Source organism: Siphateles boraxobius, unplaced genomic scaffold, assembly GCF_051911475.1.
Source record: "Siphateles boraxobius isolate OS27281-9 unplaced genomic scaffold, OSU_SipBor_1 13, whole genome shotgun sequence".
Lineage (NCBI taxonomy): Eukaryota > Metazoa > Chordata > Actinopteri > Cypriniformes > Leuciscidae > Siphateles > Siphateles boraxobius.
Window position 1 is genome coordinate 7,907,764 of NW_027508733.1, and position 105,012 is coordinate 8,012,775.

Genomic DNA, 105,012 nt, shown 5'->3' on the forward strand with positions numbered 1-105,012 from the left:
GGAGGGGAAAATGTCGAGACTAAAGCCCTATTCGGATTAACTTTACAAGGGTAGATGGAGTAAGGTAATAATGTAATTTTACCACAGGACTTCTGTAATATCAATAGCCAAATCGCATGTGATAAGATATAGGTTATCAATAACACTAGAAGTTGGAGGGGTAACTCAATTTGCGCATCGCTGTCATGCGTGTATTACATTGCTTCCTGATATCATGTGCGCAAACACAAATAACCTATTCAACAGGGCAGTTGAATGCTTATCTGATAACCTAGAAGCTCTTGTAATTATTACTTTAACAGTTACCCCACCTCTCCATGCCGGGTGAACACCGGCTGATGCAGTTAACAGCATTTCACAACGATTTCAGTACAGTAATAGCAAATATTCTTGCTCCTTCTCGATTATCTGGTAATATTCTATTCACAAAATATAACCAATAGTACGGTAATGCTAAGACTTACTTGTGAAAAGCCCTATTTTCGATGGTCCGGCGATTAGAACAGGAAAATGCTCCACAATGCTCTGGCATCTTATCTGCTGCCACGCAACGAAACTAGGAGTATGACCGGTTCAAGATGGCGGCCGTATTTCTCGGTGCTCAGCGGCCAATAGGGCATCTAGTCTCTATATGATATCTATGGTAACTGCAGGCTCCCAGTCTGCAGCTTCATAATATTGGAGTCTGTTGGTAAGTATTCTGATTAATTATTTTGTCATTTTGCTTAATATTTATTTATTTAAAATTTAACGTCAGTACGCCATATTAAGTTAATGCTTTTGTTATGTACAATGATATTCAAGAACGTATTAATTCATACCCAATATGTATATTTAAGGAGATACTAGGCAAAGGCTAATTATTGCTAACTAAATGATAGTTAAGATTAGTAATTTAACTTAAACAGCTAATCTAAGTCGAATGTAAGTTAAATGAGACATAGCCTATTTATTTTACCGCCCAATATAATATTCCAATATATAAAGAATTGTGAGCTAGGTGTTAAATCATGTAGTTTTGGCTAATAAATCACGGTCACAAACACTTGAACAAAACCGTTTTTCTTTATTTCACGTTATGTAGGCATTTTGTACATATGGCTTCCGAACGGGATCACATTCATCTTCAAGCGTAGATGTGTAAATAAATAAAGGAACAACGTTAACCGCGATAGACATTGAGATGTTTTTTTCTTCTTCCATTGCCTGTATAATTTCCTGATAATTAATTTCCCCATCCCCCGTAGGTGTAGTAGTAGATAAATAATTTAAAGTTTGTGGATAAATGTTACTTCATATGTATTCACTTGCCACATATCGAATTATTTCCAATTCCTCAAAAACGTTGTTTAAATATTTTGTCGCGTTGCTTTTATGGACTCTATCTATGCCATGGGCTGACTTTAGACAGTAAAAGACTGCCTGGGAGACTGTGCGAGCTTCTCCTCCTGTCTATACGGTAATGTCTCTATTGTGCGACATAAAGTCGCGTGGTTATGACGCAATTTTTAGCCTATTTTTACAAGAATGGCTTCTACGGGGCCATAACGTAAGATACAAAGTAATGGAGCCTATTATACATTGTCGTGTTTCTTTAGAAATAAATAATGGACAAATGGAGTATTTGGACACCTCAGATGTAAAGTTATTCGCTGTCAAAGTGACGCCAAAATGAATGGGAGTCAATGGGATGCTAACAGCAGGTGATAGCCACTTACAATGGCGGCTCCCGGAGGCAGCTTCAACTTCCGGCTGATGAATTACCCCCTTGGTGTCGCAACTCTTTCTCTCTATGGCTCTGGAATCCAGCTTATTGGTGCATCAGTTTATGCAGTATTGCATGATGACGTTGTGAAAACTTCTTCTTTGATGCTTTACAGCGGTTGGCATTACCGCCACCTACTGTACTGGAGTGTGGACCAGAGCTAGACAGAGATAACTATCTATAAAAGTAAAATAATAATAATAAATATATATATATGCTAAATATATATAATTATATCCTATATGCCAGACATGTGTCATTTAGTAAGCTAAATAAATGTGTAATGTGATTGATGTTTTTAGTAGTTTCAGATTCAGATTGGCCAGATGAAGAATGCCGAACTGTTTTTCTTCTTTCTGTTTTTAGTTTTGATGGATTGATTCAGTAGTTTATTACTCTGTGAAGCAGGTTTATCTACAGGAAGTCAGACTGTGAGGTTCAGCAGGACAGGAAGGAGCTCTTACAAACTGAACACAGATGAAGCAAATGGCCTCTGTCGTGCAAAAGCTTTTTGTCCATCAAACAGATCAAAAGAGAAGAAAACCGACCACAATAGGTTTCAATTTGACTCAATAGATGAGCTGCAAGAGTCAGACCTCAATAAAACTGGCAATGAGAGATCGTCACAAGGTTATAACTTTTTTTTCCCTCCATATACTCAATAATTGATCATTCAAATGAACTATAAAACCATTTGAAGTTCTTAATCCAAGGAGATTCACACAACGTTCTACTTTTATGTAGTCTATTTAAAATATTCAACTATACATTATCAATGTTAAATGAGAAAAAATAGATTTTTTACACTGTTAAAACACTTAGGCCTGGTTTCACAGACAGGGTTTAGAAACCAGGATTAGACCTTAGTGCAATTAGGACATTTAGCTTTTATAAACGTGCCTTATAATTTAGTGTGCATAGTTACGTTAGTGTGCATCTTGAGATAAAACAATAATTTAACATATGCCAGTGCAAGTTTGCTTTCAGTTAAAACAGCTCAAACATGCATTTTAGTCTGGGACTAGACTAAAGCCTTGTCTGTGAAACCAGATTTTAAAGCCGTAATAAAATATATTTTTATTAAGATATTTATAATTTTTTTTTTTATGTATCAGGTTTGATTTGAACTAGGAGGGTCAGACTCGTTGTGGGAGGATTCACAGATTGAGTGTTTTCAGCGGAAAGTTTTATAACATCAGACACTGAACAACTGAAGAAAATGTTTCACATGTTTGTTTTGTTCTGTTTGTGCTGGTGCCGTCTGACTGGTAAGTTATAAAATCATTTTTATGGCTTAATATTTCAGAACAGTGTACACCGACCATACCGTACCTTCGCCGTTATCTCTATTTGCCAGATAATTTAAAAACTGTGATTTACAGGCCTTAAAAAAGTCAGGGAATATAATAGAACATACTGAATAAACTCAGTGGGGCTCAGAAAGCGCTTTTCAAAACTTTTTCTGTGTTAAATATATTCATTTCAAGGATTGTTACTGAACATATAAAATACAAATAGCAATCTCTAAAAAATATTTAAAATATTTTAGCAGTAATAAGAAACAACAACAGAAGTAAAATATATTATTGGTCAAAAAGCAAATAAATTTATAATTTACCATGATCTAAACTGGCTCCGCTTCATCCAGCCTTTTAATAAATATTTACACCTGTTGCACCAAATAAAACTACGACCATGTGCAGCTACATCCAGTGTAGATAATTCACAATGGTTAAAAACTTTGTTATTAATATAGAACTGAAATGCTCATGGCATCATAACAAGTGAAGCCAGAGCACCATCTAATTTCAATGCATAAACGTTACAGAACGAGGTTTTTATATCTGAACTCCTCGTACATTATTACAACGCAAACATCCAAAACATGTAAATGGTTATTTATTTAAAGTCAGGAATTTTTCTAGCTTATTAAAAGTAAGCGAGCTACATAAGCCGGAAATATCAAAGTGCTCCTTCTGAAAGTTATGCGCTTAACTTAATTCACCTTGTAGCCTAAGGGTTATGTAATGTCAGATAATATTGTTTTTGTTTTTTACAGTTAATTTCAATCATTCACATGCTAAATATCGCTTGCTGTGAATGGACATAAAGTAAAACATGACATATTATTTCCAATCATACTGTCCCTCTGAGCAAGATCATTCATGATATAATTTCTGCTAATAATAAATTTATAAATAATTTTAAATAAAAATTATTACATAGGGGAGACAATTGATGTAACATGGGGAGAGTTGTAACACCATCAATTTCACTAATAAGATAGGAGTCATGTGATCACTTCAGAATTTTCCTACTTCCTCCCTTGATCCATCATGGTGATTGTCAAGGCTGGAAACAGGCACATGCAGAATATATAGAGAAAAAAATGATTTTGAAGGTTAGAAAGTACAAATTTTGACCAAGACTATATTTTGTTCAGTATCTGTACTACATAATAACTAGGGCATGGAAAAGAAAGACTGACAGAGGTGTCTATATGCAGTTATTTTAAAAACATTGGTTTAGATGGAGCAATTTAACAACTCAAAGCCAAAGAAAGCCCATCAAGCCTGAACTCCAAGATTACCAGCATCATTCATCTGTCAGAACTGTGACTGATTAAGAATATACACACATAGACACACACTCACATTGACATGTTAGTTTTTTGTTAGACTTAAAGATGTACAAAGATGTTCTTTAATCTGGTACATTGAAGTGGTGTTTATTAAGTAAACCGTTAAGTATAATTTGTCTTGTCGATTAATTTACACACACAGACATGTTTTTTTTTTGTTTGTTTGTTTTTAGGCCTAAAGATGTACATACAAAGATGTTATTTATTAGGTACATTGTAGTAGCCTAGTGTTATTATTGGGGGTACTCTTAAGTAAGTTTACTCTAGTTGTCAAATTTAAACACACACACACGAGCCAAAAAGACAGTCTGTTATTGAGAGAGAGAGAGAGAGAGAGAGAGAGAGAGAGAGAGAGAGAGTTCTTTTATTTAAATAAATCTGCTTTTGAACAATATCATAAGGTATGGCATCCATTTTTACTTCTTTTGTATAATTGTTACAACTTACCCCAGCATGTGTTACAACCTACCCTGGTAGTGGGGTAGATTGTAACAAAGGAACACCGTGTATTTGACACGAACTCACGAGGTCTGTGATATTCTTGTAGGGGATTTAATTGGTAGTGAACAAATGTGGGTACTTTGTATAAAAGTTTAAGAAATCAAGCTAAAAAATTCAGCGACTTATAGGTGCTGAAGCAAAAAGTGTTACAACCATCCCCGGTCTCCCACAGAAATGTTGTTACGTTACATCTGTCGGGAGTGTGCAGTCGGCACACCGTCTCACTTATCCTGCACAAATTAACCATAAACATTACAGACATGAAAGTAATCTTGTCCGAACAAGTTTAACTTTAAACCTCTACCTTTGATTGTAAGATTTAGTCTCAGATGTGCAATACTCTAGATGGTACATCAGTAAACAGGACTTTAGGTGTAGATATTTTACGTCCAGTCTAGTCTCATATTGGGGTGTACGTCCAGCCGGTGCAACCGAACTCTGGTTTGTAAACCATCAAAAAAAGCATTAATCTGATCCTGTTCATGTTCTCCAGGTGTGTTTGCTGCTGAAACTAATGGTATACAGTCAGTGTCAGTGATGGAGGGAGATTCTGTCACTCTAAACTCTGATCTCACTGAAATGAAGGATGATGATGTGATTCTGTGGAGGTTTGGAGATGAAAACACTGTAATAGCTGAAATAGATGTACTGGACGACAGCATGACTGTATATGATGATGATCCTGATGGGAGATTCAGAGACAGACTGAAGCTGGATCATCAAACTGGATCTCTGACTATCACAAACACCACAACTGAACATACTGGAGTTTATCAAATATGGAGCGAAACTGTCAATAAAATCATTCAGTGTTTCTGTCTACAGTGAGTAGAGATCATTTGTCCTGTCCTTCACATCTGAAACACTGAGTATTTAACGTTTACAGATCGGCCCCATTCAGCGCCTCACTGTAACAGACTTTTGCTTTTATGGTGGAGACGTGGAAATAATGTTTTGGGGCAATCAACATTATGCCAAAACTACATTGATTGAACTTAACTTGTAGTGAACTCTGGATATTTCTTAAAATATTTACATACTGAAATGTTTAATCATTTTATAGTTACAGTGAGTCACAGAAATACTCGCTTATTGTCAACACACTACACCGAAAATAATAAGATTCTTTAGATTTACACATATTTCTCTTTATTCTCTCATGTATTTCAGCTCGTCTTCCTGTTCCTGTCATCATCAGTAACTCTTCACAATGTTCATCGTTAAATTGTTCATTGGTGTGTTCATCAGTGTTGAGTGTGGGTCATGTGACTCTCTCCTGGTACGCAGGAATGAGTGTATTGTCCAGCATCAGTGTGTGTGATCTCAGCATCAGTCTCTCTCTACCTCTGGAGGTGGAATATCAGGATAAAAACACCTACAGCTGTGTGCTGAACAATCCCATCAGCAACCAGACCACACATCTGGACATCAACACACTCTGTCACACATGTGCAGGTAGGTGATATTATTAATGTATTTGCAGAGCTCAGCTCTGTTTTTTGTTGTAGCTCAGACTGACACATTCACTTACGTTAATGTCTCTCTTTTCCTCTCCGTCTCATACTCCAGTTCCTCCAGTCTCAGTGTCTCTGATAGTGTTGATCTCTGCTTCTGCTGCTGGATCTCTGATGATTGTTGCTATAGTCGTGATGTGCTGCATCTGTAAGAAATGTAGAAAAACAGGTCAGAAGAACAGTCGATTAATCTGTGCATGTCTTTATCTTTTTAAGACATACATAATAAAAACTGTCTTAACATATCTGTGATTATTGTTAATGCAGTCCAGACTCAGGAGGAAGACAGAACTGATTCAGCATTGTGTAAACCAACAACACGACAAAAGGTAAGAAGTTGTTGCAGTCAGTTAGTGTGATTGAAGTTTGCAGCATCAGACGGTCAGTGAACAGACGTTTGTGGTTTATCGACTCATTACCTTAAAACATGTTTTTATTAGTTTTTTAAAAATAAAACAAAAATATTTTTTTAATTTTTATTTGCTTATTATGTAATCTGTGGCCTACAGTTTTTAAATAGCCTAACCCATACAAAATCAGCTTTTATACCATTAGATTGCCTTTGGACAGAAAGTAGGTCAGTTATTAACCGTCCTCGAGCTGCAGAGTCTCTGCGGCTTATCATTACCTGATGCAACTTTAGCAGAAATTGGTTTCTGTCTAGATGTTCTGCAACAAGTGTATTTGCTGTTGTGTGAATCATTCTCAGCACAGAGACAAACCTGCAGAACTGAATCCATTTGATGATTTAATGGTTTAAAAAGTCATGATTGATGTCATTTCCTCTTGCAGCTCCATTTTAGCATCAGTTTTTCAAAACAAAATATTACGCTTTGCACAGAGAAACCAGTAGGTCTGCTTTTAATTTTCTATTGTATCAGCAATGTTCCTGACTGAGTGTATTTTTCCTTGCAGAAATCAAAGACGTATCCTGTGTATGAAAATATTCCAAAAAACTGATGATCAAATACACATATATAACTTGTAATTGTATTGTTTAGAATGTTGTTGCTCTGTATTAATTTAATATAGTGGTACTCTAACAGCATAAAATACGTTTTTATCCTACCATATGGAAATTAATCTTTCATTATTAAACATTGATCCCCCACGCTTCACTGTTTGTTTTGTAAAGCAATGATTGTTTTTTTTTACAATATCACACAGACGGTATATGCTGAATATTTTTACAAATGTTACACAAGCACATCATTGCTTTCTAGTATCCAAAGCAGAAAATCACATCTCTTTAATAATAATAGACACCTGATCATTGTGCTGCCCCCCTTGCCCTTTTTGAACAATAACACAATTAAACATAATTGCAAAAAATGTAATTTTAAATTTTATTATATCAGCTCCCTAACATGTAATGTTAGCCATTCCATCATGACAGTTGTAAACCACACAAAACCAGCTCATATTCCTTTAAAATCACCTTTAAAGTTGTCCATTTATGTTCGCGATTGTGCTGCATTCACTCACAAAAATAAATGTTTTATTTATTTACGGTAGGAAATTTACAAAATATCTTCATGGAACAAGATCTTTACTTAATATCCTAGTTATTTTTGGCATAAAAGAAAATTCGATAATTTTGCCCCATATAAAATGTATTGTTGGCTTTTGGCACAAATATACCTGTGCGACTTGTGACTGGTTTTGTGATCCAGGGTCACATATACTACTATAAATGAATGGTGTTATAAAAAGACACTTTTTACCCAAACATATTAAAATAACTAACAGGAGGAGCAAATTGACCAAGTTGGCCAGAAGTAACCTTTCATCAATTATAATATACTGTACATAATATTAAAAACACTTTAAATTACAGTTGATTAGACATTGTGTTTATAAGGATAGAGATGAACAGCAAGTTATCTTGAGTAAAGGTTAAAGGGATAGTTCACCCAAAAATGAAAATTCTGTCAGTATTTACTCACCCTCATGTTGTTCCAACCCCGTAAGACCTTCGTTCATCTTCGGAACACAAATTATTTTTTTTTTTTGATGAAATCTGAGAGCTGGATCAGTCCTCCATACTAGTCAATAGGAACACTGACAGGTTATGATGTATTGGTTTACGTCAAGGTGTCATAACAAAGACATCGCAGACAATGTCATATTTGCATTAAAAAATGTCATAATTGAGTGAATGACACTTAATGACAGTTGCCACAAACATGCATACAACTTCCTTCATATTCATAACATGTCATGTCATGATTAAGGTGTCATGTTAGTCTTATGCACACCCCTTCAAGTAAAGTGTTACCGATATGTGTGATTAAATCTGAGAGCTGGATCACTCCTCCATAGGCTTTTTGAGGGATTGAACTTGCAGGCCCCGGAAAGTTATTACAGACATCGTTAAAATAGTCCAAGTGACTACAGTGTGTCAATCTTAAGTTTATCAAACGACGAGAATACTTTTTGTGCGCAAAAAACAAACAAAAATAACGACTTTATTTCAACTATTCATTTCTTTCTCTGAGGGCCTCGAGTCAGTTCACTAGTGTAAAAGCGTAGAGCTTCTGTTGTTGTACGTCACACGCATCACACACATGACCAGCGTCGGCCAATAGTGAGCCTACGTGTGACGTAGCTCTTAACTATTACACTAAGTTAACTGAATAGAGGCCAACAGAGAAGAAAATGTATAGTTGAAATAAAAGTCGTTATTTTTGTTTGTTTTTGCGCACAAAAAGTATTCTCGTCGTTTGATAAACTTAAAGGTATTGTAGGTAGAAATCCACAAAAATACTTTTTGTCAAAATTTGTTTAAACTGTCTTTATATATCAATGCATAATTAAAATGTAAGTACTCTGGAAAAGAAATTATAAAAATCGAGTGTCTGTAGTTCTCTCAGGACTGTAATAAACACAGCTCATTATTCCATTAACTCCCACCCCCTCTTCTCGGCTCCTTCCAAAGCCACGCCCCCAAAACAAATGAACGCGCGATCCCGGCCATTCGCTCAGCTGGAAGAGTCGGACGTGTTTACCAGCTTTAGTGACATCATGTCAGAATCACAAGTAATAAAATAACTAACTTTATCAGTATGAATATAAACAATTAACATGGCTGTTAGTACTCACTATCCAGCTCGAATAACGATACTTGTAAAGTTTAAAATATTTTACTAGCTCGTAACGGAATCAAACTCAATATAAGGCAAAGCTATAAATAGCTTCATTGATACACGTTTGCCGTTACTATCAGTTACACTGTGATGAAGGTGAATTTGTAAGATTCATAACATAAGATTGTTTACAGATAAACTGAATTACATACACTCAAACACCTTCTCACAACTGCATTGCAGACCCAAGATAATATAACACACACACACACACAACATATATTATATAGCACATACAGATACAACATAAAGACATATGTAAACATATGTAGAGCATATAACAACAAACCAAACGTGAAAAAACGGAGTAGGTAGAGTTCACGGTGAAAATAGGAACACAGTTTAGGCAGAGGGTAAAGCTAGGTATAAAAATAGATCCCCTAAACTTTTTAACCTAAAGTTAGATTCGGCGAAATTAAATAAAACAGCTTTCGACTGCAGATAGGCCTATTGCTTATTTATCGTCTCAACCCTGGCTCACTAACAGTAACGTTATACTAGTCGACACCAAAGTTACACTGTCATAGCTAAGCCAGTACCGTTAGTTATGCTACGTAACGTTAGGTAGCTAATATTAGGTTGTTAGGTGTGCTAGTGATACATGCTTCATGAAAAAATAAATGCCATCAAAATGAAAACAGCAAGATTACCTGTCCAGCAGAAATAAAGCCATCATGGAGTCACTTTTCAGCCCCTTGAGATCACTCAGTAGTAGCCGACGCTGGAAAGCCACGCCGACTCTCTTATGATTTCTTTATTTATCCAAAGACTTTTTGTTCATAGCCTTTTCAAATACTGTCTTCCTTTTTTTAACTCGTTTGACTTCGCTGCCTCTATATGCAGGTAACGTTACTGAGAATTGTGACTGTTCTTTCTCTGCCATAATTGTTTGTTATTACTAGCTTCCGTTCCTTTTCAAACGGGTGCGCGCATTTGGGCTCCTCCTGTATCAGCAGAGGTGGTATCCATGGTAGCGAGGGAGAGTGACAGTCGCCCCAGCCAATCATTTCTTTCGTCCCGGTTGGAATAATGAGCTGTGTTTATTACAGTCCTGAGAGAACTACAGACACTCGATTTTTATAATTTCTTTTCCAGAGTACTTACATTTTAATTATGCATTGATATATAAAGACAGTTTGAAAAAAATTGGAAAAAAGTATTTTTGGGGATTTCTACCTACAATACCTTTAAGATTGAGCCACTGTAGTCACTTAGACTATTTTAACGATGTCTTTAATAACTTTTCGAGGCCAGCAAGTTTCAATCCCTGAAGAAGCCTATGGAGGAGTATGGAGGAGTGATCCAGCTCTCAGATTTCATCAAAAATATCTTAATTCGTGTTCCGAAGATGAACGAAGGTCTTACGGGGGTTGAACAACATGAGGGAGAGTAAATACTGACAGAATTTTCATTTTTGGGTGAACTAACCCTTTAAAGATTGGGTGTTGAATGTACAAAATGATCACTCTGAAACCATTTATGTTAGTTTAGCTCAGTTACTACTGATGACAAGCTCTAAAATCATTATTTCAGCAGTTATGAGTTATGATCAGATCTGTTTTAATGGTAAGTTTATTTACATTTTTAGAAAGTTTGGCTCATGCTTGTTTACAAGATCAAGTTGTAGACACATTTTCCTTTGCTAATGCAGTTTTAGAAAAAAAAAGAAAAACAATAAAAAAGTATAAAAATATTCTGCACAAGGTCCACTTGTGAAGCTTTGAAGAGAAGTTACACAAATTCAGTTGCTTAACACCATTATAATGTTACAGTAATGGAAAATATATATAACAATAAAATACACAATGCGTAAACACTTATTGGTCATTCTTGTAGCTGCTACAATTCACATGTCACAGTGCAGTTTTTACATGTTCAGTTCCTGAGATTCAGTGTCTGATCAAGGTTACAATGGTAACATTTCACGGATCAACTCTTGCTGGATTTGAACTGCCTTTTTAAACAAATTCAACAAAACTTTGTTAATCAGATATTCACGCATCAGCGTGGAGTGTGAAATGTATATTTTTTCAAGTATTCGTGGTAAAAACATCAGTTTACATTTATTCATTTAGCTGACGCTTTTATCCAAAGCGACTTACAATTGCTATATATGTCAGAGGTCGCACGCCTCTGGAGCAACTAGGGGTTAAGTGTCTTGCTCAGGGCCACATTGGTGTCTCACAGTGAATTCGAACCCGGGTCTCTCACACCAAAGGCATGTGTCTTATCCAATGTGCCATCACCACCCCTTTATAGTAAACAAAGCAGGTTTGTTGGTTAAATGAGCTGTTCAGCATCAAAACTCATCATACTGGCGTTTTCAGAACGTAAAAAAAATGTTCTAAGAACATTTTGCAAAAAAATCCATTAATTTCTGTCTTTAATATTCACATAATCAAGTAAATGTTTTTTTTTTTAAAGGATGTACATTTTGAACATTCAGAGAACATAAATAAATAATAATATTCTCTGAACGTTCAAAATATCCACCGTTTAAAAAAAAAAAGAAACTTGATTATATAAATATTAAGGACCGTTCTGTTCCATTTTATCATTCAAACATTATGAAAATGTTATTTTTTAATTTTCTCTCAAAAAGTAGCAACATTTAACAAATAGCAACATTTAACAAACAATTTTTAGACAGACATCCAACTAAATCGTTTCACGCTCCATTAACGATGTATAAATAACGTTTTTGTGCTAACATTTGGAGAGCAGTCATTCTATTACCTTTACTGGAAGAACCTTTCCAGAACATTAGCTGAGTTCTGAGATCAAGTTCTGAGATCAACATTCCCTGATAGTGGGGGCTTTCGCACCAGAGGAACCTTTTCATAGTTCCACTAGAACTATTGGTGTAAGTTTACCGGATTTTGCTGTCTTCAATGTCTGTTCTGCCCAATTATTTATCACCATTAATGAACCCCACAAAGAATATTGTCATTTTTAAACCGTACATGGAGGTTCATGCAATTTTTGGCATGTAACGTTATGCAGAACTCGGCTTAACACCTGTAGAAGATTGTAACGTTAATCAATCATTGTAATAAACGAAGCCGTCGCATTGCTTATAAATTCTTGTTGACTCAATAACAGTTGGATATGTTGTGTTTAATTTGCATATTAATATAACATTATGTAAAACTTCAGCTTACAACAGCTGACTAATAGGCTAAGCTGAAAGACATTGTCCAACTAAGTTTGCTAATCATAAAAACAAGACATACCCAATAAACTTATGAAATTACCTGGTTTTGTTGGTTGTTGAGCCTTTCTATCCTAAATGTTTACGACAAGGCTACGTCACGACCCGCCACATTTACAAGAAGTTTGATACTGTACAAGTCAAGAAAGACGTGAGACGTGTGACAGGTAGCTAGGTGTATGATAGCGAGGAAATGGCTAGCATCAATTACTTTGGAAGCCTGGCGCGGACTGCGCTGATTATATTAAGACATTAACTCTCAGTAATGGTGAGACATTACCAGATCCCTACGCTATTTCAGACCACGAATGCATCACATGTGCAAGTGGATATGAAAAAAAATACAGAATAAAAGGTTCATATTATAATGAATAAATATTACGTTGATAGTGTATACAAGATAGTCATATTTTTTTATTATTTTATTTTAAATGTTTTAATTATTAATATCAAATGTACATTAAATTAATATATTAAATAATATTTTACTGCTACATTAAATTATTGACGCATTCTAAAATAGAAATGATTTAATAACATGACATGTATGTTTGATATTGTATTTAATTATTAATATGATTAAATAAAAGGTCCATATTATATGAAACAAGTTTTATATAAAAAATATTTATTTTAATAATGCATTTGAATTATGAATGTTTTATGTTTATTATTTTAAATTATTAATATTAATGTACATTAAATTAATATATTAAATAATATTTCTGCTATTTTAAATTATTAACATTCTAAACAAAAAAAAATATTTATACATATATTTTTTTACATTTTATTATTAATATGATAGAAAAAATGTCTATAAAATATGATAGATATTCTAATATGATAGTTTATAAGGTATATTAGAATAAAAAAAGATTATATGTATAAAAGCTCAGTGTCATCTTGGTTTCTGCTAGATATGCCATAAACAGCTGCTTCCTGCCTAGCTGCGCACGCATCTCTGTGATGATGTTGCAAAGAAATCCGTCTATGAACTACTAGTGACGTTAGTATACGCTGATTGGCTGAATGCAAGCATAACACCAGCACCTGCCATTAAAAAAAAAAAAAAAGGCTGTGCCTCAGATTGTATCTTATATAGAGGTTTTACTCTAGAAACTAACTATGAACATGGAAAACAGTGATAGATGGGCCTCTTAACCTTTACACTAAGGAGAAAATCCAACACAACGATTATCTATATGATTATCCATTTCTGCTGAGCTAGCAACACTGGAGGTCAACCACACGGTATACGCTAATAACGTTTCATAACTGTCTACTTTCTATGTATAACAGTTCTATATACTAGCATATTAGACAGGGATTTTAAACAGATTGTAAACTAAAAATGGAGAATGAGAATGGACACAATGTAATAAGGGAACCATAAGTTCTCGGGGAACCACCCTGGTGGTCAGTTCCTAGAACTACCCAGTGCGAAAGCCCCTAGTGTAGCGAATATGCCATTGCTAAAATTGTAAAAATGCAACTTAATCATCAGGCATTCTACAGTGTCAACAGCACAGACTGAATTGCCTTAAATTGCACATTTGCACATATAGTCTGTGAAGAGCACTCACATCTTGCAGTATGACATTTTTAGGCCAAAATGCCAGTCTTGAACACATTAATTTTTCATTCAATCATTCAGCGCGTCTACAAAGTCTGTTTTTAGCCATTTTTCACAGATCCGTGTGAATGATTTATGTATAACGAGATGTCCCTACATTATTATAGGACGTTATCAGGTCAAGAAGTTTCACGAACGCAAAGATCTGAAGCGCGCGCTCCCCCAAATCCCACATCTCAGAGAGCATGCGAATACAGAATTGAATTCTCTTTCACATCTCACGCTTGAATGGATTCACACAAAATGATGTAAAACGTCCATCTTGGTGAGTATCCAGGTAAACATAGTGGGTTATATCTTAATGAATGTAAACAAAGAAAAAGTTTCTACAGTAGGGCACGGCATATTGGATCCATGGATAGGTGGGCCTCTGAATGGCCCCGGCGGACGGGTCCTAGGTAGAGGGATAGGTCGAGGGGAGGGGGTCAAGGAAGGAGAAACAGAAAAAGAAGAAGGGAGAGAGACATGAGGAAGGATATCGCCGACCCTGGAGCACGTCACCTTGATCTATCACCAACTGATCCTTCGCCAGATGGATGGCCGAGTCAAGCGAAGTCGGTCGGTTGCACTGGCCCCACTCTGCCGTCTTCTTAGATAGATGAGTGATAAATTGCTTCAGCACCACACGGTCAATGATTTTCTCGACGTCGCTTCCCTCCGCCAGTAACCACTTGCGGCAGGAGTCCTGTTGGGCCATCACGAAGTGCCGGACGTTCTGAATCGCTGACTGTGTTGTTCTGGGCTCCGGCCGACCCGCTGCAGGATGGCCCTCTTGAGGTCATCGAAGGAGGTTCTGGACAGGAAGTTGTTGGGTGGCCGCCTGCGCCTCCTCGGACAGCAGTGGGATGAGGCGCACCGGCCAATGATCCTTCAGCCACCCACCTGCCTCTGCTGCCTTCTCAAACAGGTCCAGGAAAACCTCTGGGTCGTCCTGGGAACTCATTTTGTTCATGGACAGGTGGGGGAACCGTCGCTCAAAGTCGCTCCTCATATCCACCAGGCTCTGATGCTGGTCGAGATGAAGGACCAAGAGGGATGATATGATGTCCGCAAGTGGAGACGTTGACAGCATCGGCTGGCTGGCGGCGGCTTCCATCTTCCTTTTGGCACCAGTGGAGTAGAGTTACAAGTTCCAGGAAGGAAGAGGACAGGGTCGTCTTAGGAGATCGAGGGGGGTTTTATTCGATCAATTTAGAAAAAAACAACAACGTGGTTGTGCACTCCACACTCTTGCATTCACAGTCCTCGTTCTCGTGTTGGTCTACGTACAGTACATTCCTTGCAGAATCTTCATCAACGTTCCCCTGATCTCCAGTACTCTCTCTCCAAATTATGTTTCCTTGAGGCTTTTATAAGGTCTCTCCATGGTAATCACGTCATTTGCACTTGACCCACTTACGCCGCACCTGTCTCCTCATCCTCTCTCCTGTCACAGACTTCGCTAAACCACGCCCCCCCTTGTCACTGTCCCGTAAGCAGCAAACTCCTGTAGATTGTCAGTCGGTTGAAGAGACTCTGTGACATCATTCTCCTGAAACACAGAAACAGATTCACAGAAGGTAAAGCAAATGTTCAGGATTGATGATTCAGTTTCACAAACACAAAACATGTTTTTTTCTTTCTGACGTTTGCTGAATGTAAAGAGCCCTGTTCTTCATTCTGAAGTAAAACAACACAAGATCAGTGCTTTCTTAAAGTGACACTTTATTCACTGACTCCAATTTCCAACCTGCGTTGTATTGTTATAATCATGGTAGTACATGTAAATGATCAAAGTTTACCCATTCTCCAAGTCGACACTATTATGACTACTAAGTTTGGTAAGAAGTATTTCCTTCTAAAGCAAGGCTGTATTTGACTGCGGTAAGTGTATCCATAAAAGACTGGTAGGAGTGGCCTTGCATGGCAACATGCCCAGCGCATTATGATGAAGTTTTTCTACCGAGTTGGCAAAATGGAAGACAACGGCTGTTTTTCTTGTTTTCTCTAGTCACGTGGCACCCATTTTAAAAAAACTTTTTCGCCTTTCTACTGTATAGGTGGCAAGGTTTAATCAAAAGCCCATTTCGCCAGCAGTGAATAAATCAATAATTATTAGTGTTTCTATGTAATGACTTCTGAATGAGACCACACATGGTTTCAGACAGAAATCTTCGAACAGATAAACACCACTTGCAGATCTCTATCTGTTATAAATTCAGTTTTTGCAGACAGACAAATTCAGTGCTCACAGTATCTCACCTGATGAGAATTGTCGCGCGGTGTCCAGTTTTCTGTTTAAACCACAACAAACACTTACTTTGGTCAATAAAAATAAGCACTTTTACATATTTTTAATGCACAATAAATCTTTTATTTATATTTGGAAGATCAGCTGTATGTAATACTTGCCTTTTTGTTTTGATCTGTCCTGACAGTAAATTCCACCTGTTGCAGCCACAAGCAGAATAACAGCAGCAACACATATTACTCCTACAGCAGCTGAAGATAAACCTGGATCTGGAAAAGCTAAAGACAAACACACATTATTCCATATCATTATTACTAGAGATCAACTGATAATCAACTCTACCAATCCACCTTATTTTTCAGCGCAGAATTAGGGTGTTTTCTGTGAATGTGTGAGACTTCTGATTTATTACCCGCTATGGGGAATCAACGAGAAGAATATCAAAGTGCAGTAAACTGTTTGCGCTTCAAACCAGCGGGTTTCTAATTAAGTCAGTAGCCTACTTGCAACATCAAGAAGCATTATGACCTGTTTTAAAAATCTAAAAATAACTGGAAGAGAATGAAACAGAACCCAGACACATTCAAATTACAAATAGCCATGCTCGTTCTTACCTGAAAAATAAGGTGGAAAAATACTTTTGACTGACATTTAAACCTGTACATATGGAGTCCAAACTCAATTTTTTAAACAGGCCACAATGAAAACATTTACTGTTCAATTTAAATATAGTAAACCGTATTTTAAAATTGCTCTAGGTAAAATGCACTGAATGATTAAATGGGACTCACCAGTGACAGACACACTGAAGATCTTAATGATTCTGAATCTGCTGTTGTTGATCAGTAGTTTATATTCTCCAGAGTCTGTGTTTCTGGTGTTCATGATGATCAGAGATCCAGTCTGATGATCCAGCTTCAGTCTGTCTCTGAATCTCTCAGTGCCTTCATTACACTGAACAGCTGTACAGATCTTACTCTGATCTCCAATGATTTCAGCGATGAGAATGTCATTAAAATACCATGTTATTGAATCATTCAGTTTTCTTATCACACCAGTGTATAAAGTGACAGAGTCTCCCTCATTCACTGACTTTCTCTTAATTTGATCTCGTTCAGCAGCAGAAACACCTGAAACACAAACCAACAGATGATTGGAGGATCTTTTTTTGGGGAAAAAAAAAAGACACACAACATGAGATAACTGTGGATATGAAAGCGATAAAAGATTTTCAGTCTGAAAAGCAACAATTACACAAATATTTTTGCCAAAATCTGTACTTAAGTATAAGTAAGAGTAATAATGTTATTAATTACTTGATTAAGAATTTAAAAAAAAGTATCACTGGGAGTTAGGTATATTTACAGGTGTGGCAATCAGTCAGGAAAAGGTGTGGATGACAGGGTTCTTACCGTAGCCGTGAGCACCCACTTTACCAACAGCACTTTATTAATTTGCACTGGGTGAAGTACATTTTATGTGAATTATCCCTTTTTTTACCTTTGTAATAAACGGGAACAAAGCCCAAAGAGAACTAATGTTTGGACTCAGGATTTTTCTGCTACGAGTTGAGAACACCATGCCATCTATGCCGAGGCTTATAGGATAGCCTCCACAATTACCATTTTAATTAAGTGAATTATATTACATATGTACATAGTAATTTGTTTAAATATACCAATTCCACATTAAAATTAAATGTTTTTTTGTAGAAAATTTTTATATATATATATATATATATATACACACACATACTGAATCTCAATTAATTTACAGGTAAAGAGAAAAAAACACCTCTGAATGTCAGCAAAAATATCCCTAAACACATTAATGATGTGATTTAAATGTAGAAGATGACTGACCATATAAAATAACATTGAATGTTTTTTCACTGTCGCTGCTGCCGCTGCTGATCTGTAGTTGATAAACTCCAGAGTCTGTGTTTGTGATGTTCATGATTGTCAGAGATCCAGTCTGATGATCCAGCTTCAGTCTGTCTCTGAATCTCTCAGTATCTTTATTACACTGAACATCTGTACAGATCTTACTCTGATCTCTATTGATTTGAGCGATGCGAATGTCATTATAATACCATCTAATTCTGTCTTGTTGGTTTGTTTGAACACCAGTGTTTAGAGTGACTGAATCTCCCTCCATCACTGACACTCTGTCTAGTTCAACACCAGAGGCACCTTTAGAAGAAATCAACAGTTAATTAGAAGCAAAAAATAAATAAAAAAACAGGAAAGTGCTGTGAAAATGTTTTGTTGTTTTATTTTTACATTTTGTGGGTAGAGAAATATGTCTGGAACAGCAAAAGAACATCGATTCACACATTCACTCATCAGACAAACATACATGAGTCTTATTGACGAAATTATGCAACTTAGGCTAATGAACATCACAGAACATCCCGATTCATACTTTGTCCCCCATCTGTGGATTCACACAACCAAGTACTTTCATACTGAAATTCATAAATATTAGCCATAATGAGTATTTAATAGATGAATATTATCCATGAAATGTTTTTACTTCGTACTTTATTAAAAAGTTATTATTCTCCAACACAATATACAATGGCAAGTTTTTTCTATAAAATGTTTTTTTTTTTTTTTTTCAAACATCTGAATATCACTGGAAAAATATCAGTAAAACAATAATGATGTGATTTAAATGTAGGGTAGGTAATTTCGGAGAGTTTAGCAATAGCGAGTTAGCTTTGAAAGTATGAGATCCCACCCTTCACAACATCTCTAAAGCCAAGACGCCTTCAAAACACATGAACACACACACACAGCCCCAGAGCGTCACGAGAGACGGCGTTAAACTACCTCATGTCTCAAAGCACATAACGTTACAATAATAATAAACGTTGTAACAGTCAAATCTGTTTACATGTTTTTTTTGGGGTGTTGTAATTATACTACACACCTTGAGGGGGCATCGAGGAGTAATACTCTCAGGTATAAAACAGGTGTAAAGAGTAGAAGTAGTAGATATGTAATGGAGGAGTAAGCATGCCTTATGAATCCAAGCAATCAATAGTCCTGATTGGGAAACAGAGTTTGATGCTCAATCGAAAGTAAGCATTGTTTATTTTCTTATGTTGACTGGTTGATGTATGAATATTTATTTTCCTAATGTATTTATTTCTTTTATAGAAGGACTTCATATACTGTGGGGTTTGTCTTTCTGTCGCTCATGCCTAGTTGGACCCTTGTCTGAAACTGTGTGAAATGAGTTTAGTTGCCATGTGGCTTATTGCAGCGGATTCAGAAACTGAATTGCACCCGCACTGTTCTGGATCCTGATGCTGAATTATACCACTTATGTGATTTTGGATCCACACTAAGGTTGGCACTGGGAGGATTTGAGATTTGTATTCTTGGACTAGAGTTTTCATGGACATTGAGTTCTATAGTGTGGTCAATGAAGCTTTGTGTTTCTATGTCAACACCATCAACACAGAAATGAATCTGCAGCAGTCAGGCGGGACAACGAGAGCTCTGTAGGTTGTTTACGTTATAACTGCTTCTTGGACCTCACCAAAGCATTTAGTTATAAATCTGATTTTTTTTTTTTTATATAGGGTGGGATTCACTAACTAAATGGTGTTTAAAGTACATTGGAAGTGTTTATTAGCAATCTTAAAAAATCTGTGACCTGCAGAAAACAATCAATAAACATTTGTCATTCATTGCAGTTTTTCTTTATCTTTCAAAACTCTTTCCTAGACACACAAAAGATCTCACTTGTTTTTTGTTTTATCTCAACACCCCGCAACATACAAATGAAAGTCTTATCTGTTTTTTTGAATGATGATAATGATGAAGACGACGAAGACGATGATGCCAAGGATAATCACGTTATAAGTCCGAGTACGAGGAAGTGAACAGCTCCGGGTAGAATATCGCACGTATTCCTAATTACGGTTATGACAAGGTGTGAACGTTGTTGTGTTTCAAGAGAAACTGTCAAATGCAGCTTCTGTTAGTTTGTGGCGCTCAGTGACTGTCTGTCTACAACTCTGCATTGCCTTACAGAACGAGCTGATGTGAGTGTTGTCTGCGTGAGCAGGTGCACGGAGGTATGAAAATACATATGTTGACAGGCAAGTTGGACCGAATGCAATAAATGGAAGAAAATCTTTTATACCTGAGACTTCCACGGAAGATATGTGTACATGTTTTAATATTTAGACCACTGCTATTATTGATTGATATCAGGAGGTGAAGAGTTTCAACCAGTATAACAAAAAGTGTTTAGTGGCGACTGCTGGTCTTTCAAAGAGTGGAAGCTCACTTACCGGCCTACATCATTAAAATTGTCTATTTATTTATAGCCTAGCCTACTGTATGAATGAATTAATGAACAAACAATCTAAAAAAAAAAAGAGATTAAACTCGGAGGAAATGTGGGAATTAGGTTAAACTGAAACAAGGAATGTGGTGTATAATTGTGTGAAATGTATGATGGAAATTGGCTAGCAATTTCGCCCACTCCTCCATTCTCCCCAGAGAAGCTGAGCGTCCGTGGGCGGGACATGATCGCAGATTTATCCAATGATCGTCTAGTTTCGAAGCACTGAAAAAAACTGTTTAAAGCAGCCCCATTGAAGTCAATGGATGCTCGGCTTCAACAGGGAAATGCACTGTGACGCTTCGAAGAAATCCCCACTGCCTACCTTTAAATGTACAAGACTTGTTTTTAAACAATGACTCACCATGAACAGTAACAATGAAGATCTTTTCATGAATGTTGCTGCTGATGATCTCTAGTAGGTAAACTCCAGAGTCTGTGTTTCTGGTGTTTGTGATGGTCAGAGATCCAGTCTGATGATCCAGCTTCAGTCTGTCTCTGAATCTCTCATCAGCATCTTCATACTGAGCATCTGTACAGATCTTACTCTTATTCTGATCTCCAGTGTTTTGAGCAATGCAAATGTCATTAAAATACCATTTTATATCTTCTTGTTTTATTTCAACCCCGGTGTTTAGAGTGACTGAATCTCCCTCCATCACTGAAACTGACACTCCATTTGAAACAACACAGAGAAAATCTGAAAAAGAAATGAACAGTTCATTATACGCCAAACAAAAACATAAATATAGACCACAACAAGTAGAAATAACTTAAATAATAGAACCAGTTCAAAGGTATAAATACCCCTGACGTGTCGTTACCTGGATGATTAATTATAGATTAATTATAAATTAATTTTCCAGCATTTCTTGCATATTTAAAACCTTTCCAGCAGTGACTGTATAATTTTGAGATCCAGATTTTCACACTGCGGTCGACTGAAGGACTCATACGCAACTATTACAAAAACTGGAACCATTCATTGATGCTCATGAAAGAAACTATGCATTAAGAGCCATTTTGAAATGGGTGATCAGGGAAAATTGTACTTGTTTTGTCTTCTGGGAAACATGCAAATAAACGTAGCTTATGAAGGAAAAACAAAATAAAATGTTCAAAAGTTTACACCCCCAGCTCTTAATGCATTGTGTTTCCTTCTTGAGCATCACTGAATTTTTTTAACATTAATAATAGTTTGTACCATGGCGGTTCATGTGTATAAAGGAAAGTGTAAAGCCAAACATGATTGGATGTAGCGAGAACATGGTACGTTTGGCCAGTGGCCATTATCTGATTGGCTTGAGTGAACGGTGGGTGGAGTCCACTTATTTGTGGATTTGTCTGCATGTCGACGCTAGAAGTATTTCAAAATCCACAGATGCGTGAGAGGATTTACAAATGTACAAGCTATTGACAAATGTGTGCAGCGATTTAGCCTACAAATGCACAGAAAGCGGTTCACAAATAAATGCAAGGCAGAGTTGTGTTTATAAATAAAACATTTGTAAAAACAAAAAAATATATTTGCAAATCTCATTTTATTTATTTGTGAATTGTATACATTCATTTGTAAATCTTAATCTATTTATCTGGAATAATGCAACAACTCTAAATCCTTACATTTGTGTTGGACAATATTGATCCGGGAAGTTTTGAATCTGTGAATATATTGCCAACTTCACTGAACTCCTTGAGTTAAAAACTGACCGCTTATCTTTTTATTTGAGTCCAAGTTCAAACACTATGAAACACTTCATTGTTAACGTATGAGCTCTGAAACACTGACATTGGGCTTCGTAATAACATGCACCGCAAAATACAAACATTAAACGCATTGTGGAATATAGTGGTGGAAAGAGAACTTACAAATTGTACTTAAGTAAAAGTATTGCTACTTAAGTAATAATTTACTTGAGTACAATTAGAAGTACTGAAAAATAATATGACTCAAGTAAGAGTAAATAAGTAGTTTGCTTTAAACTACTCAAGTACTACAAAGTACCAATACTGATTCATCCCTCACACAGAAAGTCCACAAGTGAGATTCATAGAAGTATTAAACTATATAAAGGAAATGCCTTTCATGATAACATGCAAATAGGGATGTTTTGACTGAAACATGAAGACAAACACATGATAGCGATAATAAATCTGTGTTCATCAAGCTATCTCAGGTATTTTCTTAAGAATGATTTATGTCTTTAAAGTGATAGTTCACCCAAAAAGGAAAATTAGCCGATGATTTACTCACCCTCAAGCCATCCTTGATATGACATTCTTCTTTCAGACAAATACAATCAAGAGTTATATTAAAAAAGTCCTGACTCATCCATGCTTTACAATGGCAGTGAATGGCTGGAAAAAATTTGAAGCCCAAAAAAATGCATCCATCCGTGATAAAAGTTCTCCACTTTTACTCCAGGGGGTTAATAAAGGCCTTCTGAAGTGAAGAATGTGTTTGTGTAAGGAAAATACGCATATTTCAAACTTTATAAACTATGATCACTAGCTTCCGCCAGACTGCCGTACGCAGCGTTTCACGGTGGAAGACTAACCCCTGACCCGACGCACAGCGTAATGACCAACGCGGAAGCTCAGAGCTAAGAGCAAAACAAAACACCAGTCAAAAAATTGCAATTTATTAGAGAAATGTCAGGATTTCTATATAATAGAAGAGGAGCTTCAGTTTGTTGCACACTGCACAGCCCTGTTTGTTTAAACCAGGAGAGGCGTCTTTCGTTACTCCTGCCCTGTAGCGCACGTAGAATTGCGTATTATGCGTATGGTCGCCTGGCGGAAGCTAGTTATTTTAGATTATAAAGTTATAAATATGGGTATTTTTCTTACAAAAACCCAGGGCTTCGCTTCCGAAGGCCTTTGGTAACCCACCGGAGCCGTGTGGAGTAATTTTCTTTTTCCCAGCCATTTACTCCCATTATAAAGCTTGGAAGAGCCAGGACATTTTTTAATATAACTGTGATTGTATTTGACGGAAAGAAGAAAGTCATATACACCTAGGAGGACTTGAGGGGGGAGTAAATCATGGGCTAATTTTCATTTTTGGGTGAACTAACCCTTTAAAGGTGCATTGCGCAACAATTCATGTTAAAAATACACGTTTTCTAACCCATACATGCATAAACAATTGCCTGATGGACTGAATGAGCCCTTCTCTGATCACTGCAATTGCCTCTATAATCCTGTACAGTAAAATAAATAAGAGGGATTCGGGTTCGAATTTGAGACTGGGCGTGACGTCATGCGCGTTCACGCTCACCAGGCTATGTCTCGCAGGTTTGTGTTTTCGCCGGCGCCGCCATTCTCCGCATCAGCGAAGACAACTCGTGCGTCAAAGGTAGAAGATGGATTCAAAGAGACCGGCTTGTAGTCCATTCCAAACCCCAACGCAAACTCCACGTAAAGTAAAGAAAAGAAAATTGTCGTCTAGTGCCACCAAAAGGTCCAAATTGGAGTCAGACAGGCGTCGGAGTAAGACGAGAGTCTACCTCGGGAAGGCATTCAACAAATGGAGAGATCTCCGGTCTGCTCTTGGTCTCAAACGGGATCCTCAGTTTGCTTTTTTCTTGATAAAACGGTAAGATATAGCCCAGTCTCTAATGTTTGATACGGCCAATCTATGTATGACAACAAATGACGATGCGTAAAATGTGTAATGCTTTAGCGTAAGCTAGATACATGTACAATCAGAATTGGTTTTACTACCATTGTTAGTGAACAGTTTCATAAACTAGGAATTGTATTCGGAAGAATAGTACAACATGAAACATAAAACATATCCAATAAAAGATGCTAACTATGTTTTTGTGTATGGCCTACCGGTAACGTTAGCCTTGTGTCCATTGCTAACATGCTAAGGTGTTCATGTCATTGACCAACAAGGAAGAACGCCGTTGCATTGGCTATATTGTATTTTTCGGTAAAAATAGTAAATTGTTCCCGTGAATGTGGTACATTTTGTATGTAGTATATATGAGGTATGTGGGAGCTCGTATTCTATCAAAACGAGGAAAACGTAAAATATTTTGGTATTGTGATAAAATACATGTTTTATTCTGAACATTGCAGGAAGGGAAATACAATGGTAAAGGGGTAAATATTTTTACTTTACTCATACTGTTTAGCAGACTAACTATTTACTAAATAAAGTATTGACACATTTCACATTAATGTTTGTCAGTGTGTATTGTCCCTGTCAAAATATCTACTAAATAAATCAGCGCTACATGTAGTTTAGTGATTAGCAAAACAGTTCAAGATTCTTGAGTGTGATATAACATGCTGATAAAATGACCGATAATTAGACAGAAATTTTGAGTAAATTATAACAGAAAAAGGATGTATTTTTATTGGAATATTCTACTTAGCAGATCAATAACAGGCTGAACCCCGCAAGTCTTCGGCGGATTAGCCTGTTTGGCTTTTATGAAAACGTCATGGTGACATTTGATTGTTTATTACCTTGAGACATTTGAGTGAACGTTGTTGACCAACTGTGTATGGTATGATTATTATTTTGAGCTTTTGCGAAGTAATCAATTATATTGTTCATGAACGTGTTTTCATAACAATACAATCATAGGTGGATACAGTAAAAACATAAACAAAGTTTTCTACTACCCCCGTTTTTCCCCTCACACATAAGAGTAATTTACTCAAATGTCTTTCCTTCCATATTTTTGAAATGACTTGCAGATTTATAACTTTATTACCACTGAAGACATTTTGGCTGTACACCAAAGATCTGTGCGGCAGATGCTCCTTTAGTTATGAACAGCTCGTGCATGCGTGCGTGTGCGTGTGGTCCATGAGCGTGCACAACTATGGTTGCAGTTTCGCTTGTCGCCAGAGGGGGCGTAGTTCTGCAAAAACTCAGAGACTTGCGTTTTGCACCTTTAATGCAATGCTAATCAACACAGCTTGCATCATAGAATTTAATAAAATAATATATTCTCACTCTGTGTTAAGAAGCAACATGAAACCAATTTCAAACACGCCTGACATGTATTGTGATTTTTAAAAGTAAGTCCAGGTAAGATCATTTAAATGTTTCAGTTAAATCATTTCATAATTGAAAGCAAAGAAGCAGGTTAAGTGAGAGGTCCCATAAAAATAGAGATTTACAACAGTATGAATAAAAAAGTGACAGTAAAAAAAAATGAAGTGGGAATAACTAACATACTAACATGTTAAATTAAATTCTCCTTTTTTTCCGTTCTACCGAAAATGTGCTGGGAGCCCACTGTTGCTATAGTAACGAACTTTTGCAGATAAATTTTGCGATCTTATTTCACTGTTGAGGTTTTTTCAGCTTTGTACAAAGTTTGCTTCGTAAATTTAGTTTAACTATATTGTTAAAGAGTGGGAGCTTTACCATTTAATTGAACTGTGTGCATGCATGTTAGACACTTAGCTGCTACATTGTTCTTGCTCCGTCAATGCATCCTAACCCTAGCTGCATCCATGTTATGAGCCGAGTTTTTCATTTACTTCAACTGCTCAGTGCTCTGTGTTATCTGTATTATCAATGGGATGACCCATTTCAGGAGTTGCCATAATTAAAATTTAAACTCAGAATATGAGCATATTCACTGAAATATTGAAACGTTAACGATACTGATTCAAAACACGAACAGCCCGCCCCCCAGCCGAACTGGAAGTTTTGATTAGTTTTGCACCCGAGTCAGACCTGTCTGTTATTGGCTGAAGCGCTCCATACCTGTCTGTTATTGGCTGAAGCGCTCCAGACCTGTCTGTTATTGGCTGAAGCGCTCCAGATCTGACTGTTATTGGCTGAAGTGCAGGGCTCCACATTAGTTTGAAAAGTGTCTGTCAAATGTTAGCTTGCCCTGTTGCTCCGTCGGCACCCTTGTCAAAGTACTTAGTACTTTTGGTGAAAAATAAATGTAGCGAAGTTGAATACTTTATTTTTATTCTACTCAAGTAAAAATTTAATTATACTCAAGAAAGTAGGAAAAAACGAAATATCTACTTAAGTACTGTAACGAAATTTTTGTAATTAGTTACTTTCCACCACTATAACTACGAGATATAAAACAAGTAACTTTCGGTTTCACCGTTAGAGAGATGATAATAAGCCTAAACATCTTACCATGGTCGAGTAAACACCAGAGCAATAAGAGCCAACTAAAGAGAGGCTTCATCTTCGCCAAGTTTCCTTAACCATTCCGTATACCTGCGTCTCAATGTCCATACTATCCATCCTAAATAGTATTTCAGATTAAAACAAGTGTGTCTTAAAGCCCGCCGGTAGATTTGAGATGGTTCTCACTGCGGAACATGAATCCAGATCCAACTCCTCCCACCTTACATACACCTAAATCTAGCCAACTCCGCCCCTGATCCCCAAACACACCCCTAATCCCTAAACCCAACCCTAATCCCACCCATCTCCACCCCTTGGATCTTGATCCGACTCCTCCCCGTGGATCTCATGTACTGCATTGAGGTGCTACTGGAGAATTTTGAAGTTGTTCTTCTTCTTCTTCTTCTTCTTCTTCTTCTTCTTCTTCTTCTTCTGTTGTTTAACCTCTTAAGTGTCATGGGCCCACCGGTGGGCCCAAATCCATTACATATTTAAAACAGTAATAACCTATACTAAACCTAAACTAATCTTGACAAACTATATATCATTTGAAAGCTTACAATCTCTAGTTTCCATATTTGGTTACTGATTCTCAAAACAAATTACAGAGGAGCCGTAATTTATTAATTTGCAACAAGAATATTTTCATACTCCTAGGCGTGTTCAGACCTTTATTTTGAAATAGCAATGAACATGAAAAATCATGAAAGAAGGGTAGAAACCAGTTTGTTTTCATGCCAAGAGTTCAAAAGATGGCAAGCATTCAATTATTTTAGAAAAAAAAGGTCTGAAAATGTTTTAAATATAAAGAAAAAATAATAGATTCACCATTTGTGATGTGGCCGCGAGCTATAACGCACATATGTGTTCTTTTATGTGTTTATTCAAGGTTTAATTCATATCAAAATCTGCCAAACTTCCAATACTACTTCTGAATAGGATGTCTACTTTATAAATTGTATGAAAATTGTGAAAATTATGGTTCAGATCACTCAAACCACATATGGAAATGGAGGCGCCCTTATATGGGCAGTAATGGAGTCTGGTTGTGACCTAGTGAAAAAGTTTGGTACTGCGCCCAAACAAAATCTTACTGAAAGCTCATTTCTTGAGATATCAACCTAAAATTTGAAACACAACTTGTTCAGATTTTTGGCTTTGATTTTTTTGCAGTTTAAGAGTTGTCCAGGTTTTGAAAATATATATTTTATATAAAATATGAATAATTAATTTTTTTAATCGTACATTTTCATAAACTCAAACTTCTGTAACTTTTTTTCTGTTTCACGTTCTTAATTTATTTCACTTCTACAAAAATCTGCCAAATGTCTTCTTTAAAACAAGACCAATTTTATGTCTATATTCCAAAGGATTCTTATCCTATACCATTTAAGTTTGGAATGTGCATTTTCATGTCTATTCAAAAAAGGGGGGGTGACACTTAACAGGTTAAATAGCCGTTGGCAAAAAAAAAAAAAAAAACTCCTCCACCTACTGGATTGGAGTAAGGAGCACTACTTGGTTGATTTTTTATTAATTTTTTTTTTTTTACCAGTCCTGTATCATTCAAAAAAATTGAATAATTCCTCATGAATTCTATACTTTGCTCCATCTAATATTTCCTTCAGTGAATAATTGCTTACACCCTTGTGACTGAACTAATTTGAGTCTTTGTATGCTAGGCCTATATTCTAGTAATATATGATTTAGGCTACGGTTTATGGGTATGCACTTTTATCGCAATTACCAGCTTCCCTATTTTAAACTTTTATATTTTATATAAACGTTTAGCCCAATACGTAACCTTGTCGTTATCCCATCATTTTTCCTGTTATTAACAGTTGTTCTTTCCATCCCCACATTTCTTTGTATACTATGCAGAATGCAGATGCATTCCTCTTATTTCATTGTCCCATATCCTCTGCTGCCTCTTTTTTACTCAACCCCTTCATTTCCTCTTTATTCATCTGATGTTGATCTCAGGATCCTTTATCGAATCCTTTGCCAGTTTATCAGTTTCCTCATTCCCCTTTACTCCGACATGGGCTGGAACCCACAAAAAAAAAACTCACCCTAAGAGCTTTATAACTTATGTAATGTTCAATTTAAAATATATTGTATTGCTGAGGATGTTCCACTATCTAAACTTTCCAGAGCTGATTGTGAATGTAGCCTACATATCACAGATCACACAACATTCAGGCTGCTTTTCTTCTATCCATTGTAGGATATAGCTATCAATTCTTTGGTAAAAACATATGATCTGATGCTCTTTTTGATATTGTATTGAGGAATATACACTGCTGCAGGTGCTCTGTCTGATTTTGGATCTTTTGATCCATCTGTGAATATTTGAGTCGTGTTGTTGTATGCTTGATTAATGTATTGTTGAACCATTACTTTTAATGACAAATTAGGTTCATTGTGTATCTCTTTATGTGTGAATAGGTCTATTTCTGGGATGGTATAACCATGGGGTGCCCTATAGATTATAAATTATAACTGAAGGAGCTACTTCTATCTCGGTTATACCCGTTTCCTGTGCCTCCTTTTGCAACCCAATCAAAACTAGATTTTTCCAAGGTGGATCTGTGCGCACTATAAAGGCTAATATTGCCCACAACCCATAGCGCTTTCGAGAAGGATCCAGTTCAGAACTACAAACACGAGTAAAAAAAGTGTTAAAAACTACAAAACATGGTGGATATGCGCGACCTGAGAGGTTTAGATAAAGGTTTGAGTGACTAATCAAAGTTTAACCTGACAAAAAAAAAATGTATTTAATGTTATCCGTGTTCTATTTAGTGTGCAATAAGATGTCGACTTTTAAAAAATATTATTTATTTGGCCATTAAATTTAAATGTAGGCTACCGTTATGCTGTAATATAAGGAGAGTCTCCACATTAAAGACTCGCAACTGCAGATCATCCTGCATTTCTCTCCTATGATAGGAAATTAAATGAAATGTGGAAGATTTTATCTTTGACAAGATGATTGACAGGTCAGTTTAATGTGACAGGATGTGACAGAGAGCAACCGTAAAAGACGCAATTGTATGATGTGATAGTCTGTCCCAAAGCTTGTGCAGCTACTCTTCTGCTACACACTCAAAAGCATCTACTTTTTCTTAACAAAAAGAGCACTTTTGGAGGACCAAACCTGTAGTTTGGTGCACTGAAGAAAGATTTGTCAACACTATTTGGTCAATAACCTTTTTGAACTTTCTAAACACTTCATTCATAAATGAAAAACCCTGTCCTTTCCTAAAAGATTTTGCTACTTCTCTTTCAAATAAAAAAGCTAGCAGCCAGTTTCTTCAATGAGCTATTTACCCCTTGCAGTAGTAGTGCCTTATTAACTGAATTGATCAGTTAAACGTAAGTACTTACAGGCTACATAATGATGCATATAATAAGGTTTTAAAAAATGCCCCAGGAAATCAATTTATTGCGGAAATATCACCTCTTTATGGAAAAGTTTGTGGCTTTCAACATTGTTTTTGGAAGATACATTAAAAATGCAGTTAGCTTCTGTGTACGGATCTACAATGCATATCATAGATAGAATAGTTAACAGTGGATAATTTGACACGCTTCCGTGTCAAAGTGTCTGTTATCTGCGGATTCTGTTCATGTGTGCCCTGACATTTTAGAAATCCCGACCTGCTGATGTTTTACGGCCATGAGAATAAAGATTAGGCCTATGTATGGTAAACCTATATAGCTACATACAGTTAGTGTCACGAATCACACACAGAAGAGAGAGAGATCCAATAGCAGGTAATTTATTAAAGGTAGTGATGTGTCCTCCCGTATCGAGGCTTCGAAGCGTGTGTCGAGTAATCCGGGATGATTCTGTGAAGTGCGTATCGAGGCTTGTGTCGTTGACGTATGTGGTGACGTTTGAAGCCTCGCGAGCCGTCTGTACCACGTGACTGGGTCTCGAACCCGGGTCTCTCACACCAAAGGCATGTGTCTTATATCCACTGTGCCATCACCACCCTTATATATCCACCTAAATATAAAATTAATTTAATTTTTTTTCAACTTTGCAACCCGTAAATAAATCCATCGATCCGCTAATTTTGCTTGAGTTCTTCAATGGTCTATAGTGTTAGATCTTTTGCCAAGCGTGGCAGAGGTTACAGGTTCTAATCCGTATTCGTATAGGATTTTTCTATCTCATCAAAACCAAATATGTTCATCATTGATTACAGTCTATATCAAGCAGGGACACGTTTGTGTGCATTTTATTTTGTGATCTCACCGGAATGAATAGAGAGTCTCCGGAAGGGCGATAGATTGAAGCGCGCATCCGAGTGAAGACTCGCGAGCCGCAAGAGAACACTGTATCCATGACACTGACAGCAGCTGACACGAGCGCGCAGCTTGATTTAAAAAAAACCAACAGATTTTAGCGCTAGATATCTTATTTAATAGTGAAATAAATGAATTATCTGCTAGTTAACTGGACATGTTTTATTTACTTGTATTAGGTGCATCCGTGCAATGTTTCAAAAAGTGGTGGGGGACAATATCGATCCTGAGAAAAACCCACAAAGTACGCCTACGCCTATGATGACGACGACTTCACTGGATCTAAACAAATCAACCCAAATCCCAAACCCAAAATGTTTTTCCTGAGCCCTGAAGCCTTTCAGTCTGAGGCGCGATGCCGTTTTGTCCAATGATTGAAGCCTTTTAGTCTGAGGCATGACGCCTTTTCGTCATATGAATGAGGTCTGAGGATGTCCTAAAATGACGGCCCTACATTTACCAGCATTGACCACTTTAAAGAAGCCCACTTCGGTTACAACTTCCCTTACTGGTAAATTACCGGAATCAATTTAGCAGTATTTTTTGAAGCATGACCTCCTACCGGTAATTTACCGGTAAATACAGAATGTGTGAAGGGGGCTATTTTGTTTTTCGTAAAACCGACCGCAGCAGTTTCAGTTTGACTCAGATGTGTCAAGTGTCACACCTCACTGAGACTGACAATAGCCCCTTTCACACACTCAGTCTTTATTGGTAAATTAACGTAAGAGATCCTGTGTGAACAGGACCTTTTCAAAAATACTAGTTAATTGGTTCTGCGAATTCACCAGTAAGGTAAGTTGTAACATTACTAGTAAAGTGTGAGCACGGAATGAAGATTACCTGTATTATCACGTACGAGGTCAGAGCTCGCTGACGTAAGAACGTTGGGTCAGTCATAAAGTTCTTGGAGATGACGTGGCCCTGATATAGACTACTTCACTTTCTGCATCCAGACGTGTCCCGCGAAGTATACTTGAGCGTTACGTTTTTTTAATAGTTTTCTATTTAAAGTTCCCCTGTTGTCAATAATTGTATCCCTTAAAACTCATCTTTGATCACCAAAATGACATATTTAAATATTTTTTAACCTTGACCTTTAAAGGGTAACTAAACCCCTGGTCAGAGCCTGACTCCACCCACCGGCAATATTTGAAAAATGCTGGAAAAGTGGGCAGAGCCCAGCGGAGGGGGGCGTGCACCTGAGACGCATCTCTCTGTATGGAACTTGCCTACCTCACCAACAACTCCTTACATCACGAACCACCCCAAACATCCAATAGGAAAATTAAATTGTAGTAGCCACTGTTCAACCTGAAGAGGGCAGCACTCAGACGTTTTTACACCATATATTGTAGAATTAAAACACTTTATACACAAATGTCACAAAAGTTACTCGAATCAATGAACTGTACTAATAAAGCCCCATTCTTACAGATCATTAACTAAAAAAAGTTGGTTTAGGGTTTAGTTACCCTTTAAATGAGACCTTGCCTTCTTTTCCATTCATCAGTGTTGCGGCTCTGCAGTGGGATACTATTATACGTGCCTCGTGTTTTTAAGAGCAAAAAGAGAATTCTGTTTGATCATCCCTTGTGCCTATCACTTAAACGTCACAAAATATTTGTCACATTGAACAGATATGCTTCTCCTCATGCGGTCGATGAAGACAATAGCATAGCGTTTCAAGATCATTTCCGATGACTGACATCACAGAATTAACGGTATTTTGGAATCTGATTTGTGAACGGTCTCTTACCGGTAAAATGTAATGCCATTGCTTGTGTATGTACCGGTAAAGTCATTCTGGAAATTATACAGTAATTTACCGAGATTGCTGTGTCAAAGGGGCTAATAAGAGACGGTCACACGGTTTTACCTTTTTTTCTACCCAAATATTGATTATTCAATTGAATTATAAAAAACATTTTAAGTTTTTAATTCAAGGAGATTCACACAATGTTATTATTTAAGCCCATTTAACAAATACATTGTCAATGTTAAATGAGAGGAAAATTATTATTTTTTCCTCTCTTAGGCCTAAGAGGTCTGTTTCACAGACAGGGTTTAGATTAAGACAGGATTACACCTTAGTGCAATTAGGACATTTAAAGGGTAACTAAACCCTAAACCAACTTTTTTTAGTTAATGATCTGTGAGAATGGGGCTTTATTAGTACTGTTCATTGATTCGAGTAACATTTTTGACATTTGTGTATAAAGTGTTTTAATTCTACAATATATGGTGTAAAAACGTCTGAGTGCTGCCCTCTTCAGGTTGAACGGTGGCTACTGCAATAATATTTTCCTATTGGATGTTTGGGGTGGTTCGTGACCTAAGGGGTTGTTGGTGACGTAGGCAAGTTCCATACAGACAGATGCGTCTCAGGTGCACGCCCCCCTCCGCTGGGCTCTGCCCACTTTTCCAGCATTTTTCAAAAATTGCCAGTGGGTGGAGTCAGGCTCTTACCTGAAGTTTAGTTACCCTTTAAGTAGCTTTTATAAACATGCTAGAAAAATATCACTGGTGTGCATCTTGAGACAAAACAATGGCACTGATAGCTATATAACAGCTCAAACGTGCATTTTAGTCCTTGACTGTGAAACCGGGGATACAAGTCATAATAAGAGCTAGAAATAAACTTTTTCTTAATGTAACTAGAGGCTGTGTAACATGCGTTCAGGTTTGATTTGAACTAGGAGGGTCAGACTCTGTTGTGGGAGGATTCACGATTGAGTGTTTTCAGCAGAAAGTTTTATTACATGAGACACTGAACGGCTGAAGAAAATGTTTCACATGTTTGTTTTGTTCTGTTTGTGCTGGTGCCGTCTGACTGGTAAGTTATAAAAGCATTTGTATGACTTAATTTTTCAGAACAGCGTATACCATTTGCTGTTGTCTCTGTTTGTCCGACAATTTTAAAACTGTTATTTACAGGCCGTGAAAATATATTAAACTGATGGAAACTTCTATACTGAGTAAACTTTTTTTTCTGGGTTAAATATATTCATTTGAAGGATTGTTACTAGACATACAAATACAAATAGCCATCTCTAAAAATTGTTTAAAAAATACTTTGGTAGTAATAATGACCAAATAAATTAATTGGTCAAAAAGCAATTCACATACAATTTTAAACTTCTGGGGATGTTGCACCAGTTGGATGTACAGTAAAATACTTGGGTGTAAGATTGCACCAATTAAAACTACATCCAGCATAGATAATTCACAATGATTAAAACGTTGCTATTAATGAGAACTCCATTGTTCATGTCATCACAACAAGTGAAAACACTGCACCATCAGTTCAATGCATAAATGATACCTAAACATTTTTTTTAAAGGCTGCATGTTTTTTAAAATCTGAACTCCCCGTACATTTTTACAACGCAAACGTCCGAAACATGTAAATGGTTATTTTTTTAGTCAGACATTTTTCTTCAGCTTATTAAGCGTGAGCAAGCATGTCAAATGTCAAAGTGTTCTTTCTGAAATTACAGTATAGGCTACAACTTAATTCACCTTGTACCCTAAGGGTTATGTAATTATGTTATGTTATATAATATTGCTTTTTTACAGTTATTTTAAATTATTCACAGGCTAACGCTTGCTGTGAATGGACATGAAATATTATTTCCAATCATACTGTCCCTCCAAGTAAGAGAATGCATGATATATACAGGTCCTTCTCAAAAAATTTGCATATTGTGATAAAGTTAATTATTTTCCATAATGTAATGATAAATATTAAACTTTCATATATTTTAGATTCATTGCACACCAACTGAAATATTTCAGGTCTTTTATTGTTTTAATACTGATGATTTTGGCATACAGCTCATGAAAACCCAAAATTCCTATCTCAAAAAATTAGCATATCATGAAAAGGGTCTCTAAACGAGCTATTAACCTAATCATCTGAATCAACTAATTAACTCTAAACACCTGCAAAAGATTCTTGAGGCTTTTAAAAACTCCCAGCCTGTTTCATTACTCAAAACCGCAATCATGGGTAAGACTGCCGACCTGACTGCTGTCCAGAAGGCCATCATTGACACCCTCAAGCGAGAGGGTAAGACACAGAAAGAAATTTCTGAACAAATAGGCTGTTCCCAGAATGCTGTATCAAGGCACCACAGTGGGAAGTCTGTGGGAAGGAAAAAGTGTGGCAAAAAACGCTGCACAACGAGAAGAGGTGACCGGACCCTGAGGAAGATTGTGGAGAAGGACCGATTGCAGACCTTGGGGGACCCGCGGAAGCAGTGGACTGAGTCTGGAGTAGAAACATCCAGAGCCACCGTGCACAGGCGTGTGCAGGAAATGGGCTACAGGTGCCGCATTCCCCAGGTCAAGCCACTTTTGAACCAGAAACAGTGGCAGAAGTGCCTGACCTGGGCTACAGAGAAGCAGCACTGGACTGTTGCTCAGTGGTCCAAAGTTCTTTTTTCGGATGAAAGCAAATTTTGCATGTCATTCAGAAATCAAGGTGCCAGAGTCTGGAGGAAGACTGGGGAGAAGGAAATGCCAAAATGCCTGAAGTCCAGTGTCAAGTACCCACAGTCAGTGATGGTCTGGGGTGCCATGTCAGCTGCTGGTGTTGGTCCACTGTGTTTTATCAAGGGCAGGGTCAATGCAGCTAGCTATCAGGAGATTTTGGAACACTTCAGGCTTCCATCTGCTGAAAAGCTTTATGGAGAGGAAGATTTCATTTTTCAGCACGACCTGGCACCTGCTCACAGTGCCAAAACCACTGGTAAATGGTTTACTGACCATGGTATTACTGTGCTAAATTGGCCTGCCAACTCTCCTGACCTGAACCCCATAGAGAATCTGTGGGATATTGTTAAGAGAAAGTTGAGAGACGCAAGACCCAACACTCTGGATGAGCTTAAGGCCGTGTGTCCACCAAAGCGTTTTTTCACGCAGCTGGCGTAAAATTCCAATTGTTTTCAATGGGAGCGCCGCGTTTTTTAAACGCCATGAGCGTAACGAGGCGCTGAGCGAGTATTTAACGCTCAAGAGCTGAGCGCCCAGCGTTTTTTACTGGTCGCCGAGAGTTGAAAAATGTTCAACTTTGGGTAAAACGCTGCGCTCATCACTGTCACTTTTTACCCAGACGTCCAATCACAGTGGAGGAGGGGCGGGACAAATACCACACGACCAACTGTCACAACATTCTTTCTGTACAACGACGTCTACCAGCAGAGCTAACCGAACAAAATGGATGAAAAATAAATTTTTAGTATGAAACAAAATTATCTGCGAAATCAGTTACAAGTAAACTGTGCTGTGGATATTCTGTATCATAGCAACGAATCGTCTCAACTGAAAAACGCAGCGCTGCCAAAACGCTCTCAAGCGCCCACGGCTAGGCGTTTTCAGCAGAGCGTCCAGCGTTTTCAGCCGGCTAAAAACGCTTTGGTGGACACACGGCCTAAGGCCGCTATCGAAGCATCCTGGGCCTCCATAACACCTCAGCAGTGCCACAGGCTGATTGCCTCCATGCCACGCCGCATTGAAGCAGTCATTTCTGCAAAAGGATTCCCGACCAAGTATTGACTATTGAGTGCATAACTGAACATAATTATTTGAAGGTTGACTTTTTTTTTGTATTAAAAACACCTATTTTATTGGTCGGATGAAATATGCTAATTTTTTGAGATAGGAATTTTGGGTTTTCATGAGCTGTATGCCAAAATCATCAGTATTAAAACAATAAAAGACCTGAAATATTTCAGCTGGTGTGCAATGAATCTAAAATATATTAAAGTTTAATTTGTATCATTACATTATGGAAAATAATGAACTTTATCACAATATGCTGATTTTTTGAGAAGGACCTGTATATATAAATGAATGATAGCAAATGTATGTAAGGATATCCTTCCGCTGACCATTCTAGACTCTTAGAAGAAAAGGTTCTATAACCTTGAGTTCTATCAGGAACTTCATTTTTGGAACTCTTAAAATGTTCCTTATAGAACCCTTTAAGGTTCTTCGTAGGAAAAATATGCTCTTTATAGAACCTATTTAGGGGTTCCCATCATTAAATCTTTTTGTTTTTATTTTTAATTACATTTTATTAATTAAACAGCTCATTTAGATACTTTATCAAGAGAAAAACTGAGATAACAGCCATAACACATCAATCATTTAACACACTTTTTTATTAGCATTTACAATCACAAGCAATCTATAACACAGCAATTCATTGAGTTAACATAAATTAACGTTTCGAAAAAGACTAACTAGTATTGTTTTTAAATTAATAAGCATTAGACAATAATTTAACATTCTGATAAGCATTTTTAACAATAAAAACAACTGACACATGACAATTTCAGCACTGGGAAGGTTCAAATAGTGTTGAATGAAGAAACATTGATGTCTTTATGATGCTCCATATTGAACAAAACGTATTTTGGCATCTGTGTGTTATCATTCAGTGACACGGCTATGTTGATGTTGAGGGGGCTGGACAACCTAAAGCCATCTTTGTACAAAACATTCGGACATGAATGTTGGAATTCGCTGCCTTTTCTGCTCCTGTCACTTAAAACTTTGGCCAAATTGTTTTGAGTATTTTATGATTGTAAAAGACTTGCCAATAAATAAATATATTTTATTTGTCCTAATGAGTGTTCTTAGACTATAATTTTACATGACATCATTATAATCCTATTAATTTTTTACTTTATTTGCAGATGTTACTTGTCCAAACCAAGCTGGACTTTCAACTAAACTGATCTAAACACTTTACAAAAACACATTGACCGGCAAAAATAAAATAAAAAAACTCTTCCTTGACAAGAAGATCCTCTGATTTGCTTTAATAAGATTCACTTTACCAGAGAAATTCGGTTTAAGTATTTCAAATAATATAATTAATGTGAGGGATTCTGGGAGTTTAAAAATTCAGGGATGGACTGATGAAATGGTCCCTTCAAATCTTCAGAAGTTGCTTTGTAATACAATGACTTTTAACAATTAACTGTATTGTATGGCCCAATTTAGCATTTTCATGTTTGACTGCTAAAGTCTCAAAACTACTTGAGACAGTGTGTATGTACATCTCCAATGCCAAATACTCATCTATAATAGATCTGATTTACACATGGTTTGATCTGTTGATGGACAAACAGGTTCTGCATGAACACAAGGTATTACTGGAAGTGTGTGGTTGTTTTCAGTCTGTGTGTCAGTAGTGTGTCTGCATGCGGTTGAAGGGCTTTTAAACGATTCAGCTTTAGCTTAGCTCAGTTATTTCTGAGAACAAACTCTAAAATCATGACACAAATTCACAGATTCTAGCTGTTATAAGTGAATCAGATCTTTTTTATTGGCATCTAGAACATAAAATACAGATATTTCAAGTTCCTTTACATTGAATGAAAAACATGCACATAGGCTAAACGTTTTTCTTTGCTAATGCTAAAATAAAGAAACAATCTAAAGATCTTTGGCTCAGAGCTCAAGGCACACAATTACTCTTTCTGAGGTCGTGTTACAGTATGTTTAGGCACCATGATGACATTTATAAATCCTATTATTCTAAAAAAAAGAGTGTTCAAGTTCAAGTTTTTATCGGTCACATACACAATCATACATGAAATGCTTTGTATGACTCCCCACAGAATACAAAAAAACTTCTATGTATTAGGAATAAAATAGTAATAAAGACAATAATAGAATTTAAAGTAGAAAAAAGAATTTAAAGAGTAAAGGTAAAGAGGCAGTTGCTGAGCTCTTTGATCAGCTGACTCTGGAAACAGCCCTGAGAAAGAGAGATTTGCACAATTAGAAATATTTTACATTATTCAGACAAACAGATTTAAACTGGGGTCAAACATACTTTACTTGTTCAAGTGCAGGAGATCATTTCCATCACACAGTGACAATATTCTACAATACAAACAGGAAAACACAATAATAATATATGCAGTTAAATACAGCACAGCTCAACATGATTTAAGAACCAAAACAGAAAAAAGGAAGATGATGTGAAGTAGTGAATCTTTACCTTGAAAGCCCCACAGGTCTCCATCACTCCAGCACAAACTTGGCAGTACAAAACCTAATCAACATCTCAAATGCTTTAGAGATGTAACACTTGTTACAAAATACAACAAAATTGTAAAGAAAAACATACACATTTCAACAATGATGACATTCAGTGGAAGTACCAAACATCTCATATGTTACATAATAAAAAAACAAATACTATTGTTTAACAGTAAAAACTCATTTGTGAAATGAGCTTAAAACATCATTCAGATGCCACACTCCATTAAAAGTCTTGCGCAACAGCCAGTAACAGTCATGAAATATATTATAATTTAGTTGCATAAACATATTTAGCATTTTGTAGCAGCCTCAATCCACAGTGTCTTTCAGTGCAGTTTTAACAGGATCAGTTCCTGAAATTCAGAGTTTGATCAAAGACACAATGGGGATATTTCATGGATCAACCCTTGTAGGATATGAACCTTTGATTTTTAACCATAAAAGTTGTTAACCAAATATTATTGTACTGTGTATTGGTGTATTCGTGGGTAAAACTGTCAGTTTAGAGTTGACAAAGATGGTTGAACGAGAGGTTAGCTGGTTCAATGAGGTGTAAAACAACGGCATCCGAAACTCAACATGAATGTTCCTCTCTGTCCCAACTGACAACAATGTTCTAAGAACGTTTTGTTAACTTTCTCATTGTAATCAAAATCTTATTTCTGAATGTTCTCTGAATTTTAGAAATGTACAGTTTTTAAATGTCTTTACTCTTTTTCTTAGTTATGTGAACATAAACATTCAATTTGATAACTAATAAATATTCTTTGAACATTCTGAAAAAAGTAGCAACATTTAAAAAAAAACATTTAAAAAACATTCAAGGAAACAAAAGCTCCATGAATGATGTATAAATCACGTTTTTGTGATAACATTATGAGAATATTATTTAAAACCAAATAACTTTGAACTAATATTCTATTAACATTACTGTAAGAACGAACCTTATGTTCCCTCTTAGCTGGGATAGTTTTGCCAAAATGCCAATGCTAACTTTGTAAAGATTTAACATCAGTCATTCTACAGTATATTTAGAATAGATTCAATTCAATACAGTGGACCCATTTAGCAGCTGTAATAATCCCTTCACTACGTACTCAAAATCTTCCAGCACTCTTGGTTTTACTGCTGGTAATAGTTTGCTTCGTTTAAAATTGGTTTTGGCGAGAAACTTCAAGTCGCTGGTATTGAACACAATTTCTCCCTGAGTAATGAGAATTTCATTCTGATCTTCTTCCAATTCCCCCCCCCCCCCCCCCCCCCCCCATTTTCCTATTTTCTTTTCATATTCCCTAATGTTTCTGTGAAATCCCAGTCTCACTGAGGTGTCCCACTATCATCATCTATCGGTGCAGTCTCAGTCTCATTATGGGGCGTCCAATTATCATCATCCATCTGTGCAAACTCAGTCTCACTAAGATATCCCATATCATCTTCCATCGGTGAAGTCTCAGTCCTGATTAAGGGTTGTTTCTTCTGTAACATCATTCCCTTAAGAGAAAGAAGCAGATTCACAGAAGGTAAAACAAATGTTCAGGATTGATGATTCCGTTAAACACAAAAATATTATCTCTGATGTTTGTGAATGTAAAAGCCCGTTATTATTAGTGATTCTATGTGATGATTTCTGAATGAAACACAGAGAAAACTCAAACGGGCTGTTGCAACAAAGTCCTCAAGTTAAGAAAACCCAGTTATAAGATTAAATGGAACCATTAGTGAAACATGGGTTGCAAGAAAAACCTTAAGCTCATCATCAAGTATTATCCCGTAATTGACTAAGTGTTTCCTTAAGTTCTATTATGTGTTGCAACCAGGGTTTGAAATGAACACCCACCAAATGTGGGTAAAAATCAACTGTGGCGGCTTACGCTGTCAAATCACTAGACAATTTATCGTGTTATTTATTGTTTACTCACTTTGCTTTGGGAGTGTGTGTAAGCCAAATATGCGCAGATTTAGAGCAAATACTCGTGATTCATCATGATATATTAAATGCATTGTATTGCACAGAATCTGTGCATATCTGGCTTACTTGAACATGACCGTCACTACGCAAAAAACAAAATGGCACACTTGTTCATTTTCATTAAAAGCAAAAGTAAAGATTAAAAAGCATTTGTTAACAGACAATACTATTTTCCAACATCATAAATTATTTTAATGTTCTTTGTACTTTATTGATCAGTCCACCTAAAACATGTTTTTGGTAAAAAGGATGAGGATGAAAGAGGAAGGGAGGAGATGGCTAGATGAATGAATGTATGTATATATACAGGTCCTTCTCAAAAAATTAGAATATTGTGATAAAGTTCATTATTTTCCTTAATGTAATGATAAAAATTAAACTTCCATATATTTTAGATTCATTGCACACCAACTGAAATATTTCAGGTCTTTTATTGTTTTAATACTGATGATTTTGGCATACAGCTCATGAAAACCCAAAATTCCTATCTCAAAAAATTAGCATATTTCATCCTACCAATAAAAGAAGTGTTTTTAATACAAAAAAAGTCAACCTTCAAATAATTATGTTCAGTTATGCACTCAATACTTGGTCGGGAATCCTTTTGCAGAAATCACTGCTTCAATGCGGCGTGGCATGGAGGCAATCAGCCTGTGGCACTGCTGAGGTGTTATGGAGGCCCAGGATGCTTCGATAGCGGCCTTAAGCTCATCCAGAGTGTTGGGTCTTGCGTCTCTCAACTTTCTCTTCACAATATCCCACAGATTCTCTATGGGGTTCAGGTCAGGAGAGTTGGCAGGCCAATTTAGCACAGTAATACCATGGTCAGTAAACCATTTACCAGTGGTTTTGGCACTGTGAGCAGGTGCCAGGTCGTGCTGAAAAATGAAATCTTAATCTCCATAAAGCTTTTCAGCGGATGGAAGCAAGAAGTGCTCCAAAATCTCCTGATAGCTAGCTGCATTGACCCTGCCCTTGATAAAACACAGTGGACCAACACCAGCAGCTGACATGGCGCCCCAGACCATCACTGACTGTGGGTACTTGACACTGGACTTCAGGCATTTTGGCATTTCCTTCTCCCCAGTCTTCCTCCAGACTCTGGCACCTTGATTTCCGAATGACATGCAAAATTTGCTTTCATCCGAAAAAAGTACTTTGGACCACTGAGTAACAGTCCAGTGCTGCTTCTCTGTAGCCCAGGTCAGGCGCTTCTGTCGCTGTTTCTGGTTCAAAAGTGGCTTGACCTGGGGAATGCGGCACCTGTAGCCCATTTCCTGCACACGCCTGTGCACGGTGGCTCTGGATGTTTCTACTCCAGACTCAGTCCACTGCTTCCGCAGGTCCCCCAAGGTCTGGAATCGGTCCTTCTCCACAATCTTCCCCACTTCTTCTCGTTGTGCAGCGTTTTTTGCCACACTTTTTCCTTCCCACAGACTTCCCACTGAGGAGTCTTGATACAGCATTCTGGGAACAGCCTATTTGTTCAGAAATTTCTTTCTGTGTCTTACCCTCTTGCTTGAGGGTGTCAATGATGGCCTTCTGGACAGCAGTCAGGTCGGCAGTCTAACCCATGATTGTGGTTTTGAGTAATGAAACAGGTTGGGAGTTTTTAAAAGCCTCAGGGATCTTTTGCAGGTGTTTAGAGTTAATTAGTTGATTCAGATGATTAGGTTAATAGCTCGTTTAGAGAACCTTTTCATGATATGCAAATTTTTTGAGATGGGAATTTTGGGTTTTCATGAGCTGTATGCCAAAATCATCAGTATTCAAACAATAAAAGACCTGAAATATTTCAGCTGGTGTGCAATGAATCTAAAATATATGAAAGTTTAATTTTTATCATTACGTTATGGAAAATAATGAACTTTATCACAATATGCAAATTTTTTGAGAAGGACCTGTAAACTGTGACGTAGTTAATCTTATTTATTTCTTCTTCTTTTTTCTTTTGGCTAGTAGAAGTTCTGAATGGCCTGTACCTTAAAAATGTAGTAGCCAAATTGTCCGGTGAGTGAAAAAGTTCATTTCAAACCCTTGAAACAAAGACCTTAGAGACAATTTTACCCTCAAAAATAGAAGGACCAAAATGGCTCCTTCAAATCGCATGCTGAACTCACAAGCAATGGCTGATTTCATGTTAATTAAATAGGAGGAAGTACCAAGGTTTATTTTAGTGATAGAAAGAAAGTATTATAAATATTTAAGTTATGATATGCTTTGAAAAAATGTGTATTGTGAAGAATGCTTTTAAAAATTAAATTAAATTGAATATTTGAGCAGCTTCGGTTTCATATTTTTTTCCATCACGTTTGATAGAAATATACTGTATATATATATTTTTTATTATTATCATCTTGCATGCTCAAGTTCAAGGTGGCAGGCGGCAGCCCAAAACAAAAAAAAAATCAAAATGAGTTTGAATTTTGGAGTATGAAAAATGCAACAGACATGGATCTTGCGCAGTTTCCTTAAATTTGGCATACTTTTATCAAAATATTGTCAACAAAAATGTTACTGACAATAAGTTTATGTACAGAATGTATCCTGCAGCCTATGGTGAAGTCTGGTTTGAGTGGCACACACACATTTTAGCAGTGAAGTTCAAAAGAGACTCACTTATGGTAAAGAGAAGCAGTTTTGCCTAATGAAACTGTGCTCCATAAAATCATACAGTCATGAGTTAAACATGTTTAAAAGTAAGCTGTCGTTTATGTTCTGTTTATGGGAGATGTCAAAACTATAGAAACTGATTCCCTTACTGTGTTTTTCTAGAAACTATCGTGAAATGCTTAGAATACACACTTGGGTAAAGAAATTTTCCCCTTATGGATACACTCAATAAATAGTTTTCCTGCAACCAGGCCCTGATACACACTACTAACAGATGTCAATCTGTAGTAAAGTCAGTGTTTTGCAGACAGAGATTCAGAGCTCACAGTATCTCACCTGAGGATCATCTTGCGGTGTCCTGTTTCCTGTTTGAACAACAACAAACTCTTACTTCATTTTTTTCATTTTCATTTATTGATTTAGCTGACGCTTTTATCCAAAGCGACTTACAATTGCTATATATGTCAGAGGTCGCACGCCTCTGGAGCAACTAGGGGTTAAGTGTCTTGCTCAGGGACACAATGGTGTCTCACAGTGGATTCGAACCCGGGTCTCTCACACTAAAGGTATGTGTCTTATCCACTGCGCCATCACCACCCCATCACCATCTTACTTGTTCAATTAGAATAAAAATACATAGTTAAACATATTTTTTAATTATTCTTTATCCACAACAAATCTTATATTTACATTATGAAAGATCAGCTGTAGATAATACTTGCCTTTGTGTTTTGATCTGTGGAGACGGTAAATCACAGCAGCCACGAACAGAATGACAGCAGCACATATTCCTCCTATAACAGCTGAAGATAAACCTGAATCTGGAACAGCTAAAGACAGACACACATTATTATTGGAGATCGACTGATAATCAACTCTACCAATACTTTTGACTGACATTTACACCTTTATGTTTTCAGTAGTGAAAGTGATTTGATAAGCTGGTCTTTTTTTTACAACAGCAGTTAAAACGGCATCCGCACTGTGAACTCAACAGGAAACAATATTCACAGGAAATCTGACTGATATTATGTACTTTTCTTATTCTTATATAATAGACATCAGAAACATTAAATGATCTCAATTATATTTTAATATGCATTCAAAGCTCACTTTTTTTTAAACAGGCCACAATTAAATCATTTACGGGTTCAATTTAAACATAGTAAACTGTATTTTATAAAAGTGAAAATGCTTTGAATGATTAAATAAAACTCACGAGTGACAGAAACACTGAAGCTTTTAATGATGTTGAATCTGCTGTTGCTGATCTGTAGTTTATATTCTCCAGAGTCTGTGTTTCTGGTGTTTGTGATGTTCATCCAGTCTGATGATCCAGCTTCAGTCTGTCTCTGAATCTCTCTTTACACTGATCATCTGTACAGATCTTACTCTGATCTCCAGTGATTTCAGCGATGAGAATGTCATTAAAATACCACGTTATTGAATCATTCAGTTGTCTTATTACACCAGTGTATAAAACGACAGATCCTCCTTCCATCACTGTCTTTCTCTTCATTTTATCTCGTTCAGCAGCAGAAACACCTGAAACACAAACCAACAGATGATTGGAGGATCTTGTTTTGAGGGAAAAGACACACAACATAAGAGAAATGTGGATATGAAAGCGATAAAACAAGCTTTCTTGACTTTCAGTCTGAAAAGCATAATTTATACACATTTGGTGTTTATAAACATAAGAGGCAGGTATGGTAACACAAATCTGTACTCAAGTAAGTACTTAAGGAAGTAATTACTCAAGTAGAAGTAAAAATTATAATGTTATTAATTACTTGATTAAAGGGGTGGTTTGCTGCTTTTTTTCTTTGCATGATTGTGTTAATGGGGTACAATATAACATCGTTTTCATGTTTTTTTTTCTTTTTTAAAGCCTTATTTTTCATAAATTTCACATTTGTTGTAAGCCGCTTTCTCCTCTATCATTTGAACGACCGGTTGACTTCCTGATTCTATGAAACCACTCCCTCAGAAACCAGCACTGGGCTCAGATTGGTTAGTTGGGCCGGTGTGTTGCAATTGGCTAAACTGCGTAGGGTACGTAGTCCGGAAACTTCACGCCCATTACCTTTACAGGCGAAAGTTGCATGTGCTCCGTCAAATGTAAATAATGGTGTCAATACTGCTATTAGTTTGAGCCAGAATCAGACCCAGAAAGCGGCAATGAAGAGAATCAAGCAGAACCTCCACAAACACGGCTCTTATAAAAAGTTTCTGAATGGTAGGCCCTACATTTTTTTTTTATTATTATTATTCTATTCTATTCTAGGCTACTATTATTATATAAGAATCTCGATACGCTGTTACTTGAAAATGCTACTGCTGCTTGTTAGCTTTTGAGATACGGTTTTCTCCTGATTAAACATTTAATATAGCCTAACTGAATAAATAACAGAGTAATACCGTTTTTTAAAGTTATTGTTTTATCGATATAAACAACCGTTTATCTATTCACAAAACTTAGTTTACTCAGTGTATCGTTTTCTTTAGGTGTACATGTTTGTCTTATACACACAAAATAGCATTGAACTAACTGGCTACTATAAACAAACAGCGTTGGCATTGGTTTACGTTCTTGATCAAATCGGAAAATTACGTCATAAAGTATACATTGAAAATACATTTACAAAATTAGTACATAATTACAAATTCAGGTCCATAATGTTTGTACGCGTTTGTCATAGACACACGAAATAGCATAACTAAGTGGCTACTAAATCCAGCGCTGGCCTTTGTTTACGTCCTTGATAAAAACTATAGCATTACGTCTAAAATTATACATGCAAATACATTTAAAATGATTAAGTCTTACTTACAGGTTGTGGCCAAACAACTGCTGCCTCTGGTTTTAAAGTTGGAACTGCTTCATGCTTTAGTAACAGTTTGTTGTTGAATCCGGCATTGAATTCGTGGAGATTCTGGAAGCTGTCTTCCGTAAAATGCGCAGCACAGAGAGCTAAATTGCGATTGTAATTTTCAGGAACATAATCAAACATAAATTGTTGCCATTGATGACGAACTACAGCGTCCGTAGGAAGCCCGAACACAGAAGACCTGACAGCTGGGTGAAAATAACACACTTTCGACGGCATGGCTACTGCTCTCCACTATAACTCTTCCTCTTCCACAAAGCAGCAGAAATATCGCCATGCCCCCTTTTTTGCATATTCCGGAGGGAGGGTTGATGTAAATGTATGGGTTAGTTACGTATAAAACCCGCGAAGTATCTCGTTGTAGTCCCATTCGAGACGTTTTTGTAGGCATTAAACTTCCTGATTTTTAAAAGACGATATCTCTGCTTACGTTGAACTTTCAGTGCAGCAACTTTGCAGATACTGTTCATGCACCAACAGCAACATTACACACATTATTAAAATGAAAAAAGTGAAATCGCAATCAACCACCCCTTTAAGAGTAAAAAGGTATCAAATGAAAAAACAACAAGTAGGAAGAGACTAATTACTTCAGATCTGATTCAGAACAAGCAAGATGATGATGATGAAGTCAGTGAAGCTTGTATTACAATAGGGATTTCTACCGATTATGTCTACACATGACAGATGGTGTGTCATCTTGCAGTACCTTTTTAAAATAACAAATTAAAATGCCATTATCAGGACATTATTATTTAGATAGATCGAAACAATAGTATATAATACTGATCTAGTACTATTTTAATTAAATTATTATAATACATGGGATATCTTTGCAACATGCACATAGTAATTTATTTAAATCTACAAATTCCACTTAAACAGTAGATGTGTTTTTGAAGAAATTAATATACTGTATATGAATTCATAAACAGTTTATTTGAGAATGAACCACACCCAAATTAATCTTTCAAACTAATCAGGACGCAGAATTTAATAGAAACTCCAGATCAACATGCAGGAACCCAAATCAACAATCTAGGACCATAAATGAAGTGGGCTCCAGCCAGTCTGAACTAACTAGAGAAACGCCCCAGCTGAGAAACTAAGAACTTATTGCCAAGCCATGTAAGCTTGTAAAAGATTGTCCTAGCTAAAGGAAGATATCGTCAACCATAGGTAGTTCTTTGTAAAAGATGGATTGGTCTGGAGATGGCACAGCTCGAGCCCCACCAAGATAACGGCAGAGCGTGTTTGATCCCCAGACAGATATACAAAGCAGACCTTCTTCATCTTAAAGACCTCTGAACGAACCCAGGGTGAAATCTCTTAAAACCACAGAGACTGATATCTTTCAATATCAAAATACATAAAATTATCCCAAAACAATGGTTGACGGACATCTTACAACTACATAAATCTATATCATGTCTACAACCCATTTATGTGACTTTTATGCTTAGATCAGATAAGTCATGCAGTTGTTGTAACTATTAGATGGTGGACTGAAAATGTTTCTTGTTTCCTATCAGTATGATCATATGCTCATAATTCAGAAGACGGCTTCATTGAAATCGATGTAAAATATATTGTATCATTATAAGAAATCATGACTAAACTTTACTCCCTGTCCCTTCTTGCTAGAGGTGGAAGGAAAGAGACCACAGATATCGCATGATTTACTACGAGAGGGGAAGAAACAGCCACCTCTGAACGATTTGCTTTCAAACATAATGTAATGACTCACCATATAAAATAACACTGAAGGTTTTTTCACTGTCGCTGCTGCCGCTGCTGATCTGTAGTTGATAAACTCCAGAGTCTGTGTTTTGGATGTTTGTGATGATCAGAGATCCAGTCTGATGATCCAGCTTCAGTCTGTCTCTGAATCTCTCAGTATCTTTATTACACTGAACATCTGTACAGATCTTACTCTGATCTCTATTGATTTGAGCGATGCGAATGTCATTATAATACCATCTAATTCTGTCTTGTTGGTTTGTTTGAAAACCAGTGTTTAGAGTGACTGAATCTCCCTCCATCACTGACACTCTGTCTGTATCAACACCAGAGGCACCTGTAGAAGAAATCAACAGTGAATTATGAGCCAAACATTTTATTTTAATTTTTTTACAGTTTGTGAGTAGAGAAGTATGCCTTGATTCAGAAACAGCAGAAAAACATCATTGATTTATACACTCGCTCATTAGACAAACATACATGAGCCTCATGGGCGATCTTATATAACCTGATGAACATCATACAAACAACATCCTGATTCATATTTTGCCCCCATCTGAGGATTCACAAAACCAGTATTTTCATACTGAAATTCATAAGAAATATTACCCATTATTGATTAATTATCCATACAATGTTTTCACTTTGTATATTATTGTGTTGGAGAATGACAACATTTCAATAAAGCAGAGTTGTCAAAAGAGTCGATTTCGGTACCAAGTCGGTAGCCTACTGAATTAAAAAAAATGTGACGATACCAGCATTTCCCTCTAGCATTTTGAGGCTTGTTGAACTGATTACTAAACACCACATATACGCAATCAACACAATAGCCAATCACAGACATAGGGATGCTCATTTCGGTTAATTTTCCCGACCGACAACCGCCCCTCGTTATCCGAGTATTAACCTTTAACTGATAAGATTATAATATTGAATTAAATAAAAATAAAATTGAGGACTGTCTGTGACCCGTTAAAAATAAAATTATTTAACATGCAAACAGCAGCATACAGAACAGATCAACAACAGAACCTGGATTCACATCAGAATGACAACAGAGAAAAAAATGATAAAATAATATAAATAAAAAACATAAAATCAGCCAACACAATTTTTTTTACTTAAATAATTAACATTAAGATGACAAAGAAAACAATGAATCCGTTTGATGCTTTGAAAAAACTGCAATTTTTTTTTTCCGTTAGACCAAGTTTTTTCGTCAAATAAAAATAGCAGGCCTACCTCAATCCACACCTTGTCTGGTTTATATTTTTTAAAAAGTAACATGTCTACATGATGTGCGGTTATAGTCTGGAGCGCAGTTAGAGCCGCGGCAGAAAACACCCTCTCCGATGGCACAGATATCCCAGGAATACAGAGATAACGTCTTGCTAGAGTGGCCAGCTTTGGAAAGCGCCTTTCATTTGCTCGTGGATGTTTGCTTCGCCAGTGATATTGCATTGTACTTGTACTACTGCTGTATTTTAATACCGCTTAGCATATTTTGCAAGTAACGTCGTCGTCCTTTCTGTCTAAATGGTCTCGCACAGTACTTCTTTTCATTCACTTAATTTTAATTGTTCAGCGAAATATGTCTGTAGGCACGTGTGTTATAGGGGCATTCGGCAACTATTTCAGCTTAATAAAACTGTTTAGAAATCATTTGGATGGTTTAATAACCTGTTCAGGTGAGAATGGTGACTTTCCCCACTCCCCCCAACGTTCCTAGGCGGAAAACCAACCTTGCAACATGAGGATTAACGTCCCGGTAAATTGGAAATAGGAATTCTCGTGAGAAGCGAGAACGAGCGAGAAACACAAACTGCTTTACGGCAATTCGACATAAACACACATACACGCCCTCAATGTGTGTACACGCCCATACACGCCATACATCATACACGCCCTCAATGTGTATGATGTATTACCCACCTCGGTAGACATAGGCTTCTTTGGCTGGCTCTGATATAACTGCCGCAGCCTCTCTGTGATCACCACTCAGCAGACTTGCCCAATGTCCAGCCCACCTCGCTATCTGATTGGTTACACCTCACGAGTAATAGCCTATCAATATGAGGCGCTGGACTGGACAAAAGCGAAGCGAACTGCGCGAGAGAGACCGAGTGTATGAGTGTGCGAGAGAGACCGAGTGTGTCTGCGCGCGAGAGAGACCTTCTTTCCATACATTTTTATATGTGTTTTAGAGATTGAATTGAAATAAAATATTAACATTACTGCCCTAACTATTTCTGAATAGGATGTGTACTTCATAAATATTTGGAATAGTATGGAAATATAAGATTCACATCACTGAAAACATGTATGGAAATCGAAGAGTCATCGGTGAAGTCAAGGCTAGCTTTGGTGGCTAACCCTGCCCCCAAACGCTTCTCCCTGGAATTTTTGCGATTCGGTCCACATATACATAGCGGGACTCCTGGATTATATACTGGATTACACATTGCTTCACCGGAACAGTGTAGGGAAACACGCTTGCAGTGTGTTGGTGGGTGGCGACGCGGGACCCTGTGCGCATGCGCTACGCTTGGCCGGTGATCGCGCTGGTTCGGTTGACTGTTTTCTGCTGCCTACAATACTAGTATGTCTCGTTCATTATTGCTTTTGATCTTTACCACTGCATTATTCCATTATAAATCTTCCATTCATCATGTACCAGGATCATCTGTTCTTTCAACTCCCCTCTTCTCTATAACCTCGTCTGATTTAACTGGTTCTTCTAGAGATACAATTGCCTTTATTGTTACACAATGCTTAGGTTCACCTCCTTTTCATACCCAGGCAGTGATATCATTGTTCGTTTCCAAATCTCAGTATTAATTGTACTATGATCATAATCCTACCCCTATATTTTATTTTCCTAAGTGCACTAAACCGCCAGTTTTCATAGCCATCAGCCGGGCTCTTATCCTCCTCCTCCTCCTATTTTCCTCAGGTGACGTCCAGTTAAATCCTGGCCCTGTAACCTCTGTTGAAAACTGAACGCCTCATTTATTTTCATTTGATGACTTCTGTAATCGTAAAAGCTTTAGTTTCATGCACATTAATATTAGAAGCCTCCTCCCCTTTTAGCTGTGTCTGAATCTTGGCTTAAGACATCCATAAAAAATTCAGAAATATCTATCCCAAACTACAATATCTTCCGTCAAGACAGATCTGCAAAAGGGGGCGGAGTTGGATTGTATTGCAGAGATAATCTACAATGTTCCATTGTTTTATCTAGGTCTGCCCCCAAAATGTTTGAGATCCTAATTTTAAAAATCCATTTTTCTAAAGACAAGTCACTTACAGTAGCTGTTTCTTATAGACCTCCTTCAGCTCTCAGTTGTGCTATAGATACATTATGCGAATTGATTGCCCCATACTTATCTTCTGAGTTCTTACTATTAGGAGATTTAAATTTGGACATGTTAAACGTCTCAAAAAATATACAGTCTAAACTGGATGCACTCAACCTTACACAAATGATTAACGAACCCACTAGATATAATTTAAAATCTGCAAACAAATGCACTTTAATTGATATTGACTAATATGCCTTCAAAATATACTCCAGATCTTGCCCAGGTACCCTGGAAGGACATTGACATGATACCATATGTGGAAGATGCCTGGTTCTTTTTTAAGGATGCTTTTATTTCTATACTGAATAAGCATGCTCCTTTTAAAAAGTTCAGAACTAAAAACAGATATAGTCCTTGGTTTACTCCGGAATTGACCACCCTCAGCAAGCACAATTTTTTTTTATGGCGGACTGTACTTGCCTTAATTAATCCTCATGATATTCAGCTTTTTAAGGAAATGAGAAACCGGTACACACAGGCAGTGAGGGAAGCTAAGGCTAGCTTCTATAAACATAAATTTGCTTCTTGCAGTACCAATTCTAAAAAGTTTTGGGACACAGTCAAATCAATGGATAACAAGAACACCTCCGTCCAACTGCCCAGAGCTTTAAAGCTAGGAGACATCGTCACCACCAACAAGTCCACTATAATAGAGGGATTCAATAAGCACTTCACTATGGCTGGCCATGCATTCCACCTGGCAGCATCTACCTGGTCCAACTATACAGCACCTACGTTAGCATCCGGCTCTAACCACCCACAATTCTCCTTTGCTGAAATTCAAACTGAAGATGTGAGAGGTACAAAATCTCAACCCGTATAAATCAGCTGGACTTGACAATCTGGACCCCTTCTTTTTGAAGATGTCAGCTGCAATTATTGCCTCACCCATCACTAGCCTTTTTAATCTCTCACGTGTTTCATCCGAGATACCTAAAGACTGGAAAGTTGCTGCAGTTATCCCCCTATTCAAAGGGGGGGGGGGGGGGGGGGGGGGCACTGCAGAACCAAACTGTTACCTACCCATCTCCGTCCTGTCCTGCCTTTCAAAAGTCTTTGAAAGTCAAATCAACAAACAGATAATAGGTCATCTTGAGTCACATAATTTCCTCTCTGATATGCAATCTGGCTTCAGAGCTGGTCACGGGTGCACCTCAGCAACACTAAAGGTCCTAAACGATGTTATAACAGCTCTCGACCAAAAACAACACTGTGCTGCTGTTTTTATTGACTTGGCCAAAGCTTTCGATTCTGTCAATCACAGTGTTCTTATTGGAAAACTTAAGGCCCTGGGTCTCTGAAATAGGTGCCTTTCCTGGTTTTCTAATTATTTCACTGACAGATTTCAGTGTGTTAAGTCTGAGGGCCTGTTGTCTGAGCCTTTGGCTGTGCCCAATAAACATCACCACCCTGAATGGATCTAAGCTGGAATATGTGGAGAAATACAAATACCTAGGGGTCTGGCTAGACCCCTCACTTTCCTTTCAAACCCACATAAACCATCTCCAGTCAAAGATCAAGTCCAGGATCGGGTTTCTATTTCGAAATAAAGCTTCATTTACTCTTCCTGCAAAACAGGTCCTTGTGAAAATGACCATCATCCCAATGCTTGACTTTAGTGATGTTGTCTACAGAACTGCTTCTAATTCTTTACTCAAGAAATTGGACGTTGTTTACCACAGCGCTATTCGCTTTATTACTAAAGCCCCATATAATACCCACCACTGCACTCTTTACTCACTAGTTGGATGGCCTTCGGCGCCTAAATCACTGGTATCAATTAATTTAGAAGTCCATATTAGGCAAAACACCATCTTACCTAAGTACTTTAATAACTATATCAGTGAAGTAAAAGTAAAACTACTTTTAAAGTTTTACTGTCAAATTTATTGACGGACCACTGTACATGTTGATGTTGATGCTCTTTGCGAACAAAGACTTATGTATTTTTGCACATATTCAGCTAAATGGCTGTCACTTCATTTATTTCCACATTATCAATTTACCCATGTTGGACTGTACTATTATCTGACGAGTATTTCTTTTGCACTGCCATTTTACATTTTTAAACTATCAAGTTTTTCCATTTTTATTTTTATATATTGTCAAGTACCTTTTAACTGAATCTGAATGTTTTTTTGTATGTCAGTATCACTGACTGTGTAATTGTATGCTGGTATGTCATGTGTAATTTTATGTCGCCTTGTACCCTGCGCCTTATCTTGGCCAGGTCGCGGTTGCAAATGAGAACCTGTTCTCAACCGATTAACCTGGTTAAATAAAGGTAAAATAAAAATAAATAAAAAAAAGTCTGGATGCCATCTAGGCCTACTGGAAAAGTTTGGTACTGCGCACAAAAAAACATTCCTAAAGCTCATTTATTGAGACATCAACCTAAAATCTGGCCCAGAACTTCTTCAGATATGTAGCATTGGTTTTCTTGACATTTTAGAGTTGAAAATGTTTTGTAAATATATATAAAATACATCAATATGTATTTTATATATAAAATACATCAATATGTATTTTATATATATTTTTAATTTTCATAAACTTTTAAACTTTACTTTTACAACTTTGTTTTACTTAATAATCTGAGAAGTGTGCGCTTTTAGTACCCTGTTAGTTCGCAGTGCATTAAGTAATATTAACAAATAAAACTTTTTTATTTTAATAATCAATAGTAAACGTTGAAATTAACATTAGCAAAGATCAATAAATGCTGTAAAAATTAGGTTTATAATTAGTTCATGTGAATTAAAGTAGTTAAATAATGTATGAAACCTTATTGTAAAGTGTTACCGAAATTACAACTGGAAAATTTGCGAAATGGTCTGGAATGAAGGGATTAAGGGACTGTCCGAGGTGCTGAAATAAAAAACAGTGAACGTGAAACCGAGAGTTGTTTTTATTTTCTTGTTTCAAAAATACTTCTGAGGAATAAAACCCCAGCCGACAGAAACAATCTCATTATGTCAATCTGACTGGGAAGAGGCAAAGCAATACAGCAACAAACCTCAGAGAAGAATACAAGAGGTGAGAGAATTTTGGCATATATAGCCACTGCAGCTATAGCCAAGCTGATCAAAAATGTGCTATATTGTATTGGCTCCAACTGAGCGTTCAAAGCTTACAACTACCTTACAAAATTTAGGCCAAAGACATTTAGTTTTATGTTTAAATAGCAAAACTGTCTGTTTTTTCCTACTCAAAACACATATTCAACGACCATTTTTGTTACGATAAACGCGCGCCAAAAACATGCGTTTTCAGTGATCCCAAAGAGCACGTCGATAACGTGCGTTTTAAATAGCAGATCACGTGTCAAAGACGCGCGCTTCTGTCGCGTGTTTTCTGTTATGGTTTGGCTTATTGGCTTATCGTTATGGTTTCGCAATCATTATGGTTTGGCTGTCGAAACGCACTCTTTTGGCTGGTCAGTGTGCAATCAGACGCCTGACCAGACGTTTATGAATACTTTGGCTTGCCATAAATTCGCTAACACAGATAATGCATCTGTCTTTTCTATCATTTCACTGTAGCTCAGCATCGCGATGTAACGTTATTATTTTAACAGCAACTACAACTTACTGGGAGGGGGATTTAATTCTTGCATGTTGTTTCGTTGTGCATGATCACAGTTCATATGTGTGGGGAAAGATAAGCTATTAGAGTAAAAATATTGCGTTAGGCTACTTCACGAGTTAATAAGAAACATTTTTTTACAATTCCTGCAAATGCAGTGATGAAGTGCATGTTCTCATGATTTATTTTAATGAATAAAAATGTTTCAAAACATCCCCCCTCTGTTTTTTTCACAAATCGCATCCAGGACATATATGTTAAGCGCATCAACACAGTGACCAATCAGAGACGTAAGCTATATGGTGAGCGCATCAACACAGTGGCCAATCACAGACACAGAATGCTGCAAATTCATTTTGGCGTTTATAGTGTTGACAGAAACACATAAATCCGAGTCTGAGGACGTGAACAGCTGCGGGTAGAACGTTACGGGTTGCCATCTCGTAATTACGGTTACAACATGGTGTGAACGCAGCATAAGCTGGTTGTTTTGGTTCAGGAGGAACTGCATAAAATGCAGCTGCTGTTTGTATGTGAATCTCGTAACTGACTGTCTACAACTCTGCATAGCTTTAACCTTTTATAAATCCTGCAATATTAGCCAAAAAAAAGGCATACCCAAATTGAATTGCATGCTGTTCTTGAACCATTTGGAGTATATGCATGCTTTTGGTCTCTTTTGAAAGGTGAGACTCAGAGGTTTGTTTCCTAAACAGTCAGGATCACTGTAAGTCTTACTGGTATTGAGTAATACAACTTTGAACACACTGAAAAAGGACCAAAAAAATCTGCCTACATTTTTGTTGTTGTAAACAGATGCCTGCAGATAACTACATCTGGGAGCTATAAGATGGAAAACACAATGGGATCACAGCATGAAGCCTTACTAAACCCAGCTTAAAATTTGATATCAATACCTTAGAAAATTAGTGTTTTACACATGTTTATCTAAGTTTATATCTAGGCGCTTCCCCAAAAAAGGCCACTTGGAGACTCCAAATGACCCTTTGTAACCATAGACACATAAAATGCTGCTATTCTTGAATGCTTTACAGTCATAATTTTGGGCTCTAATGAAAGGTTACACTTAGAGCTATTATATTCCTTATCCAGATTCACTGTCAATAATTGCTGACACATAGTAACTGAAGCATAAACACATTATAGTGTTTTTTTCCCCAATTCTTGAAACCAAACTTGCTACAAATAAAGATACAAAACAAGTGCTATGGTACTAAAACACTTTAATATTAGAAGTCACACACACACACACACATACATACATACATACATACATATATATATATAACAAAATGAACATATAAATATATATATATACATACACAAACACACGTATGTGTATGTATTTCAAACTATTTACAAATTATATTTTTCAGAATCCAAGAAAAATAATAAAGATAAAAAAAATAAAAAGATTTTAAAAACTGTCTTATACCACTTCTGGGTCTTGTGGATGACTTTGTAGTAACTTATTAGGGCATGAGATAGGTCCACTTCACCCATGATGTACCTGTTTGGACATAAAAACGACATGATTTTCAGATGATGGTCTGTGATATAAAAAAAACAAATAAATAAGTTATTTACAAAACATTAACATTGTTTCTGTATTCACAAGCATATAAACAGAAACACAAACATAAACAAACATTCCTGCACGAGCGCACACTAGGCTCCAGAAGTTAGCAGGTAGGCTAACGTTGCACATCAAAACAAAACACATACACTCGGCATAACACACCAAACACACGACATAACCTGACAAGTACACCTCAAAACAAACGCATACATCAGTACATAGTCAAATATGTAGCATAATATAATAAATCTTACTTGTCGAGAAAGAGAGTGACGTGTCCAACATCCAAAACATGTCCTCTGCTACCGAGTCAATGGATGAAACATCGCTCTCTTCGTAGGGCTAGACGATTTTGGCTAAATTCATAATCACGATTAATCGAACAAGTTACCTCGATTACGATTATTGAACGATTATTTAAAAAAAAATCTTTCTCATGTGTCACTGGCAAGGCTTATACTGTAAATATGTTCACGGTTATTTTTTTTAATGAAAGAATGCATAATCCTATCTTTGTGATTCTAAAATAAGGAAACACACAGATAGCTTTTAATGCTTATTAAATATTTCAAACAATTGAATCAAACAAAGCATACAATGCTTGAAATAAAGACGTCTTATAAAAAAGTAATTAAGTTTTAATGTAAAAAGAAAGTTTCTTAAAAATGTAGAAAATAGTTATTTTTGTAAACAGAATAAATTATTGTAAATATTGCCATCTTAAAAGTAAAATATAACTTGTATAAAACTAAAAAAACTAATCCTTTTCATATTGTGTAGCATTTGTAAATGCTTGTGTTTGTTACGGCTGATCAGGAACGAACCCAAGCGCAGACAGTATGCGATTACACAAAGTTTATTAACAGACAAAACAGGAAAACAAAACCCGCGAGGGGGCAAAACAGGACTGGAACAGGGTTGACAAAACTTGGTAATGACTTGACGGTAAAATAAAACAGCAAACGAAGAGACAGAACTTCTCTGAAGACAATGCACTTGACAGGGTACTCACGAGGATGACAAAGATTAGCAAAGCACTCAGACAGGAATCACAAGGTAACACGAAGTATAACACACACGATGTATAACAAGATATAACAAATTCAATGAACCGACACAGGACAGCAAACACAAGGGGATTATAAAGGGAACACTAATGACAAGGACAGGTGAAACTGACTAGACAATCAAGACGAGACGAGGATAACAAGGGGGCGGAGTTACATAACGAGACAACACAAGCACATGGCCAAACAGCTGGCCATGCGCTTGCACACAAAACATGATTCTGTCATGATCCTGCCCTATGACCAGGGAAAATAAAGAACACGAAGGCAGAACCATGACAGTGTTATCGAAACCTGCTTTGTGGAGTGGAGGCACTTGTTGCTGGGCGTTTGTCAGTCTCTCTCTTTTTTCGCATGCTTCTTTGGTACAAGCGGCTCCTGTTGATGAGTTGACTCAGTGTTTGAGTTCCCTTTCACACAGAGATTCCAGAAAATACACGGATAAAGTGACCCGGGATTTGACCCGGGTTCGTTTGACTTTGGTTCATTCACACTGCCAGTGATTTCCCGGAATCAAGAGAGTGCGTTCACACAGACACACACAACCCGCAAAGACACGTGAAATGTCCCAGCGGCGTCTATAGTTTGCTTATGAGCTGCGATTTCTCTCGAGAAACCACGCTTGTGCATTTTTTTCTCTGACTCGATCATAAACTAGCGCATTACGAACCGTTTCACGCTGGCGAACGATCCCGGCTTAGCGCCATCATTACGACGCGGCATTGATTATGGCATTTGTTCAAACAGCGCGCGTTCCGGGACTGAACACGGCAATGTTACTATGTTCCCAACCTGGCATCAATCCCGGGTCATGTTTGCGTTCACACAGAAGGTGTTTGTTCTGGCAATTTCCCGGGATCAATGCGCTGTGTGAAAGGGGCTCATGTTGCTTCAATGTCGCAGACTGGACGGGGCGGAGTTACGTGACTACACACGCGGTAATATGTTTTAAGGGGAAAGTACATTAACACACAGTGGGCGGAAATATTAATAGGATTAAAAAACCGAAATAACCGACATGGTAAAATTACATCGGTTATAGGCTCTGAATTTCGATTATTTTTCGATTAATCATCCAGCCCTATCTCTTCATCAGAAATGACATCTTCCGACTCATCACTGTCACGGCGAGTACACTGTTCAATAACTTCTTCAAGTAAGAAGTGTGTTTTTATAGTTCTCTTTGCCATTTTACACGTTATCTTTTTTCACTCTATCACTGCTACTTTGCGCACAGACTTCACCATGACCAGATGAATCATTCCACTAAAGCGGCATATCAATCTTTACAGAAATTCATTGGCTATCAGAAAATACAGTCATTTCCATACTCTATTACAACTAGTTTGCTTTACTGTCACTCAAAGAGAGGGAGGTGCCATTCTTCTTCATTGGCGCACCCCAGAGCCGGACTGGGCGCTCCTCGGCTATTGATACAAAGGGACACCTCTATCAGCCTCTAGCAATAAATCGATTGGCTAAAATGACCTGTCCATCAAAAGTTCAGTTTTGGCCATTCACATTAAGGAGGACAATTTTTGTGTTATAAAAAATAGAAGATACAGAAATTAAATACACACAATTAGCGGATGACACTACTCTTTTCTTAAGAGATTATACTGAAGTTGAAAAAGCAATACAGTGTTTGCAGTTATTTTCATCTGTATCTGGTCTTTCCCTTAATATTAATTAATAAATGTGAACTTATGGCTCTAGGTGATTGTGACAACCACAATATGCAATATTCCTGTAAAAGAAGTTGTCAAATATTTAGGTATTAAGATATCAATAATAGTCATGACTAGTACATGTCATATACTATGACTAGTAAGTCAAAGTCCAAATCACAGTCTTTGCTGTCCCAACTTAATTGATATAAGTAGTGTAGAAAATTATATAGAAACTGTGTCTATTCCTCGCTTAGTGAGGCCAAACAATAAATCTAGTGTAGGATCTAGCAAAAATCTTATTGTAATTAAACCAGAAAATCTAAATATCAGAGAACAAAAACAATTTCTAAAGCTAGGTCTTCTAAACATTAGATCGCTCACACCTAAGGCGGTCATTGTAAATGAAATGGTCACAGATAATAGTTTCGATGTACTTTGCCTTACTGAAACCTGGCTTAAACCAAATGATTATTTCGGTCTAAATGAGTCCACTCCACCAGGATACTGTTATAAGCATGAGCCCCGTCTGATCGGTCGTGGCGGCGGTGTTGCAACAATCTATAGAGATATTCTTAATGTTACTCAGAAAATAGGTCACAGGTTTAATTCGTTTGAAGTACTTGTGCTAAATGTTACGCTCTTAGATGTAAGAAACAAATCCATATTATCTCTAGCCTTGGCTACCCTATATAGACCTCCAGGGCCCTATGCTGACTTCCTAAAAGAGTTTGCATACTTTCTTTCAGATCTATTGGTCAGTGTCGATAAAGCAATAATTGTTGGAGACTTTAACATACACGTAGATAATACAAATGATGCGTTAGGGGCTGCGTTTACAGATTTATTAAACTTTGGGGTCACGCAAAACATCAGTGGTCCCACTCATCGTCTAAATCATACACTAGACTTAATTATATCATATGGAACCAATCCAACTGATATAGATATTATACCGCAAAGTGACGATCTCACTGATCATTACATAGTATCTTGCGTAATACGTACTGCTGAAATTTGTCATGTTGCGCCACGTTATCGACCAGGCAGAACAATCCTTCCAACCACTATAGATAGATTCTCAAATAGCTTACCTGATCTATCTCAGCTGCTCAGTGAACCCAAACAAACAGATGAACTAGAGGAAATGACTAGCAGTTTGAGCACCATGTTCTCTAGTACACTAGATATTGTTGCACCAATTAGATTAAAAAAGGTTAGAGAGAAAACTAAAGCACCATGGTACAACAGTGCTACGCATGCAATCAAGAGAGAAACTCGTAACTTAGAGCGTAAATGGAAACAAACTAATTTGGAGGTCTTTAGAATCGGGTGGAAAGACAGTATGTCACGTTATAAAAAGGCTCTAAAAGCAGCCAGGGCTGAGCATCTCCGCAAACTAATAGAAAATAACCAAAATAATCCAAGGTTTTTATTCAACACCGTGGCTAGACTAACAAATATAAACAGACATCACCAGAGCAAAATATTCCGTTACAATATAGTAGCAATGATTTTATGAATTACTTCAATGAGAAAATAGAAAGCACCCGTAACACAATTGTAAATATACAATCCTCTATGATGTCTTATGATTCAGCCTCAATTATGGCCCCTCTAGAACAACTACACCGCTTTACAACTATAGGACAGGAAGAGCTAAATAAACTTATCATTGCATCTAAACCAACAACATGTTTATTAGATCCAATACCCACTAAACTACTGAAAGAAGTGTTACCTGTAGTGGAAGAGCCTCTTCTTAATATTATTAACTCATCTTTATTTTTAGGTCATGTTCCAAAAATATTCAAGCTGGCAGTAATAAAACCTCTCATTAAGAAACCGCAATTAGATCCAAATAACTTAGCAAATTATAGACCCATCTCAAATCTTCCATTTATGTCTAAAATACTAGAAAAAGTTGTGTCCGCTCAATTGTGCTCTTTCTTGCAAGAAAATGATATCTATGAAAAATTCCAGTCGGGATTCAGACCGCATCATAGCACAGAATCTGCACTAGTTAAAATTACAAATGATTTACTTTTAGCTTCTGACCAAGGCTGTATCTCAATACTAGTTCTACTCGATCTTAGCGCTGCGTTCGACACTATAGATCATAAAATACTCTTGGATCGACTACAAAACTACACTGGTGTTCAGGGACAGGCATTAAGCTGGTTTAGATCGTACTTATCAGACCGTTACCATTTTGTCTGTTTAAATGGGTAAAATCAAAGATAACGTCAGTAGACTATGGAGTGCCGCAAGGATCGGTGTTAGGCCCTCTGCTATTCTCAATATACATGCTGCCACTTGGTAATATTATAAGAAAACATGGAATTAATTTCCACTGTTATGCTGATGACACTCAATTATATATCTCATCACGACCAGATGAAAACACTAACTTATCTAAATTGACAGAGTGTCTAAATGATATAAAATGCTGGATGACGTGTAATTTCCTGCTACTAAATTCAGATAAAACGGAGGTACTACTTATTAGTCCAAAAAACTTCCCACAAAATCCCTTACAATACAACTTTAATTTAGAAGGATGTCCTGTTACTTTATCCACTACAGTAAAAGACCTGGGTGTTATACTAGACCGCAACTTGACTTTCGAAAATCATATTTCATATATTACAAGAACAGCCTTTTTCCACCTTAGAAACATTGCTAAGCTACGTAACATGCTATCTGTTTCTGATGCAGAAAAGTTAGTTCATGCATTCATGACCTCGAGACTAGATTACTGTAATGCTTTATTAGCTGGTTGTCCTGCATCCTCAATAAACAAGCTACAGTTAGTGCAAAATGCAGCCGCTAGAGTTCTTACTAGATCAAGAAAATATGATCATATAACACCTATTTTATCATCTCTACACTGGTTACCTATTAAGTTACGTATCAATTACAAAGTATTCCTACTGACCTATAAAGCCCTAAATGGTTTAGCTCCTGTGTATTTAACAGACCTTCTATCGCCATACAATCCATCGCGCTCTTTAAGATCACTAAATTCGAGGCTTCTGGTCATTCCTAGGATATCTAAGTCCACTAAAGGAGGGAGGGCGTTCTCACATTTAGCTCCTAAACTCTGGAATAGCCTTCCTGATATTGTTCGAGACTCAGACTCGCTGTCCCAGTTTAAAACTAGATTAAAGACGCATCTCTTTAACCAAGCATTCACTTAATGCTTAACCTTTAATACTACTGCTGAATCAGTTCGAATGCATTAACATTATGAACATCAGCTATGCTAATTATTTCCCATCTGCCTTTCTGCTGTTATCTCGGGACGCTAGTCCCGAGGTAAATAGCGTTCGTCAGCTCCAGTTTGTATCCAGCCTCTCACGGAGACTTCAGATGCCCCAACTCCTGTGAAGAGACGACTCGACGCCTGTGAAGAGACGACTCAAAGCCGGCGATATGTTATGCCATAAATTACTACTTGATTAACTAACTGTATTTTTCCATGTACATTTCCGAAATGCGCTTTCTGTAAAGCTGCTTTGAGACAATGTGTATTGTGAAAAGCGCTATACAAATAAATTTGAATTGAATTGAATTGAATATCAAAAAATCAGGAAGTTAGGAATGAGCTAAATTTTACTCCTATAATTCAATCATTTGAAAAGAAACTGAATTCTTGGCTGATGAGAGATATCTCTATAACTGGTCGTGTGTTATTGGTTAAAGCTTAAGGTTTATCCATGTTGGTTTATAATGCTCAGGTGTAAGAGGTACCCCCCTCAATAATTAAAACTATAGACACTAAACTCTTTAAATTTATATGGAAGAACAAATCACATTATATTAAAAAATTAAATATTTGTAGATCAAAAGTTAATGGAGGATTAAATGTTTTGGATTTTAAGACTTCTAATATGATATTTAAAATAAAATGGCTTCAAAATTATTTAAAAAATAAACAAAGTATATGGTATACGGTACCTAATTATATCTTTCAAAAAGTAGGTGGTATAGAATTTATACTAAAATGTGATTATGATGTTAACAAAATACCCATAAACTTGCAACTTTCCACAAACAAGCTTTACTTTCATGGACTCTAATGTATAGTCATAATTTTTCCCCTCATAAATGTACCATTTGGAACAACAGATGTAAAAAATTTTTTTGAAAAATTGGTTCATAAAGGGAATTATTTGGGTTAAACAGTTGATAAAAAATGATGGTGTCTTATACAATTATAATGAGTTAGTTCATATATATAATTTTTCAGTTGATCTTGTCCAATATTTTTTGGTTTTACATGCAATTCCCAAGGAAATTTTGAGATTATTGGAAGGTCATAATAATTGTTCTCTACAAACAACAGTAGAAGAATTTACTTCTTGTATTAAATTGCAGGGTAAGGATTTCACAAGTTCTGGATGTAATAATATTTGTTTGCGGTCCCTTCTTCAATCTAAAGGTATACTTGCTGTTACTATTCACTGGAATTCTTTATTTAAGAAACATATTGAGTGGAGTAAAGTTTGGATGACACCTCACAAGTATTGCATTACAAACAAAGTAAAAGAGGCTTCATATAAAATTTTCCATCGAATTTACCCAGTTAAATCACTTGTGGTACAACATTTTAAACTGAACATTGAAGATATTTGTGTGCTTTTTGTAAAACCACCCCTGAGACTATTAAGCATTTATTTTGGGAATGTCCCAAGACCCAAATGTTTTGGAAAGAACTTAGTAATTAATTGCAAAGTAAAGTTATGACTCCTGTTGACTTTGAAGAAATTGATGTAATGTTAAAATGTTTCTCATTTGAAGGTGAAAAAAACATTTTGTTTATTTTTGATTTAATTGTCATAATTTCCCGTTACTATATTCATAAGGTCAAATGGAATAGAAAAATACCAAATTTTGAACATTTTAAAATTGATGTTAAGATACATTTAGAAACTATTTCCAAAAGTAAAAACCTGAAAGCTATGAAAACTAAACAGCTGTTTGACAAGTACAAGCTTTTTTTGTAAAAAGTCTTTCAGTAGCCTATTTATTATTATTTTTTATATATTTACTTTCTTTAAATTTTTTTTTAATCTCTACCCCTGACATGTATGGTTATATGTACTCTTGTGTGTAAACTGTTTTGTTATTATTAAAATTCAATAAAATAAATCTCATGTGAAGCTAGAACATAGAATGTGAAGTTGTGATAGCTCTGTTGACTAACTTGAAAGGCTACTACTACATTCCGTGGATGTTCATTCTAAATGATATATAAATGTGTTATTGACCAAATACTTCATTGAATTGGATTGTATGAACCCTTTACAGTGTAACCAAACCATTTTTGTTGGAATGTAATGGATCAGTGGACTAACAGAAAGCTTTATAGCTGACTTTCTTCCGGTTTTTACATGTTTGGTGAATCTGATAAAGAGATAGATTGTACCCGCTGTGTTTAGTGTATATTAAAATGGTTTACATCGTTCGAATCACAAGAGTCTCAGCTTTCCAAAAATATGTGATATGTTTAGCTTTTAATTTTTTCGTTTTTTTTGTATATCGAGAAAATATTGCGCAATAATATGCGCGGATTGAGCTGATGACGTGTGATGTCTGTGGAACAGGTACATGGAGATATGGAAATACATATGTTGACAGGCAGGTCTGGCTGAATGCAATGATTGAACAAACATGTTTTGTACCCGAGACTTCCACAGAAGATATATGTAGGCTATGTGTTTTAATATTAAGACCACATCTATTATTGATTGCTATCAGGATGTGAAGAGTTTCAACCAGTATAAAAAAAAACTGTTGAAAAGAAATTGCCTACCCTACCTTTAAATGTACAAGACTTGCTTTTAAACATAATGACTCACCATGAACAGTAACAATGAAGGTTTTTTCCTGGATGATGATGCTGCTGATAATCTCTTGTTGATAAACTCCAGAGTCTGTGGATCTGGTGTTTGTGATGGTCAGAGATCCAGTACCACAGTTCAGATCCAGTCTGTCTCTGAATCTCTCATCAGCATCTTCACACTGAACATCTGTACAGATCTTACTCTGATCTCCACTGTTTTGAGCTATGCAAATGTCATTAAAATACCATTTTATATCTTCTTGTGGTTTTAATTCAAAATAATTGTTTAAAGTGACTGAATCTCCCTCCATCACTGACACTGACGCTTCATCTGAAACAAAGCAGGGAAAACCTGTAGAAGAAATTAAGAGTTTATTATACACAAAACAAAAACATTTTCACAAAGTCCACAATTTTGCATATTCTGCAAAGGGTGAGCTTATGTATTGACAGTTTGCCACCACCATTTCCCTATCGGTGCATTTCACGCAACTAAGAATTTTCATATTAATATAACTTATTTCATAATGAATGTTTCCCAATCTGATTATGAAATACTCATAACACAACCCGAGAAGGTGAGTCTGAGTCATTTTCAAGAAATCTGTCTGAGTCATTTTCAAGAAATCTGTCTGAGTCATTTTCGTCAACACTTGACCCATTAATACTAAGGTCACTGGGATTTTGCCAAGTAAGGCATCAAATTGTTAATCCTGAAACAACATTCCTGTCTGAAAATGTTGCCCTATCCCTACCCATAACGTATCCTTAAACCTAGCAGGAAATTATAGATGAATAACTGATATTGAAGTAACTAATCCTGGTTTTAAGACTATACTTGACAAACTGTAAACATGTACCTCAAATCTGTTTGGTTGATTGAAATGTTGATCCAGGAACAAGTTGTACTTAGTGAATGTACGTTCACCTTAACACTAACTCTGTTTTTTCTTCTATTTATAAAAAAAAAAAAATGTATACTACATGGATTTTTTATACTACATGGATTAACTTTTTTTAACAATATCAATTTACAAACTGAAGTAGGAACATTAAAATGCTTAAAAAATGCAAAGTAAAAAAACAGTAAACATATACACAAATAACATGTAATGAAATTTCTAGTCATATGCTATCTATCATTTTGTGTTAAACAGGTTCATGTGTATATTTTTATGTAGACATACCAAATCAAATGATTTGATCATTTACGGTCTTTTTCATGATTCGATTATCACGCCTGGATATTTTTTTTTCAAGTTCCAAACCAGTCTATGGCACTGTCCCAAATGGCACCCTAAGCACTCACGTGATGCGTTCCAGTCCAAAATTGCCATGCCCTTCACTCGCTAACTTCCCCCCCGTCTCGTTCACTCCGATGTACGTCATTGCTTACGTTGCATGAGAGCCCACTATTGTCGGAAACTGCAACGTCCTAAGCTCTTGATCACTTGGAATCAGCTATGGAGTTGATTTATTTTATTAGAATTTGTTTAATGCAGCATCCAAATGTATATAGATGTGTTTGGGTTGTTTTCAATTTTTAAAAAAAATTGTAATTAATATATCATAGAGTTGTTTGTGGTGGTGGTGGTGGTGGTGATTAGACGAGATCTGCGGTGACGTCACAATCGTGTTGCATTTTAGTATATGGAGCTGCCTGAAGTGTAGAATCAGAATCAGAATCAGAATCAGAAAGAGCTTTATTGCCAAGTGTGCTTGCACACACAAGGAATTTGTTTTGGTACTGAGGCTTCCAGTGGACATATACAAATACAACATGAAACATAATACTACAAATTATAAGAATAAAAAATAAAAATATAAATATATGAGAATAAAACTATCACAGTTGGGTTTAGTCAGAATAGACATTTTCAGATTTACAGATTATGAACCTATTTACAGTGTTTTGAATATTATAAATAAATAAATCTACATATAAGTATCACCTGAGTTGTGGGATATTGCACTAAACAGTGGGAGTATTGCACTTACAGGCATATGCCTTGGGAGGAGTGTTAACTGTTCAGGAGGGAAATGGCCTGTGGGAAGAAACTGTTCCTGTGCCGAGATGTTCTTGTGGCCAGTGATCTGAGTCTCCGTCTTGACGGTAACAGTTCAAACAGGTGGTGTCCAGGGTGAGTGGAGTCTGTGATGATTTTACCTGCTCTCTTCCTCACTCTGGAAGAGTACAGGTCCTGGAGGTTTGGCAGGGGGGCACCAATAATCCTCTCCGCAGTCCGGACTGTCCGTTGTAGTCTCCTGATGTCTGATTTGGTAGCTGAACCAAACCAGACAGTGATGGAAGCGCACAAGACAGACTCAATGACAGCTGAGTAGAACTGAATCAGCAGATCCTGTGGCAGGTTGAACTTCCTCAGCTGGCGAAGGAAGTACAGTCTCTGCTGGGCCTTTTTCACAGTGGAGTCAATGTGATTGTCCCACTTCAGGTCCTGAGAGATGATAGTGCCCAGGAACCTGAATGACTCCACTGTTCTGAAACACTACATTACATAGGCTACATTATGAAGTAGACTCACTCCCTCGGTCAAAATCGAGGGAACGAGGGTCTGTCCATATAAACTTCCCTCGTCCACTTCACGAAGTTAACACACTTCAAATTGGCGGCAGGGATTCCCCCAAGGGGAAGTGCTTAGGGAAGTTTGCAAGTGCGTGTCTACAAGTGGACTGGAACGCAGCAACGGTCTTCCTCTGAGTCTGCACCTTCGTTGACGTAACGCCGCTTTGACTGTTGGGAAGAAGTCTGCTGCAGAGTCAACATACAGGGCATGTTACTTAAAAAGAAAGAGGAATGTATGAAGCAGATCCGCGAGCTGGGCTCCTTGCTGCAGGAGGCCTTTGAGAAGTAACAAACGCTCACGCTCAAACAGTTGTTCAGGAAGCTGGAGCAGTGCAACACAGAGCTGAAAAAGTACAGCCATGTGAAAATAAAAGGCCTTGGACCAGTTCGTCAATTTCTCAGAGCAGAGAGAGAAGTTGATTAAGAGGCAGGAAGAGCTGGACAGAGGACACAAATCCATCATGAACGTCCTGAGCTGCGCAAATACGAGGCTATCCAGCTCACCTTCAAACAGGTGTCTAAGAATTTCAGCGAGGTGTTTCAGAAGCTGGTTTCCTGTGGAAAAGCCACTCTGTTGATGAAGGGAGACATTGAGGGTGGACAGTCTCAGGATGAGGGCGAGGGAGGAGAGAGCGAGAGGGGCTCTTCCTCTCAGAGCAGTGTGCCCAGTGTAGATCAGTTCACTGGCGTGGGCATCAGGGTGTCGTTCACAGGTAAACAGGGAGAGATGAGAGAGATGCAGCAGCTCTCTGGAGGGCAGAAGCCTCTGGTCGCTCTGGCTCTCATCTTTGCCATCCAGAAATGTGACCCTGCTCCTTTCTACCTGTTTGATGAAATTGACCAGGCTCTGGATGCCCAGCACAGAAAAGCAGGGTCAGACATGATTTTGGAGCTGGCTGGACATGCTCAGTTCATCACTACGACCATCAGACCTGAGTTTCTGGAGTCAGCAGACAAGTTCTACAGCGTCAAATTCAGAAACATCGATGTGATCTCAGCAGAGCTGGCCAAGGGCTTTGTGGAGGACGACCCCGCTCACGGCTGAGAGAAACAATACCCTGCAATCATTCATTTTCTTTGTTTCTCACCACCATCTCAAGTGGTGCGTTTCCTTTTTAAAATCCCAGTTGGAATGAAAAAGTAAAATGAAAGCAAAAGTTTATTTTTCTTAATCTGCTTGGATTCAGAACAGGATATTTTGACTTTTTGTTGTTTTACAATTTTATATTTTCTTTCCTCTGTTGATTCTCATAGCCTATTTCAAGGATAAAACACTGAAAACATTTTTTAATATTTTATGTAATGTGCCGTGCTTCACACTTGGCTTCAGCCCGAGTTATTTAAAGATGAGGAAGTTCAGACACTATGTTGTATTGCCATGGTCGAGTAAAAACACAAATCGCGAAATACGACAGCATTTCTATCGAATATAACGTGGTTATGTTTATACAAAACATAATCACTTTCGGTTTCATAGTCGGAAGAGAGATTATATAAGAGAATATATCTTACCATGGTCGAATAAACACCAAAGAAGTAGCAGACTATAGAGAAGCTTCATCACAACTTTTCCTGTCACATATCAATAGCTGTGTGTGTTTCGGAACACTGTTTAAATTTCGGACTGTTTAGCACGTTATTTCCACTGTCGGGACAAAGCGTATTGAGTCTTTTTTTTCCCGGGGGTTGAGTCATAGGTCAAACACCTATCTGGGGTGCGTTTACCGAAAGCATCTTTAGTCAACTATTGGTCGCAATTCCGTCGTTATCAGCATAGATCAACGAGTTGGTGTTTCCCGGAACCATCGAACATTCCCAAACAGCCTCTCAAAGGTGTGTGGTTGACACGACAGCGCGAGCTGTGGTTAGAAGAGTTTCTGGTTTACATGACAAGTGGACTAAATAAATCCTTATCTTGAGCAAAATAAGCAAGCTGACATTCAGTAAAATAACCCGTGTCTTTAATTTGGAATATATACAAATGTCATTTAAGTTACGTCTCTTAGTTTGTCAAGAAATTTAAAGCACAGTTTTTGAAGACTGCGCATGTGCAGTCTTTAGAAATAGTTAGAAATAGTCCTCAGATGCTATGTCTGTAGGCTAATTTATATCAAAACATCCAGCGTTAATTCGATCTCAAACAGTTTCATTAAAGTGCCCCTATTATGCTATTTAAAAGTTTCCGAAATTGTTTTGGAGTCTCCTAAAACAGGTTTAGATGCATCAAAGGTCAAAACACAGTTTCATTTCCTCATAATATACATTTGCACATCACCACATTTTATTTACATTTTTATTTCGGATTCCTTGATGAATAGAAAGTTCAAAAGAAGAGCATTTATCTGAAATAATATCGTTTGTAACATTAAACACTACCGTTCAAAACTTTGGGGTCAGTACGAATTGCTATTTATTTATTTGGGGGAAATAAATAAAATAAATAAATACTTTTATTCATCAAGGAGGAATTAAATTGATCAAAATAAGTGGCAGTAAAGACATTTATAATGTTACAAAAGATTCGATTTCGAATAATTGCTGTTGTTTTTAACTTTCTGTTCATCAAAGAATCCTAAAAACAAATGTTACACAACTGTTTCAACATTGATAATAATGAGAAATGTTTCTTGAGCATCAAATCATCATATTAGAATAATTTCTAAAGGATCATGTGACACTGAAGACTGGAGTAAAGATGCTGAAAATTCATCTTTGATCACAGGAATAAATTACACTTTACTATATATTCACATAAAACATTAAAAATCTTACCGACCCCAAACTTTTTAACGGCAGTGTATAAGGCTACAGATGCATCACCCTTTTTTTTTTCTTTTTTTTTTTTTTTAGATTCGAAAGAGTTCCCATCATGCGCTTCACACTCCATTTCAGTAGGTGGCGGGAATGCACCTTTTTATGTTTTCAAAAAAAAAAAAAAAAAAAATGTTTGTTTGCCAACCGCCATTAAATCCTAGAAGAAGAAGAAGAAGAAGAAGAAGAAGAAGAAGAAGAAAGAAAGAAATGTAAAATAGGAGTAAATATTTTAAGATGTCTATCAGGGGTTGAATGGGGAGCTTGTAGATTATCGTTGAAAAGAATATATAGAACATTAATCAGATCAAGTTTGGATTATGGAAGTATAATTTATGGATTTGCAACCGAAACCATCCTCAAAAAGATTGAAGCAATACAAAATCAAGCTTTAAGAATATGCTGTGGTGCATTCAGAACATCTCCCATTGCAGCTTTACAGGTAGAAGTTGGTGAAGCTCCTTTAAACCTTCGTAGGAATAAAATACGACTAAACTATTGGGTTAATATAAAAGGTCATAAAGAGAGTCATCCAGTAAAGGGAGTGATAGAACAATGCTGGGAACATGGGAACAAGACTATTAAAAGCTTGGGATGGATTGCTCAGAGAGAAGCACAAGAAGCTGGTATTGAAGACTGTGAAGCTAGTCCAACTGTGATAATATCTAATATACCACCGTGAATATTTCCTATGCCCATAATTGATTTACAAATTCAAATGAAAATTAAGAATGAGAGAAATACCCCAAAGAACATAATTGCAGAGCAGTATTTAGATCAGGTTTATTCATCATGGTTACATACTGACGGTTCTAAGGATCCTATCTCTGGAAGAACGGCAGCTGCGGTATATATTCCACAATTTCAAACAAGTATTAAGAAAAGAATTACTGATCATGTATCTGTGTTTGCAGCAGAATTAGTAGCTATGATGGTAGCACTCCAGTGGGTAGAGGATGTAAAACCAAGATTGGTAGTAATATGTTCTAATTCTTATGCAGCAATCAAAAGCCTTGAAAGTGGAAATAAATCAGCAAGGCAAGATATAATACATGAGATTCTCACAAGTGTATTAAGAATAAGCAAAGTAAGCTATAGTGTTCTTGTGGGTTCCTGCTCATGTGGGAGTGGAGGCTAATGAAGTGGTTGATAAACTAGCGAAGCAAGCTGTAAAACACACAGAAATAACTATACAAGTGACTCTGAGCAAAAAAGAGGTTAAAGGTAAAATTAAAGAATTTATAAACAACAAATGGCAAGAAGTATGGAACAATGATAACAAGGGAAGAAATATAGTATACAGAAACAAATAGGAAATGGAAGAAGACTTTTTACGAATAGAAAAGAAGATACTATTATTTCTCACATTCGAATAGGGCACACTAGAATAAATCATTCTTTGTTCAAAATAGGAAAACATAAAACGGGTAAATGTAATTATTGTGATCAGGCAGAAACAATTGAACATGTTTTAATAAAATGTGTAAAATATGTAAAAGAAAGGTTAGAACTTATGAAGGAAGTAAGGAACTTGGGTGTGGAATCATTTAATATGGAAAGCATTTTGAAAGTAGATAAAGTAGATGAAGAACAAGATAAAATATATAGTGCTATTATAAAATTTGTTAAAGCAATAGGAATAGACTGGAGAATTTAAAGTAATTGGGTTAAAATTATTATTATTTATTTATTTATTTATGTGTGAGCTCTTGCTCGCTCGCTCTAGATTCCGGAAGATTTGAACTAATTTGCGGGGCATCAGGGAGCCGCTATCAATATGCGGGAGACTCCCGGATGTCTGCAGTTGCCGCACAGACACCATATGTTTTGTCCCACTCTCGCTTCCTCAACTCTCGGATAATCTTCATTTTCACCTATCGTCTTCCGCGTTATTCTCCTGATTTAATCCTACAGTGCGCTCAGGTTCAAACTGAAAAGACTGAACGGCAGACATGTTCATCTCGCTACTGTCAAAACTTAGCTAGCTAGCCGGTAAGTTGGGAAAACAATAAACGAAGTTGCTATCGGCTAGGCTACAACCGGCTACAACCTATACACGTCACTACCCAGAATGCATTGAGACGTAAATAACTATGGCGGCCTACGAGTGAACGCATTTTCGGCTTTTTTTATAAAAAAAAAAACATTTGGAGTGTTTTTGTATAACCTTTTTATAGCTGACGCCCACCTTAATCTTATAAGGCCAACAAGCTAGTCGGGGTACCCTTTAAAGTTAACATATCACTCATGTAAACCATATAACTTTGAGCTGAATCACAAAAACAGTGACAACAGTTTAACAAAAACAATTATGTCTGTTATTTCCAGACATAATGCTGTACAGTTGTGCCAACGGTAAAACCGTTGGTTCAGTCCAAAATGGCGAAAGCAGCGCCATCTAGTTTGTGTTTGTGTGATTGTTGTCAAAACTGCAACGGAGTTTCGCCTCTTGTTACTTCTATACTCTTTGCTATCACGTCATCTTTAACTGACAGATCTGTTGCGTGCATCATGTCACCGTAAACTGCCCTGTCAATCAACTTGTCACAGTTAAAATCCTCCATTCAATTTAATTTGATTTCCTACCGTTTTGGAGAGCAAGAGCATCTGCCAGTCGTGGGTCTTTAATGCGGAGACTCTCCTCATGTGTTTGCAATTTGAATATTATAATGCATTTAAAAGGTAATAGCTAAATGTATCTTTACAAAAGTTCACAATACTGCTGCAGATGCAATATAATGTAGACAACGTCGTTGAATGCATACATTTTCGTCAGGTTAGATAATTATAATTAATCACTCAAACCCCTTTATCTAAACCTGTCTACATAACCGCCGGACTCGCGCGTCCTCAATGTCTGTAGTTTATTCACTCGTGTTTGTAGTTCTAACCCAATCCTCGTCCAACGCGCGATGGGTTCTGGGCAATATTAGCCGCTAGAGTGTGCATCGATCTGCACTTCTGATTCTGACTGGAAATAGTAGATCATCCAGGTATCTTTGGAACACTCATTTCAACATACTACGATTTGGGACGTACTAATTCTATTTTCGAACACTATTTAGGACGGATAGTATGCGAATTGGGACTGGGCCAGTGTCTTCTCGATATGATGCTGTCCAGTATCCAAAGGAATCATCTGCTCATTTGAGGTTCAAGTTTTCCCTGTCTGTGCGCGCAATACGTGGGCGAGCAATATGCTAATGTTACGTCTTGACATCACAACGAAATGGCTTATGACTCATTTGAAAAACGATTTATTTCATTGACTCAGAGTCGACTCTTACTTTTGAAAGACAATCACTTTATATATGGTGCACTTTCAGATTTAAAACTTTGCAAGATGTTTTCATTCACTTTAGAGCTATGTTACACACTACATGAAAGGTAATTTTCATAAATCCATAATAGGGGCCCGTTAAAAGAAGTTATGACAACGTCATAAACCAAGGTGGTTTAACGACCACTTTGCGACAATATGGTTTCGGGAAACAGTCATGACTAGCTGATTTCTTCAATGACTGTTTCTCGAAACCATATTATCGAAAAGTGGCCATTCAACCACCTTGGTTTATGACGTCACGCACGTGGTGGAGTAATCACTTATGGAAATGTTTGAGATCGAATTAATGCTAGATGTTTTGATATAAATTACAGACATGGCATCTGAGGACTATTTCTACTTTTTCTCATTTGTTTGGCTTTATTTACAGACTCAATCATAGGCTCGTTCTTACATAGTAGAGCACGTTCCCACATGCGTAGTCTTCAAAAACGGTGCTTAAAATATCTTGACAAACTCAAAGATGTAAATGACATTTGTATGTATTCTACATAAAAGACGCAGGTTTTAATGTCAGCTTGCTTAGTTTGCTAAATATACGGATTTATTAAGTTCACATGTCATGCAATCTAGAAACTCTGCTTCTAACCACAGCTCGAGAACTGTCGTGTCAACCACACAACTTTGCGATGCTGTTTGCGAGTGTTCTTTGGAAGGATGGTTTCGGGAAACACAGACTTGTTGAACTATGCTGATAACAACGGAACGTGCGACCATAGTTGGCTAACGATGCTTTCGGGAAACGCACCCCTCCTCATTCTCATGTTAGCATATATCTGACTATAGCTATATCTAACTGTAGTGAAGGTTCAGTGTTGGTGTGATGGAAGAAGACAGGGGTCGGCGTGACTGGGACTCGTACACTTTTATTTAGTTGAGAAACAGAAGAAATGCGCTGTGCGCGCTCTAACATAAACCACGTTCACGTTCAGAGAACACTCTTTCCACTATATAAATATATTACTCTTTCCACTGTTTAAAATATCACTCTTTCCACTATATCAAATATCACTCTTTCCACTATATCAGATTTCCAGTTTCAGATCCAGCTCATGTCACGTGCACGAGTACCCAGTCCTTCTCTCTCTGCTCTCTTGCAGCAGCCAGCTTTTATGCGATCTCCCCACGCCAATTACTGCAATCAGAGACAGGTGTTCGTCATTTTGCACTTGACCTACTTACTCACCGCTCGGCTCCGTCGTTGCTCTCGCACTAAAGACCTCGCTGAACCACGCCCCCCTCGCCACATACCCCCACCGCCCGACTCAGGCCGGGGAGCCGTCCGGCCTGCAGCCTCCCCCCTCTCCCCCCTCCTCCTGGAGAGGAAGTCAGCCACAACGATCTGTGCACCCGGCCTGTGGATCACCTTGAACTTAAAAGGCTGTAAGGAAAGATACCAACGGGTGATCCGCGCATTGGTATCTTTCATGCGGTGGAGCCACTGCAGGGGAGCGTGGTCCGAACAGAGGGTGAACTCTCGACCCAGGAGGTAGTAGCGGAGGGTGAGAACGGCCCACTTGATGGCTAAAGCTTCCTTTTCAATGGTGCTGTACATAGTCTCTCTCTTCGAGAGCTTCAGACTAATGTACAGCACCGGCCGTTCTTCACCCTCTATCTCCTGGGACAAGACTGCGCCCAGCCCCCTGTCCGACGCGTCAGTCTGTAGGGAAAAAGGGAGAGAAAAGTTAGGAGCCTGTAAGAGCGGTCCGCCACATAGAGCAGCCTTTATCTGAGTAAAGGCCTGCTGACACCGCTCCGTCCACTGGGCAGTATCTGGTGCTTCCTTTTTAGTCAGATCAGTCAGCGGGCTAGCAAGGTCCGAATAATTAGGCACAAACCTTCTGTAATATCCAGCTAGCCCCAGGAACTGTCTAACCTCCTTTTTGGTCTTAGGTCTTGGACAGGTCGCAACTGCTGCGGTCTTATCAATTTGGGGTCGCACCTGTCCATGACCCAAGTGGAAGCCCAGATACCTAACTTCCACACGCCCAATTGCACACTTCTTTGGGTTGGCGGTGAGCCCCGCCCCTCGCAGCGTCCTGAGGACAGCTCGCAAATGCTGCATATGCCGCTGCCAGTCGTTACTATAGATGATAATGTCATCCAAGTAAGCAGCAGCATATGCAGTATGCGGCCGGAGAATTCTGTCCATCAGGCGCTGGAAGGTCGCGGGAGCCCCGAACAAGCCGAAAGGAAGAGTAACAAATTGGTGTAATCCAAACGGCGTCGTGAAAGCAGTTTTTTCTTTAGATATTGGAGATAAGGGGATCTGCCAATACCCTTTTGTCAAATCCAGTGTCGAATAAAATCGAGCGGTACCGAGCCGATCAAGCAATTCATCAACCCGTGGCATTGGATATGCATCGAATTTCGACACAGCATTCACCTTGCGATAATCCACACAGAATCGGACGGAGCCGTCGGTTTTAGGCACTAAAACTATCGGGCTTGCCCAGTCACTGTTGGATTCTTCTATTACCCCCATGTCCAGCATAGCTTCTAATTCATCCTGAACTATTTTCTTTTTATGTTCAGGTAAACGATACGGCCGGCTGCGTACTATTACGCCCGGTTCGGTCTCAACGTGGTGCTGAATGAGATTTGTCCGACCAGGTAGGGGCGAAAACACATCAGCAAACTCTGCTTGTAAATTACGTATGTCAGTGATCTGGGACGGCGAGAGGTGGTCTCCACCAAATGCCAGAGCGAGAGATTGGGGTTTTGAACTCGCTTCTGGACCGAGATCCTCCTCTCCACTTAGCACCGTCGCCAGCATCACTGACTCCACCTCATTCCATTTTTTAAGGAGGTTAAGATGGTAAATTTGATGTGCCCCGTCCCTATCTGATCGGACAACCTCATAGTCGAGGTCCCCGACTCGCCATGTGACCACAAACGGCCCTTGCCACTTCGCGAGTAATTTAGAGCTGGATGTGGAGAGCAATACAAGTACTTTATCTCCCGGTGCAAATTTGCGTAGTCTAGTCCCCCTGTTGTACAGCCGACTTTGCTTGTCCTGAGCCTGTAACAAATTCTCCATAGAGAGCCGCCCCAAAGTGTGGAGTTTTGTTCTCAGGTCCAAGACATACTGAATTTCGTTTTTGCTATTCGAAGGTCCGTCCTCCCAAGCCTCTCTAAGCACGTCCAACACCCCGCGGGGCTGACGCCCATAGAGAAGCTCGAAGGGGGAAAACCCCGTGGAGGCTTGGGGGACCTCGCGTACAGGGAGCAAGAGGGGTTCTAGCCACTTATCCCAATTTTTGGCGTCTTCCCGTACGAACTTACGAATCATGGATTTTAACGTGCGATTAAAACGTTCCACCAAGCCGTCTGTTTGTGGGTAATATACGCTGGTGCGAATCGATTTAATGCCCAATAATTCGTACAGTTCGCGAATAGTGCGTGACATAAACGCCGTGCCTTGATCGGTGAGAATCTCTTTCGGGATTCCCACCCGGGAGATTAATTGAAACAGTGCGCTCGCCACGCTTTTAGCGGAAATATTGCGAAGCGGCACTGCTTCTGGGTATCGCGTTGCATAATCCACCAGGACTAATGCAAAGCGATGCCCCCGTGCAGATCGTTCTAATGGCCCGATGAGGTCCATTCCAATTCTTTCGAAGGGGACCTCCATTAAGGGAAGAGGGCACAAAGGTGCTTTTGGGTTGGCCGGTGGATTCACCAACTGACATTCACGACAAGACGCGCACCACTTGCGCACGTTCTCGTGAATGCCCGGGCAGAAAAATCGGGTCATTAAACGATTTAGTGTAGCTGCCTGCCCTAAATGTCCAGCCATCGGATTACAGTGAGCCGCCTGGAAAAGCATTTCCCGACGGCTCTTTGGAACTAATAACCGAGTTGTATCTTGCTTTGACTGGGTGTCTTGGGTCACCCGATACAACATATCTTTTATGATAGCAAAATAAGGATATGAGGGCGGTCGGTCGGGGTGGAGGGGCTGCCCGTCGATCGTACGGACCTGGTCAAACGCATTTTTAAGCGTCTCATCTCGGGACTGTTCCAGAGGAAAGTCATCACGCTCTGAAAGAATCCTTCTTTCAACCGCGTTCCGAACCTCTGGGACAGATACCGAGGGCCCCGGCACAGCCTCTTCAACCTGAGCGACCGCTCCCCTCTCCTGCTTCCTTTTTGTCCCAGAAGCACCCGCACACAAATAACTCAATAGTGTTTTAAACCCCGGCCAATTGGTCCCCAAAATTAACGGGTGCCGGAGGTGTTGGCTAACGGCCACCTCCACACTATGCTTTTGGCCCCGAAATTGGATAATGACTGGCATTATAGGGTAATCCATCACCTCCCCGTGCACACACCGAACCCTAACCGTGCGGCTCTTATCCAATGCCTCTGGTTGTATCAGATTTTGATGGATGGAGGTTTGGTTACAGCCTGAATCCACCAAAGCCTGATAGGTACCCCCCTTAATACTCACTGGTATTTGGTACAACCCAGCTTGATCGGGGGCAGCCTGCGGTGTGTCAGGGACCCTGACCAGTGTCCCCACCTCCATCACGGGGCACCGGTTGATAAAATGTCCAGGGTCCCCGCAATGCCAACAGGCCGGCCCAGTCCTTCCCGCCGCCCCAATGGCGGGAAGTGGGTCAAGCGATTGGCGTGGGGAGAGCGGGGGTGCAGGAGGTGCAGTGGCGGAGGCTGTTCCCCTGGGCGGCGCTCTGGGTGCGGGAACAGGCTCAGCCGTAGGTCCGGTCCTCCAGCGGGGCGCCGGCCTGGGAAGGAATCCTCCACGGGACCTGGGTGGAGGGACAGGGCGAGAAGAGAGAGAGAGAGAGAAGCTGCTGGTAGGGGTTCGCCGACCCCTGGGCACACCACCACCTGGTCCTCCGCCAACTGGATGGCCTGGTTCAGCGACGTCGGGCGGTGGCACTGGACCCACTGCGCGGTCTTCCGGGTGAGCTGCGCGACGAATTGCTCCAGTACCACGTGGTCTATAATTCCCTCGACGTCGCGTCCGTTGGCCATCAACCACTTGCGGCACGCGTCCTGGAGCTGCTGCGCAAAAGCGAAGGGTCGGCCAGATTCCCCGAGCTCCAGTGACCGGAACCGCTGTCTGCTCTGCTCCGGGGTCCGGCCGACCCGCTGCACGATGGTGCGCTTGAGGTCTTCGTAGACCAGGAGGTTCTGGACTGGCAGCTGTTGTGCGGCGATCTGGGCTTCTCCGGCCAGCAGTGGGATCAGCCGCATCGGCCAGTCCGCGGGCGGCCAGCCACAGGCCTCGGCCGACCTCTCGAACAGCTCGAGGAAGGCTTCGGGATTGTCACCTGTGCCCATTTTGTGGAGGTGCATGGGCTGGGCCGAGGCTGGAGCTGGCGATGATGGTGTGGCCCGAACCTCCCGGTCCATCCAGCTCCGGAACTGCTCACGTCCTCCTGCTGGGCCCGGAGGAGTGTCTCGAACCGGCGCTCCTGTTGCTCCTCCATGGCCAGCAGTGCCTGATGTTGTTGCTGGTGGAGTCCCGCGAGCGCGTGGATGATGTCCGCAAGTGGGGACGGGGACTGTGTGGCGGCGGCCTCTTCTTCCATCCCGGGTTTCGGCACCAGTGTAGTGAAGGTTCAGTGTTGGTGTGATGGAAGAAGACAGGGGTCGGCGTGAATGGGACTCGTACACTTTTATTTAGTTGAGAAACAGAAGAAATGCGCTGTGCGCGCTCTAACATAAACCACGTTCACGTTCAGAGAACACTCTTTCCACTATATAAATATATTACTCTTTCCACTGTTTAAAATATCACTCTTTCCACTATATCAAATATCACTCTTTCCACTATATCAGATTTCCAGTTTCAGCGTCCAGCTCACGTCACGTGCACGAGTACCCAGTCCTTCTCTCTCTGCTCTCTTGCAGCAGCCAGCTTTTATGCGATCTCCCCACGCCAATTACTGCAATCAAAGACAGGTGTTCGTCATTTTGCACTTGACCTACTTACTCACCGCTCGGCTCCGTCGTTGCTCTCGCACTACAGACTTCGCTGAACCACGCCCCCCTCGCCACACTAACTTATATTTCATTTCAGAGTTTCAGCTCAAAACTCACTTTCATAACAGCAGGACAGGAAGAAGCTCTTCACCTACAAACTAAACACAGATAAAACAAAGGGCCACTGTCATGCAAAAGCTTTTTGTCCATCCAACAGATCAAACCACATTTCTGAAGAAAACCGACCGCAGCAGTTTCAGTTTGAGCAGCAAGAGTCACACCTCAATGAGATTGACAATGAGAGATGGTCACACGTTTTTTTTTTTTTATGTATATATATATATATATATATGTATATATATATATATATATATATATATATATATATATATATATATATACACAATAATTGATTATTCAATTGAATTAATACAACCATTTGAAGTTTTTTATTCAAGGAGATTCACACAATGTCCTTCTTTTATGCAGCCTATTTAACTTTTAATTTTCAACTTATCAATGTTAAGAGAAAGAAAAGGAGACCCCCCCCCCCCCCCCCCCCCCCACACACACACTATTAAAACAGTATGGGTTTCACGGACAGGGCTTAGATTAAGCCGTAATTAGACTTTAGTTCAATTAGGGCATTTAAGTAGATTTTACAAATGTGCCTAAAAAAAAAAAACCTTTTCTGGTGTGCATCTTGAGACAAAAAAATGGAGCTTACATGAAGTATTTTAAGATATTTCAGTGCAAGTTGCTTTAAGTTAAAACAGCTCAAACATGCATTTTAGTCTGCGAGCTTAAGCCTTGTCTGTGAAACCAGGGTTTAAAATCGTAATAAGAACATTTTTTTAAAAAAAATATGACGTGCGTTCAGGTTGTTTGAAGAGGGTCAGACTGTTGTGGGAGGATTCACATGGGTTCGAGTGTTTTCAGAGGATACTTTTATTAGATCAGACCAAAAGAGTAAAGAAAATGTTTCACATGTTTGTTTTGTTCTGTTTGTGCTGGTGGAGTCTGACTGGTAAGTTATGAAACATTTTCATTAATATTTCAGCACAGTGTATTCACTTGCTGCCGTCTTTTGTTTGCCCGAGAATTTTTAAATTTTAAATTGTGCTTTACAGGCCTGGAAAATGTATTAAACTGGTAAAAATCATGGAAAATAATGGAAATTTCTATACTGAATAAACTCAGTGTGGGGCTAAGGGACTCTTTCTGGTTTAAATATATTCATTTCAAGGATTGTTACTGCTGAACATACAAATAGCCATCTCTAAAAAATATTTAAAAAATACGTTGTTAGTAATAATGAACAACAAATAAATAAATTGGTCAAAAAGGAATGAACATATCATTTTAACCATCAGGGGCCGTTGCACTAGTTGGACGTACATTAAAATACTTGTAAGATCTACGCTGGCTCAGCTTCGTCCAGCCTTTCAATAAAAATTTATACATGTTGCACCAACTAAAACTTTGACCAGATGCAACTACACTCAGCATAGATGATTCACAATGGTTAAATACTTTACTATTAATAAAGAACTGAAATGCTCATGTAATCATAACAATTAAAGCCACAACACCATCTGATTTCAATGCGCAAACGTTACCTAACAAGGTTTTATATCTTAACTCCTTGTACATTCTTACAACGCAATCGTCGGAAGTATGCAAATGGTTATTTAAAGTCAGGAATTGTCCAGCTTATTAAAAATTTGAGCGAGCTAAGCCTTCTGCTAATGTCAAAGTGTTCTTTCTGAAAGGCATGTGCTTAGCTTAATTCTGTAGCCCAAGGGCTATGTAATTGTTATGTGTTAGATAATATTGCTTTTTTTAGTACAGTTACTTTAATTTATTCACAGGCTAAATAGCACTTGCTGTGAATAGACTTAAGACGTGAAATATTATTTCCCATCATACTGTCCCTCCGAGTAAGAGCATGCATGATATGCAGTTTTTGCTTATAATCCCAGATACATTCATATTTAATATTTCCTACATTATTACATACAGAATTTTATAGGTCAGTTACATCTGTCGGCAGTGTGCAGTCAGCACACACATCTCACTTATGCGCAAATTAACCATAAACATTACAGTTAACATCTGCAGTAACAATTAATTCACTGACATAGAATAGAATAGAATAGAATAGAATAGAATAGAATACAATAGAATAGAATAGAATAGAATAGAATAGAATAGAATATTTGTCATTGTAACAAGTACAACGAAATTAAGTACAGTCCTTGTCCGGTGCTAAACTACATGACCCTTTTGACACAGATCAATGGTGGGGAGTGGGGACTATAATTTAGCAGCATTATTTAATGCAATTATGGCTCTTGGATAAAAGCTGTTTTATAGTCTATTTGTTCTTGTTTTCATGGACCTATATCTCCTGCCTGACGGCAGTAGTCTGAACAGTGTGTGACCGGGATGTGATGAGTCCTGTATGATGGTTTTGGCCTTTTTGATGCAGCGGGAGCTGTGAAGTTCTTCCAGACTGGGGAGGGGGCAACCAATGATTTCCTGTGCTGTCTTTATGACACATGAAAGTAATCTTGTCCGAACAAGTCAGGACTTTTACCTTTACACCTTTTGACTGTAAGATTTACTCTCAGATGTGCGATACTCCTTGATGGTGCAGCAGGTATTAATCCTACACAGGACTTAAGGTGTATTTCACATTCAAACTACAACTGAGTGTACATCCAGCTGGTGCAACCGGCCTCTGGTTTGTAAATCAACAGAAGCATTAATCTTATTCTGTTTATGTTCTCCAGGTATGTTTGGTGAGTCAGTGTCAGTGATGGAGGGAGAATCTGTTACTCTAAACTCTGATGTTACTGAAATACATGAAGATGAAGACATTCTGTGGAAATATGGAGCTGAAAACTCTCTCATAGCCAAAATCAGCATTGAGACCCAAGTCTTCTCCACATATGATGTTCCTGATGGGAGATTCAGAGACAGACTGAAGCTGGATCATCAAACTGGATCTCTGATCATGACAAACACCACAACTGAACATACTGGAGATTATAAACTAGAGATAAGGGGAGCGAAACGATCATCAAAAACATTCAGTGTTTCTGTCTATGGTGAGAGACAATTTTTCTCGTCCTTTACAACTGAAACACTGAGTATTTAATGTTTACAGATCTGGGCTGGATTTCCCGAAACCTTCTTAATGCTACATCGTTCTTGTAACTTATCGTTAATACGTGTTTCCCGAAACTTTCTTAGTTAAGTAAACTGCAGGGGATTTACTAAGGACACAAGGACAAGATATGATAAATTAAGACCGGGAGTCAGAAGTTACAATAGATTAAAGATAAGTTTTACTGAAGATAGATTGCAGTTTCATCAGCAGAAGTCAGCTTCAAGACTCAATGGAGTTCGTAGGCCAATTACAGTTACAAAGATCACAGTAGTTATACCCTACACCAAGGTCTGCTACAGTAAGAAGATGATTTATCAAAACTCAAACGGTAAATAATATGCTGTATATTTTCTAGATCATGAAAAATACATATTTTTACCATTCACGACCCTCGCGTTGCTCTCCGCCATTTTGAAAAGGTCAAAGGTTATCTCATCTCGGCAACTCGTGCATCAAAATATTCTACGAGCTGCCCAGTGGAAAATACCACATGAGGGGGTGTTCATGTGCATTTTCCACGTCGGCTTTTGGTATTTACCATAATTACCATAGCACGTGAACGCACCATAAGCTACGTCTTTGCTTCAAGTTGAATGATTCTCATTGGCTAAGAAATAGATAAAAGTAGTAATTTTCCACATATACAGATAGACTGAAGCATATCTCCATTGATTATGCAGCTGACACTCAGACACTGAAGTTAGGCAGGTCGTGACCTACCAGGTCGCCAGCCTGTCTCGAAAAACAACTTCAGTCAATCTAATAATGCTGTTCCTCAACCCTGTAACCAAGAAGACTAACACACACACACACACACACACACACACACACACACACACACACACACACACACACACACACACACACACACACACACACACACACACACACACACACACACACACACACAGCTTCTGCAAGGTTGGATTTGGCCAGGCTCTAACTATAAACAGGAGAGTCCTCTCAAAACATCAAGATAATGCGTTCTTTCTCTCAAGCAGAGGAAACTTTAATCTAACACAGTGAAGTAAAGGCTTTAACAAAGAAATGGTCCCTTAAACTATAGACTTCAATGACCCTGTGACCATTGTTGTCAGGGTACCCTAGAAAAGCAGATGCATGTATTGACACATGTTAAATAAGTCCATAATTCATTTCTGGAAGCCGGAATAAATGAGCAAACACTGTTACTGCATTCCTGGCATTTGACCCTCAGTCACCTCACAGATATTTCATACAGAGTTTGAAAGAATACAAGAAAATTACATTTCAGTAATCACACTGGTAACTTCTATAACAAAGTAAAATCTCATAAGCCTAGAGAAGTCATTCAACTCGTGATATTTAGAAAAAATTAGAAATATTGATTAATACCTTGATTATAATCACTCATTAGATATACATTGAAGCAACAGTGGATCAAATTCCACTCCTTCAATACCTTCTGTAAGTCATAAGTTCAGAAGGTTGGTCTGGACCACTCTTAGCTTTACCTTATCACTGTTGACTGTCTATGCAAATAGACTTCTGAAGTTAAGTGTTTAGTCTGTAATTAGTGTTTTCGTGCAAATAATAAAGTTGTCATTACATTGATTGTTGTTAGCTTTTTAATTATGTTATCCAAAGGTATACTTCAGCTGGCAAACCATTAGGAAGTAAAGGCTTAGGAGTCTATTTAAAGGGAATGCTTGTGGTGGGTTATTTGTTAAAACGATGGCAGCGATACAGCGAATAGTTGTGCTAATAAAAGACGGCGCAGCTCGTGGAGCCCTTTCAAAGGCCAGTGAAAGCATACTGTCAGTTAAGCCCTATTCAGACGGTAATTGTTTCTCATGGGGTCGTAAGGTATTTTCAACATATACATGAGTTAATCTGTGATTTTATTGCCGTCCGAATCCAGAATGTCAGTGTTTTTCTCCCACCACCCACGTAAAAATCCCGGCCAAATTATCTATACGTTTTTTTGTCAAACACCAAGGTAATGTGGTGATTTAATTGCCGTCCGAATCCACATCTTTGAGTTTACAAGAAGAGTCTTCAAACTTCACTGTTTAAATCCTTTTGGATCACTGCCGAACACTGTACGTATGATGTACACTTTTATTACTGAAATGCTGGAAAGTCATGTGACAGCAATATATGATACAATTAATTTTTTTTAGGCCAGGCTATTATAGTTTGGGTTATTTTTTTTTTAATAATATCCCATTAATCCAAATAAATGCAATTTCAACAATTTCTGAAGTGCTTCTTTCATAAAGAACACCGCCTTCTCACATAACGCAGTGAAGCAGCCCCAGCATGAGTGAATAATTGATTCTCGGGCCATCGATATCAACAGATTCAGCAGCACCGCCATGGACAGCACCTGGTAACGTCGCACGTAAGAAAGCATTTCTTAAGCAACTTCTTAAGGTATAGTTCGGGGAACACGCCTAGAAATGGTATACCTTTAGTTAAGTTATACCTTTAGAGTCTACGTAGTGTGCTAAGAAATCCAGCCCAGCTCCATTCAGCGCCTCACTGTAACAGATTTTTGCTTTTCTGGTGGACAAGTGGAAATGTATATATATATATATATATATATATATATATATATATATATATATTTTGATATTCAACATTATGCCAAAAATACATTGGATTGAGCTGAACTTGTATTGAACTTTGAATATTTCTTAAAATATTTACATACCGAAATGTTTAATAATTTTATTGTAACAGCGAGTCACACAATCACTGATCAACACACTACACCAAAAATCAGATTGTTTAGATTTACCCATATTTCTGCTCATTCTCTCATGTTTTTCAGCTCGTCTGCCTGTTCCTGTCATCATCAGTAACTCTTCACAATGTTCATCATTAAATTGTTCATTGGTGTGTTCATCAGTGTTGAATGTGAGTAATGTGAGTCTCTCCTGGTACAAAGGAATGAGTGTATTGTCCAGCATCAGTGTGTGTGATCTCAGCATCAGTCTCTCTCTACCTCTGGAGGTGGAATATCAGGATAAAAACACCTACAGCTGTGTGCTGAACAATCCCATCAGCAACCAGACCACACATCTGGACATCAACACACTCTGTCACACATGTGCAGGTACCACAGCACTGATGATATATGTGTGTATTTACTGACCTGATCTATCATGTTATATAGTGTAGTGCTGATATTTCCTAAATTGTTAGCTGTAGATCAGCTGGTCAGGTTCACTCACACTAATGGCTCATTATGTCTGTTACAGATCAACCTTTATTGTTCATAGTGTTGATCTCTGCTGGATCTCTGATGATTGTTGCTGTAGTCGTGATGTGCTGCATCTGTAAGAAATGTAGAAAAACAGGTCAGAAGAGCAAGCAGTTCATCTGTGCACATCTTTATCTTTTTAACCCCCCCCCCCCCCAAAAAAAAAGTAAAATAAAATATATATATATAAAACTAAAAACTGTCACAGTAACATATCTGATTATTGTTAATGCAGTCGAGACTCAGGAGGAAGACAGAACTGATTCAGCATTGTGTAAGCCAACAACACGACAAAAGGTAAGAAGTTGTTGCAGTCAGTTAGTGTGATTGAAGTTTCATGATTGAAGTTTGCAGCATCAGACGGTCAGTGAACAGACGTTTGTGGTTTATCGACTCAACCGTCACCATTACCTTCAGTATGGAGCAGCTCAGTGTAAGTTTTTCCATTTAGCAGGGCTATTTCGATTCTGCAGACCTAAAAATAACACATTAGTAGATCAAAATGCATTAGCAGCACAGAAAATGTTTTTAAAATTTATCAAAAATGGTTGTTTTATTTTTCAACAACAGTCATTGATCAATTATTATACATTAAAGTGTTAGTTAATCATTGCCTAAAACACACATTAAAACATACATTACAGCAGCGATCATTAAAGGGTTATTAGTTCACCAAAAATAATTACTCGTCCGCATGTCGTTCAAGAACTTAGTTCATCTTCAGAACACAAATGAAGATATCTTTTATTGAAATCTGAGAGATTTCTGTCCCTCCATTGACAGTCTACACAACTAACACTTTTAACCCCCAGAAAATTAGTAAAAACATCATTAAAGTAATCCATGTGACTCCAGTGGTTTAACCTCATTTTTATGAAGCTATGCAAGTGTTTTGTTTGGGAAAAAAACAACCATAATTTACCATATTATTCACAATTTATTAATCTCCAATGTGCGTCTATGTAAATATAGTGATAAATTATGTTTTTTTGTTGTTGTTGTTGTTGAGTGAACTCAAACCCTAATCTAACCCTTTAAACAATACATGTAATCCATTAAAAATGTTTCAGTCCTAAAACCATGACCAGTCTCGTGTCTACATCGGTGTATCGTTTGACTGAACTAGATCACTCCTCTTATAATCAATGGAGTTGCATCGTTATGCATCTTTAGTTTTATTTCTATTTCTGCTATGTTATTTTTAAATAGCCTAACCCATAAAAAATCAGCTTTTATACATTAGAACTGTATAGAAACTAGGACACAGAGTCGTTCCTCATGTCACCTCTGCTGAAGTGTGTCCTCGTGCTGCAGCGTCTCTGCGGTTTATCATTATTCTGAGCTGAGATGCAGCTTCAGCAGACATTGATTAGTTTGTAGACGTTCTGCATCAAGTGTCTTTGCTGTTGTGTGAAAGACAGTCATTCTCAGCACAGGCTGTCATGACAATCCTGCAGAACTGAATCTGTTTGATGATTTAACTGTTTGAAAACTCATGATTGATGTCATTTCCTCTTGCTGCTCCATGTTAGCATCTGTCCTGTAGTAGTAGGCTAGTTTCAAAACAAAACAAAATACAAACTGCTTTGCACAGAGAAACCTCAGTTGTTTCTATTGTATCAATGTTTCTGATTGAGTATATTTTTTTCTTGCAGAAATCAAAGACGGATGCTGTGTATGAAAATTTCCCTCAAAAAACGATGATCACATACACATATGCACATAAGTTGTTATTGTATTGTTTAAAATTTTGTTGTTGTGTTTTAGTTTAATTTGGTGCTTGAATAGCTAGCAAACATTGTTTTTCGTTTTTTGGAAACACTTTATCTGAACATTGCTCTGCCTCCTGTCGCCTTTTTTTGAACAATAACAAACTCAATTAAACATAGGTTACATAAAAACAATATCATATTAGCATCTTATTTTACCATCTGTGCATGAACACTTAATGCTAGCCATTCCTACATGATAAACCACACCAGACAATAGTTGCAGCCACCAGCTCATATTCCTGCTACGAACTGAAGATAGACCTGAATCTGTTGTGATGAAGACAGACCGTTATTACTATAATAGTAATTGGCTGAAAATCGTTTTTCCTGATATTTTTGACCGATACGCCGCTTGACTTTTGTCATTACTTTCCTATTAATTTAACTTTTAAATGGCACCATCTGTTGTTTTTTAACCAGCATTGTATAGCTCTCTGTTGCTTTTCCAGGATTTGAAAGCATCATGGGCTAATGTGGAGGATATTCTTCTCAGCTGTATATTGTGAGGACAACATGACAGTTGCTACGTTAATACTGTATATAAAAAGAATAATAGTAAGTGTATGTAAGGATATCCTTCCGCTGACCATTCTAGACTCTTAGAAGAAAAGGTTCTATAACCTTGAGTTCTATCAGGAACTTCATTTTTGGAACCCTAAAAATGTTCCATATAGAACCCTTTAAGGTTCTTTGTAGGAAAAATATGTTCCCTTTCGTTGTCACTCCGAGTTACGTCGGATGACGACGAATGGGGTTTCGCTTAGAACACCTATCGACTTCGAGTATTACAAAACGAGCCAATGGCAAAGAAATGCCATGGGTCTGCGGAATTTGCATAGCGTATCTCCGCCCTACCTCGTGGGTATAAAAGGAGGACGCCGGCAACAGGCAGATATGTTTTCGCTTCGGAGCCAAGAGTATTTCTTCACTCCACAGTCATCTCTGACTTCGCTCTACGAGACGAGCTTCTCTCTCCGGTGTTGGTGTGACGGCGATCTGCAGCGAGCTCACAGTGCCTGCTGATCTGTGCAGTAATCTGCCAGTGTGTGTGTGTCTCCCTGTGCGCTTCAACATCGCGGAGTTTTTTTCTCTCCTCTCATAAAAGAGCTCGCACGCGGCACGTCTTTTTAAAGACGGCTCGCCCGTGCATTTCTGGTTGCAGCGGACTGGTATCGGACTCTGATGGGCACGAGCGTTGTCTAGTGTGTTTGATCATGCTTGAACAGCGCTCGTGGGTGACTCATGTTCTCGCAAGGGAACGGGATCATCGCGTCATATATAGGTCGAGACTCGGTGAACTCGCAAGAGTGAGAGTCCCCTCATCCACCCCCCGATCTTCGGCTGGTGGCCAGGGTGACCTGAGGGTTACGGTCTGGAACAAGGCGCCGACTACGTGTCCGTGACCCCAGCCCCCCTCTTCAATGACGGTGCCCGCTAGTGAACTGCTGATTTCCGCGAGTCTACCCTCTGGTGGCCCGCGTGTTTCAGTTGAAGCTACAGAGGAAGATGCCATGTCTGTTGCAGCATCACTAGGTGGGCTTGAGTCTTCTGGAAGTGAGGGCTCGTCACAGCTGCCACCTTCCGGTGTGCATACGGCTGTGCCTGAGTCTGATCCGGAGATGACGGCCATGCTTTCCTGGGACGATTGGTTTTGGGTAAGGCCGCCGACCCTCGTCCGTGGCAAACCCCAATACCTCTCTTCCCGGACGTGCATGATGAGATCTCGAAGTCCTAGAAGACCCCCTTGTCTTCTCAGGACCGCTCGCTGATCTCATCCGCCTTTCCTCCCCTCGATGGGGCCGCTGCCCTTGGGTACACTGGGGTTCCCCCGGCTGAACGCTCTGTTGCGATGCTATGTGTCCTCAGAGTGCTTCTTCTCGGCGCAATCCTAAGCACCCGCCCGTGGCCTGTAGTTTTTCGTCTACGCTTGTGGCGAGATCCTATAGTGCCACGGGACTGGCAGCCGCCTCTCTGCATGCCATGGCTGACCCAGATGCTCATGGACCTGCACGAGGGCGGGACTGACCCAGGGCTCTTCACTGAGCTGCGCGCCGTCACTGACCTTGCTCTCCGAGCGACGAAAGTGGCCGTACGCTCCCTGGGTCAGGTGATGCTCACCATTCTGTGGCTGAACCTGTCTGATGTGCTGGATGTCGCACGGACCCGTCTGTCCGACATTCCCATATCCCAGGTCGGCCTCTCCGGCGGTGCGGTTGAGGGCTTGACCAACAGCTCTCAGCCGCTCATGAGCAGACTGACGTTGATTCTGTCCCGACGGCCCCGCCGTCCGCCCAGGTCCCTCGGTCTGCCCACCGCCGAAGGCGCCCCCCCGCGGCTCCCACCCCGCCCGTTCACCCGGGCCGGCTCTGGGGGCCGCGGGCGGACGCCACAGCCCCTCTCCAGCCCCGCCCCCCGCTACACGCCGGGTTAAGCGGCGCTCCTGAGACGGGCTCCTCGGGGATGGAGCAGACTGAGGTTGACTCTGTCCCGACGGCCCCGCCGTCCGCTCAGGTCCCTCGGTCTGCCCACCGCCGTGGGCGCTCCCCCGCGGCTCCCACCCCGCCCGCTCAGCCGGGCCGGCTCTGGAGGCCGCGGTCGGACGCCAAAACAGTCCTCTCCAGCCCCGCCCCCCGCTACACGCCGGGTTAAGCGGCGCTCTTGGGATTGGCTCCTCAGAGATGGGACTCAGTTCTTTCCAGGAGCTGGTAGCAGGACCACTCCTTTCCCCGGGTGAGGGCCGGGGAAGAATCCTTATTCTCCAAAGAACTGACTCTCCCGTCTCTGAGCACAGAGAGTTCGGACGACACAGAGCGCCGCCCACATGCCGTGCTCTCCTCGTCCCCCTCTGTCCCGGAGGTGGTTGACACGGCGTGCCGTCCTCGACCGCTTCGCCCCTGTCCCTCTCTGTCGCCAGACCCTTGACAGAGCAGGCCCCTGTGGAACGCTGGTCCTTCCCTGGCCTCCTCTGTCAGGGTGCGGTTTTGACCTTGCCCCCACACCGGGCCGCTATGCCGTCCACGTCTGGGCCGGTCATTCCGCTTCGCTGCACCACCGGAGGGACGTCTGTGGTTCTCGACGCCGCTGGCACAGTTGGGAGCCTGCCTAGAGCTTCCCTATCTGTTCCCGCTGGGTCGCGCGAACCATCGGCTCGGCTATGCGATTCAGTTCGCACGGTCTCCTCCCCACTTCTGGGGAGTCCGCTCCACTTTGGTCGATGGCTATGCCCTATCATGAGAGCGGAGGTTGCTACCCTACTGGCGAAGGGTGCGATTGAGACTGTCCCTCCAGCCGTAAGGAGGTCCGGGTCTACATCCCCTACCTCATTGTCCCGGAGAAGTCTGGTGGGTTACGGCCAATCCTGGTCCGAACCGCTCCCTTCACAGGCTGCCGTTCAAGATGCTCCTGGCCAAACGCATTTCTGGATGTGTGCGGCCACAGGATTGGTTTGCAGCGATCGACCTGAAGGACGCCTACTTTTATGTCTCCGTTCTCCCTCGACTCAGAACATACCTACGGTTTGCTGTCAGGACGCGCGCATATCAGTACGCTGTTTTCCCATTCGGGCTAGCCCTGTCTCTTCGCGCCTTCACAAGGTTGTTGAGGCTGCCTTTGTTCCTCCATGGGAACACGGGGTTCGCATCCTGAACTATCTCGGTGACTGGCTGTCTTAAGCTCACTCCTGAGACCAGGTTTGCGAATACAGGGACCCAGTGCTCCGGCACCTAGCTCGTCTGGGCCTTCAGGTCAACCAGGGAAGGAGTAAACTTTGCCCCGTGCAGAGGAGCTCCTTTCTCGGTATGGACTTGGTCGCCTTCTCCACTCAGCCATTGCTGACTTGCCTGAGACTATCAAGCGCAAGAGTGCGGTTCCACTGAAGTTTCTTCAGAGGCTCCTGGGGCATATGGCATCTGCAGCCGCGGTTCGCCGCTCAGATTGCTTCATATGAGACCGCTTCAGCTTTGGCTCCGAGACCGAGTCCCGAGGTGGGCATGGCAACACGGCACCCTCCGAGTACCAGTTACTCCGACCTGCCGTCAGACCTTCACCCCGTGGTCGAACCTCAGCTTTCCAACATGTGAGAGTAAGCCGGCCCGGACTCCAGGCACGCTTCGTCAACGAAGAACCAACACGTACTAGTCCGTTCAGACTATACCGCCTCTGTAGCGTACATCAACCATCAAGGTGGTCTACGCTCCCGCCGTATGTCGCAACTCGCCCGCCACCTCCTCATATGGAGTCAGAAGCATCTGAGGTCGCTTCATGCCATTTATATCCCCGGAGCCCTGAACTGTGCAGCCGACGAGCTCTCACGGCTTCAGCCCCTCCCGGGAGATTGGCGACTCCATCCCCAGTCGGTTCAGCTGATTTGGGACCAGTTCGGGGACGCACAGATAGATCGGTTTGCCTCCCACGACTCGACCCATTGCGCCCAGTTTTATTCCCTGACCGAGGGCACGCTCGGCACGGATGCTCTGGCGCACAGCTGGCCGCAGGGCCACATGTATGCGTTTTCCCCAGTGAGCCTTGCGCAAGGTCAGGGAGGACGCGGAGCAGGTCATTCTGGTCGCGCCATACTGGCCCGCCCAGACCTGGTTCTCCGAACTAGTACTCCTCGCGACAGCACCTCCCTGGCCGATCCCTCTGAGGAAGAACCTTCTTCCTCAGGGACGGGGCCACCTATGGCACCCTCGTCCCGATCTCTGGAACCTCCAAGTGTGGCTCCTCGATGGGACGAGGCAGGTTTGAGTACCCTACCACCAGCGGTGGTGGCTACCAACACTTCCGCTAGGGCGTCGTCCACGTGACACGTCTATGCGTTGAAGTGGAACCTCTTCGTCAGATGGTGCTCTTCTCACCGAGATGACCCCCAGAGATGCTCGATCAGCGTTGTGCCTTCCTTCCTTCAACAGGGGCTGGAGCGAAGGCTGTCTCCCTCCACCCTGAAGGTCTACGTTGCCGCTATTGCCGCACACCATGACCTCATTGAAGGTAAGTCGGTGGGGAAGCACGACCTGGTTATCAGGTTCCTGAGAGAAGCGAGGAGACTAAATCCACCCCCCTCCTCTCGTTCCCTCTTCGGACCTCTCAGTGGTTCTAACTGCCCTGAAGAGTGCTCCATCTGAGCCCCTGCAATCAGTCGAGCTTAAATTCCTGTCTATGAAGACAGCGCTCCTGGTTGCACTGGCCTCCATCAAGAGGGTAGGGGACCTGCACGCATTCTCCGTTGACGAAGCGTGCCTGGAGTCCGGGCCGGCTTACTCTCACGTGATCCTGAGACCCCGGCCTGGATACGTGCCCAAGGTTCCTACCACTCCGTTCCGGGACCAGGTGGTGAACCTGCAAGCGCTGCCCCTGGAGGAGGCAGACCCAGCCTTGCACTGCTCTGTCCAGTACGCGCTCTCCGCGCCTATGTAGACAGGACGCAGTGTTTCAGGACCTCAGACCAGCTCTTTGTCTGTTATGGTGGGAAGCTGAAGGGAAAGGCTCTCTCAAAGCAAAGGTTTTCTCACTGGATAGTGGACGCCATTGCTTTGGCATACCAGCAGCAAGGTCGACCGTGCCCCCTTGGTGTGACTGCCCACTCCACCGGAGTGTGGCATCCTCTTGGGCTCTAGCGCATGGCGCCTCGCTAACAGACATCTGCAGAGCTGCAGGCTGGGCGACACCTAACACATTCGCCAGATTCTTTAATCTCCGAGTGGAGCCAGTGTCCTCTCGTGTACTCGCTTCAACCAGTTAGTACCGGACCCGCTCAGGTGTCTTCGCTTGCTCGCCATTCCACTCCACGGACTGGATACGTGCGATATTCTCCTCAGGTGAGCTTCCCCGGAAGCCCTGAGCTCCTCCAGCACTCCTGACGTCGGCGCCAGTGTCTATTGCCTGCGTGTCGGCTAGGTGCCTCCCGTGTGCATGGTCCCTCCTCTGAGCGACCACCACATGTGTATTTCCACTGTAAGCCTCTTTGAGCATGTGTCTTTCCCTTGGCAAGCCACCTTGCCACCCCTGGGGTTGAAATATTCCACCTGCGGCTGGACACCCCAGTGTTCTCCATATGTCTCCTTCGGGTCATATGTGTATTCTCTAAGTCCCCCCCTCTGGGTTGGCAGTAATTGCATATTTCCCCTAAACTTTGGGATATGCTCCCCAGTGTACCTTGGTATTCCTGTGCTAAATAGGAGTCCTTCGTCCGTGCCAGTCTCACGACAGGGATCTCAGATTTACGCAGGGCACTGGAAGACAGCTGAGAAGGTGGCGTGATTAGACTGGTAACCCCATTCGTCGTCATCCGACGTAACTCGGAGTGACAACGAAAGGGAACGTCTCGGTTACGTATGTAACCCTCGTTCCCTGAGTAGGGAACGGAGACGTTACGTCTTCCTGCCACTTTCCGCTGTACCGCGGGGATCGCCTGAGCTCAGTCTTGGCTCCTCAGCGAAGAAACATATCTGCCTGTTGCCGGCGTCCTCCTTTTATACCCACGAGGTAGGGCGGAGATACGCTATGCAAATTCCGCAGACCCATGGCATTTCTTTGCCATTGGCTCGTTTTGTAATACTCGAAGTCGATAGGTGTTCTAAGCGAAACCCCATTCGTCTACTCAGGGAACGAGGGTTACATACGTAACCGAGACGTTCTTTATAGAACCTATTTAGGGGTTCACATCATGAGATCATTTTATTTTTATATTTAATTACATTTTATGAATTAAACAGCTCATTTAGATACTTTATCATGAGAAAAACTGAGATAACAGCCATAACACATCAATCATTTAACACACTTTTTTATTAGCATTTACAATCACACAAGCAATCTATAACACAGCAATTGATTGAGTTAACATAAATTCACGTTTCGAAAAAGACTAACTAGTATCGTTTTTAAACTAATAAGCATTAGACAATAATTTAACATTCTGATAAGCATTTTTAACAATAAAAACAACTGACACATGACAATTTCAGCACTGGGAAGGGCCAAATAGTGCCGAATGAAGAAACATGGCTTTATGATGCTTCATATTGAACAAAAAGTATTTTGGCATCTGTGTGTTATCAGTCAGTGACACGGCTATGTTGATTATTTTCATGTTGAGTATTTTATGATTGTAAAAGACTTGCCATTAAATAAATATATTTTATTTGTCCTATTAAGTGTTCTTAGACTATAATTTTACCTGACATCCTTAAAATCCTATTAATTTTTTACTTTATTTGCAGATGTTAATTGTCCAAACCAAGCTGGACTTTCAACTACACTGATATAAACCGTTTACAAAACAAATTGACTGGCCAAAAAAAAAAAAAACTCTTCCTTGACAAGAAGATCCTCTGATTTGCTTTAATAAGATTCACTTTACCAGAGAAATTCAGTTTATGTAACTCAAATAATATAATTAATGTGAGGGATTCTGGGTGATTTAAAAAATAATTCAGAGATGGACTGATGAAACGGTCCCTTCAAATCTTCAGAATTTGCTTTGTAATACAAGGACTTTTAAAAATTATCTGTATTTTATGGCCCAATTTAGCATTTTCATGTTTGACTGCTAAAGTCTCAAAACTAATTGAAAGTGTGTGTATGTACATCTCCAATGCAAAATACTCATCTATAGGCTACATCTCATTTAAAAGTGGTTTGATCTGTTGATGGACAAACAGGTTCTGCATTAACACAAGGTATTACTGGAAGTGTGTGGTTGTTTTCAGTCTGTGTGTCAGTAGTGTGTCTGCATGCGGTTGAAGGGCTTTTAAACGATTCAGCTTTAGCTTAGCTCAGTTATTTCTGAGAACAAACTCTAAAATCATGACACAAATTCACAGATTCTAGCTGTTATAAGTGAATCAGATTTTTTTTAATGGCATCATGAACATAAAAATACAGATATTTCAAGTTCCTTTCCATAGTATGAAAAACATACATATAGGCTAAACGTTTTTCTTTGCTATACTAAATTAAAGAAACAATCTAAAGATCTTTGGCTCAGAGCTCAAGGCACACAATTACTCTTTCTGAGGTCGTGTTACAGTATGTTTAGCTCTGGGATGGAAATGACTCATTTAAAAATAGGCACCATGATGACATTTATAAATCCTATAATTCTACAAAAGCAGGAACCGTTCAGTGTTCAAGTCCAAGTTTTTATCGGTCACATACACAATCATACATGAAATGCGTTGTATGACTCTCCACAGAATACAAAAAAACAAAACAAAAAAACAACAACTATATATTAGGAATAAAATAGTAAGAAAGCCAATTATAGAATTTAAATCTCAAGGTAAAGAGGCAGTTGTTGAGCTCTTTGATCAGCTGACTCTGGAAACAGCCCTGAGAAAGAGAGATTTGCACAATTAGAAATCTTTTCCATTGTTCAGACAAACAGATTTAAAATGGGGTCAAACATACTTTACTTGTTCAAGTGCAGGCGATTATTTCCATCACACAGTGATACTACAATACAAACAGGAAAACACAATAATAATAAAGTTAAATACAGCACAGCTCAACATGCTTTAAGAACCAAAACAGAAAAAAAGGAAGATGATGTGAAGTAGTGAATCTTTACCTTGAAAGCCCCACAGGTCTCCATCACTCCAGCACCAACTTGGCAGTACAAAACCTAATCAGCATCTCAAATGCTTTAGAGATGTTACACTTGTTACAAAATTGTAAAGAAAAACATGCATATTTCAATGATGACATTAAGTGGAAGTACTAAACATCTAATAATATGTTATGTAATAAAAAAACCGAATACTATTGTTTAACAGTAAAAACTCATTTGTGAAATGAGCTTAAAACATCATTCATATTCTTCACACCATTCAAAGGCTTGCACAGCAGCCAGTAACAGTCATGAAATATATAATAATTTAGTTACACAAACATATTTAGCATTTTGTAGCAGCCTCAATCCACAGTGTCTTTCAGTGCAGTTTTAACAGGATCAGTTCCTGAAATTCAGAGTTTGATCAAAGACACAATGGTGATATTTCATGGATCAACCCTTGTAGGATTTGAACCTTCGATCTTTAACCACATGTTGTTAACCAAATATTATTGTACTGTGTATTGGTGTATTCCTGGGTAAAAATGTCAGTTTAGAGTTGACAAAGATGGTTGAACGAGAGGTTAGCTGGTTAAATGATACGTAAAACACCGGCATCCGAAACTCAACATGAATGTTCCTCTCTGACTCAACTGACAACAATGTTCTAACAACGTTTTGTTAACTTTCCCATTTTTATCAATGTTATTTCTGAATGTTCTCTGAATTTTAAAAATGTCCAGTAATGTCCAGTGAATATAAACATTCAATTTTATATCTAATAAATATTCTTTGAACATTCTGAAACAAGTAGCAACATTTAAAAAACCATTTAACAAACATTCCAGGAAACAAATGCTCCTTGAATTATGTATAAATAACACACTCTGGTAACACTCTGTTTTACTGCTGGTAATAGTTTGCTTTGTTTAAAATTGGTTTTGGCGAGAAACTTCAAGTCGCTGGTATTGAACACAATTTCTCCCTGAGTAATGAGAATTTCATTCTGATCTTCTTCCAATTCCTTTTTTCATTTCATATTCCCTTTCAGTGAAACTATTAAAATACTAAATAATATTACTGTGAAATCCCATTGGTCTGAGTCGCACTAGGAGATGCCCCATTAGCATTAACCACCTGTGCAGTCTCAGTCCTCTTAATAAAGGCCACTGCTTCTGCATTCTCCTGAGGGAAAGAAGCAGATTCACAGAATGAAAAACAAATGTTCAGGATTGATGATTCAGTTAAACACAGAAATGTGTTTTTCTCTCTGATGTTTGTGAATGTAAAAGACACCTATTCTTTATTTCTGAAGTAAAACAACACAATAGAAGCACTCTCTTAAATAAGCCTGTTATTATTAGTGATTCTATGTGAGGATTTCTGAATGAAACACGCAGAGAAAACTCAAACGGGCTGTTGCAACAAAGCCCTTAAGTTAAGAAAACCCAGTTATAAATTTAAATGGAACCTTTAGTTAAACATGGGTTGCAAGAAGAAAACCTTAAGCTCATCATCAAGTATTATCCCGTAAATGATTAAGTGTTTCCTTAAGTTCTGTTATGTGTTGCAACCAGGGTTTGAAATGAACAGCCACCAAATGTGGGTAAAAATCTACTGTGGCGGCTAACGCTGTCAAATCACTAGACAATTTAGTGTTACTTATTGTTCACTCACTTTGCTTTGGGGAGTTTGTGTAAGCCAAATATACGCAGATTTAGAGCAAATACTCGTGATTTATCATGATATATTAAATACATCGTATTGCGCAGAATCTGTGCATATCTGGCTTACTTGAACATGACCGTCACTATGCAAAAAATAAAACGCGCAATTGTTAATTTTCATTGAAGCAAAAGCGAATATTAAAAAGCATTTGGTTAAGAGAAAATACTTTGTTATTATCCAACATCATAAATTATTTTGATGTTCTTTGTGCTGTATTGATCTGTTCACCTAAAACATGTTTTTGGTAAAAACGATGTGGATGAAAGAGGAAGGGAGGAGATGGCTAGATGAATGAATGTATGTATATATAAACCGTGACATAGTTAATCTGGTTTATTTCTTCTTTTTTTCTTTTGGCTAGTAGAAGTTCTGAATGGGCGGTACCTTATAAATTTCGTAGCCAAATTGTCCGGTGAGTGAAAAAGTTCATTTCAAACCCTTGTAACAAAGACCTTAGAGACATTTTACCCTCAAAAATAAAAGAAGCAAACCGGCTCCTTCAAATCGCCTGCTGAACTCACAAGCAATGGCTGATTTCATGTTAATTAAATGGGAGGGAGTACCGAGGTTTATTTTAGTGATAGAAATAAAGTATTATAAATATTTAACTTATGATATGCTTTGAAACAATGTGTATTGTGAAGAATGCTTTTAAAAATTAAATTAAATTCAATATTTGAGCAGCTTCGGTTTCATAATTTTTTCCATCACTCCCACTGTGAGTTTGACAGGTATCCTGCAGCCTATGGTGAAGTCTGGTTTGAGTGGCACACACACATTTGTGCAGTGAAGTTCAAAAGAGACTCACTTATGGTAAAGAGAAGCAGTTTTGCCTAATGAAAATGTGCGCCTTGAATTCACACAGTCGTGAGTTAAACATGTTTAAAAGTAAGCTGTCAGTTATGTTCTGTTTATGGGAGATGTCAAAACTATAGCAACTGCTTCGCTGTGTTTTGCTAGAAACTATCGTGAAATGCTTAGTATAGACACTTGGGTAAAGAAATTACTTTCCTCAGGGTAATTTTCCCGTTATGGATACACTCAATAAATAGTTTTCATGCTACCGAGCCCTGATACACACTACTAACAGACCTGTCAATCTGTAGTAAAGTCAGTGTTTTGCAGACAGAGATTCACAGCTCACAGTATAAACTCACCTGAGCATCTCCTGTTGACCCGTTCACCTGATGATGACGCAGTGTCCTGTTTCCTGTTTGAACAATAACAAACACTTACTTTGGTCATTTAGAATAAAAATACATAATTTTACATGTTTTTAAAGACTCTTTTGCACATTAAATATTTTATTTATATTTTGTACAATCAGCTGTATGTAATACTTGCCTGTTTGTCTTGATCTGCAGAGATAGTAAATCGCAGCAGCAGCAGCCAGGGGCAGAATAACAGCAGCACATATTCCTCCAACAGCAGCTGGAGATAAGCCTGGATCTGAAACAGCTAAAGACACACATTATTACTAGAGATCGACTGATAATCAACTCTCTATAATCAATACTGTTGACTGATATTTATATCTTTATCCTTTCAGTATAAAGTTGTATGATGTTGATTCATTCGATAAATGGCGGCATCTGGTGGTTATTGAGTAACAGCAGCTAAATCAGCGGCGTTCACATGAAAACTGACTAATATTGTGTTTTTTTCTTTACCATTAACAACAGAATTGTAAAATTCGTAATGTGACAAAACTCAATGTGACAATTGTCAGTCTTTGATGTGCATAAGGTTATGGAGATTATCCAAAATGAAAACATTTACTGGGACGATTTAAGTTGGACTATTTCAAGCTGTATTATAAAACTACTTTAGTGAAAATGCACTGAATGATGAAATGAAACTCACCAGTGACAGAAACACTGAAGATCTTTATGATGTTGCTACCGCCACTGTTGATCTGTAGTTTATATTCTCCAGAGTCTGTGTTTCTGGTGTTTGTGATGATCAGAGATCCAGTCTGATGATCCAGCTTCAGTCTGTCTCTGAATCTCTCTTTACACTGAACATCTGTACAGATCTTACTCTGATCTCCAGTGATTTCAGCGATGAGAATGTCATCAAAATACCAAGTTATTGAATCATTCAGTTTTCTTATTAAACTAGTATCTAAAGTGACAGGTTCTCCTTCCATCACTGTCTTTCTCATCATTCCATCTTGTTGAGCAGCAGAAACACCTGAAACACAAACCAACAGATGCTGGAGGATCTTTTTTGGGAAAAGACACACAACATGAGAGAACTGCGCAATAAAACATGCTTTGACTTTCATTTTGAAAAGCAACATTAATCAACATTCTGTGATTATAAATACATTTTAAGTCAAGTCACCTTTATTTATATAGCACTTTATACACTGATGGATTAAATAGACAATAACAGACAGTGATCAGAAATAAGAAACTGTCCAGAACAAAACTGAGTGAGAAAACTAACAACTAACCAATGGAAGAGCAAAATGTGTTTATAGAGCACGTATAATGCTTTTCCCCATGTTCATCTTTTTTTAGTTGAATGATGTTGCTGTTTGAGCATGAAAAATATCTGCAAAGCCCCTCCGGAAGAGTTATTCTCTAGTCACTACGTTTATATTAGTGGTGGGCCGTTATCGGCATTAACATGCTGTGTTAACGTGAGACTTATCGGGCGCTAAAAAAATATCGCCGTTAATCTATTCTCAAAGTTGGGTTGGGATCATAAAATAGCTTTTTCGAATATCGTTATATTTTCGCGCAATTCCAATGTGTAGCACTTTATTTTAATGCAATGTTGTTAAATGAGTTTATTCCAAGCGCGCTGTATCTTTTTTATGGGCATGAGCGATGCTCAATTTACAAATGAATCACTCTTTTGATTCGATTCTGTTCAAAGACTTCATCAAACAAGTTGGCAGATCTGTATAAATCGGTTCGCGAATCAGTTTGAATGATCTGTTGAGTTTCCTCAAGCACTGAAACGTCTGAAGTGCGTTCAATCACACTCGACATGGAGTCGTAACAGGAAGATTTAAGAACATCAAGAGTGTTGGATGAAGTGGCCGTGGATCTACAGTTTAGTCTAGTATAAGCAAATCTGCAAATGCATCATATTTTTGCCAGCGATGAAGATCTTTATTAGTTGAACATCTTCGTAAGCTGTCTGTGAATGAATGATTCAGGACAATACATTCGACTTCATTTCATTCAGGTAATACATTTTACAACCAAACTGATTATTACGCCACGATATCAATACTAAAAAGTATGACATTATCCGTTTTATGGACATATTCATTAAAGGTGCAATGTGTAAAAATTTTGAGTATTAACAGAAATGCAATATGACATCCATAACTATGTTTTCAGTGGTGTATAAAGAACTTACTTAATAAACCGTAATGTTTTTATTACCTTAGAATGAGACATTTATATCTACATAACCACGCACCCCCTTCTATGAAGGTCGACATATTGTGACGTCATGTTTCTACCGTAGCCGAAAGCGAACAAACAGCTACAGAGCGCGTTTCATCACTACCTTGAAAGAGAAGCCGCAGAAAGCTAGAAGCTACCATAAACACCGTGAGTAGTGACTTTTCCCTTGTCAGTGGTGTAAAATATGTAGTTGGATTGTTTCATGTAACTTAGTTCTTCTCCCTCGCTGTGTTATGGCTTTGCTATGTGGGGATAAATGTGCTGGTTACGATTGTGAGACAGCTGATTAGTAGCCTGGCTGTCACTTTTGTGAAAAAATCCTGTTCGATTTTTGAGACATAAGTGTTCATTGAATCGATTGTAAAATCGTTTTTTTCATGTCTAAAGACGTTTCCATTTTCAACGCCAAATATAGGCAAATCCACGGACTAGCAGGCATTAGGACGAACGTAAAAAGGGCGCATGAGACACACAAGTCAGCAATATTTCTAATAATTTATTGGCGTGAAGTTTCGTGCACAATAAATAACAGGAGTGTAACACTCTCGAAAAACAATAAGCAGAGTGGACTGCCATAACAAAGGAAAAAAGTTTGTCAGTCTTGGCTGTTTAGCAGGTGGCTCTACCGGGTCTAGGTCTTTGTATTCATCTGGATGATGAAGCTGCATATGCCCCCTCATATTTGTAGTGCTGCTGTGATATGGGAACTCGCGATCGCACAGTTTGCATACCACTTTGTCCTTCTTCATAGTTTGATCTACAGTCCAAAACCCGAAGTCCATATCGAACTCCTCAAGTTATTAGGGGTTATGACTCGTCTCTCATGTCGCACAGGTTGATCGCCGTTATCTTCCATTTTTTTGGCAAAACACCAGCAGCAGCCGATTGAACGTAAACCACGTGGAAAATTTATTTTTAGCTTTCGCAACGCCTACTGCACTTTCGAAATTCTTTATTTTCTTTTTCTGCTTGTTTGTGAGTTTTGTTACATCTATCTTTTTTATTTGTTTAATTCGTTTAAAATTAATGATGTACATTTGGTTAAAATCGATTCCCTATTTTCGTTTTCGATACTTGCGTTGGTTGGTCCGATCGATTGTGCAATCGATTTTCGAACGTAAAGTGACAGCCCTATAGCCTACTCTTGTCATTGACCGTAAAACAGCAACGTTACAGGAATCACCAACCCGTCGATCGCAGTCGACAAGTCGATCTTGGAAGCATTTTAAGCTTTTCAAAATAAGAGAAAAAAAGCCTATTGTGTGTAGTAAATTGTGTCTAGGGGATGCGGAGGCGCGCGCGCTGTTACAATCATGCCATTTCTGCCGCGCGCACCTTTGGTCTCATGCGGACGCGTCGAGTATAAACAAATGCTTTACTATGGGGGTAGAATTGTTGCATTATTCCAAATAAATAGATTATGATCCACAAATAAATGTAAAGAGATTCACAAAAATATATCAAATTCACAAATAAATAGATTAAGATCCACAAATAAATGTAATGAGTTTCACAAAAAATGATAAAACTCACAAATAAATAAAATGAGATTTGCAAATAAAAATATATATTTACAAATGTGTTTTATGCCACAAACACAACTCTGCCTGGCATTTATTTGTGAACCGCTTTCTGTGCATTTGTAAATCCACTCACGCATTTGTGAATCGGTTCCTTGTGCATTTGTAAATCCACTCACGCATTTGTGGATTTTGAAACACTTCTGGCGTCGACGTGCAGACAAATCCACAAATAAGTGGACTCCACCCACGTTTACTCAAGCCAATCAGATAACGGCCACATTGAGCTGACCAATCGTAGCACATTCTCGCTACAACCAATCACGTTAGGCTTTACAATCAGAGTGGTCTTGTCTGAAATAACTTTGCTCATTCATTTGCATTGGCTCAAATATAATAATATTTGAGCTCATAATATTGCTTCAGTAAAATATGTTTAAAATTTGGATTTCGTTAGAGTTAGACCATTAGACTGTGTATCAAGCCAAGATTTTATGAGCCTTTGAAAATGCCAGAGAAACAGCGCTTACGTTATAGGGAAAACGCGTTATGGAAGCGTCATGTTATTCATGATAAAACAGAAAAGCATCAATACATTGCTGACTAATGAATAACTGGATTCAACCTCGTGATAAATACGCGAGTTTGTGTAATATTGGGAAAATTACTGTCACAACAACTTTTCCCACTTCTTCAGTCAAGTTTTAAATAGCAGGTCCGTATAATGATTATGCATTTAAAAGTGACCCAGCAGACAAGCGATTTGAATTTATCCGTTAAAACGCTTGATCACACAAATAATATTTCATATGAATCAGACTTAATAATATTGTATTGTAAAAGTTACTTACAGCATCCAAAATAAATTAAAATATGTATTTTTTCAGCATTGCATTATCCACTCAAAACCCCAGTAGCCTACACGCTGTTACATCAATGATGGTCATTTGGGCTGTTATTTTATTCATAATATTTATGTCCTATAGCTAGCTATTTGTCACAACGATTGTGCTTTAAAAGACAAAATCATCCGTTTTGT

General features: G+C 38.8%; 2 protein-coding genes, 2 long non-coding RNA genes and 1 pseudogene across 6 annotated transcripts; 3 read left to right on the plus strand and 2 right to left on the minus strand.

Moving 5' to 3' along the window:
• The first annotated feature begins 6,499 nt into the window (after positions 1–6,499).
• On the plus strand, positions 6,500–88,671 carry LOC143735386 (uncharacterized). 2 transcript variants are annotated; one of them, XR_013203151.1, is made up of 3 exons: positions 6,500–6,590; positions 6,689–6,750; positions 88,630–88,671. It is a non-coding gene; the product is annotated as an uncharacterized LOC143735386 (long non-coding RNA). The 2 variants fall into 2 exon arrangements; XR_013203152.1 differs by lacking the exons at positions 6,500–6,590; positions 6,689–6,750 and adding exons at positions 87,025–87,071; positions 87,210–87,271 and having other exon boundaries at positions 88,630–88,663.
• LOC143735239 (uncharacterized) lies at positions 38,765–70,282 on the minus strand. 2 transcript variants are annotated; one of them, XM_077225345.1, is made up of 10 exons: positions 69,956–70,282; positions 65,876–66,211; positions 48,735–49,064; positions 45,316–45,641; positions 44,819–44,926; positions 44,547–44,704; positions 44,433–44,461; positions 39,471–41,005; positions 39,303–39,352; positions 38,765–39,224 (listed from the first exon to the last, which is right to left on the minus strand). In XM_077225345.1, exons 1-4 carry the CDS (start codon positions 70,002–70,004, stop codon positions 45,415–45,417), a joined length of 942 nt encoding a protein of 313 aa, XP_077081460.1. In that variant the 5' UTR covers positions 70,005–70,282; the 3' UTR covers positions 38,765–39,224; positions 39,303–39,352; positions 39,471–41,005; positions 44,433–44,461; positions 44,547–44,704; positions 44,819–44,926; positions 45,316–45,414. The 2 variants fall into 2 exon arrangements, with proteins under 2 accessions (XP_077081460.1, XP_077081459.1); XM_077225344.1 differs by lacking the exon at positions 44,547–44,704.
• Positions 66,714–69,807, plus strand: LOC143736309 (structural maintenance of chromosomes protein 3 pseudogene; annotated as a pseudogene).
• LOC143736311 (CD48 antigen-like) lies at positions 81,531–86,993 on the plus strand. Its single transcript, XM_077227053.1, has 4 exons — positions 81,531–81,579; positions 83,348–83,665; positions 86,543–86,827; positions 86,917–86,993. The coding sequence occupies exons 1-4, from the start codon at positions 81,531–81,533 to the stop codon at positions 86,991–86,993; spliced, it is 729 nt and encodes a 242-aa protein (XP_077083168.1).
• Positions 88,672–96,873: 8,202 nt separating the features above from the next.
• Positions 96,874–97,411, minus strand: LOC143735373 (uncharacterized). Its single transcript, XR_013203138.1, has 2 exons — positions 97,156–97,411; positions 96,874–97,077 (listed from the first exon to the last, which is right to left on the minus strand). It is a non-coding gene; the product is annotated as an uncharacterized LOC143735373 (long non-coding RNA).
• Positions 97,412–105,012: the final 7,601 nt, after the last annotated feature.

Excerpts from the sequence above, each read along its gene's own strand:
- LOC143735239 (XM_077225344.1), bottom strand. The coding sequence starts at position 70,004 with ATGAAGCTTCTCTATAGTCTGCTACTTCTTTGGTGTTTATTCGACCAT. Across the intron at positions 66,212-69,955 it reads TTGGTGTTTATTCGACCATG|GTTTTCCCTGCTTTGTTTCA; the intron begins GTAAGATATATT and ends TTTCTTCTACAG. Across the intron at positions 49,065-65,875 it reads CTTCATTGTTACTGTTCATG|GTGCCTCTGGTGTTGATACA; the intron begins GTGAGTCATTAT and ends TTTCTTCTACAG.
- LOC143736311 (XM_077227053.1), top strand. The coding sequence starts at position 81,531 with ATGTTTCACATGTTTGTTTTGTTCTGTTTGTGCTGGTGGAGTCTGACT. Across the intron at positions 81,580-83,347 it reads GTGCTGGTGGAGTCTGACTG|GTATGTTTGGTGAGTCAGTG; the intron begins GTAAGTTATGAA and ends TATGTTCTCCAG. Across the intron at positions 86,828-86,916 it reads ACTCTGTCACACATGTGCAG|CTGTAGATCAGCTGGTCAGG; the intron begins GTACCACAGCAC and ends CTAAATTGTTAG.